At 43.7% G+C, this 144,179-nt stretch overlaps 2 protein-coding genes and 2 long non-coding RNA genes across 6 annotated transcripts; 2 read left to right on the forward strand and 2 right to left on the reverse strand.

Annotated features, from left to right (window-relative positions):
• Window positions 1-35,205: 35,205 nt before the first annotated feature.
• RPL37A (ribosomal protein L37a) lies at window positions 35,206-37,953 on the reverse strand. Its single transcript, XM_012446063.3, has 4 exons — window positions 37,923-37,953; window positions 37,420-37,548; window positions 36,788-36,870; window positions 35,206-35,354 (listed from the first exon to the last, which is right to left on the reverse strand). Exons 1-4 carry the CDS (start codon window positions 37,923-37,925, stop codon window positions 35,291-35,293), a joined length of 279 nt encoding a protein of 92 aa, XP_012301486.1. The 5' UTR covers window positions 37,926-37,953; the 3' UTR covers window positions 35,206-35,290.
• A 77-nt stretch (window positions 37,954-38,030) lies between these two features.
• LOC105712808 (uncharacterized) lies at window positions 38,031-39,662 on the forward strand. The gene is made up of 2 exons (XR_001106414.3): window positions 38,031-38,183; window positions 39,270-39,662. It is a non-coding gene; the product is annotated as an uncharacterized LOC105712808 (long non-coding RNA).
• Window positions 39,663-51,806: 12,144 nt separating this feature from the next.
• SMARCAL1 (SWI/SNF related, matrix associated, actin dependent regulator of chromatin, subfamily a like 1) lies at window positions 51,807-118,945 on the reverse strand. Of its 3 annotated transcripts, none has more exons than XM_012446060.2 (18): window positions 118,781-118,945; window positions 117,540-117,576; window positions 115,977-116,857; window positions 114,872-114,922; window positions 110,358-110,591; window positions 107,029-107,079; window positions 101,607-101,793; window positions 97,212-97,362; window positions 94,578-94,736; window positions 91,686-91,751; window positions 82,226-82,366; window positions 78,233-78,448; window positions 70,892-70,962; window positions 67,436-67,538; window positions 59,731-59,913; window positions 57,581-57,681; window positions 56,490-56,586; window positions 51,807-52,142 (listed from the first exon to the last, which is right to left on the reverse strand). In XM_012446060.2, the coding sequence occupies exons 3-18, from the start codon at window positions 116,797-116,799 to the stop codon at window positions 51,903-51,905; spliced, it is 2,874 nt and encodes a 957-aa protein (XP_012301483.2). In that variant the 5' UTR covers window positions 116,800-116,857; window positions 117,540-117,576; window positions 118,781-118,945; the 3' UTR covers window positions 51,807-51,902. The 3 variants fall into 3 exon arrangements, with proteins under 3 accessions (XP_012301483.2, XP_064229078.1, XP_064229079.1); XM_064373008.1 differs by having other exon boundaries at window positions 97,176-97,362; window positions 118,781-118,912; XM_064373009.1 differs by lacking the exon at window positions 118,781-118,945 and adding an exon at window positions 118,695-118,774 and having other exon boundaries at window positions 97,176-97,362.
• On the forward strand, window positions 53,249-59,825 carry LOC135273644 (uncharacterized). Its single transcript, XR_010341414.1, has 2 exons — window positions 53,249-53,957; window positions 59,688-59,825. It is a non-coding gene; the product is annotated as an uncharacterized LOC135273644 (long non-coding RNA).
• Window positions 118,946-144,179: the final 25,234 nt, after the last annotated feature.

A 144,179-nucleotide genomic window follows, 5' to 3' on the forward strand; every position in this document is an offset into this window, starting at 1 on the left:
TCAAAATTCGAATCCCAGCCTTCATCAAGTCCAGGAACTGCAGTTGTTTAATGTTGCTACAAAGTGGTATCACCCACTCTAAGCTAGAGGGGAAGGCTGCTTCCCTGACTGAGACAGGCTTAGCAGGCCATGATTAGGAAGGTTATAACTGGAAAGCACTCAGATATCACCTAACTCCTAATTTTATGTTTGCAGGAACTGAGGCAAGAGAGGGTAAGTGACCAGCCTAGGGTCACACAGTGCCTGTTGGGACATGGGCCACTTCTATGCCCAGCACCGTTTTTATGACCTCACTTAGCATCTCCTTCATACTAGGAAAGCTGCTTCTGGAAGTTGGGGGAGGAGTTATGGACAGAAAAGCAGGCTTGAAGAGTTGAATACTCTGCCTGGCAAATTGTTTTAAAATGAGAAAGTCATACTTCATTGCAAGGAAGTTCCTGTGAGTCTGGTGAAGTCATCAGTCCTTGCCTCTCCCCCGCCCCTCCCTGAGGCATCCAGAGGTCCATGGAGGGACAGGACACTGGTACGGAATGCACCCTACACTCCCACGCTGCTTGCTGTTCCCCCAACACGCCTGGAGCATTCCACATTCCCACCACAGGATATTTGCTCACATTGTTTTGGGACTGAATCCTCCCATCCCGACTCTCATCCATGCCTGGAGTAACCCTCCCCAGGCTTCAGGGACAGCTTGAAAGCTGCCTCCTCTGTGAAGCTTTCCCAGCTGTCAGAGCCAGGATGGACTTCCTGAGCTCCAGGGGCACTTGAAGTCAGTGGGGAAAGCTCTGGCTCCTGCATCAGCCCAGTCTGGATCTCTGTTCTCTGCTCACTTTAGTGTGACTTTTGGCAAGGACCTTCATGATCTCCCTCTCTCTATTCTCCCACTTATCAAAGGGGAATAATAACAGTCCCCTCCTCATGGGGTTATATAATAAGATCAACATATATAAAGAAAGCATTTAGTACAGGGCCTGTTGCTCTGTAAATGGGAGACATGATTGCCTCTCTTAGAGGTCTTATTCCACATGCTTTTCTGATTTATGGTTGTTTGACTTTGCATCTTATCTCCCCTTCTAGAGAGATACCTATCTGTTGGCAGGAACTGTGTCAAGTTTAACTTTCCAATCCTGCTGCACTCTGAGCCTTGTGCAAAGTTGTGCTTCATGAGCATGTGTTAAGTTGAAGTGAATTGGAACAAAAAAGGTGAGTTAACTGTGGCAAAAAGCAGGGCATTATAGTTTTTGTAAAAAGCCTATGATGACTGCCTTTAAAAATAGACTTCAGAGGTTCTGGGTAGATGTGCAGAGTTGAATACTGCTTTCAGCTCCACTACTAGTGTTCTTGAGGATGAGGTTGAGAGAAGCAATAATAACATCCTCCTATCAAGGACTTCAGATGGCCCATGTTAGGGTCTTTGTACTTTCATTTATTCCCTACCAGCCCTCTGTAAGGTAGACGTTATTATTCCTATATATGGATAGGAAATTATCCCTGCATATGGATAGATTTAGAGAGATTAAGTCACCCAACAAAGGTCAGAGAGCAAGTATAGAGCTGAGCCCAGGTTTGAATCCAAGCCTGTCTGACACGCAAGGCCATGCTGTACACCGAGCAGGTCTATAGACTGCCTTCTGCCATCTGACCTAGGGCTTGTTTTTGTATGGCTATCAAGCCAAGGTGGGTTTTTACACTTCTAAATAGTTCGGAAAAAAATCAAAACACTAATGTTTTGTGACACATGAAAGTTATACGGAATTTAAATTTTAGTGCACATAAATGAAGTTCTACTGGAACACAGCCACATCTGTTCATCTACACATTATACAAGGTATAGTCCTGCCTCTATACATTGGCTGCTGTAACAGAAGAGTTGGAGCATTTGAAGGAGACACCGCATGCCCCTTAAAGCCTGTATTTCATATCTAGGTTTTTATAGAAGAAAGTTTGCTAGCCCCTGCTCTACGTCATACTGACTCTTACAGACAAACATCATGCAAAGAAAACTGCCCTTTCCATAAAAGTCACGCTACGAAAAGGGCACCCATCTCTGCGACAATAAATCTTGGTCTCCAGATTCTGGCTTTCCTTTATGCGTGCTGAGCCGCCTTGTTCTTGCTTTCATCCGGCTCGCAATGGGATTTGAAAGGCAAAGCTTAGAGCAGCCACCAGACTCTGCCGGGCAGAGACAACAGGCCAGAGCAAGCCTGGAAGCAAAAAGAAAGGAATTTAGAGCTAGAAGTCAGCTCAGCTTCATTAATGCCTTCACCCCCTTGATTCATGGTTTCCTGCCACATCTTGTTGAGCTGTGAACGTGCCCAGGCCCCAAGAAGGCGCAGGAGGCTGGAAATAATGAAAGCACAGGGGCTTCATGTTCCCTGATTCTTTATCTGGCCTCCACCCTGACCACTGGGCAGAGGCCTGACTCAGCAGATCTCCCCTGGGAAGCCTCAGGCAATCCCTCTCCCTGCAGAGTACTCGCTCTGAATGTCAGATGAGCGCTTGGCCTAGCTGTACCTTTGTCCATCTGCCTCACTCACCTGTTTTCCTTCTCCTTCACACTGCATAAACACCTTTTGCCCCTCCATTGTCTTCCTACGGGGTGAGCTCTTTGTGGCATTCCTTCATCCAGCAAGGGCTTTTGAACATCTGTTGTGCATCCAGCTTTGTAGAGATACAAAGGAAGTAAAAGTAACCCAGGAGGTTTCTATTTGTAGAAATAGAAACCAGGATACCAGGTATACACATGGGAAGCTACAGAGTAATCCCAGCAAATTCAGATTCTTTGAAGAAATGCTGAGAAACAGTTATGTGCTTGTATGTTCCAGGTGCCTTCATAACCACACTTTTACTTAAGCCATAAAACATGCCTGTGGCCTAGGCATCCTCATGCTCATTTTACGGATAAGAAAACGGAGAATCTGAGAGATTGCCTGGAGATCAAATGGCTGTTGAGGCATGAAGCTAGGATTTCAATTCAGGTCTCACTGGTTCCAAAATCCATACATCTTTGAATGGATGCATCCATTCATGTATCTTTGAAAAACTGGGCTGCTCCCTCTACCAGGATGTCATTGGGTGCCTCAGGGGTACAGGATAAGGATTTTAGGACAAATTTCTTAGGGAAAAAATTCTTAAGTCCTGACACAGCAGCAGAAAGCACACTGGAACAGCAATAAAAAATTCTAGATACAACCTGGCAGATCCTATAGTTAAAAAAAAAAATTATTCTAGACCCAACTCTTCCTTTAGTGAGTCATATGTCTCTGGGTGAGATTTCTTCTCTTCTCTGCATTTCAGTTGCCACATCTGTAAAACTGAAGTAGATAGGCTGGGCAAAGTGATGTCAAAGCATCGCCCACCTCCACTGCTTCTCTCTGTTCCTGCTTCACAAATGTCATGTGTGGGCACAGGATTCAAAGTTCAGTTCTGGTCCTGAGTCACAAAACACAATCCAGGTGCCTCCATCTGAACCTTGAAAAGACCAAAAAAAAAGCCCTAATAAAACTCAGTCTGGCTATCTGGGTTCAAACCACAAAATTAAAAAAAAAAAAGAAGACAAAAGATATTATATAGCCACTATATTCCTTTCTAAATTCCTTCCTGCTTGGTTTCGTGGAACTGTTTCCAAGAATAAATCAGGCTTCTGTTGCATTTTCATTGCTGGAGCCTCCTGAAGCAGGAAATAAGAGGCAGCAATGTCAAAAAGGAAGCTAGGGTGGTAGGGTGGGAGGTGGTGGCAGAAGGAGGCCTGAGGCTTGAAGGACAGGAAGGATTTAAACAAAGTAGGGACAAAGATTAAAAAAACAAAACAAAAACAAAAAAAGAGTAAACTCCCAAGGCCTTTTGGGGAAACGGTGAGGTGACCAGTTCATTTTAATAGGAATTATCAGGGAGTTGAGAAGAGACTAGAAAGATAGGCAATCTTAAATCCTTTTAGCAAATTAAAAATGTGACTTAACATCCTAGCAGCTATAAGTACACTTAGCATCCAGCTCTTGGTTTCTATTAATACTGTCCAATATAAAAAGAACTAGTGTTCTTTGAAGAAATGTCTGATTCTAGTAGGACAGCAGCAAAAAATATACAAAATGAGTTTGGAATATTTTGAAATACCAGAAAATAAGGAAGTGATCAAAAATGAATTCTTTCAAAAGATTTAAAATACATCTGGGTACAGTGGTACATGCCTGTAATCCCAACACTTTGGGAGGCCAAGTTGGGAGGACCACTTGAGCCCAGGAGTTTGAGACCTACTGGGGCAACATAGCAAGACCACACTAAATTATGTGTATTTTATCCCCTGCAATTTTTTTTTTTTTTTTTTTTTTTTGAGACAGGGTCTCACTCTGTTACCCAAGCTGGAATGTGGTGGCGCAATCTTGCCTCACTGCAACATCTGCCTCCCAGGCTCAAGCGATCCTCCCACCTCAGCCTCCAGAGTAGCAGGTACTATAGGCATGTACCACCACGCCTGGCTAATTTTTTTTGTATTTTTGGTAGAGACAGGGTTTTGCCATGCTGCCCAGGCTAGTCTCAAATTCTTGGTCTCAAGCAATCCATCTGCTTTGGCCTCCCAAAGTTCTGGGATTACAGGCATAATCCACCATGCCCAGCTCCACATTTTTTTTTTTTTTTTTTTTTTGAGACAGAGTTTCGCTCTTGCTATCCAGGCTGGAGTGCAATGGTGCGATCTTGGCTCACCACAACCTCCGCCTCCTGGGTTCAGGCAATTCTCCTGCCTCAGCCTCCTGAGTAGCTGGGATTACAGGCACGCGCCACCATGCCCAGCTAATTTTTTGTATTTTTAGTAGAGACGGGGTTTCACCATGTTGACCAGGATGGTCTCGATCTCTTGACCTCGTGATCCACCCACCTCGGCCTCCCAAAGTACTGGGATTATAGTCGTAAGCCACCGCGCCCGGCCTCAGCCCCCACATTTTAAAAAAATTAGCCAGGTTCAGTCGTACGTGCCTATAGTCCCAGCTACTCAGGAGGCTGGGGCAGGAGGCTTCACTTAAGCACAGGAGTTTGAGGTTGCAGTGAGCTATGATTGTGCCACTGCATTCCAGCCTGGGCAACAAATGTAGACTCTGTCTCTTAAAAAATAAAACAAAACAAAATCCCTACCATAATGGGGATATGTCAAAGGGATGCAGAAGCCAACTGAAAGAGCTACTAATGGACAAAGCTGGAAAAATGCAAGCAATAAAATGAAGTAGTATTGATTTATACCCAAAATAATATAAAATAAATATTCATAAATCCATACTGATATAAGTAACTGAATAAATGGGAAGAGAAAATAAAATCTCCTATAGGAAAATCCCAAATAATTGATATAGATATTGTACTCTCCAGAAGAGGAAACATAACTCTCTATTTCTTAATTGTGGGCTGGGCAGACTGACTTCCTTCCAAAGAGTAGGAAAGAGGGGTAAGAGTACCTTAGCAGTGGAGAAACCAGATAAACACTACTGAACCAGGTAACAAGGTCAACAGTAACAGTGATAAATCATGTTCGTAGCATGTGCCTTTGATATGATGTGATAAAAATGGCACTTCACCTCTGTGGTCCTCTTCCCAAAAACCCATAACCCCAGGCTAATCATGAAACCAAGCATCAGACTAATTCCCATACAGTTGCTCCCTACAGAATACCTGGATAGTGCTACTCAAAACCGTCAAGATCATTAAAACAAGAAAAGGCTGAGAAACTGTCACGGCCAAGAGGAACTTGAGGAGTCATGCCAGGTAAATGTACTGTGGTACCCTGGATGAGATCCTCAAACAGAAATAGACATCAGGTAGAAACTATGGACTTTAGTACATAATAATGTATCAATATTGGTTCATTCATTATAACAAATAAGGCACATGAATGTAAAATGTTAATAATAGGGAACATTATGTATATATGGAGGGTACATGGGAAGTCTCTGTGATATCTGCTCAATTTTTCCTTAAATCTAAAACTATTTTAAAAAATAAAGTCTACTAATTTTTAAAAAGCCTAAAAAATGTGATTTAGGAAGCTACCTACCATTAGCAGGCACTTGGTCAGAAACTAGGGTAAAACTCCTGCTCCAGAACTTCCTCCCTGGGAAAGTTCAAGAGGCAGGCACCTTTCCCTTTACTAGGACAAGGCCAACACGTGGTGAGCCTCAGGGACTTGCTCACTTTTACCCAGTGAGCCTGTAAGCAGGATCAAGCCTTCCTTGTGTCCATCCAGACAGACATGTGCATTACCAAACCAACTGGGTCTGTTTGACTGAAGACAATGAAAAGCCAAACATGGCTGGGCATGGTAGCTCATGCCTGTAACCCCAGCACTTTGGAAGGCCAAAGCAGGAGAACTGCTTGAGGCCAGGATTTCAAGACCAGCCTGGGCAATATAGAGGCTCTGTCTCTCCAAAAAAAACTTTTTTAATTAGTCAGGCATAGTGGCATGCACCTGTGCAAGACTGGGGCAGGAGGACTGCTTGAGCCCCAGAGTTCAAGGCTACAGTGAGCTCTTCCTAAAAGGGCACTAGCCCTAATGGGTCAGGACCGCAGTATTATGACCTCATTTAATCTTTATTACCTCCTCACAGGCCCTATCTCCCTATAGAGTCATATTGAGAGTTAGGGCTTCAGCATATTTGATGGGGAACACAAACGTTCAGTCTGTAACACATGTATAAACAAAACAACATACGTTCAATCATATAGACTGAAAAATAAAACCATAAAAGAAAGCAGCAAGATTATTCACAGACATATATATATATGAATCATATTATATATTTTATATATAATATAATAGCACTATTTGTAATAACAAAGATGTGCAAGTTAAAGCCACTCCATCTTACATGCTAATCCACCATGTTGACTTCTGATTAATCCCAATTCCAGGAATACCTCTAAGATCTCTATTTTGTCTACTGTTCCTTGTGTAAGAGCATGTACTCACCATAAATCCTGTACTTAGATCAAAACCACCTTCACCATAAATCCTGCCCTTTGGCAGATTCACACAGCATTCTTGCCTTTCCCTGAGGGGCCAACTTCAATTGTCCTGCACATTCTTTCCCTAGGATACAGAAGCCCTGAGTCTGGGGGATAAGGGCCCAGGATCCACTATCTCCTGCTGAGATGACGGCTTCTGTTCATAAATCCCTATTAAATGTAAGACGCTGGAGTTTTCAGCCTCTTTGGTCTGTCAGCTTCCTCAGCCTTTAGGAATACATTTACATAAGATCTGCCCACCATGGAACAAAATAATGGGAACAAACCCAAATATTCGTTAATAGAATGTCTGGTTTAAATAAATTCTGGTAGATACACACAATGAAAATTCTGGCTGAGTGCAGTGGGTACGCCTGTAATATCAGGCTGAGGCAGATGCATTGGTTTGCTTGAACCCAGGAGTTCAAGACCAGCCTAGGCAATGTGGTAAAACCCTGTCTCTACAAAAAAAATACAAAAATTAGCCAGGCGTGGTGGCGCATATCTATCCTATAGTCCCAGCTCCTGGAGGGGTGTAGGGGGCCACTGAGGTGGGAAGACAGCTTGAGTGTAGGAGACAGAGGCTGCAGTGAGCTGTGATCACACCATAGCACTCTAACTTGGGTGACCAAGTGAGACTGAAAAAAGAAAAGGAAAGAAAAGAGAAAAGGGAAGGGAAGGGAGACAGAGAGAGGAAGGGAGGGAGGAAGGGAGGGAGAGAGGGAGAGGAGGAGGGAGGGAGGGAGGAGAAGAAAGAAAGAGAAAAGAAAGAAAGAAGGAAAAAGAAAAAGAGGGAAGGAAGGAAAGATGGGAGAAGGGTGGGAGTGGGGAGGGAGTGAGGGAAGGACAAAACAGAAAGAAAAGGAAAAAAAATTCTATGCAGCTAATAAAAAACAAGAATGAAGATGCTCTCTATGGAATACTATGGAAATATCTCCAAGATATATGCTTAAGTAAAACAAGTAGTCCATATCTATTTAACCTGCACAACTTTTGTATGAGAAAAGATGGGGCCAGGAGTAGTGGCCCTTTGGGAGGCCAAGGCAGAAGGATTGCATGAGTCTAGGAGTCCAAGACCAGCATGGTAACATAGTGAGACCACTTCTCTACAGAAAAATTTAAAAAGTAGCCAGGTATGGTGGTGCACGCCTGTAGTCCCAGCTACTCTGGAGGCTGAGGCAGAAGGATCACTTGAGCCAGGGAACTGTAAGCTGTTGCCAACAGGACCTTTGTTTTCAATGAAACAGCACAGCAGCTTTCCTGCAGCCTCATTTTCGTTTTCATTTAAGATTAAAGTGGGGGAGGGGGAGCACACTGGAGGAGGGGTTTGGTGTTGAGAATATACATACAGATGAATGTGAGTCAGGGCTGGAAGTGGCCAGATGGCCATTATGAAAAGCTTTACAGTCAGAGTCACTCCTCTTTCCCTCGAGGGACCCAAGAGAGAACTGTGAGGCAAAACAGAGTCTAATTCTGTCTGTTTTACAGGACGTGGCAGCATATGGACTCCTGTGCGACCGGCCCTATCCCTGCACCTCAGAGAGCACACAGGAAGCAGAACAATCCAATCAGACGTACATTTCCTGTCCATGGCATGTACAAGTGTCAATGCATTATTCATTGATTGCATCTGTTTATCCACTTAATTAATTCTTTCACTTGCCCAGTAACTAGCCTGTGTCTTTCAGGCCCCTCCAGCACAGGCCCTCCGAGCACCCAGAAAGCACTGACCTCAGCTTAGTCCATGCAGTCAAATATAATAATAATAACAGCGGCTAACACTCATGGACCAAGTATTTTATATTTAACACTTTTTGTACTTAACACTCATGCACCAAAATACTTGTGCCAAGTATTTTGCTAAGCACTCCACTCCTATTTAATTTTCAAAGAAATTTATTGAGATAGATGTTATTATCTCAATTTTACAAATAGGGAAACTGAGGTTTGGAGATGTTAAATGTCTTCCCAGAGTCACACAGCTAGGGAGAGTCAGAGTCAAGAAAACCCAGGTATTCTGGCTCGAGCCCACCCTCTGAACCAGTCCTCTCTACTGCCTTACTAGCTTCTGATGGCTCTGACAGCTTAGCTGGTGACCCGTGCTCATGCTCATGGTGGGATGAGATTGGACTCAGAGCTGTTACTCATAAAGACCTGTCCTCAGGGACTGCGCACCTCCATTCTGACTCTGCACAACTCCCCCAGGAAATGTCCATGCTGTGCAGCTGGCACTAATTCAGCTCTGCACATCTCCTTTCAGTGTCATAGCCACCCTCGGAGGTGGGCAGGGCAGGCCTCTGTATATCCACTCAACAAATGGGGGAACTGGGCCTATCGGGGTAAAGAGACTTGTCAAGGTCATTGCAAGTGTTTGGTGGCACTGGGATGCTAGCCCAGTTTTCTAAAGCCAAAGCCATCTTCTATCACTGGTACCACAATGAAGAACTAACATAGAAAGTACATAACAAAGAAAAGGAAGGAGAGTTTCTAGGGTCTTTGGTCCTATGGCTTTCCCTCCTTTCACTGGAGGTCTGAAAACAGTTCTCTGAAACTCTCCCTGCTATGGTCTGTGGCCCTGCAAAATTCCCATGTTGAAATCCTAAACCCCAAGGTGATGGCATTTGGAGGTGGGGACTTTGGGAGGGGAATTAGGTCATGAGAATGCAGCCGTCATGAATGGAGTTAGTGCCCTTATAAGAGGCACTAGAGAGCTAGCTGACCCTTTCCATCATGTGAGAACACAGCTAGAAGGCACCATCTATGAGCTGGAAAGCAGACCCTCACTAGGCATCAAATCTGCCTTGCTCTTGAACTTCCCAGCCTCCAGAGCTGTGAGAAATACATTTCTGTTATTTATGAGCACCTAGTTTATGGTATTTTGTTATGGCAGCCTGAACAGACTAAGATACTCCCTAATGACAGACAACAGAGAGATTCCTTCCCAGCCAAGACTCTTCCTCCTAATCATCTGTTCCTTAGGGTTATACAGCTCCCAAAATTGGCCTTGTGTTCAAAGCAAAAAGATGCCCCTGAGTAACACACAAGCTCCCTAATTTTTTTTACTTTGAGAGAGTTCACAGTCCCGCTGGGGCAGAAAGGAGAACACCAAGCTAGAAGTTAGGCAAGGGGCCAGAGGTGAAGGAGACAGTCAAGGGGAGATGAAGGGGACTGCAAACCACATAAAACTTCTTTACGGCTTTCCCAAAGTTCATCCCGTAGGCTACAGACAGCCTTCTGGGTTAAGGGAGTGGGAGGAGGCCTCCATCTTCTGACCCTTCGTTTGGTCTTTTCTGCCATCTCTCTCTCACAGTCATGTGGACCACCACAGTGTTAAGGGATGCCAGAATCCAAGGTGGGATCAAGTGATAGGTATGGGATTCATGGAGCTTTCTTGTAGGAGTGAATTCTCTGCCAGAGGCAGTCTGGTTATAAATGAGGTCAGCTGCTCACTCAGAGTTACTAGAGATGATGGAATAGTCCCAAAGACAGTTCTCAACAAAGCCCATCATTCCTCAGCGTGGCTAGCTTATCAGTCACCTCACATGACCTTGGACAGGTTGCCTATCCTCTCCAAACCCAGTTTCCTCAACTGAAAAATGAAGCTAATAAGAACACCTATCCCCACAGTATTGGTGAATCAAATGAGACAGGCTGGATGCTGAGGCTCACAATTTTAGTCCTAGCACTTTGGGAGACCAAGGCAGGAGGATTGCTTGAGGCTAAGAGTTCAAGGCCAGCCTGGGCAACATAGCAAGATCCCATCTCTACAAAAAATTAAAACACTCTCCAGGCATGGTGGTATTCACCTGTAGTCCTAGCTACTCAGAAGGCTGAGGCAAAAGGATTGCTTGAGCTCAAGAGTTTGGGGCTGCAGTGAGCTATGATTATGCCACTGCACTCCAGCCTGAGCAACAGAGGGAGTCCCTGTTTCTAAAAAATTTTCAAAAAGATAAAGAGAGACCAATCTAAGTTCTCTGTAAACTGTAAAACAACAGAGAGATGTCATTAGTCCTTATTCATTCATCACCTTTACCTCTAATTGGCTTTCGTACACTAAGTGAATACCAGATTCTGCCATAAAATTGTTTTATTGGAAGAGATAAAAGGCAACACAACTTAAAAAAAAAGAAAAAGAAAAAGAAACATGTTTGTACAAGAAAGCAGTTTTGAAGAGATGGTCTTGAACTGAAGTCAACAGCAGCCTTAAAAAAGAAATGACAAGTTATCTAACCTTTACACCACGCTTCAAAGGGCACTGGCCTCTGACTAACAGGTAACACAAATATTTTTTACTCCAATATATTTACTTGTTCAGTATGCTCACCCCATTTTTCCCTGGGCCCTCTCTACATGCATCACTATTATGGCTATCTTTTGAGCAGTAACCTTCAAACTTCCCGTGTGATCAAAATATCATAGGCACTTGTTTGAAATGTCAATTTCTGAGTCCCACATCCAGAAACTCTGGAGTAGACCCCACAAGTCTGCATTATGAACAAGCTCCCTGGGAGATTCACCTTTTCTTTAAGACTCATTCTGGTCTTCAAGAAAGGCCTATTCTTTGAGAACCTCTGCTTAGTTAAGTCCTAGAACGCATGGACTGTGTCATTTAATCGCCTAGCACACTGCCAACACCCAACACTCAGAAAAGATGCTCGCTAATAAATAAAAAGTACTAGGAAGCTTGAATACTTCCTTCTAAAAAGATGTAAATGTTTTTTTCCCAACATCATCATGATGACAACGAGTTGCATAATTCTCGCCCCTTCTTAAGAATGAAATTACAGAAACCTCAGCTTTCCCATGCCAAACTTTTCTGACATTCCCAGGCTAGATTAAGTGGCTCTCCTTTGTGGTTCCACAGCCTTCAGCCCTACTAGCACTCACAATATATTCTACGTATTGACTTTACAATTCGTCTTCCCCTACTGGAGGGAAGTTTTCCTCCTTCCTTAAGAATAAATTCTGTGCCCCCTTCTCTTGTGTTTCTACCATCTAGACCAGTGATTAGCACCAAATCAGCAGACCTTAATGGAATGAACTGCAAAAGGGAACGCAATAGGATGGGTTAGGTTGGAAGCACTTTGGGAGGGGAGAGGAAAGGTGAGCCCCCTGTGATGTTCTGGTACAAGGACATCCCAGGGGAGCTACATGACTGTGTGGTTACTATTCAGTAAGTGGGAAATTTTATTTTGTCCAGGGTTTGGGGATTTTGAGAAATTTTTTCAAGGAGTAGGCCTCAATAGATGTTCCTTTTAATGCTGCAGAGGGTCTTCTAGTTTTGCATACCAATTTTGACATCTTGGGGCAGGTGTTTCAATTGGTTAGTGCCAGAAGGTAGCTCACACTAAGATCATCTTTGCTTAGGTAGCAGATGGTCATAAATTATATTGTTCTTCACCAATATCTGGCTCCCTCCCTGTAAGAAGATCATGCTTACCCATACTGTTGAACTCCCATATGCCATGTGGCTTGCTTTATTCATAAAATGTGGGCAGAAGTGATCTGAGTCACTTCATCTGCCTGGGTCCTAAAACAAGGACAGTAAGAGGACCTAGTAGAGCCTACAGCTGACCCACAGTGGACATGGAGCATAGGCAGGAAGTAGCCATTTGGGAGTTACTACTTCAATATAATCTGGCCTTTCCTGGCTTATGTCCCCTTATTTTCAATCAATGGGAATGTTCATATACAATTAGCTTGCCTTTGTGATTTTAAGAAACATTACCTCTTTGGGCCTTAGTTTCAATGTCTATGAAGCGAAGAGAATAACACAATGATAAAAATACCAAACATAGGCTGGGCACAGTGGGTCACACCTGTAATCCCAGCACTTTGGGAGGCCAAGGTGGGTGGATCATGAGGTCAGGAGTTCGAGACCAGCCTAGCCAGCACAGTGAAATCCCATCTCTACTAAAAATACAAAAATTAGTTGGGCATGGTGGTGCATGCCTGTAGTCCCAGCTACTTGGAAGACTAGGGCAGGAGAATTGCTTGAACCTGGCAGGCGGAGGTTGCAGTGAGCCGAGATCGTACCACTGCACTCAAGCTGGGATGACAGAGAAAGACTCCTTATCAAAAAAAAAAACCCCATAAATTGAATGTTTATCGTGTGTCTGGGTAAACATTTTAGAAAAATTATCCCATTTTATCCTTATAACAACCTATGAGGTTGGTATTATTATTATTAGCCTCATTTTATAGACCAGGAAACACAGGCCTCTAGAGGTTAAGTAACCTACCTAGTGGGTATTAAGAATACTTAGACACTAAGAATAATCTAAGATACTAAGACAATTACTGATGGAATGCAAATGGTCTGACACCAGAGCACAGCCTCTCACTCTCCATGTTCCACCAGGCCATCTCTGAGACCTCATCTGTCTGGGATACACCAAGACTCTGTGATGTCACCATGTGGTAACGATTGCCCTAGTCTTCAATTTTGAAACCAAGCCCTGTTTTCACCACTGCCCTACTCTTCAGGGGAGAAGACAGACATTTGTTCTATGCTCTGAACTCCTCGGAGGAAAGCTCGGGAGCAATGGAGTGAATGCCCCAGTCGACAGGCCATGATTCCCCGCAAAGGCAGAGGTCCACGCTAGCTACGTTCCTCCCCAAAGCTGCTATCTTGCTGTGTGAAAGATGTGCCACCAAAGCAGACGGCCTTCTTGCTCTCTAGGAAATTATTACACGTGGATGAAAATCACTTATTCAAGAAGTGGTGGGGGTTGGGCTCATGATGTGGCTCTATACTCAGATTTGCAGGCCATGGTCCCAGGGACTTTTGTTCATTTTATCCTACTAATCCTCACCACAGGTGCCCCTCAGCCCCCTAAGACAGGCGCAAAGAACAATAATGGTCCCAAGAATGGAAGTCCCACACCTTTTATAGAACAGCATTGGTAGAACACACCCAGACTTGCCATATCCTGTGCTCAGGTAGCCCATGCAGCAAGGACCACGCCACAAACAGACCCTCCTGTGTCCTTCAATATTATCTCCCTTCTTTTGGTAGACAGAAGCCCAAAATATTTTCAAGTGGACATTCTCATTCTCCATGGCCCTCTCTCTTGATGATCTATCTCTTGGGAATAAAAGAAGCTGAAGAGTCCAACCTAGCTGGGCAGTAGCTCATACCTGTAGTCCCAGCTAGTTAAGAGGCTAAGGCAGGAGGATCACCTGAGCCCAGGAATTTGAGACCAGTCTGGGCAATATAATGAGACCCCATCTCTAAAAATGTATTAAAAATTAGCCAGGCATGGTGATACACTCACTCCTATAGTCCCAGCTACTCACAAGGCTAAAGTGGGAGGACTGCTTCAGCTCAGGAATTTGAGGCAGGAGTGAACTATGTTCATGCCACTCCACTCTAGCCTGGGTACTGAAAAGAGACTGGTTGTTTCAGAGGAACAGAAACGTCAAACCAAGGGCCCCAAAGTCTCTCAGCCCCTGGGAAGCAATGACTCCCTCATGCCCAGACCTCTTCCCAGGGTCTGCTGCAAAGTTGGTCCCTGGTTCTGCTCATGGGAGGATTCCTGGATCAGAGCTCTGTCATCATTTAGTTGTATGACCATGGGCAGGTCACTTTGCTTCTCTGGACCTGCATCTCCTTTTCTAAGATAATGGAGTTGGCTGAGTCAACCTATAAGTATACCACCAGCAATATGATTCCAAGTACACCATCAGCAATGTGGTTCTGGAGACAACATTGGTGTAACTGTCTTGCCTGACTATTAGCAAGAATATCATCATTGGTCTACCTCTTCCCTTCCACTTTCCCTTCCCCAGTGTTATTGGAAAGATTTCTCTTAACTTCATCACTCTAGCTATCTTCCAGCAATATCCAACTCTCTTCCTGCCCACACTACCGGCATGTACAACCTGTGGGTGGGCAAGTTCAGGTGGGCAGCCGATGTCATCAGCCACTGAGGATGAAAACTCAGCAGCTACAGCAAAAGGACATGGTTGAACTGCTGTTGGTGTGTATCTGAGGATTTCACTTATCTTCCTTTTCCATTAGCAGAGTTCTTGGAGGGTTCCATTTTGGCATCTCTAGAAGAGTAGAGTTGAAGCACAAGACAGACAAGACTGGGATTTTTTTTTTAGAGCCCTAAGCAATGACTTGAGTAACCTCTTGTGTTTCACTACAGGGAAGTGCTCCATGAACAGCCAGTGGTCAACGACATCAGCAGGTCAGAGAGGGTCCTCCTCTGACTGCCTCCCCTAGTGCCATCCCTTCACATGCTTCTGGCTATACCTTCCTTTAGAGCTGCTAAATTATTACTCCACCCCCACAATTTCCTGGAGTACTCCCCACTATTTCCTGGAGTACTCCCCACTCCTCCCAGATGATTTTGGCCCTGACTCATTGGTGCTGACTCAACAAAGAAAAGCAGACCCCTCAGGCAGCCAGACAGAGGATCAGGGCCAGAGCCTGCAGGAGGGGGCGAGAGCACAGGCAAGGCGGGAATCCATCAATCAGCTTGTCACCAAGTCTTTGTTGATCCCCCCGAAGACTTGGTCCCACGCTACACAATGCCGAGCTACACAGTGGGGGGTCCCAGAAAAAGAAGGAGAGAAGAAAGGAGCCTTTATTTTGTGTCAACTATGGATGTGCAACTGGAGCTCCTTTGTTTTGAGGGTCTCCAAGCACACACAGCCTGGCCCAACCCACCACCACTCACCGGAGGGAGGCTGAGTGCTGCCCGGAAAAGCCAGCCACAGTGGAGCTTAGGGAAGGTCAAGAGGTGGTAGCCAGGAAGGGTTTTGAAGCTGTATTTGCAAAGCTTTTGACATAAGATTCAAATAATGTCAGTTTTTTTATAAAAGATCAGGTAGGGGTGGTGGTAAATGGAAATTATGGGGGGATTTTAAAGCTCCCATAGCCACATCCTGGATACCGCCATGGCCACCAGCCTCCACGTTTCTTTTTCCACAAGCCTGCTGGGTCCCCTAATTTTATCTCTTTGTCTCATGCCTTGTTGGCCTTCCCTCCTTTGAGTCAAAGCATTGTGTTTCTGAAACGTCCCTGCTAAAATGAACCTACTATGTTACTATGAGAGTGTCTTTCTAACCCCCTTTGCATTTGCAGAGGTGGGAAAAGGACCACAAATGTGGGGGGCACAGAACAGTGACTTTGGCATGAGGATTCCCTTGGAATCCCAGAGCCCTAAGTATTGGAATCCTGACTCAATTACGTAGCAGTTGTGTAACTCAACTTGGGGCAGTTCTCTGAGCCTTTCTTTCTTCATCTTGTAAAGAGGAAGGAATAAAGCAGCAAGCTCACAGGGCATTGTGAGGACATGCACAATTCATAGCACATCATGGCCACTTCCGTTAGGAAATAATATGCCACTGTTATTGTAAAGGAGTAAAGGCAGAAATAAGCTCATGGTCTGAGAGCACCAGGGAAAGTGTCACTGTTTCCATCTTCCTATCTTGATGGGCAAAACTCATCAAGGGCCCCCTCTGCTGTCCATCTCTGCATTCATTTTCCTATATAGAATGTGACACACCCATATTCCTTAGTTTTTCCTATATACAATGTGACACACCCATATTCCTTAGTTTGGGGCACAGAATGTGTATATGCCCTAATTTAATCACTAGACTCCTGTTTGTTCTTTATTAACATTATCTTTCAAAAACATTCTTTCTAGGCTGGGCAAGGTGGCTCACGCCTGTAATCCCATCACTTTCGGGGGCCAAGGTAGGAGGATCACCTGAGTTCAGGAATTCAAGACCAGTCTGGGAAAACTGGTAAGATCTTGTCTCTACTAAAAAATAAAAAATTATAAAACAGTCAAGTGTGGTGGTACATGCCTGTAGTCTCAGCTACTCAGGAGGCCGAGGCAGGAGGATCACTTGAGCCCAGGAGGTTGAGGCTGCAGTGAGCCATGATCACGCCACTGCACTCCAGCCTGGGAAACAGAGCAAGGCTCTGTCTCAAAAAAAAAAAAAAAAAAGTAAAAGAAGAAAAACATTCATTCCTTTTCATTCTGTTGTTCTTCCCCGAATTTTATCCCTTTGTCTCATGCCTGGGTTGGCCTTCCCAATCACCAAAATCTGTTGCAATATGCCACTCTGTATCTGTTTCTTATACTCTGTGAGGTTTAAGCTGGTAAATGGCAGAGCTGGAGTTGGATAACATAACTTCTAGATCCAAAGCTCATCCTTTTCCCACATTATTATCCCTCTCTGAAGTGTATAATCTAGACATGACATTTAACTTACCCAAGCTTCTTTTCCTCATCTGTAAAATGGGGGAAATGATCATATTAATCCATGAGTTTGATGTAAAGAGAAGGGGAGACAGTGCAGGGTGAAAGAGACTTGGCAACAGAAAGAGCACAATAAATACTAGCGGCAGTATTCAGGCATGGTGTGTTCAAGTCACTAAAAGAAGTTCAGTACTGCTGGTGCTTAGAGTAGAAACAGGATGTGACAATAGCTGAAGCTGGCAAGGCAAACAGGGGTCAAGTCACTAAGATCTTTGTAAAATATGGTCCCACAGTTACCCAGTGCAGAGCTATCATGAGGATTAAATGAGCTTATATAGTTCAAGTCCTTGGAATGCAGCCTGGCTCACAGCAAGGTGCTTGTGTTAGGTATTCCTTATAAAACCCTCCCAATGCTAATCATGACTTAGAGACTAAAGAAAAGTATACAAACAGGACAGCCTTGAGTTGAAAGAATAGTTGTTTCAGGGAGAGTGGTGCACAAGACTTTCAGAAGAACATCAGGAAAGAGAAGAGCCACATCGCCCCTGTAATACTGGTCTTCAACCTTAACAGATAACATCATTTCATGTGCGAAGGTGTGAAGATGAGGCATCCACCTTAGAGTGCCCACCTGACAGAAAGAAACGTTCTCCTCCTGGCTCCCCACTAAGTTATGCTTACACTGAGCATCGCACTGGCTTTGCCCAGTGGCAGTGCCATCAGGGTGTCTCCCTGCATCCATGTAACGTTTTGACCCACTTGCCAGGGGCTGAGCTCTCACTTAGCTACCCTCATCAGTTCACGTCTTCACTGCTCTAGTCACTCAATTACAAAGTCCAGTGTTTATGATGGTATATTTAATACTGTCCTCCTATATTGGTTTTCCTTTTTAAAGGAAAAAAAATTCTTGAAGACCCTGAAAATGTGGCCAGAGACCTAAACACTATAATTTGAGAAACACCTGATAAAGTCTTAGTCAATAAATTTTAATGATACATTTTTATTGAAGTTTTGTCCTTATGTCTAATAATTTTTAATTTAATCAACAAAATAAAAACACAATTCAACTTTTCTAACGAGCAGATCATAGAAAATACACCCAAGTTTATCTTCATTATGTACTAGTGGGTGGTTTGTCCCGGAAGACATATTAACTCCTTTCGGTCTTTTTTAAAAAGCTTGGTCACATTATGTTAATTTAAAAAGAACTTGGTGTTTACTAAACTGTAATGTTACACAGGCTTGTATCCATTTTATGTATGTTCTCAAGATGGATCTTCCAAACCTTACATTTAATTTTTGTCGGGCTATCTTCCTTCATCTAGCTATGTTCTATCACCCCCTAGTGTTATATATGATGCTTACAGCCAATACGTGTTGACAAATTTCTCTGCTTTGTTGAAGGAATGAGTGTCTGCAGCTAAGTACTTTCTTGGTTTACAGGTTACGTTCCCCAAAAATGTATGAAAATGCATTTAGTTCCAAGGCTAAAGTGCACTATGTAAATCTTCAAAAACTAGAGGACCTACTGACTATGCTATGACACCTAGGTCAGTACACAAAACAAATAGTGACTATGCTGATGTACGTGCAACAGTAACTATTGTTTTTCCCACTGATATTTTTATGAATAGCCGAGCGTGGTGGCTCATGCTTGCAATTCCAGCACTTTGGAAGACTGAGGCAGGAGGATCACTTGAGACCAGCTTGGGAAATATAGTGAGACTTCTTCTCTACTAAAAATAAAAAATTAGCCAGGCATGGTGGTACATGCCTGTAGTCCCAGTTACACAGAAAGCTAAGGCAGGAAGATCACTTGAGACCAGGAGTTTCAGGCTGCAGTGAGCCATGACAGTACCACTGCACTCCAGCCTGGGTAACAGAGCAAAACCCTGTCTCAAAAATGAAAGAGATATTTTTAGGAATACATCAATGTTTAATTCCACTTCAGGAAACAAAACGGGACAGGCAGGCTTCAGGAACAGAAAACAAACCACAGACAAAGGTGTTGCTTCTTGTACAGTGTGAAACGTTAATTTTTTAAAAAATGGACCAGGCACGGTGGCTTACGCCTGTAATCCCAGCACTTTGGGAGGCCAAGTCAGGCAGATCACTTGAGATCAGGAGTTCGAGACCAGCCTAGCCAATATGTTGAAACCCCATCTCTACTAAAAACAAAAATTAGCCTGGCATGGTGGCAGGTGCCTGTAATCCCAGCTACTTGGGAGGCTGAGGCAGGAGAATCACTTGAACCCAAGAGGCGGAGGTTGCAGTGAGCCGGATTGCACCACTACACTCCAGCCTGGGTGACAGAGTGAGACTCTGTCTCGAAAACAAGAAAAGAAAAACAATGATTAGCATCAGTTGGGTGTAGCAGTTCATGCCTGTAATCCCAGCACTTTGGGACACCGAGGCAGGTGGATAACTTGAGGTCAGGAGTCCTAGACCAGCCTGACCAACACGGTGAAACCCCATCGCTACTAAAAATACAAAAAAAAAAAAAAAAAAAAAAAAAAAAATTAGCCGGGCATGGTGGTACATGCCTGTACATCCCAGCTAATTGAGAGGCTGAGAAAGGACAGCCTTTGAACTCAGGAGGTAGAGATTACAGTGAGCCAAGATAGTGCCATTGCACTCCAGCTTGGGCGACAGAGCAAGACTCCATCTCAAAAAAAAAAAAGAAAAGAAAATAACTGATTAGCATATATTACTGCTACCTCTTGAGTGCTGAAACATTTCTTAACATTTTAAGTTTTGCTTCATAGAGATTTCTATTATTTAGAAGTTAACAAATTCACATTTTCTAGCTCATGGTGATTCCAATTTGCTGGGTCATTTTGTTCATTGTCATTGGCATTGTCCTTGATTTCCTTCCTTCCTTCCTTCCTTCCTCCCTCCCTCCTTTGTTCCTTCCTTTTCTTTCTTCCTTCCTTTCCTTTTTTTTTCTTTTTTTTCTTTCTGTCTTTCATCTTGCTCATTGCCATTGACATTTTTCTTTCTCTCTCTCTTTTTCTTTTTCTGAGATAGGATCTGGCTCTGTCGCCCAGGTTGGAGTGCAGTGGTGCAATCTTAGCTCAGCTCATTGCAACCTTTGCCTCCTGGGCTTAAGCCATCCTCCCACCTCAGCCTCCCAAGTAGCTGGGACCACAGGCGCATGCCACCACACCTGGCTAATTTTTCTATTTTTTGTAGAGATAGGGTTTCGCCATGTTGCCCAAGCTGGTTTTGAACTCCCGGGCTCAAGCAATCTGCCCACCTCGGCCTCCCAAAGTGCTGGGATTACAGGTGTGAGCCACCATACCCGGCCTCTTGATTTTCTCTAGTCATTGTTTATCTAAGTTCTTCAATTAATTGTTCAATTTGCTCCTCAAGAATATTTTCAGAGCCATTGCCACCTACTTATCTAGTGTTTCATCTTTATTTATGAAATAAATGAAATGTCCTTCTTTGTCTCTAATAATGCTTTTTTGCCTTTAAGTCCACTTTGTCAGATATTAATATAGCTTTCATTTCACGGATCATTATTCCTTAAATGCCTGTTACATCTTTTTCCATCCTTTTACTTTCAATCTTTCAGTATCTTTATAACTTTGGTGATTCTGTATCCTTATGTTTTATTATTTATATCTGATTGCTTATGCTTTAGGTTTGTATTTCTTTAATCCTTATACTTTGGGTATGTAATCCAATTTGACTATATATTTTAGTTGACACACTTAGTCTATTTGTATGTAATGTTATTACTGGCACATTTATATGTATTATATATATGTGTGTATATATGTGTGTACACAGGTATGTTAGATATGTAATACTGTAATATATATGTAATATGTAATTAATATGTAGTATGTGTATACATACATATTACAAATGTATATTATAAATGTATTTACATATAAATGTATATATAAATGTGCCGACAATATATATATTATATAAAGGTGTGTGTGTATATATATACATGTGTACACAGGTATGTTTAAGTTCATCTTACCAGGTACTACTTGTCTTACAAGTTCTTTTTTTTTTTTTTTTTTTTTTTACAAGAAAGTTTATAGCAGATTTATTTATAATCTCCAAAACTGTAAATCTCCAAATTTCTTTTTTTTTTTTTTTTTTTTTTTTTAGGTTTTTTTGAATTTATTTTATTTATTATTTTTTTTTTATTGCATTTTAGGTTTTGGGGTACATGTGAAGAACATGCAAGGTTGTTGCACAGGTGTACACCTGGCAGTATGATTTGCTGCCTCCCTCCCCTTCACCTATATCTGGCATTTCTCCCCATGCTATCCCTCCCCAACTCCCCACCCCCTCACTATCCCCCCTCCCCCCAACAGACCCCCGTGTATAGTGCTCCCCTCCCTGTGTCCATGTGTTCTCCTTGTTCAACACCCGCCTATGAGTGAGAACATGTGGTGTTTGATTTTGTGTTCTTGTGTCAGTTTGCTGAGAATGATGTTTTCCAGGTTCATCCATGTCCCTACGAAGGATGTGAACTCCTCCTTTTTAATGGCTGCATAATATTCCATGGTGTATATGTGCCACATTTTTCCTGTCCAGTCTATCATCGATGGGCATTTGGGCTGGTTCCAGGTCTTTGCTATTGTAAACTGTGCTGCAATGAACATTCGTGTGCATGTGGTCTTACAAGTTCTTTTCCTCTCTCTCCTGAGTGTTTTTCAATTCTATTTCCATTGTATTAATTTGTTAGTTATACATTACTTTCTATTCTTTTAATGATTATCAGAATTACAACTTTGTAGTTTGACTTCTTCCAGAACAATGCAAGAACCTTAGAATATTTTAACACTATTTACCCTTTCCCAATTTATATGCTGCTATAAAGCATTTTCCTATCACTCCCCAAAGTTATTGTTACTACTATTCACGTGGTCTAAATTCACTTGAATTTACTGACACATTTCCCGTTTTTGACTGCCACTCCTTCCTGCATCTTCAATTCTACTCCATGGATTATTTACCTTCTGTGTGATGTGTGGGTGTGCTAGTGATAAATTCTGTCAGTATTTTATTAGTGGTGGTGGAGGAAACTGTCTTTGTTTCACCTTCATATTCTAACGATAGAATTGCTGAGTACAGAACTTGAAGCACTTTCAAGGTATAACTCTATTGTCTTCTAGAGTCTATGGTTGTTCAGAAGTTAACTGTTACTGTTACACCTTTTTTGCTACTAGCTGCTTTTATGATGCTTTTTTTGTTTTTGGTATTCAGTAATACTATGACATTCTTAGGTATAATTTTTAAATTTTTATTTTGTGTAAGTTTACAGGGATTCTTTAATCTGTGGCTTGGTATCTTTCATTGGTTTTGGAAAATTATTAGCCATTATCATCTCTCCTTCCTCCAGTGGGATTCCAATTATATATTATAACCGAGGTCAGACACCATGGCTCACACCTGTAATCCTAGCACTTTGGGAGGCTGAAGGAGGACCAATTTAGGCCAGGAATTTGAAAGCAGCCTGAGCAACACAGCAAGACCAATCTCTACCAAAATAATAATAATAATAAAATTAGCCAGGCATGGTAACACACGCCTGTTGGTTTAGGTACTCAGGGGGATGAGGCCAGAAGATCACTTGAGCCCAGGAGTCCCAGGCTACAGTGAGCTATGATTGTGCCACTGCACTCTTGTCTGGGCAATAGAGGAGACTGTCTCTAAAAAGAAAAGAAAAAAAAAATTCTTAACTAGCTCCTATGTCTTATACACATATTTGTTGTTTTCCTTTTTTGGTGCTTCTTTCTGGATATTTTCTTTTGATAGGGCAGGATATCTGAAGCACAGAGCTGAAGTTGGATGGTAAAGGTGATGTGAGTATCTGGAGAGACCGCCTTTTCTGCCTGCTGGTTCAGTGGTAGAATGAGCCCAAAGTGATCAGAGGACTGTCTCAAGATTTCAATTTAAATAGAACCAAGGTTGAATTCCTTGGGAGAAACATTACCTCCTTAGGAACTAGGACCTCCAAAGTCACCAAACTCAAAAGCAGGTCAAAAGTAGAGGAAATAAAAATGCTTTCAGTGGCTTAACTGGCAGAATTTTCAATGTAGTAAGTCCCACCTCTATCACTTGATTTCTGGACCTATATTCTGGCTATGGGAGAGATAGCACTATATACTGATAGATTTAAGAAATAAAGTGCATCTTGTAGGACGGTACCTTAACCTCTATATGGTATAGGATATCACAGTGATGGATAAGGCATTCTGTAAGCCCATGAATGGTAATGCTGGCAGATATACTAGATATACTGTAGGCAAGAAAGACAACTCCATACCCATAATACATGCCTATCTCTAGGATGACAAACTGCTGCCCTTTGCTAATTATGGGAGACATCTAATGTAATCACCTGGCCAGGTAGTACCCTTAGGGAACGGTGTCATGTTAGCTGCTCAGCATAGGCCTCTTTTGTACAGTTCTATCCACGTATTTATGCTTGAAACACTCTTATCTTCCAACCTCGAAGAAGTATCCAGTCTTCCATTCTTGTTTCTTCCAAATCTCTGACCAGCTGGTGCCAACCCATTGGCCATTCCAAAGTGATTTGAATATCTGGAGATACCAACTTTTCAGCCTGCTCATCAATCAATATTAGTCTCTACTTTAGACTATCTCTTCTTGCATGCAAAGAGGATGCTATCTTAAGTGCTGCCCACTGGGAGGGCTTCCCTTGACCACTGTCTTTCCTCCACCTCTGCCCACTTTCAGCTGATGCCAGCATAGTATGTAGTTCCATCCATAATGCACTTTTCCCTCTTCCATTAGCTGACGTAAGGAACTCCCCAAGAAGACAAGTGATTACAGGAGAAACAGTGAGGGAGTAAGAGAAAACACCTAAATATATTCCATGGGAATCTAAGCTTCATGCTCAAACGGTTTACTTGTATTTTCCGGATATTCTCTGGCCCAATTTTGTATAAACCACTTCCGTTTTAGAATGGAATGCTGTTGCACAAATCTAATTTTATAATTTTATAGATCAGATAACATCAAGTTTATAATGAGCCGATTCAGTTGCAAAGAAACTTGATGTTCCATGCTCAGGTCTTCTATCAGGGCCTAGTAGCAAACCAGACCTAATTTTTAAATAGATAACAGATGTCAGAAGAGGTAATTAATTTCAAATCCCTAGTGGACTATGATTTTTCTTTTGTAGCATCATGGAGCATCTCGGTCTGCCACACCTCAAATCTATTTGGATTTGCTAGGTCATACAGACCAAGTACCAGAACAACTTGGGACTCCAACTTGGATCTGCTGCCAAGTCTGTTCTTTCTTCAGGTTCTACTGAAAACTCTGACAGACTCAAATCTTACAGGTTACTCAGTAAACAGGACAGAGAAGCACATTCAAATGTGATTTATTTTGCAACCACCCCCCTCAATCTAAATGGACCCAATAAAGATTATGTCTCTTAATGGGAAGTAGTCTGAAGTCCGGCGACTTATCTATCACTTTAGGTAGGAAATCCCCAAAATACCCTAAACACCATATTCGTATCATACTAGGCATCATTCTCAACACTTGCTGATCTCTTCAGGTCCACTTGTTATGTCATCAGTATAATGAATCAGTATCTTCCCTGAGACACCAAAATTATCAAGATCTTTCTGGATTATAAGAGTATATGAGGCCAGGTGCAGCGGCTCATGCCTGTAATCCCAGCACTTTGAGAGGCCAAGGCAGGTAGATCACCTGAGGTCAGGAGTTTGAGACCAGCTTGGTCCACATGGTGAAACCTATGAAAAATACAAAAAATTAGCTGGGCATGGTAGTGCATGTCTGTAATCCCAGCTACTCAGGAGGCTGAGGCAGAATTGCTTGAACCCAGGAGGCAGAGGTTGCAGTGAGCAGAGACTGCACCACTGCACTCCAGCCTGGGCAACAGAGTGAAACTCTCTCTCTCTCTCAAAAAAAAAGGGAATATTGGAAATTTAAAAAAATATTAATTCATTTAAAGATAACAATAACCCCATTACATGTTAACATCAATAACATATATATGAGTTGTACATGAGTATATGACTTGATAGCCCTGAAGTAAACAGTGAAAGTATACTGCTGTCCCTGCAATATGAAGATAAACTAGTTTTGACTACTTTGCAGATAAGGATGAAAGGAAAAATACATTTGTTAGGTTAATAGCAGTATGCCGTGGCCAAGAGATATGTTGATTTCCTCCAATATAGAATTATACCCAGAATCACAGCTAAAGTTAGTTATGATCACAAGATCATTATTCATGAAATTTTCAGATGTTTGGATAAGCCATTCATCTGTGATTCACCCAGGGATGCCTTTTGTTTTACTGTGTGTGTGTAGGAGAGGCAACCCTAGGGGTTTGCACTTGATTTTCCAACCCTAATAGCCCTCCCTCCATGGGCCATGGGTCAAATAAAGGAATTTTGCCATTCTGAAAATTGGGTAAAAACCAAAGGATGGAGGCACCATTCCACATTACCCACTATAAGATATTCAATCCAAGACATCGTCTACCATCTGACCTCCATAAGCTCCTATTGTGACCACAGTCAGTGGTCTCAGGTTCTCGGTCTCAGGTTCTCGTGGGGAAGAACTGGGGGGTCACTTTGCATGTATACTTGTGGCTCTGTTGTAGTGTTCTTCCATGAGTTGAGGGACAAAACGCAGGGGCATTACCTTCTAATTAGATGGTTTATAAAAGAGTAAGTGGTACAAATACAACTTAAATGGCAATTCAAGCTTGATGTGAAGAACATTTGCCCTCCTAAAATTATGGCCAATCTCTGATTTCCTATTAAAGATTTATTTCTCCTCTGTCATGTGTAGTGTTGGTGGGACTGCCAACTAAGGCACCAAGGGATGGAAGTATGACCCTAACTAGGCCACTGGACTCTTCTGTTCAGGCTTTTGACTCTTCAATAGTGTCAAGACATAAAACAGACCAGAAGTTCAGCTCCCTACTGGGGATTCTTTACGGGGATTGTCTTTCACTCCTCCCTCTGATATCTGTGAGAACACCCTGTTTTCTTCCCCTTATAAACCTGATCCTTTAGGTTTTTTCAGTCCTGTGAAGCACTCTATTACCCTGCGATAAATACTTTCCTCTGCTTTAGTTACATATGGTCAGTATTTATTGCACACAACCAAAAAACTCTGGTTGGAATCGATAGGAATTGGGGAAGTGCTGTGATCCCGGCTGGAGGAGTCCATGAACTTTTCCCAGAGCTTAGTGCTCTGCCTCACTTTAACTCAGCTCCTGTGTTATCTGATCCAAATTCTCTAAAGAGAATTGATTGGTTCCATTTACTCAATCAGCTGTCCATCCCTGGTCCAATCAACTGAGCATATTGAGGGTGTTCAGTTATGAGAAACAGAGTACCAAAGGCTGTAGATGACAGTAGTTATCTTTTTTTTCAAAGATGTAGTCTTGCTCTGTTGCCCAGGCTGGAGTGCAGAGGAGCGCTCTCAGCTCACTGCAACCTCCACCTCTCTTGTTCAAGTGATTATCCTGCCTCAGCCTTCTGAATAGCTGGGATTACAGGCACGTGCCACCATGCCCAGCTAAATTTTGTATTTTTTTTAGTAGAGACAGGTTTTCACCATGTTATCCAGTCTGGTCACCAACTCCTGACCTCAAGTGATCTGCCCGCCTCAGCCTCCCAAAGTGCTGGGATTACAGGTGTGAGCCACTGCGACTTGACATGATTATGACGGAATCTCTAATGCATTCTACATGCCCCTCTTTCCTTACATGCAATTCCAAATATGCCCCAAAGTATCACAGGTGGAACCAAAAAAGCATTCATCCCTTCACTAACCAACCCAAATTCCCAATTAGCTACCATACCAAGATGTGATACTTCTGTAAACTGCTTCTCAATCAGACTGGTGATAACGATCCTCACAATTCTGCAAAATATGGATAGTTGATTGGCCCAAAGATAGGCAAAACTTCATGTATCAAAGGGAGTAGGTAGTCTGATCATCAGAAAAGTAACAATACTAGCCAAAAGAAATAGAAAGCATGATGTTAGTGAAGAAAGAACATGAACAAGTCACTAAACACTTCCCAGGTAACAGGCAAAATGAAGAGAGACAGAATATTTACATTCTTGTGACCATAAAATTGAAATGAGCCAAGACAAAAGTTGGAATATGACACAGATAGCTCAACACACCCTCTTTCAGAAGTACCAGCAATTATGCTTCCTCTGAATGTCTAAGACATTATAATAGAACATAGTTTTACAAACACATGACTGTGATCCCAGCATTATAGAAGGCCAAGGTGGGCATATCACTTGAGCCCAAGAGTTCGAGACCAGCCTAGGCAATCTGGCAAAACCCCGTCTCTACCAAAAAAAAAAAAAACAATAGCTGGGCTAGTGGTGCCTGCCTGTAGACCCAGTTACTCAGGAAGCTGAGATGGGAGGATCGCCTGAGCCTGGGAGGCAGACGTTGCTGTGAGCCTAGATTGCACCACTGCACGCCAACCTGGGTGACAGAGTGAGACCCCATCTAAATTAACCACCAAAAAAGTAAATTGTAATAGGAGATGGGGACCACAAAATGGTCAGATCTTTCAGGACATTTAAAATCTCCTCTCTAGTACCATTTATTTATTAAATCATAAAATAACACAGGACCCAATTTATCCCAGATCCTATTATGGGGAATAGTAGATTGCAAAAATGGTCATAATTCTACACGACTACCTGTATCTACACCCTTTTTGTAATGTGACTGTGTAGCTTGTTGCATCAATAAAGAGAGTATATTTTCTTACTCTTTAAATCTGGATTCGCCTTGGACGGACATCTTTGCACTAGAATGCAGAACAAGTAAGGATGTGTGAGCCCCAATTACCCTGCCACCGCCCTGTGAGCCAACCCAGGCTAGCTGCTGAAGGACAGACACATGACCCTGTCATGCTTACTGCTCCAACTGCCAGCCAGCCATCAGCCAGAAACATGAGTGAGGCCATGCTAGACCAATCAGTTCCCCACTGACCTAACAGCTGACCACAGACGTAAAAGCAAGCCAAGCCCAGAAAGACCCAGATTATCAGAATGACTTGTAATACGCTTATTGTTTTCAGTTCTTGAATTGTGAGGTGGCTTGGATTTAGCAATAGCTAAAACAAGAGGACATAAAGATGAACTAAACCTAGTCCCTACGCACAAGGACTACACAATGACAACCAATTAATCGATCAACATCTGATCTTAATACAGAGCCCTAACAGATAGTATGCTTGACACTTTTCACACGCCTCTCTAGTGCCTCTCTCCTTACCTCTCTATCTTGATCTCTGCTCCAGGAGGCTGACCTCTAGGTACTATGTGAATGGTTCTTTTGCCTAGTGGTTGGGCTTGGTCACTGGAGAACAATAGCAGGTAAGAAGAGAGAAGGAGGCTGAGATATTCATCCCTTGGGTCACTCTCTGCATGGCCTTATTTCATTGATTGAATCACTCTAAGGTCACCCTTTCCACAGGGCTCTCCTTAACAATTTCCAGCAACTACTCACTCTCCTCTCTTTCAGGCCACTCTATTATCTCCTCTGGTTTTTCCAACATCCTGCACACACTTTTGTAAATCATGTCTTTATAAAAACCTTGTATTTTCGTAATTTGAATGTATTATCTATTCCCTGCTAGGACACTGACCAACACATTACCCAACCAGGGAAATAGTTGGGGAGCAGTCTGGGAGGAGTTCATGTATGCCATAATGTCGTAAGAAGAAACTTTAGTTGTTGATATGGTTTGGATCTGTGTCCCCACTCAAATCTCATGTTCAACTGAAATCTTCAATGTTGGAGGTGAGGCCTGGTGGGAGGTAAATGGATCATGGGGACAGTTTCTCATGGTTGAGCACCACCTCCCGAGTGCTGTTCTTGTGAGAGTTCTCACAAAATCTGGTTGCTTTTAGTGTGTAGCATCCCCTCCTACCCACCTTTTCCTCCTGCTCTAGGCTCCAGCCATGTGAAGATTCCTGCTCTGGCTTTGCCTTCCACCATGAGTAAAAGCTCCCTGAGGCCTCCCCAATCATGCTTCCTGTGTAGTCTGTGGAACCACAAGCCAATTAAACCTCTTTTCTTTATAAATTATCCAGTCTCAGGTATTTATAGTAACACAAGAATGGACTAATACAGTTGTGTACAAGTGTTGGCTGGGCGCAGTGGCTCACGTCTGTAATTTCAGCACCCTGCGAGATCAAGGAGGGCAGATCACTTGAGGTCAGGAGTTTGAGATCAGTCTGGCCAACATGGTAAAACCCCGTCTCTACTAAAAATACAAAAATTAGCTGGATGTGGTGGCACATGCTTGTAATCCCAGCTACTCAGGAGGCTGAGGAGGATCATTTGAATGCAAGAGGCAGAGGTTATAATGAGCTGAGATCACACCACTGCACTCCAGCCTCGGTAAGAGCAAGACTCCATCTCAAAAAAAAAAAGTGTTACCTTTTGCTTGCATGCCCAAAACTCCGGCTTAGTCTTGATCTAATGGGTGTAGACAGTAAGTTATGTTAGATCCATGTGGTCTCTCCTACTTTTTTCACTGATTATTGCCTGGAAGGAACCATGGGGCACACAAGTAGAAACTCACTCTTCTAAGGCTCTTGTGAATGGGCCTAAATAGATGGAAGTGTGTTGGCAGCTTGCTGCTCATATCATTTTCCCAGTAACTGCAGGTCCCAACCTTCACTACATCTGGAAAGACTGGGTGTAGCCAACTCAATGGGAGAGCAGAACAGAGGATCTACAGGAACCAGCGCTCAGCCACCAGGAATTAAATTTGTCCTCAGTTCCTCTGGTTTCCATTTTTTCAGAATGGCTTTTTGTATCTCCAGTTAGTGCCCTCTAACTAAGCAAATGGCACCATCCTTTTCCCATAGTGCTTGGAACAATCCTTTTATGGTTCCTGTGCAAATGAAGCCAATACATCTCATTTTCTCTGCAGCCTGAAGTAAGCTAGAGACTAAGTAATCTAAAATTACACTAAAATACTCAAGTGAAGCACCTGGGAAAAAAGGGTATTACTTGATCCTTAGCACAAATGTGCTAGAATTTAACCCATGACAAACAGGTCCACTCAACAACTTCCCATAGACAATAAAAACAGCATACACAGATCCAATGGAAAAGAGGAAAATAAGCCTTCCTCTTACAAGGAATATCCTAAGATTCCAAAGAGATTTGAACTTCAAAAAAGTATTTCATATTCTGGGCACGGTGGCTCATGCCAGTAGTCACAGTATTTTGGGAGGCTGAGACAGGTATATGCTTGAGTTCATGAGTTTGAGACCTGCATAGGCAACACAGTAAAACCCTGTCTCTATGAAAAATAGAAAATACAAAAGTTAGCCAGGCGTGGTGGCATAAACCTGTAGTCCCAGCTACTGGGAAGGCTGAAGTGGGAGGATGGCTCGAGTCTGCAAGGTGGAGGTTGCAGTAAGCTAAGACCACATCACTGCACTCCAGCCTGGGCAACAAAGCCAGACTCTATCTCAAAAAAAATAAAAAACAAAAATTAAACACATCAGATGTGTATGCATGTACACATATATACACACACACTGCCTTAAAAGTATTATTAAAGATCTTTTTGAAGCTCCTAGGGCCAAAAACAGAATGCCTTCCTTGGCCTGAACCCTGTCTCTCCCTTTCCCTGACATCGTAACTCATGCTTTCACCATAGGCAGTTTCCCTCCTGATTCCTTCTCCTTCAGCCTGATGGCACCCTCTAACACCCTCCCACCACCCCATCTTTGAAGAACAGCATTATATCCAAGGTGTTATTCCTCTTTCCAAGATCTACAGTCCCTGAAACTCACTATGAGTGTTCTAGATCCTTATCTAATTTGTTTTGTTCTAGAGAAAAACTATTACATCCATCTTACAGATGAAAAGATTAGGCCGGGCATGGTGGCTCACACCTGTAATTCCAACACTTTGGGACGCCGAGGCAAGTGGCTCGCCTGAGGTCAGGAGTTCGAGACCAGCCTGGCCAACATGGTGAAACCCCGTCTCTACTAAAATTAGCCAGGTGTGATGGTGTACGCTTGTAATCCCAGCTACTTGGGAGGCAAAGGCCTTGAACTCAGGAGGCAGAGGTTGCAGTGAGCCGAGACCACGGCACTGCACTGCATTCCAGCCTGGGTGACAAAGCAAAACTCTGACTTGGTAAAAAAATAAATAAATAAACTTCAGGAGAGGATTAAATAATTCCTCCAAGGTCACACAGCTAGTTTAGCAGAACCACCTAAAAATTCCTGCTTTTGACTCTAGAATCCACTTTTTTTTTTTTTTGAGGCAGAGTCTTGCTCTGTTGTCAGGCGCCAGGCTGGAGTGCAGTGGCGCGATCTCGGCTCACTGCAAACTCCACCTCCCAGGTTCAAGCAATTCTCCTGCCTCAGCCTCCCGAGTAGCTGGGACTACAGGCACGCGCCACCACACCCAACAAATTTTTTGTATTTTTAGTAGAGATGGGGTTTCATCATGTTGGCCAGGATGGTCTTATCTCTTAACCTCATGATCCGCCCGCCTCGGCCTCCCAAAGTGCTGGGATTACAGGTGTGAGCCACCGTGCAAGGCCTAGAATCCACATTCTCAACCATTATGCTGGAGACAGTTCTTGTCCTTTCCAGATGTTAAGTTCCCAAATAAATTTTAGAAATACTTTGCACAGCTCTGGGGTTAAAAAGAAAAATTAGCACTCTGATTGGAATTGCCATGTATAGGTAATTACTTTAGGAGGAAATAACACTTTCACCAGTTTTCTAACTCACGAGTTTATAATTAAGCTTAATGAAGCATACTGTTTCCCCTGCTAAATAGGTGAATTTGAGAGTGATCATGTCCTGTCCATACTGCAGAAAGTAGTCAACGCAGGCTGGTTTAATAAATAGTCTCTACCCTACCTAAGCCCCTGCTTTGCTAAGTGAACCCATAAACACCTGTGGGTCTTTGGCATCAGCCATACCACCCACTCTACCGACACTACTCTATTCTGAAGGCCCCTGACATAACAGGGTTGACTGTGGCATGACATTAACTTGACACTCAACTTATCTTGATGTACCCCTAAGCATTTTATCAGTTTCCATTCCCTGCTGACTTATTCTGAAGTATTCTGACCTGAAGTGCTCTCAAAAGTTTCCCAGAGGAAGAGAGCCAACAGTAAAAAAGTTGTACACGTTGCTTTGTTGCGGTTACTGCATTCCACAGGTGATGTATTGTTTCCAGTCTTAACAGGTCCTCCCCAAATCCCTTCAGTCACAGCTCTCCACACCTCGCCTGTTGCTGACAAAACAAATCTCAAGTTTCCCCAGATCTCAACTTCATACCCAAAAGACAGCTTGGAATTAGATGTGCTTCTGTCTTTGCTCTCTATCTGCACATTTATCACAGCCACCGACATAGTTAGGATACAATGAAATGGCCTGGTGAAAAACACAAGCCTAACTCACTTTTTACATCCTGACGCAATGTTCAATTAAATGATTTATAGTCAAAGGCTCAGAAAACCACTGTGAAGACAAGCCAGGGGATGAAGTTACTTAACAAAACGAAGGTGGGCATCTTTAGCATGGGAAGAGGCAGACAAGGAATACTCTTAAGTCCATAAAATAGAAGGCAGACTAGTACAGCAGCATATCATGGAATAGGAGTCAGAAACCTAATTTTCAGCCCTACCTACATCACCTGCCTCCCTATGATCTTGGAAAAATCACTGTTTCCTTAGGTATGAAAATATTTATCTCAACACTTCCACTGATCTGTAAGCCACCCCCCGCCCATTCCTCTTAACCGTCATAAAAAAGCAATACTTGGCCAGGTGAGGTGGCTTACAGAATCCCAGTACTTTGGGAGGCCAAGGCTCGTTTATCACTTGATACTGGGAGTTCGAGACCAGCTTGGCCAACATGGCAAAAGCCTGTCTCTACTAAAAATACAAAAATTAGCTGGGCTCAGTGGCACAGCCCTATAATCCAGCTACTTCGGAGCCTAAGGAACGAGAACTGCTTGAACCCGGGAGGCAGAAGCTGCAGTGAGCTGAGATCATGCCACTGTACTTCAGCCTGGATGACAAGAGTGAGACTGTCTCAGAAAACAAAAAGCAGTACTTCACTGATTACAAAAACTGAAGTTTTCCATGCCTAATCATGTTCAAATTCTTAAGCAAGGTGACATAGCAGCTTATACCATCATATACTCTATTCTACCAGGAATTATACAGGAAACTGAAGCAGAGTTTGTCACTTAACCCATGTCACCCAACTACTTAGGCAGTTTGGCTAAGCTGGTGTTCTTAACCACAGCACTAGACCACCTATTCAATTCCCTATGCTTACGTGAAATACTGGTTATTCACCTGGAGGCTCCTATGAGAACAGTGTCATTCCTATGAAGCCTGAAAATCCTGACTTGTCACTCCTGGTCCTACCCCTACTAACCCACAGTACTCGCTTCACAGTACAAAATCAGTAGGGGTACCCTTCTGTGACACAAATGAGATCCACAGATAACTAGTTTCTGCTATGGGTCTAGTAACTGCTTGACTCCATTAAGTATTCTCTTGAGGTAGTGATGTTTCTGCCAGAGGCAATGCAGGAGTACAGGTGAAGGGACACGTGTGCAAAGCACAGTAATGGGCAAAAAAAAGGGATAGAAGGTCAGCCCAAATGAAACAAAGGTTTTTACTCTGTCCTAAAGATCAAGTAAAGTCACATTCTTATCAGATTAGATTTGCATCCGTAAAGGATTACTGACTCTGGAACAGACAAAAGACACGCCAATTAGGGAGGCCTGAGGAGTCCATACCACAGATGGTTGAGAAGTTAGACAAAATTGGCAGTGAATTAAGTGCATAAAAGTGTCAAAGAAAGGCTTAAAATAACTCTTGAATTCTCCAAGGTACTTTTTTTTTTTTTTTTTTTTACTACAACCATCTGTCAATCTGAAATCAATCCTACAAATCCTTATATGCAAACTAAAAAATGGAAGAATGGTGGACATTTGCAACATTTAACATGAAATTACTTTCATTCTGTTTCCTGAAGATGCTAATACAGTGTGGGTTAAATTAAACACCGAAAGTTAATAGCAAAGGCAGTGTATATATATCCTTTAGTCATATTTTACCTTCAGAAACTTTTTTTTGGAGACAAGAGTGTGGCCCAGGCAAGTGCAGTGGCACGTTTCTGGCTCACTGCGACCTCCGTCTCCTGGATTCAAGCTGTTCTTGTGCCTGAGCCTCCCAAGTAGCTGGGATTACAGGCAACCACCACCACACCTGGTTATTTTTTGTATTTTTCGTAGATAGGTTTTCGCTATGTTGGCCACACTGGTCTCAACTTCTTGGCCTTAAGTAATCCACCTGCCTCAGTCACCCTAAGTGTTGGGATTTCAGGAGTGAGTCGCCACACCCAGCCTAGAAAACATTTTTTAAAAATATTTAACTCTAAGACTGGGCCTGATGGCTTACACCTGTAATCCCAGGACTTTGGGAGGCCAAGGCAGGAAGATCACTTGAGGTCAGGAATTCAAGACCAGTCTGGTCAACATGGTGAAACCCTAACTCTACTAAAAATGCAAAAATTATCTGGGTGTGGTGGTGCGTGCCTGTAATCCCAGCTACTTGGGAGGCTGAGGCAGGAGAATCGCTTGAATCTAAAAGATGGAGGTTGCAGTGAGCCAAGATCAGGACACTGCACTCCAATCTGGGTGACAGAAAGACTCTGTCTCAAAATCAAAAAATATTAACTGTAATTTAAAAACCAAAGTTTATATAGTTCGCTCCAATGTATCTCAAAGTCTAACTAGCAGGAGCAGACTTATAAAAAGCTAATACACATATCTAACTTGGAAGGCTTATGTTCTTATGTGCATTTTTTCGACTACTTAGACTAAATTACAACAATCCATCTCAGCATGCTTTTCCAATACAACAGTATTAACACAATGCAAACATCAGAATGTCTAATAAAATTAACAAGCCAAGACGATTTTATTACATAAATTAACCCATTTATTATAGGCCAGTGATGTCTCAAAGAGTAGAGGAGCGTCTATTGGTCTTTCAATTCCTTCAGTCTTCTGATGGCGGACTTTACCGTGACAGCAGAAGTGGTACTGGAAAGAAAGATTCAGTTTCCAACATAATTAAGCATGTTAACATAGAAAATAGCAAATAAGTACATCTGTCTCATTTTTATGTTAATGTCTCTTCCCAAATTTTCCTGGAAATAATTATACTGAGATAAGACTGCTCTACCAATACTTTGCTGCAGTCAATCCGAAGATCCAACCAACATTAGATTACTCCCTGGAAATTAGTAGCTTCTAAACTACATGATGGCATCCTTTAAAGCCATGCCTTCTGGGTCTTGCAGAATTAGACATGCACATTTGATATCTCAACCGGAGTTTTTTTTTGTTTGTTTTTTAAAGTAACTCAGTTGTGGACAAGCAAGCTTTAATTCCCTGTCCCTTCCACCCACAAAAAAGAAATGTTAAGAGGCTGACCTAAACTTGTTAAAAGAGAACGGACAGATTACCAGAAGAAATGAATAAATTACAAGATGGTACAGTGAGAACAATGATTAAGGCAATACAGCAGACACTAAAGTGCCTCTGGGAAAGACAGGCATTGAAATGACTATGAAAGTTTTACCACAAAATTCAGGAACTTTACCTGAAACTCACCATCCTCTAGGGTGAGTATATAAATGCTAATTCACTTTCCTACCAGAACCAAGAAAGCACTCTAGTTCCCATTTTCCATTCTGTCCTAATAAAACCCCCTACAAGGTGATTTAACACATATTTCAACATTTTCCACTGCTTCAGTTTAAGTTTAAATTGACTAAAATTTTAAAATCCCACTCTTTAATTACACTAGCCATGTATGTGCTTAGTGCTTTGGACAACACAGGTCTAGACACTACAGGACAAATACTTCACACTTCAGGTCAGCAATGAATTCCCAGACTAGAGATCTTTAAGGGCGGCTTTAATTTCCAGAAATGGATAAAACTTAGGAGTCAAAGCAAGCAGTAACCAGCATCGATAATTTTATTTCAGCAATATCACCTGGCCCTGTCAGGCGATAACTGAGTTGCAGATTCACAAACCTGTAGAAGTCTAATACTGTTTAGAAGACGAAACTGTGGTGGTCCTGATGGCCTGAAGTTTCCAAATACGGTTTCGAACTAACTGACCTCTTCATCTATTTTCATCAAAACTTGCAGTGTAAATCAACGTTCAGTACAGATTCAGCCCCACTAACAGACGTGCGCACTATCATGACCATGTTCACAACGATGCGCCCAGTAACCAACAAATTCTTAAATAATATGTGAATCAGATTTCCGACTTCTATTTCAGTTTTGTGTTTAGCCTTTCAATAATTGAAAATAAACCACCACGGAAGAATCCTGAAAATACAAAGGCATCCTTATTCTCTCAGTCCTGAGAAAAGTGTTAAAACCAGCCCATCCAGTGACAACCTGGAATTCGGGCCTATGTGGTCCACAAACTTCCAGATACAAGGAAATAAGACTCACTTGTACGTCCAGGCACCGCCAGCCACTGTCTTCATGCAGGAACCACAGTGCCAGATCCCCACAGCTCGTCTCTTCATCTTGGTCTATAAAAGAGAACCAATTTTCACCATGAAGCAAGTACTGTATCTTACAAGCATCCAGAAGTCTAAATCTGGATTCACCTTATTGTCAGGGATGTTAAAGCCTCACTTCCTCCCTCAAAAACACAGACTGCTGTAATGCCGTGTTGTGCACACAGTAAACGTTCAAACCTTTATCAAACAAAAACCCCTCGCAGAACAAGTAGAATGGTATTAGATGCACAGACTGGACATCTTGGGGGTTGGTACAGAAACATCAGTAGACGAAACCGATGGAATCATTTCCCACAAGCCAGGTTTGGCTTAGGCTGGGGGGAGGAGGGGAGTCTCTGTCAAATTATTATTTTATCCATTAACTTTTAAGTGGTTTTCTTTCAATGAAAAACGTTTCAAAAAATCTTAAGTTACCATAAATATTTTTATCTTAAAACTCATAAAAGAATGAGTAAGTCTAACTGCTCACCAGCACACGGTTTATAAACCACCCTTAAGTCAGGCCTCACTTGGGAAAGAAACCTACCCTCCCTCTCCCCACCCCAGAGACCACCTTACTTTGCCACAGAAAGAGCAAGTGTACTTGGCATGCTGGCTGATTTCAATTTTCTTCACCATTTTCCGGAGGGAGGCCCCATAGCGGGTCCCATATTTACCGACGATCCCAACCTTCTTGGTACGTTTGGCCTGTTTAGAGTAAAGGGAGAAACCAGTGATATTTAGACCTGGAACCCAGGCAGGCCTCGGCGCCTCCACCCACTGTTCCTCCACTTCACCGATAAGTGACGTAGTTTTCCCCAAATTCAACCCAACAAAACCAGTGCCCAGGGCAGGGCGCGCGCTCCCAAGGCCCAGCGTTAACCCTTCCGGGTTGCGCCAGGCCCCGCCAAAGCGCCCCCGCCCCTCCGCTTTGGGCAGCGTCCGAGAGTGTTGTCTCCTGCGAGGGCATGGAGACAGGAGAGAACAAAGGGCAAGGCAAGAGAGAAGACGGGTGCGGACAAAAAAATCAAGGACAGATGCAGGCGGATAGGGAGCTAGGCCGCGGAGCGACCCGCACTCACCATGTTGCCGGTCCGAGCCGAAAAAGGAAGAGAACCGGTGCGCAGGCGCGGTATTAGGCGGATGGGCGGAAGTGGCTGGTGGAGGCCTAGCTAGGAACTGAGCTCTATGGTTCGGTCGTTTTCCGGCGGCCTCCTGAGAAATGTTTGCAGGTGGAAGGCGTCTCTCAACCAGGTTTACCCAGATTCGCAAACTATGGCTACGAACAACCGTAACAGAAGCTCGTCCAAATTATTTCACGTATATCACAAAATCCTGCAAAGGTACGAGTTCCTCCATTCGATGCACAGCACTTGGCTTAGAGAAATGCTTAAATCTTAATGTTTGTGGGGCCTGGCGCGGTGGCTCACGGCTTCACGATTCTAACACTTTGGAAGGCAGGGCTGGCGGATCACTGGAAGTCAAGAGTTCGAGACCAGCCTGGCCAGCATGGTGAAACCCCCGTCTTTACTCCAAATCTCATTTATTTCCCCTCTGCATTATACTCTCTAAAAGTGGCAGACCCTGTACAGGATGTTAGCGACAATGGTGACTAAAATCCAAGGTTCCACTCCCACAACAAGTTGCAGGCCAGCAGGAAACAATCGTATAGCCAGCCACTTTAAGAAGTTAGACAAAGCTGGGTGCGGTGGCTCACACCTGTAATCCACCACTTTGGCAGGCCCAGGTGAGGTTGGAAGTTCAAGACCAGTTTGGTCAACATGGTGAAACCCCGTCTCTACTAAAAATACAAAAAATTAGCGGGGCATAGTGGCACATGCCTGTAGTCCCAGCTACTCAGGAGGCTGAGGCAGGAGAATTGCTTGAATCCGGGAGGCGGAGGTTGCAGTGAGCCTAGATAGCACCACTGCACTCCAGCCTGGGTAACAGAGCGAGACTCCTCTCCAAAAAAAAAGAAGAAGTCAAACAATTTCAAACTGATCAGAGCTCTGAAGAAAAAGAGGATGGTTCTGCCGGCTGCTGATTGGGAAGAGCCTGGCCTTCTATGAGGCAAGTCAGGAGATTGGAAGGCTGGGGGAAAGTTTTCTGTTCCAGCTGCTCCAGCTGCTCCAGCTGCTCCATCTCAGTGCTGATGGCCTGCCTTCCACTTCATTTCAGAACCCACTCCTATGGCCCCACTCTAGGCTGTTAGGCAGCTTCCTGGTCCGGGTCTGAACCCTTAAATTCCAACATCTTACCCTCTACCCACCATCAATTCTCTGTTGGTCCAGGTTTCTCAAAGGGGTCAGCAGGGAAGAATTAGATTTCTGGCTGAGGCCCGGGGTGGGGATGGTGTGTTCTGGGACTTGACACATGATCTTTCTTCACATAGAACACACACACTAGGAAGTTTTGCTGCCTTTTTTCAGGGGATGGCTAATCCAGAGGATAAGAAGCTCAGAGAACTACTGGAATAAGAGTGTAAGAGAGAATCTATGATTTGAAGATCAAGAAAGACCATGAGAGCTGAAAGGCATTGTGGCCCTGATTCCAGTCAGAACTCTGGTAACAAGTAACTTCCGTTCCCAAAGCTTAATATTAACGTCTCAAATAATTTTGCACCTGTTCACTTTTCCTCACAATTACATTAAAAGCAACTTGCATACCTGGGCTGAGGTGGGAAGATCACTTGAGCCTGGGAGGTTGAGGCTGCAGGAAGCTGTCATGACGCCACTGCAGTCTAGCCTGGGCAACAGATAGACCCTGTCTCAAAAAAATATATAAATCAAATCAAATAAAAGCAACTTGCAGACAGCTATGCACTTCATATGGTTACAATTGTTGGAAGGTAACACATAGTAGGCACTGTCTGAGTATTTTATATGGATGTTCTCATCTACTTTTCATTATCCTTTATGATAGGAATGATTATTATCTTCATTACTAAGAAAAAGAGGCTGGGCATGGTGGTTCGTGCCTATAATCTCAGCACTTTGGGAGGCTGAGGTGGGCAGATCACGAGGTCAAGAGATTGAGACCATCCTGGTGTGGCCAACATGGTGAAGCCCTATCTCTACTAAAAATACAAAAATTACCTGGGCGTGGTGGCGCGGCTTATAGTCCCAGCTACTTAGGAGGCTGAGGCAGGAGAATCGCTTGAACCCAGGAGGTGGAGGTTGCAGTGAACTGAGGTCATGCCACTGCACTCCAGCCTGGTGACAGAGGATGCGGTGGCTCATGCCTGTAATCCCGGCACTTTGGGAGGCCGAGGCGGGCAGATCACGAGGTCAGGGGTTTGAGACCAGCCTGACCAACATGGTGAAACTCCATCTCTACTTAAAAATACAAAAATGAGCCAGGCATGGTGGCACACACCAGTAATCCCAGCTACTCAGGAGGCTGAGGTAGGAGAATCCCTTGAACCTGGGAGGCAGAGCTTGTGGCAATATAAGAGCACGCCATTGCACTCCAGCCTGGGCAACAGAGTGAGACTCCATCTCAAAAAAAGGAAAAAAGAAAAAGAGAGGAAGTCTCATGTAATGATTGATTAGGAACTTAGAGGCTCTGGAATCAGTCTGGGTTCAAAACAGAATTCTGCTCTTTACCAGGGGCGGGACCTCTGACAACTTGTACTTTTCCTTCCTTTTCTCCCTCCCTCCCTCCCTCTCTCTCTCTTTCTTTCTTTCTTGACAGAGTCTCACTTGCAAAGGATTCTTTGAGCCCAGGAGTTCTAGGCAGCCTGGACAATATAGCAAGACCCCATCTCTACAAAAATAAAAATAATAGGGAGGCCGAGGCGGGTGGATCACAAGGTCAAGAGATCGAGACCATCCTGGTCAACATGGTGAAACCCCGTCTCTACTAAAAATACAAAAAATTAGCTGGGCATGGTGGCACGTGCCTGTAATCCCAGCTACTCAGGAGGCTGAGGCAGGAGAATTGCCTGAACCCAGGAGGCGGAGGTTGCGATGAGCCGAGATCGCGCCATTGCACTCCAGCCTGGGCAACAAGAGCGAAACTCTGTCTCAAAAAAATAAAAATAAAAAAAATAATAAGGCTGGTATGGTGGCACACACCTGTGGTCCTAGCTGCTCAGAAGGCTGAAACACAAGGATTGCTTGAGCGCAGGAGTTCAGAGATTACAGTGAGCTATGATCGTACCATTGCACTCCAACCTGGGCAACAAATTGAGATCCTGTCTCAAAAAAAAAAAAAAAAGGAAAAGGAAAAATAAACTCAATCTCAGGGAGGTTAAGAACCTTGCTCAGGCCGGGCGCAGTGGCTCACGTCTGTAATCCCAGCACTTTAGGAGGCCGAGGCGGGGGATCATGAGGTCAAGAGATAAAGACCATCCTGGCCAACATGGTGAAACCCTGTCTTTACTAAAAATACAAAAATTAGCCAGGTGCGGTGGTGGGTACCTGTAATCCCAGCTACTTGGGAGGCTGAGGCAGGAGAATCGCTTGAACCAGGAGGCAGAGATTGTTGTAGTGAGCCGAGATTGCACCACTGCGCACTCTAGCCTGGGCAACAGAGTGAGAGTCCCTCTCAAAAAAAAAGGAAAAGATTAAAAAAATAATGTATTAATCTTGCTTTATTAATTGTAACAATAGAGAAAATTGGGTAAGTGCATACAAAAACTACCCTCTCCTGAATTTCTTATGTAACTCTAAAACTGTTCCAAAAAATAGTCTATTTTAAAACAACCACCACCACCCAAGGTCACCACAAGTCAATTCCATGAAGACAGGGCTTATGTTGTTCACCTCTGCATCCCAGGACCTATGCAAGAGCCTGGCATGTCAGTGGGAATATCTGTTGAGTGGGGGATTGCTAGTTTGCATGGTATAAAGTGTTTTATGTGTTTGGGTTTCTCTGCTTTATAAGGTCAGTCCAGTTATGTCAGAACAGAAAAAGGCATTAGTGATAATGTAGCCCAAACTCGAAACTGAGGCCCAGGGAGGTCAAATGACTTGCCCAAGGTCACATAGCCATTAAGTGACATCTAGATGTGTGTTCTCTCTACTGCATCACAAGATTCAAGTCTCTAGGTCTCTTTCCTCAGCTGCAAAATGAGTATACTATACACCTTTTAAGGGTCTCAGGAGGATAAAATAACTTTCATGAAGTGTCTAGTGGACATTTTTAAATAGTGGCCAGTGTTATTGCTGAGATGCTGCTGCTGCTGCTACCTGATTTCAACGTCTGTTTCTGCCTTTTCAATCCTCTCTCCTCTTCTGCCATACTTAAGGAACTACAAAAGATCTGCCCTTTCCTTTCCCTTAAAAATATGCCCGTCTCTTTTTTCCTTAATTTCTTTAGCTTGGGCTGAGTGTGGTGGCTTATGCTTGTAATCCCAGCACTTTGGAGACCAAGGCAGGTAGATCATAAGGTCAGGAGTTCAAGATTAGCCTGGCCAAGATGGTGAAACCCCGTCTCTATGAAAAATATTAAAAAAAAAAAATTAGCCAGGCATGGTGGCGTGCACCTGTAATCCCAGCTGCTCTGGAGGCTGAGGCAGATAATTGCTTGAACCTGGGAGGCGGAGGTTGCAGTGAGCCAAGATCATGCCAATGCACTCCAGCCTGGGTGACAGAGCAAAACTCTGTCTCAAAAAAAAAAAATTTATTTAGCTTGGGTACAATGACACCACTACAGCCATGGTAGCTGTGGCTTGAGGCCCAACAAGGGAGTGAGATATACTCAAGATATTTCGCTTCCACCACAGGCTTCATGCACTCTCTGCCCCCATAGGTTAGGGTGGAAGAATGACAAGGGGCCAAGGGGACAAGTCCCTTTTCCCCTACAAGGGAAATGCACTGCATTTTGGGGATGTGGTCTGGAAAGCTCTCCACCCAAACAATGGCTGCCTCCAGAAAACTATACATTAAAACAAAAACATGGTCAGGTGCTGTGGCTCACACCTGTAATCCCAGCATTTTGGGAGGCCAAGGTGGGTGGATCACGAGGTCAGGGGTTCGAGACCAGCCTGGCCAATGAGGTGAAACCCTATCTCTACTGAAAATACAACAATGAGCTGGGTGTGGTGGCGCGCGCCTGTAGTCCCAGCTGCTGGGGAGCTGAGGCAGGAGAATCACTTGAACCCAGGAGGCTGAGGTTGCAGTGAGCTGAGATCACACCACAACACTCTAGCCTGGGCAACATAGCAAGACTCTGTCTCAAAAACAACAACAACAAAACAAAAACATAACCATATTGGTATAAACAAAGGAGTCTAGTGGAAGGAGTCTTAAGCAAACACTCACCCCTGAAAAGGGTCCTCCCTTTTCAGACTGCCTCTCAGTCAAGCAGGATGGTACTCAACTGACCTGGGGAGTGGGTGAGTCAGTCATGCTGGGGCAGTCCAGGCAGAACTGAGGTGAGCCATCCTGGGCTAGTGCTACAGCCTAATTTGGATCATCATTTAGCAAATGCGCTGCCTCCCCCACACCCTCTGCTGCAGAGCCTCCTCCATCTCTGGCCTTCAGGGGGTCTGAGACAGAGAGCAAGAGAAGAGGGAATGCATGAGTAGGAATGCAATAAGCAGCTGAAGATGAGACACTCCACAATAGGAGGAAATTGTTCATGTTCAGAGCAATTTTGTCAAAACTGAACAATTCTCTTTAAATAGCAAGCTTGAGGATGTACAAATAGCACTCATGAAATCAGCTCTGAGTGACTTCAGAGACTCGGCCCTCTCCTAAAGTCTCAATTTGTCTTCTGTGAGCTCATAAATTTCCATCCCTATTAGAGGATCATCCAGTGTGGAGAATGTTAACTGTAACGTGTCCCCATAAAAGACTCGGGAAAAATCACTGCTGACTCACCCCTGCTCTTCAGGAGCCCTCAACATTCACTCTTTGCCTTGAGAAAAATAAAGAAGTTAAAAGTCGCCTCCAGAGAGGAGTTCCTGTAGCTGTTAACCAGTTCTCTTGGGGCATATGGAACATTTTATTCTTGAAAGAAATCTGAGGTGCAAGCATCATTCCAAATTCATCTTGTGCTGGAGACAGAAAGGGTTTATCAGGGCGTTGTTCCTTTGCTTTGTGCCTCAAGAGAGCCTGCTCTCCAAGAAGCCCCTGATGGTCACAGATGAGAGTGGGGCCCGAACAGCATTGTTGAGAGCCCTGTGAGCCCAGGGCCACAGGCAAGAGCTGACCCAGCAGGAGTGGTCCTGGATGCCCCGAAAGAGTAAGAGTGTGGGAAATTGAGTCAGGCAACCCTTCTTTCCTTTCCTCCTTCTCCCCTTAAATTCCATTTAAATCATTCTAGTTATTTATTTATTTAGAGACAAGTCTTGCTCTGTTGCCTGGGCTAGAGTGCAGTGGCGCGATCTCAGCTCACTACAACCTCTGCCTCCTGGGTTCAAGCAATTCTTCTGCCTTAGCTTCCTGAGTAGCTGGGATTACAGGTGCCTGCCACCACGCCTGGCTGATTTTTGTATTTTTAGTAGAGACAGTGTTTCACCATGGACAGCCTGGTCTCGAACTCCTGACCTCATAATCCACCCGCCTTGGTCTCCCAAAGTGCTGGGATTACAGGTGTGAGCCACTGCGCCTGGCTTGTTCTAGTTATTAATGGACCTATCACAGAGCATTTACACAGGAAGTACACGCATAAAGACTGGAGTAGTTACTTGACGACTCTTAAGAGGGATAAGGTATGTTAAAAGCAAAACTTTCAACAAATTAAATTTAACAGAGTTTAATTAAGCAAAGAATGATTTGTAGATTGGACGGCCCCCACAACCAGAAGAGCTTCAGAGCAGCTCCAGGGTTGCCACATGGTTGGATCACATTTACGGACAGAATAAAGAAAGTAACATACAGAAAAGGAAAGTGAGGACAGAAACAGCCAGATTTGTTGCAGCTCCACATTTGCCTTATTTGAACACGGTGTGAGTGATTGACCACGTGTGATTGGCTGAAATGTGGCTGCAGTAACTGCCTCAGACTTGGCTACTTGTTACAAAGTGGGTTCCAGTCTGTTGACCGATCCAGTTAGGTTACAATTCACTCTGCACAGAGAAACTTTTAGGCTGACTTTAAAATATGTAAGGAAGCAGCATTGGGCTAAACTTAATTTAACGTGTAGCAGGGGGCAGAGGTTGCAGTGAGCCAAGATCGCACCATTGCACTCCAGTTTGGGTAACAGAGAGAGATTTTCTCTCTTTAAAAAAAAAAAGAATTTAATGGTAAATCAATATGAAACAATGGCCAAATACATCATGTGAAGTGAGCCATTTTCAGTAGGAAGAATTTGATACATTTTTGTAAAAACATATTTGATGTGTATTTACATATATTTGTATGCATAGAGGATAAATTACAAATGGCTTCCTATTACTTCTAGGAGGTAATAGCCCTACCTCCTATTACTTCTAGGAGGTAGGGCTAAGGGTGGGAGGGAGGAGAATGCAGGACTCTTATTTTTGAACTTACATATTTCTGAATTTTTTTTTTTTTTTTTTTTTTTTGAGATGGAGTCTCGCTCTGTTGCCCAGGCTGGAGTGCAATGGCATGATCTCGGCTCACTACAACCTCCCCCTCCCAGATTCAAGTGATTCTCCTGCCTTAGCCTCCTAAGTAGCTGGGACTACCAGTGCCTGCCACCATGCCCAGCTAATTTTTTTGCCTTTTTATTTACTCTTGCATTTACTCTTCATTTTTAGTAGAGATGGGGTTTCACCATGTTGGCCAGGCTAGTCTCGAATTTCTGACCTCAGGTGATCTACCTCCCTCAGCCTCCCAAAGAGTTGGGATTACAGGCGTGAGCCACCACGCCCCGCCTTAGATGTAGTTTTACAACAAGTTTATAATGTTGGAAAGAAGGCACTGCAGAGCAGTAGGTGGAAGGACCATCTTTTCCATAAGTGGTGCTGAGCTAATTTCATATCCGTATGGAAAAAAATCAACCTTGGCCTTACCTTGCCCCATATACAAAAATAAACTGCAGGTGGATTGTGTAAGGTTTAAATGAGAGGCAACAGAGGTCAGTTATTGGAATGAAGAAATTTAATCGGCTCCTGGGCAAGGTTCTGCAGTCCGACAGGAGGGGCCAAAGAAGTCGCCTGACTCCTCTCAGACGTGGGGTTTTATAGGGAGTGGAGGCGTTTGATTGGTTGTGGGAGAGCAGGACGTGGACGTAGCAAGCTGCTATTGGCAGGTAGGTGGGATTTCCGGTGACCGGGCACCCAGGGGGAGTGGGGCCTGGATGGGACAAAATGCTATTGGGCAGGTTCTGGCGGGGCTTCTTTTGAATTTTGGCCGGGTTCTCCAACGGCTGGCTAGGTGCTGAGTGCAAAGCCTAGTGCCGAGTGCAAAAGTGGGCATGGGGTGATGACGCAGTTTCTAGGCTTGGAGAGGGCTGGGCGTGGCCGAGCTCCCGGAGGGAGGGGGAGGCGTGGCTGAGCTCCTGGCGAAGCAACCAGCCTTACAGATTGTAGATCTATACATGAAAGGCAAAACATTGGCTGGGCGCGGTGGCTCATGCCTGTAATCCCAGCACTTTGGGAGGCCGAGGCGGGTGGATCACGAGGTCAAGAGATTGAGCCCATGCTGGTCAACATGGTGAAACCCCGTCTCTACTAGAAATGCAAAAAATTAGCTGGGCATGGTGGTGCGTGCCTGTAATCCCAGCTACTCAGGAGGCTGAGGCAGGAGAATTCCCTGAACCCAGGAGGCGGAGGTTGCGGTGAGCCGAGATCGCGCCATTGCACTCCAGCCTGGGTAACAAGAGCGAAACTCTGTCTCAAAAAAAAAAAAAAAAAAAGGCAAAACATTAAAGCTTCTACAACATACTATTTTCATAACCTTGGGGTCATGGTTACATAGGTGTTTATTTTCAAATATTTTGCTAAGCTTTAAATTGTTTTACGAACTTTTCTGTATATTATATTTTGCCCCCAAAAAGAGGGCTTAAAAAAAGAAAAAGAGCCTCAAAATCTGTTGAATAGCAGGTGGGAGAGAAATGTGTGCGGAGGATCTTGCAAACTCAAATAACTGTTGACTGACATAATACCTAAAAGACAGTGACTCACAGGCTTCTTAATGCTTTCTGCTACGGCCAGGAATTCATTTCCTTCACCGAGACCCCACAGGAAACCACAAAACAAAAACAAAACACAAGGATAAGAGACTCCTCTGATTAACCCTCTTTAAACTTCCAAGCCACTTTTTATGTTGGTAATTCTGCTTGGTGAGAAGTGGGAGGATGGAGTAAATATAAGGTTGGACTTTTTTCTCTCCCCTTTGCAAAAAAGAGGATAGAACGTCACAAAGCTTTGAGTTTCTAATAGACAAGAATGAACAGACAAGACAACACCTCAAAGCCAGTGGTGTGGGGATGACACCTCCTGCTGAATTTCTCAGCTCTTCCACTGATCTAGAAAAAGGCTCCTCTGAAGCCAAGAAGGAAAAAGACATGATTAATTCAAGCACAAGTGGATCAAGACTAACGGGATCCTTTGCTACCTCTTACAGCCTTCCTTAATGCCAGCCCTAGAGGCAGAAATCAGCCAGGATCAGTCAGGAAACAAGATACCACTTAATGACTCTGGTGAGGGAAGGCAGAGACTAGCTCCTTGGGCCAGAGAGAACTTCTAGTAAAATCCTGAAAGAGTGCAATTGATGGCAGGGACAGGAGTGGGAGGAGATGGGCCAATTTTCTTCATTTCAGTTGATGCTTCCAGAAAACACAGTTCTGGGGGTCTGGACTGTGCTGTGCGGTGAAATGAAGGAGGAAAAGGAGTTAGTGTGGAAATATGAATACCTGTTTAAACCCAGTGGTATTCACTCTATATAAATAAGTCCAAGTGTCTTTTGCTGAATTATACAGAACTGGCTAGGTGGCTCTTAACGAATTTCAGAGGTACATATGGGATGGTCTGACTTAAAATAGTCTACATGGTACACATAAAATTTGCTTTGGAGGACCTCTGGGACATCTCAAAGAGAGAGTTCGTTTTTCTACAGAACGGCTAAAACTGAAGTTCAACTAGAGTCCTCAGATGGAGGCTCGACAGGCCATATTTACTAAGACTACAGATGAATAGTGGTTTTAACTATGAGCACCAGGCAGGGCGTGGTGGCCTGAGCCACCTGTAGTGCCTGTAATCCCAGCACTTTGGGAGGCCGAGGTGGGTGGATCACAAGGTCAGGAGTTTGAGACCAGCCTGACCAACATGATGAAACCCTGTCTCTACTAAAAATACAAAAATTAGCCAGGCATGGTGGTGGTAATCCCAGCTACTCAGGAGGCTGACACAGGAGAATTGCTTGAACCCGGGAGGCAGAGGTTGCAGTGAGCCAAGATCATGCCACTGCACTGAAGCCAAGAGGAAAAAGACATGATTAATTCAAGCACAAGTGGATCAAGACTAACAGGATCCTTTGCTGCCTCTTACAGGCTTCCTTAATGCCAGCCCTAGAGGCAGAAATCAGCCAGGATTAGTCAGGAAACAAGATACCACTTGGGCTGGGCAACAGAGCAAACAAACAAACAGAAAAGAAAGTAGTGCATTCCAGTGTCTTCCTGTTCTCTGTTGCAGAGAGCCAGCTGGTAGACTGCAGAGACTGACAGCCAGGGCCAAGCCCTCCAGGAAGGGAGCCATGTACCAAACTCAGCTAACAGACCAGCAAGGCACCACTGGGCCTCCTGCTGGGGAACAGCACACCTATGGGTGGTCTCTAGGGGTGGGGTGGCCTGGCTGCAGGTTCTACTCTGCCACATTTTAGCTGGACTCGAGCAATTTGTAACATTTCTTGGCTCAGTTTCTCCATCTGCACAATCAAAATATCACTACCTTCCTCCAAGATTGCATTAAGTGTGACAATCTATGTGAAGTGCTTAGTCCAGTGCCTAGCACCTAGTAAGTACTGAATAGTGAAAACGGTTTAAGTCTAACAAATCCACACACCAGGACACCACGCCAATTAGGCATCTTTCATTGCTGCTGTGAAAATTGGGGTAACTCTAAACTCTAATGTACATCTGGCCCTCTGTCTGTATGGCCAGTTAGAGCAGCAACTCCTTCCTTGTTGAAATACTTTTTAAAACTCTCATTTCTGGCTGGGCATAGGGGGCTAATTCTTGTAATCCCAGTACTTTGGGAGGCCAAGGCGGGTGGATCACTTGAGGTCGGGAGTTCGAGACCAGCCTGGCCAGCACAGTGAAACCCCATCTCTACTAAAAATACAAAATTAGCTGGGTGTGGTGGCAGGCGCCTGTAATCCCAACTACTCGGGGAGGCTAAGGCAGAAGAATTGCCTGGAGGCGGAGGTTGCAGTGCACCGAGATCGTGCCACTGTACTCCAGCCTGGGCAGCAGAGCAAGACTGTCTCAAAAAAAAAACCCAAAAAACAAAAACCAAAACCTCCCATTCCTGGACACACATTCTGGTTTTCTTCCTCATTTACTTCCCTGCTCAGTCATCTTCTCTATGTTGCAGTTTGTGGGGGTCAGTCGGACCACTCTTACCCCCTCAGTGACCTCATTCAGCCCATGCTAGGGCAGAATCCACAGCTCTTGCTCTGACCTTTCCACAGTCTGAAGACTTCACATCCAACTGCCTGCTGAACAGCTCCATGTGGATCTTGCCAGATTGTGGGGTTTTTCCAGAAATAGACACCGAGACAGAGTTTGGGGCATAAGATATCTATTAGGGATCAACACCTGTGAAAGGAAGGGGATGGAGACCTGTTTGGCAGGGTGAGAGGTGAACTGGGATATAGGCCTGCGGGAACCTTAGACAATCCAGCAGGGAGCAGCAGGAAGGGAGCAGGAGCTCTGCAGCGAATACCGCCCATCAGAGGTGCCCCGCATCAGGCCAAAGCCACCCAGCCTTTGCGCCCTGCCTTGCTCAGTCATGGATGCAAGCTGCCTTAAGAAGGGTGTGACCTCAGACAAAGTGGCTTTCTGTAGACCAAGACCAGCCCTGCAGTTGTGGCCAGGTGGAAACCATCTGCCAACCTCACTCCCCGCAGCTGGGCAAGTCCCTCCTTGAAGGGGAGCTGGGTGGGGTGTCTCCAAGTTTGTTAGATTATCTCCCAGCCATCTCAAATTCAACAAGTCCATAACCAAACCCTTGATTTTGCCCAGCTCCCCAACCTCCCCTTCCCACTCTTTCTTCTCTTACCACTTTGCTCAGGCAAACACCAAAGTCCCAGCCTCTCTTCCAAAAAATGCTCCATGGTCAATCTGTCTACACACATCCTTCCATCGCTCCCTTTCAGATACATCCAGAACCCAACTACTTCTCATCTCCTCGGTGGTGCGACCCACACTCAGCCACACCTTAGCACCAACCCCACGGATAGCTGCAGCAGCTCCATAGCTTTCTACCTAAGCCTTCTCTCTGCCCACCTTTCCTGCTGTATCTTCTGAACATGCATTAGCGTGAAATAGTTCTAATCTTTTTATTAATTAAAGAGACAGGGTCTCACTATATTGGGCTTGATTATATTTTTTAAAAATGAAAAGGGGCCGGGTGCAGTGGCTCACTCTTGTAGTCCCAGCACTTTGGGAGGCTCAGGCAATAAGATCACCTGAGGCCAGGAATTTGAGACCAGTCTGGGCAACACAGTGAGATGCTGTGTCTCTATTTAAAAAGACATTATGAAGCAATCTGATTTATATTTAATAAGATTGCCTCGTATGTCTGCTCAAAGCCATTTGGTGGCTTCCATTCATACTCAGAATTAACCCACAGACTCCTTACTGTGGCCTGTGAGCTCTGCATCATTCTGTCCCTCTTCTCAACATTATCAACTATTGCTCGTCCCCACAAGGCATTCTACTCCCTCATCACTCTCTAAACCGAAGCTGCTCAACACAGGAGCCACCAGCCTCCTATGGCTACTGAGCATGTGAAACCTGTGGCTAGTCCAAACTGAGATGCTGCCTGTGTCAAATATGTTGTTTCAGACTTAGTCTAGAAAAGAGAATGTAAAATTTTTTTTTTTTTTTTTGAGACAGAGTCTTGCTTTGTTGCCTAGGCTGGAGTGCAGTGGCATGATCTTGGCTCACTGCAATGTAACCTCTGCCTCCCAGGTTCAAGCGATTCTTGTGCCTCAGCCTCCTGAGTAGCTGGTTACAGATGCATGCCACCATGCCTGGCTAATTTTTGTATTTTTAGTAGACATGGGGGTTTCTCCACGTTGGCCAGGCTAGTCTCGAACTCCTGACCTCAAATGATCTGCTCACCTTGGCCTCCCAAAGTGTTGGGATTACAGGTATGAGCCACTGCACCCAGCCCAAGAATGTGAAATTTCTCAAAATTTTAAAATATTATTTATAAGTTGAAATATATGGAATATATTGGGTTAAATATATTACTAATCTTTAGTCTAACTGTTCTATTAGAAAAGTTACAATTGCATATGCAGCTTGCATTACATTGCTATTGAACCATGCTGCTCTAAACCAGGGGTTGGCAAACTATGGGCAGTGGGCAACTTCCAACCCGTTGTCTGTTTCTGTACAGCTGGTGAACAAGGACTGGTTTCACCACTTTTTTTATGGCAGAAAAGAAATCAAAAGAATAATTTGTGATATATTAAAATTAATAAAATTCAAATTTTAGTGTCCATAGTTTGATTGGAAAAGAGAACTTACAACCATCGCCTCTCCCACTGTGTAAATTCCGCAAAGCTTCGTGCTTTGTCTCTTGTTGGATGAATGACTGCCAGCACCTAGGACGGTGCCTGCACAAATTAGATGCCCTATAAATATTTGTTGAGTCACTAAATTGTAAAATTCTAAATTTTGGGGACTGTGTAGGAAGGACCTCATTATTTAGAGAACATGAATTACCCACTACTATAACTCACTGTCTCCATCCCTAAGCCAGAAGATCAGAGGTTGAGACCCCGAGCAAGCCCACACATAATGACACGGGAATGGAAAGCTGATACTTGGCCTGGTCACCTGCTGAGCCTGGACACAGGCACAAGCACTGCTCTAATGGCAAGAGAAGTGCAAAAAGTTTAAAAACAAAATACGTGATTTTATTTTAATTCCATTATTTTTAAATGCTTTTTATTTTTTTTTTCTTTTTGCCCCTTTTACAGGGGAGAGGTAAAGCTGTCCCAGTTATCAAAAAATTCAAATCTCCTTTTCTTCCGTGTACAGCGTGTCAATGAGCTTTCATCCAGGGTGTCTCCCATGTCCTGGGAACTACTTCCAGATGTTCCTGAAGCACTTCCTGGGTCAAAGGACTCTGCTGCTTCCAGGAGCTCCATATCATTTCCTTCTTCCTCAAAGGACTTCTGGAATAGGTCATAGATCTTCTGCTGTTTTGGGTCCTATATGAGAGAAAGAAAAGAAGAGATAAAAGGAAGAACCCAGGCTCCAACACTGACTCTCCTCCACTGTGGCTAAGGGGAGAATATAAAGATGAGAGACCACACATTTTATGGCATCAGGGAGCTACACGATGGTGAACGTACGTCATCTCAGCAAACCGTCACTAAAGCAGCTTCATTATTTAGTTTATGACATCTTACTGTCTCTGCACTTATAGGGTTAGGAGAAAGAAACGGATGTGAGTGCAACAAAGAAGCTGCTCTTGCACTATAATTTACATTGGAAATGTTTTATCCTTTCAAACTTTCCAAATCACTGTTTCAATACTGAAATAGCACCCAGGATATCACTTCCTCAAAAGCCTTTCTCTACTGAAGGGTCAGTTAAGGTATAATTCAACTTATAAATCTCTATTTTTAAATTTATTTTTATTAAAAAATTTTTTTAAGAGATGGGATCTCACTATATTGCCCAGGCTGGTCCCGAACTCCTGAGCTCAAACAATCTGCCCACCTCAACTTCCCAAAATGCTGGGATTACAGGTGTGATCCACCATGTGCTCAGCCCCCTAGATTTCCAAATCTCTGTGTTCAGCCATGGCTTATACCTAATTTTCAAAGTGGTTGAAAAAATACACACATTTAACATATTCATAAGTAGACATGTGTACCTATTCTGATTACCTTAAATTACAAATGATCAAAATACCCACCAACTGCATCTGTCCACTGATGACAATGGTATAGTGTTAAAACCATGCCCAGCGGATACAACTGCAACACAAGATCACTATTACCCCTCTCCTGCTCTTTCCTACACCTAAATTTCCAGCCCTGACCATTTTTTTAATCCAGAGGCACATTTTCCATATCTCCACTGACATCCCAGTTTCATAAAACTAAACTTGTTCAAAATCAAATGATCTCTTGGCTGGGCACAGTGGATCACGCCTGTAATCCCAGCACTGCAGAAGGCCGAGGCGGGTAGATCACCTGAGGTCAAGAGTTTGAGACCAGCCTGGCCAACATGGTGAAACCCCATCCCTACTAAAAATACAAAAAATGAGCCAGACATGGTGGTGTGCACCTGTAGTCCCAGCTACTTGGGAGGCTGAGGCACAAGAATTACTTGAACCCACAAGGCAGAGGTTGCAGTGAGTTATGATCACACCACTGCATTCCAGCCTGGGCAAGAGTGAGACTCTGTCTCAAAAATAAATAAATAAATAAAAAGAAGGCTAGGCACAGAGGCTCACGCCTGTAATCCCAGCACTTTGGGAGGCTGAGGCAGGTGGATCATCTAAGCTCAGGAATTCAAGAGCAGCCTGGCAAACATGGCAAAACCCCATCTCTACCAAAAATACAAAAAATTAGCTGGGTATGGTGGTACGTGCTGGGTATGGTAGTCCCAGCAACTTGGGAGGCTGAGATGGGGGGATCACTTGAGCCTGGGAGGCGGAGATTGCAGTGAGCCAGAATAGTGCCACTGCATTCCAGCCTGGGTGACAGAGTGAGACCCTGTCTCAAAATAAAATAAAATAAATTAAATGGTCTCTCATTTCACTCCTATACTCCCAAATCAGCTTCTTTTCCCATAAGCCTGTTTTGATAGTCTACCTGCATTCTCATCGTCTCCCATGTGGAAATCATCCAGGCATACTGAGTCCTCGGCTCATGCAGTTCTCTCCTCTCTCTTTCCAGGCACCATCCTGACCTGGGCCACAGCACTAGGTACTGCATGGATTTGCAACAGCTCAACTGCACTTCCTGACTCAGGCTGCTTCCCATTTCAAACAGCCCACAGATCTTTGCCAGGTGATTTTCCCCCCAGGCTCTCCTTTAAAGATTCTTTTTTTCTGTCATGTCTTTGGGCTCCCCTGTGCCTATATCATCAATTCTAAAGTTGCTTTCCTGGCTTTTCAGGCCTTTATATAATTAGGTCTCAACCCACCTGGCCACTGTCCCTCACTATTCCTTAACTGAATCCCTCCACATAGGTGGAGTTCGTTGGGAATTGATCATGACAACCTGTCACGTAAGAACTCCAGATTATTCAATTAACCTACACCCAAAATCTCCTAGCCTTTCAGGATCCCAGTCCTTGCAGAGAGGGAAATGATATTAAAGATCATCAAGGCTGACCCCCAAATAACCCACATGTCCTCCTGCAGGATGCCCTCATCGGCCTCTTTCTGAATGACTACAATGTCAAGGAAATGCTGCCTGGTAAGGCAGCCTATTCCAAGTAGAAAAAGCTGCTTATGTGCATTTGATTATGATGATGGCAACACTGTATGCTAACTTGGGGCATGCATAATTAATTGGAAGTGAGTTCCAAGATCGGATTAATATTTCATTTCCCCTCTCAGATGGAAGGCTATCTCAGTGAGATATAATCTCTTCTGCTTTTTTCTCCTATATTGGAAGCAACATTTTCTTTTTCTAGTAGTTGATAGAATTTTCAGCCCCATCTTAATTAAAAAATAAACTGATAGCTATTAATCAAAATAAATATTGATAAAACTCATTTATATTACTTTGTATGTATATTTTAGGTAGAAATTCATAACTAGAGTTAGAAAAAGGCAAGGAGGAATAAATGAGTTCAAGTGAGAATTCTTTAAAAACAGCCTCTTGCTTTTCTTTTTTGAGACAAGGTCTAGCTCTGTTGCCTGGGCTGAAATGCAGTGGCGTGATCTTGGGTCACTGAAACCTCTGCCTCCTGGGTTCAGGCAATCCTCCTGCCTCAGCTCCTGAGTAACTAAGAATACAGGCATGTGCCACCATGCCAGCTAAGTTTTGTATTTTTTGTAGAGATGGGGGTTTCACCATGTTGCCCAGGCTGGTCTCAAACTCCTGGGCTCAAGCCATTTGCCTGCCTCGGCCTGGGATTAGAGGCTTGAGCCACCATGCCTGGTCAGGCTCTTTCTTTTCAAAAGGCATATAGTAACCTAGGCTCTGTTACTGTATTTACCATTCCACTGAACTGGAGAGTTCTTTAAAAACCTTAAAAATAAGGTTGTTTTAAAATTGTCTTATTAACTATTTATGTCTGAAAGGATAATTTACAGTCTGCATTTAAAAATATGATCTGAGTCTTATTTATCCCAATATTTAGCAAATAAATGTGAGTGAGTGAGCAGATCTACGGAGTCATAAGTCTTGGTGTCAATGATAGGATTTAACTCAACTTCTTATTTATTATTATTATTATTATTATTTTCAAGAGACAGGGTCTCACTCTGTTGCCCAGTCTGGAGTACAGTGACCAACATGGCTGACAACAGCCTCAAGCTCCTAGGCTTAAGTGATCCTCACCTTGGCCTCCCGAGTAGCTGGGACTACAGGTTTGCACCACCAAACTTGGCCTAACTCAACTTCTGATGGTGATTTTACAGGAAGGATAAGCTACCATAAGGCTACCTTTCTGCATGAGGCTCAGACCTGGTTCAAATTCCCCTGGCAGAAACAATTCAACCATGAGCTGTGCTCCAGGAGGCCATACTCCTAGTTTGCACTTCTGGCCAGCAATCCAAGCTAGTGAAGGAAAACAAGCCTTTGGAAGGCTCTGGGTTTCTTGCTCCCTCCATTGTGTTTCACTGAAATGGGGGAGGAAGAGGCCATGGCAGCCACTGGGCTGGAGCACTGGGGCCAGGCAGGTATGGTGGGCCCAGGGCTGTCCTGTTCAGAGGCAACAGCTTTCCCCTCAGCACCTTTGTCAAGGCCTTCCTGGTCACAGAGGGATGTTCAGCATCCTCTTATACTCCTCTACAACAAGGGGCTGGGGTCACAGGAGGAATGCTGGGCCGAGTCAGGAAGCCTTCTCCCTTGGGCTGGCTTCACATGCCCTGTGACTTTGTGCAAGCCTACTGCACGGCCATGTCTCAGTTTACCCCTCTAGAAAGTGGAGAGACACTGAGAATAAAATAAAATGACAGATGGGAATATATGTTATATGAAGCCAATACCCTATTTGAAACACTCCCCATTCTGTGCTGAGGACGCATTCCTGTGGCAGCCCTCTGTGTAGTGTTGCTATGTACTTTTTGAAACAATTCAACATTTGCCATGGGGAGTTTTGTCAGTTTCTAATGGCCTGATGGAAGAGGCAGCATTCGGAACCTGTGCAGCGATGTCAGAAGCTGTAGGAGCTAATGCCATCACTTCCCCATAAAGGGATGCATGCATGGGTTGAACTGAGAATGACTGCAGGCCATTGTTTCCGCTCCGGGGCTGTGGGAGGTCCCTAGGAGTGATTCACATCCTCCTACTCAAGACCCAAAGACTTGGCAGACAGCTTAATGCCTTCCTCTGCTCCAGGGGCAAAGAGCCATGTGCTGGCATTACCTTGTAGAGGTAATCAGTGGCTTCTGTCATTTCTGAAAAATTGGTCTCAGAAAGCCCGGCTTCCCCAAGAACTTTAATCTTCTCTTGAATCAGGGGCCTGTTGGGGAGAAATGAGCTGCAGTGAATACAACCTTTACAGAACCACCAGACCGATGAAAATGAGGCCACCCTCCTTGTTCCTATGGGACCACGGCTTGTTTACAGTTTCACATCTTTGCCTCTCTCAAGGCACAAACACCCATCTTAAAATATTTGCCCTCTCTCATTTGTAAAACCTCCAGTTTAGGGCTAAGACTATCATCGGGTCCAATATTTTTTCTAATGGAAGATGTGTAGGAAATAAATGCTGCCTCATTACAACACCATTTTGAATCTGGTAGTGTTATGAGCTGCCCAATTAACAAATCCACTAAACAGAGGGAAGCAGGAGTGACCCACACACGTTGCAAAGGGAAGCCTCCTTAGTCTTAAGGCTGGAAACAGACAGGCAGTGGAAACTAATGAGATAATCAAGACATTTAATATCAGGAAGGGGAGATGAGGGGAAGAAGCTTTTTGAGAGTTTTCGCTTAGGTAATAGACAGAAACCCCCAGGGTTGAAAATCTTACTCCAGTTCTGTTAACGAAGTACACTACGTGGTCTAGGGTAAGCCACTTTCTCCCTGTGGTCTGCCAGCAGCAATATAAGATATGCCCACCAGATAAACGCACATCATAAAACGTAAAAGACGACTGTCACCCTGTCCTAACAAATGTCTTCACGGCTGGGAACAGAGTGTTTTACAAACTAAATTCCATCTACATTTTGTCACAATTGGTACCTCTCCCTGCCTCAGAGCAGTAGAAAAGGAGGCACAACCTCTTATTCCTAGAAGATTCCTCAGGCACCCTGTGTAAGCCGCCAGTGAATGCTAGTGAGGGAGGTCAAATATGGTCATGATGAAAGCAGGAGGGCATTGCAAGTCCATTTTCTACAGATCCTTTAAGATCTTACTTAGCAAAAGCAGAAGCACTTTGGGAGCAAAGTAAACATATCATCAGTTTCCGCCCTCGCTCAACTCCAACTGCCAGGCCACCCAGCCAAGCCATACCAAAGGTAGTCATCAGCTGTGCCCTTCGCCACGAGGTAGTGAATGCCCACAGAGCTGGTCTGTCCAATGCGGTGCACGCGGTCCTCAGCCTGGATCAGCACCTGTGTGTCCAGGAATCGAAACAGCCAGGTGAAGGCCTGAAGCAGTCCCACCCATCATAGCAGGTACCCTCTCTACCCCATTTTCAGCCCTACACCACCCTCCCTGCTCAAAGCACTTCACTGCCTCAGACCTAGAAATAACCTGCACTTCACTATCTCAGACCTACCAACGACCACCATTTTAACAAAAGAGAGAACCCAAAACAGCCCTGGTTGGGGAACTGGCCGTTCAGTGCTGGGCACTGAGCTAGGCACTGCAAATGAAGGGGCACAGGCTCTGCAACCAGGCTGCATGGGACGGGATGGGGATGGAGGCCTGCACACTTCCATTGCTTCTTTGTGTGAAATAAAAAGTTATTGGGCCAAGCTCAGTGGCTCATGCCTGTAATCCCAGCACTTTGGGAGACCTATTTGGGCAGATCATGAGGTCAGGAGTTCGAGACCAGCCTGGCCAATATGGTGAAACCCCATCTCAACTAAAAATTAAAAAATTAGCTGGGTGTGGTGGCGCATGCCTGTAGTCCCAGCCACTCGGAAGGCTGAGGTAGAAGAATCACTTGAACCCAGGAGGTGGAGGTTGCAGTGAGCCAAGATTGCGCCACTGCACTCCAGCCAGGGTGACAGAATGAAACTAAATCTCAAACAAGAAGAAAAGAAAAAAGAAAAAAAGTTATCTTCTAAATAAATAAAAACATTACACACAAGGGAAAGGCTACCCATGATTTGGGCATAGGGTGGTGGTTTAATATAGTGGTAAGCCGTATAATAAATAAAGGCTGGGTGCGTAGGCTCATGCCTGTAATCCCAGCATTTTGCGAGGCTGAGGCAGGCAGATTGCTTGAGCCTAGGAGTTCTAGACCAGCTTGGGCAACATGACGAAAACCCATCTCTACAAAAAATACAAAAAAATTAGTCAGGCATTGAGGTGTGCACCTGTAGTCCCCTGCTACTCAGAAGGCTGAGGTGGGAGGATCACCTGAGCTCAGGAAATCAAGGCTGCAGTGAGCCCATTAAAGTCCCTGCAGTCCAGTCTGGGTGACAGAGCAAGACCCTGTCTCAAAAAAAGAAAAGAAAGGAAAAAAGCTACCTAACACCAAGAGCATTATTTCTATTATAAAATGGCATCACCCTTGAGGTGTACCCATTATTAATGGAGTCTCTCATGTGTAGCCAACAAAAGCCATAATATATCAAAAGGGATATAACTTCTTTCTGGATATTACCAGAAAAATTTATCAGTTCAAACAGATGTCTTATCTCTGCCCTCAGTTGGTCAGGTGAAGCCAATGGTGGTGTCCAAGGAACCCTCACCACTGTCACTCTGTGTGAGGCCCCACTGCTAAAGCAGCTCACAGTGATGGCTACTAAAGGGGGCACAGGCTGGAACGCCATAGGCCTGGGCTGCAACCTGGTGCCACCACGTGCCCCGCTTCAGTTATGGAGGTGCGGTGGTCCTGGCTCCCCCTTGAGCTCTTGGTGTCCCAACTTCCTCCTATGAGACATGAGGTCTAAGATTTCTTTTAGCCCTGGAAGACCTTAACCTTCCCGTTGATAAAATGGAGTCGATAATCCTACAGGTTGCTGTGAAAATCTAGAAACTAGCCAATCACCTGGCCTTTAATCCTAGCACTTTGGGAGGCCGAGGCAGGCGGATCACTTGAGGTCAGGAGTTTGAGACTAGCCTGGTCAATGGTGAAACCCCATCTCTATTAAAAATACAAAAGTTAGCCAGGCGTGGTGGCACATGCCTGTAATCCCAACTACTCAAGAGGTTGAGGCAGGAGAATCACTTGAACCCAGGAGGCAGAGGTTGCAGTGAGCTGAGATCATGCTAGTGCACTCCAAGCCTGGGTTACAAGAGATTCTGTCTCAAAAAAAAGAAGAAACTAGCCAATCAACATAGAAGTGCTTAAAAAAAGTGAAAACTGACTTGCGGGAAGTGTAATGAATGGGTAAAAAGGAAACCACACTTTCCACAACCGACACTCACTGCTTCCTGCCCACAGCCATGAGCATGCCTGGGAGATCCAAGTCTTCTGCGTCTCTTACCCCTGGGTTCCAAAACAGCTCAGCGAACACCACCAGGTCAGCAGAGGAGAAGGTGAGGCCCATATTGGCAGCAGTGATGGACAGCACGGCCACGGCATGCCTCTGCGACAGTTGGAACTGCTGGCACAGGTCCTCGCGCTCAGCTGAGGAGGTGGAGCCATCGATGCGGATGTAGATAACGTCCTGCAGGAACAAGGGACAGAAGTGAGGTGAGCAACAGCCTCGGGGGCTTCTGAGCAAACCACCCCCAGCCACAGCTCAAGCATGGAACCAGCTGCCAGTTCAGCAGAGACCTCTGCCTTCAGAGCTTTTCTTATCCTTTCTTTTCAAATTGAAATTTGTATTGAGATGATTGTTTATACTCACGTGCCACTGTAAGAAATGTATAATACAGAGATCCCTCTCAGGCCTTTGCCCAGTTTCCCGCAATGGTGACATTCTATAAAAAATACAGTATAATACCACAGCCAGGATGCTGACTTCTATACAATCCACTGAGCTTCAGATTTCCTGTTTTACTTGTATGCTTGTGTTCTACACAATTTTATCACCTGTGTAGGTTTTCATATATTCACCTCCAATGTCAAGACACTGAACAATTACAACATTGCAAGGATCCTTTTATCTCCCTCCCCTTTCCACAGTCCTTAGCTCCTGATAGCCACTAATTTGTCCTGCATTTCTAAAAAAATTTTTTTATTTTTCCTTTTTAAAATGAAGTTTCACTCCTGTTGCCCAGGCTGCAATGCAGTGGCGTGATCTTGGCTCACTGCAACCTCTGCCCCCGACTCCGCCTCAGTTCAAGCGATTCTCCTGCCTTACCCTCCCAGCTAGCTGGGATTACAGGCGCACACCACCACGCCTGCTAATTTTTGTTTTGTCAGTAGAGATGGGGTTCTGCCATGTTGGCCAGGCTGGTCTCGAACTCCTGATTTCAGGTGATCTGCCTGACTCAGCCTCCCAAAGTGCTGGGATTACAGGCATGAGCCACCACATCCAGCAATTTTTTTTCCAAGAATGCTGTATAGGCCGGACATGGTGGCTCATGCCTATAACCTCAGTACTTTGGGAGGCCAAGGTGGGTGAATCACCTGAGGTAAGGAGTTTAAGACCAGACCATCCTGGCCAACATGGTGAAACCCTGTCTCTAATAAAAATACAAAAATTAGCTGGGCATGGTGGCAGACGCCTGTAATCCCAGCTACTCGGGATGCTGAGGCAGGAGAATCACTTGAACCCGGGAGGCAGAAGTTGCTGTGAGCCAAGATCCCACCACTGCACTCCAGCTTGTTTGACAAACCGAGATTCCATCTCAAAAAAATAAATAAAATGAAATGCAATATAAACGTTATATAAATTGCACAGAATATAACCTTTTGGGATGGGCTTTTGCATTCAGCACTCTCTGGAGATTCATCCAAGTTGTTACCTGTATCAATCAGTTTCTCCTTTTTATTGCTAAGAAGTAGCCCATGGTGTGAATGTACCATAGTTTCACCATCTATCTGTTGAAGGACATCTGAGTTGATACCAATTTGTGGCTACTACAAATAAAGCTGCTATGAACATCTGTGAACAAGTTTTTCTGTTAACCTAAGTCTTCATTTCCCAGAGGAAAATGCTCACAAGTCAACTGTTGTGTTGTATAGTAGCTGCATGTTTAGTTTAGCTATCTTCTTTTAAATGGAGTTTATTTATTCTTACTAATAATAAACATGCTAAGGAAAATAAAAACATTTAGTAATCTAACCAATCTACTTTTTCCTGTCTTTTTTATTTTTTTTGTTTTTTATTATTTTTTATTTTTTTAATTTTTTTTTGTAAGATAGGGTTTCACCATGTTGGTCAGGCTGGTCTTGAACTCCCGACCTCAGGTGATCCGCCTGCCTTGGCCTCCAAAGTGCTTGGATTATAGGCGTGAGCCACCATGTCCGGCCTTTCCTGTCTTTTTTTTTTGATGTGTATGGTATATCTTTTAAATAAAAAGTTTTATATCCTGTTTTCCCCTACTAATTAAGCATTCTAAAATATCATTTTTAATGGCTCTATAGTATGTCATTATGCAGGAACAGCATAATTTAACCATTCTATTTCTGCAGATTTAGGGGTCTCTCATTTTTTTTTTTTTTTTTTTTTTTGAGACAGAGTCTCGCTCTGTTGCCAGGCACCAGGGTGGAGTGCAATGGCGTGATCTCGGCTCACTGCAACCTCCACCTCCCAGGTTTAAGCAATTCTCCTGCCTCAGTCTCCCAAGTAGCTGGGACTACAGGCACACGCTACCACACCCAGCTAATTTTTGTATTTTTTAGTAAAGACGGGGTTTCACCATGTTGGCCAGGATGGTCTCGAGCTCCTGACCTTGTGATCCGCCCGCCTCAGCCTCCCAAAGTGCTGGGATTACAGGCGTGAGCCACCAGGCCCGGCCAGGGATCTCTCATTTTTCCTAAAAAGACGTGTTGGTAAATGTCCATCAACAGTGAACGGACGATATACAATGGGATGTTACTTAGCACTAAAAGGGAGTGAACACCTGCAGGTCTAGATAACCAAAAAAGAAAACCAAGGAGCAAACACTAAAAGAAGTGAGACACACCACAGCATGGATACATCTCAAAAAGAAAAGGTATATCCTGAATGTCCTTTTCTCTACATTTATATTCCGTGTTTACATAAAATTCTAAAAAACTGCATACCAATCCACAGTGACAGACAGTAGACCAGTGGTTGCTTGGGGAAGGAGTGTGAGGGAAGAAGCAGGGAGGAGAAATTACAAAGGGACACGAGAAAACTCGGCGGGTAGCAGGGAGCGGATGGCAGATATGTTTCCTATCTTGATTCTTATAAGACTGTACATATTATATGCAGTTTGCTGCATGTCAATCATACCTCAATAATGCTATTAAAATGGAACGTTTTTAAGAGGATGCTAATATTTGGTGATTTTCTTAGATTGGACTACAAATCAAAGTACCATAGCAAAAAGAAAAAACTTAATTTAAGGCTCCTGATATTACTGCCAAATTGCTGTCCAACAACTAATGTATCGGCATGTCCATCTTGGTGCACTTTCATCAACAGTGAGCACTGCACATTTTTAAAACCTCTGCTGACCTGATGGGGTTAAAAAAAAAAAAATCTGTATATTTCACTTACTTGATTACTAGTGAAATTGAGTGTTTTTGTATCTTTTAATTGGCTATTGGTGTCATTTCTCTGATGAACTATCTATTCATACAGGTTGCCCTTTTTTTTTTCTCCTACTAGAAGTTAGGAACCACTTTTACCTGTAAAAGCTACTATTTTTATGTCACGGAGGTGGCTAATAGTTTCCCTAGCTTATTTCCTTCTATTAATTTTCTGTTGTTTTCTAAATGCTCCTTTATTTTAAAAAATATATTTTATTTTATTTTATTTTGAAACGGGAGTCTTGCTCTGTAGCCCAGGCTGGAGTGCAGTGGCACAATCTCGGCTCACTGCAATTTCTGCCTCCAGGTTCAAGAGATTCTCTTGCCTCAACCTCCTGAGTAGCCAGGATTACAGGTGCATGCCACCATGCCCAGCTAATTTTTGTATTTTTAGTTGAAACAGGGTTTTACCATGTTGGTCAGGCTGATCTCGAACTCCTGACATCAAGATCCGCCTATCTTGGCCTCCCAAAATGCTGGGATTACAGGTGTGAGCCACTACACCTGGCCGGCAAAAACATCTTTTAATTTTTCTGATTATAAAAATAATACACACTCATTGCAAAAATATAAAAAAACTAAAAAAGATGACAACTACTTAGAGATAATCATCACTAACGTACTGGTATGTAGTAGTCAGGCTTTTTTCCATACATGACAACTTTTATCTTTATTTTATTTTTGAGACAGAGTCTTGTCTGTCACCCAGGCTGGAGTGCAGTGGCAGGATCTTGGCTCACGACAGCCTCTGCCTCCTGGTTTCAACCAATTCTTGTGCCTCCGCCTCCCAACTAGCTGGGATTATAGGCATGCATAACCACGCCTGACTAATTTTTATATTTTTAGTGGAGATGAGGTTTCGCCATGTTGTCCAGACTGGTCTAGAATTCCTAACCTCATGTGATTTGCCTGCCTCGGCCTCCCAAGGTGTTGGAATTATAGGTGTGAGCCACTGTACCTAGCCAACATGACAATTTTTAAAAACTATTATACATAACTTTTTGTCCATAGTATGGTCATCTTCCCATACCAATATATACTAACCAGAATCCAAGACCTTCAATTTTGGAGCTTCCTCAGGTTCTTACAGTGTTCAATGATCTCCAAAGTTAGGAACCACTGATCAACATTATATTTTATGGCTGAATGGACTATAATTTATTTAAGAGTATATTTGTTGATAAACACTTAGATTTCTAATTATTGAATATTATAAACATCATGCCTAATAATCTGATTTATAAATCTGACTAGTCTGATGATTTCCTTAGGATAAATTCCTAGAAGTGAGATTTGAAAACATGAGTGTACACCTTAAATTACTGCCAAACTGCCCTCCAAAAATGTAACAAATGTACAAGAGAATCATAACTTAACCACTGTGGGCCAGGTGCAGTGGCTCATGCCGGTAATCTTAGCACTTTGGGAGGCCGAGGTGGGTGGATCACTTGAGGTCAAGAGTTTGAGACCAGCCTGGCCAACACAGTTAAACTTTGTCTCTACTAAAAATAAAAAGATTAGCCGGGTGTGGTAGCAGGCACTTGTAACCTCAGCTACTCTGGAGGCTGAGGTGGGAGAATTGCTTGAAGCTAGGAGGTGAAGGTTGCAGTGAGCTGAGATCTCACCATTGCACTCCAGCCTGGGTAACAGTGCAAAAACTTCATCTCAAAAAAAAAAAAAAAATTAACCACTGTGTATATGTGTCACAGAATAAATCCATGTGTTTAAGTAATTTGAATCGACTTTTCCTTTGTAATTTCTTTGTTTTTATGCTTAGAAAGTCATTCTCCACCCAGTGATCAGTTATTGTTCATTGATATTTTCTTCTAATACTTTATGGTTTCAAGGATCTTTGATTCACCTGGAATTTAATACAGTAAACAGTGAGGTAAAGTTTCATCTACTCTCCCCAATCCCCAATCATTTAGGCAATTACCCAAACTTTGTAGAAGAAATTAAAAATGGATTTGTGACGATTCCTTGATCACGTATTTGCTTTCCGTTTATGGTAAGGGGCTATCTATTCTATTCCACCCAATGGGTATCTCTCGGGGCCAGCATGGCTAAATTTTAATTACTGTTTTTTTTTTAGATGGAGTCTCACTCTGTCGCCAGGCTGGCGTGCAGTGGCACGATCTCAGCTCACTGCAACCTCCACCTCCTGGGTTCAAGTGATTCTTCAGTGTTCATGCCACTGAACTCCAGTATGGGAGATAGAGTGAGGCTCTGTCTCAACAACAACAACAACAAAACAAAAAAAAAGATCTAGTTGGAGTTTTTATTAGTTTTATTATTGTTTATTATTTATGAATTGTATTATTGAATTAAACCAGTTAGGCCTGGTGGCTCATGCTTGTAATCCCAGCATTTTGGGAAGCCAAAGCGGGTAGATCACTTGAGGCCCGGAGTTCGAGACCAGACTGGCCAACGTGGTGAAACCCCATCTCTACTAAACAAATGCAAAGAAAATTACCTGAGCGTGGTGGTGCGCACCAGTAATCCCAGCTATTTGGGAGGCCGAGGCATGAGAATCTCTAGAACCCGGGAGGCAGAGGTTGCAGTGAGCTAAGATGAAGCCACTGCACTCCAGCCTGGGCAACAGAGCAAGACCTCCTCCCCCACAAAAGAAATCAAAAAATGAAAAGATAACTGATAAAACATTAATATCCAGAATTTATAAAGAATTTTCCTAAATAAGTAGGAAAAAAACAATCCAACAGAAAAACAGGCAAAGGATACAAACAGAATATTCATAGGAGACAGCTAAAATGGCCAATAATAAATAATAGAATGATACACATTTTACTGGTAGTCAGGGAAATGCAAATTAGAGCAAGAATGAGATGATATTTCATTTTTCTGGATTGGTAAAACTAAAAAGTCTGATGATACCAGTGTTAACGGGTACACAGAACAGCAGGAACCCTTATAGGTTGTTAGTGAGATTATAAATGTGAATGACCACCTTGGAGAGCAATTTGACAACACTGAGTATAAAGATGAGCCTATTTAATAACCATGCAAGACCATGCTTGAATATACCTCCCCCACACAAGGCACATATACAAGGCATAAAGAAATGCATAGATACAAACATACATATACTATAATATTCCCACAATAGCAACACTGTAAATGCAATTCTATGTCTGTCAGCATGAGAATGGATAAACTGTGGTATAGCTATCCAATGAGGTACAATCCCACAGTTACGGTGAATGAACTAAACGTGTAATGTAGCATGAAGAACTCTCAAAAACAATGCTAAGCACAAAAGTAAGTTGCAGGATAATTACACCATGCTGTCACTTATTTTAAATTTTAAAAGATATGCAAAAAGGAGACTATAAATTGCTTAAGGATACATACTCCTAGAATAAAGTATGACAACATGGAGGGCTAGAATACCCATTGCCTTAAGAATAGTGATGTTATCGCTGATGAGGATGGAAGGGGAATAGAGTTAGAATATTGAGGGGACTTAAGTATTTTATTATTAAAGAAATAAACCTTCAGACTGAATGTGGTGGCTCACATCTGTAATCCCAGCACTTTGGGAGGCTGAGGCGGGTGGATCACTTGAGGCCAGGAGTTAAAGACCAGCCTGGGCAACACGATGAAACCCCTTCTCTACTAAAAATACAAAAATTAGCCGGGCGAGATGGTGTGCACCTGTTGTCCTAGCTACTTGGGAGGCTGAGGCAGGAGAATCACTTGAACCTGAGAAGCGAAGGCTGCAGTGAGCCGAGACCCTGCCACTGCACTCCAGCATGGGCAACGCAGCCAGACTCTGCCTCAAAATTAAAACAAAACAACAACAACAACAAAACCCCAAAAAAACCACTTTAAAATAAATACAGCAAAACTTTTCATTTATTAAATCTGGGTGGGAGATACACGAGTGTTTGTTGTATATTTCTCTGTACCCTTAATATACATTCAAATATTACATAAATACAAACGATGACGGACCATACAAAGCAATTTCCAGTCTTAAATTTAACCAAAAATGAAAAGGAGAGGAAGTGTGTTCAGTTTTCATAAACATCCTTGGAAACCCTTCTAGATCCCTTTTATTCAATTTCAGGAGAGCCATAAAACTCTACACTAATGTCTGCACACTGAATCACGTGCAATTAATAAAGGTGCTTTCACTGTGCTGAGGAGGAATGAAAGGAAGGAAAAGAGGAAAACATTCACGTAAATACTTGTCTCTATACAAAAGGACAATTTTGCTATCCCCTCTCTGTAATTATGCAGAAAAATGGAACAGCCACTGGGAGATGTTCCTAAAGCAAGACTCCTGGCCTATTTGGAGCACAGAGGAAGTTAAAATGACATGGCTGGAGAAACATCTTGACCCCACTGTGGTTCTACAAGCAAAAATAACTTCTTCAGAAAGCCTTCAGCAGTGCTTCCGAACCCATGGGTCTCACTTTGCTTGGATCTGACCTGAGCCTGCTCAGAACAACTTGGGACATGGCAAAAGCAACCCATAATGAATTTCAAAGGAAGCTCACCTTTCTCTCAAGCGCTTTTGTAACTGCATCCAGAACCACCTTATGGTGTGCAAACACTAGAAACTTCTCTTTTCCACTTTCCAGTAGGTCCATGATATATTCACTGCATTTGACAATGACAACGAAACAGATTAAACATATATTCCTTATGTTTGTTTGTTTTTTATTTTCACAAATCCCCTGCAGGCTACACTCCTTATGTTTTATGGGTGTCTGGTATGTTACAGAAACATTCTTATTATCTGGGATCATAGAAGATAATCAACAGTTTTCACTTTAGCTCTGACTATCATTATAATGTGTTTTAAATACAAATTAGAGTGTCCTCTGTAGATCTGAAAACACTTAGGGAGGGGACTAAGGAATTCTTGACAGTACACAAATTTCTAAAAGTTGAATATTGACACATACGTAATACTGAAGAAATATTCCAGGAAGGATCTCCAGCTCCTCCTACTTTAGACCTCAAATGACAGGGCCAGTAATTAAGTCAATAGTAAACGAATTCTCTTCCGAGGCAAAGGACTATGGATAGAAGGATCTCATTTGTTTGGCCTCCCTTTAATTTACTTCTCTCTTCCATCCACCGTGTTTTTTCTTAGCTTCCCATCCTTTTTTTTTTTTTTTTTTTTTTGAGACATAGTCTTGTTGCTCAGACTGGCTGGAGTGCAGACATACTCTGTTGCCCAGACTGGCTGGAGTGCAGTCGTGAAATCTCGGGTCACTACAACCTCCACCTCCCGGGTTCAAGCAATTCTCCTGCCTCAGCCTCCTGAGTAGCTGGGATTACAGCTGTGTGTACCACCACGCCCAGCTACTTTTTGTATTTTTAGTAGAGATGGGATTTCACCATGTTGGCCAGGCTGGTCTCAAACGCCTGACCTCAAGTAATCTGCCTGCGTTGGTCTCCCAAAGTGCTGGGATTACAGGCGTGAGCCACCGCACCCAGCAAACTCCCCACCTATCTTTAGCTTGGCCTTAAGAGAAGATGGCTACCCTCAGGGAGCATGGGGTGGGAAGTCACCGGGTTAACAGACGCTGGCTAGGTCCCCCTTTCCCCTGGTAGCTCTCTGAAGAGGGATCACAATCCCAAAGAAGAGGTTAGCCCAGTAGAGGCAAGTGAGCTCCTTTGCTGAGGCCATTCCCAGCCATGGGTGCGTCTGGGCAGGGAAAAGACTCTGCCTTCCTTGAAGGACATGTCTCAGGTGGGGGAAAGGTACGTGGACTGCCCTCTAAACATCCAAGAATCATTTCAAACAACACGACTGACCAGGGCACCAAATTTGAGCTTAATTTGTGAACTGTTAATACTAATAGAATCTACTTTAATTATTTTGAGAGACATAAAATTTGTCACACCATAAGCAAAAAAGTTTATGGCTACAGCATCAAAAAGTCACAAGGTCACAAAATCTACTTGGTGAGCTCATAAAAACCACAGTCCCCAATTTTCCTAATGCCTCTTTCCCCTCTATATCTCATACACAGCTTTGTTGTTCTACAACCTTCTACAACAAAGGCTGGAAATCTCTGCCTACCCTGATAACCTTGGCTTTTATATTAAAAGATGCCCATTAAAATGAAAAAACAAACGACAGCAAAAAAGAAAAGAAAAACAACTAGCTGAGGAAATTGGGCTTTTTAAGACATACAATCTAATTTCCACTTACTAGCTGTGTGACTCTGAGGTCCAGAGAGTCACAGATTTACTCAGTGTCTGCATTTTTAAAATGGAGCAGTGTGACTTACATGATCTCACAAAGATGCTGTCAATGGGAAATGAGTTCACAGGTATAAAAAATGTTTGGAAACTACAAAGTACTACAGAATTTATTGTATAATAGAATTTTGAGAAAGTATGTATAAGGTATGATCAAAGTTTATTTATGAGGTGGTAGAAAAGACTTAAAACTTCCAAGGGAAATGGGTGGCTCCAGGCGCGGCATCTGGAGAGGCACCCAGTGGACTCTAAAATTTGTAGGTCCTGAGCTGAGGGAGCAAGGGAGAAACGCACAGCCTTGCCATCTGTTACTCTGCAGCACATGAGAAATGGGTTGGCAGAGGCAACTCAGTTGTGTTTCTGGGAGAAAAGTTTCCAGGCCATAAAAACCACATCTGGAGTACATTAGCTCCATAACAGGGTCATAAATGAAAAGGGCAGTGCCCAGGAGGTGAAGGGGAGAAGTCAGCATTGGGCAGTCTTTTAAGGGGGCATTGCAGATCGAGTGGTGCAGGGAACTCTCTTGCCACTGCAGAGGGTGTGGAGAGGCAGGTGGGCCAAGTGCGAGGGTAGGGTAGGTACGTTGCTTAATCTATCCCCAGACCTCAGTCCCCACAGCCAGTCTGGCACCACTCAGCCCTACGGAATCAATCTCATTGTAATTTTATCAACTGGACCATTATCCTGCCAGAGCTTCACATGAATGTTAAACAATAAAAAATTAGGCAAACTGCACGTCATTAGAATTGCCAGGTTTCTACCCCAGTGATATTTAAATAGGAGTGGGGTTTTCTTTAAGAAAGGCATACAATTGAGATTTTTGTCATGAATAATTCGAAGAATAGAAATTATTACTTTAGCTTTAGTTTATAAGGTGGAAATACAACTAAGCATGACAATGACCACATGCCCGTATCTTTTGAACAAACTTCGACATTTGTCTTTTTATTTAGGTCAATAATGGATAAGACTTCCTGACTTTGAGGAAGACCCAAGTATCCCCATAAGGCAGCTTTTCCTACTAATTTTTTTTCCCCTAAAGACAAATGACCACAGCTCTCCTAGAAAAACTCTTTCTTTTAGGGTTGAGGACAACCCCACCCTCCTTTTAAGGAGCAGCAGCTCCAGCCTACTTGGCTCAAGACAGGCTATCTTCGGGACCCAAGAGCATGCTAGGAGTAGCTCCAGTTACTGGCCAACTTATGCCTTGTGGGTAATTAAGGGCATGGTGCCCTAAACTTTTACTTTTTTCATTTTTTCCTTGAGACAGGGTTTCACTTTCTTGCTAGGTTGGAGTGCAGTGGCACCATATTAGCTCACTGCAGCCTCAACCACCCAGGCAATTCTCCCTCCTCAGCCTCCCAAGTAGCTGGGACCACAGGTGCATGCCACCATGGCCAGCTAATTTTATTCATTTTTTTAAGAGATGGGGTCTCACTATGTTGTCCAGGCTGGCCTCAAATTCCTGGACTCAAGCAATTTTCCCACCTTCACCTCCCAAAGTGCTGGGATTACAGGCATGAGCCTGGCCCCGCTAAACTTTATTTTCAGGGCAGCTGTAATTCGACTCTCCGATCATCTCTTTTATTTTTTCCTTCCCCAACAAAAGTCATATTTAATAATCTCTAGTCATTTTCTTAGAGTGCAGTAAAATCATTCAGGCAGACTAAAGTAATAAGTTTTTTTTTTTAAAGATGAGAGAGAGAGAGAGAGGTCAACGCTTAGTGACCACTTACATGACAGATGGGATTTTAGCTTCAGCTGTTCTGTTGAAGAAGAGAATGAGGGCTTCTTTCTGCTGCTGTTTCTGTTGAAAGAGAAGTTAAGGATGTTAAGTGCCCCAGTCTGAGAACTCTGGGATGAGAGGATCTAATTATTGCTCCCATGCGCTTTACAAATCTTAACCACCCGTCACCAGAGTCAAGAGACCCTGGTGCTGACAATGACTTCCCCTTTCACTGTGGCCAAGTCAGAGGAACTGCCTGGGTCTGGTTTTGTCCTCAGAGATGGCATTATAGCTACTTTGCCATTGTCCAAGAACTGCTGCAAGAATCTAAGAGGCAAGGAACACAAAAGCTCTTTGGAAAAGCATTTCAGGTAGGGCTTTACCGTACACACCAAACCCATGTGACCCTCTGAAATGTGGCCTTGGGTAAGTATACCCATTTACTACAGCCTGGTGACAACTTACATGTGACATTTCCCCAACTTGCTTTTTGCTTCCCTCTCTTCTTTTGCCATGCTGTGACTATACCTGACCTACAGAGCTTATCTCTGTCCAAGACTTACCGAATCAATTCCAATGGACTCTGACTAGTCTATTTTACTACAATTTTATTTTATCGTATTTTCAATTTTTTTTAGATGGAGTCTCACTCTGTCTCACCCAGGCTGGAGGGCAGTGGCACTATCTTGGCTCACTGCAGCCTCTGCCTCTTGGGTTCAAGTGATTCTCCTGTCTCAGTCTCCTGAGTAGCTGGAATTACAGGCGTGTGCCACCACGCCCAGCTAATTTTGTATTTTTTGTAGAGACAGGGTTTCACCATATTGGCCAGGCTGGTCTTGAACTCCTGACCTCAGATGATCCACCTGCCTCGGCCTCCCAAAGTGCTGGGATTACAGGCGTGAGCCACTGTGCCTGGCCTATTTTATTATCATTTTAAAACCATTACTCAGGTGTTCTTGGTCTACCTCCCACATAAGGCAATTAACTTCCAAGAAGAGGAAACTGTGTTTTCTTTACGGTTTACATTTAAGTGACTCCTAATAAAGAATGCTAACACAGGAGATGCTCAAATTGTTTCATAATAATGTGAGGCAACATTTACTATCTCTCTGGCCTCCCAGAGGTCACACTCTTGCCATTATTGGTAAGAGTGTCCCCCCAAAATTCGTAATCTGAAACTTAATTTCCAGTGCAGTGGTGTTGGGAAGTGGGGCATCTGGGAGATGTTTAGGTTTTGAGGACAGAGAGCCTGTTTGTTCCTTCCGCCATCTTTGAAACAGAGACTGGGCCCTCACTAGACACTGAATCTGCTGGCCACTTGATCTTGAACTTCCCAGCCCCCAGAACTGTGAGCAATATATTTGTGTTTACAGATTACTCAGTCTAAAGTATTTTGTTACAGCACAAATGGACCAAGACAGGCGGCCATTTCCTTCCACTAGCAAGCACGGTTTTATAGGTGCACCCCCACCCGCTTCTTGTGTTTAAGCTCTGTGAGATCTGTGTCTGACAGAACAGTTTCCCCGGGGAACAAAGACATGATTCAACAGCAGTAGTATCTATGGTCCGGAACTTGTCATTCTTGGTTCTCAGTAACTCAGGAAAGCAACCACAGCCAGAATGTACCTAAAATGAATGACCGTAGATGGAGGAAAAGGCTGTCTGGTTAAAACAGCTTCTTGGCTTTGGGGTAGTTTTTATTATTTTTGAGACAGGGTCTTGCTCTGTCACCCAGACTGGACTTGATCATGGCTCACTGCAGCCTCAGCCTCTTGGGCTCAAGCGTTCCCCTCCTCCTCAGCCTCCCAGGTAACTGGGACTACAGATACGCACCACCACACCCAGCTATTTTTTTTTTTAATTTTTTTGTAGAGACAGGATCTATATTGTCCACGTTGGTCTCAAACTCTTGGGATCAAGTAATCCTGCCACCTCGGCCTCCTACAGTGCTGGGATTATAGGGAAGAGCCACCATACCTGGCCAGCTTCTTAGCTTCGAATGGTGTCTTTCCACCATTTTCCTTTCTAGGACTTTACTGCTGAGGAACCAGGGGAAGCTATGGGGTCACTGATTAGACTGTAGATCCCGTTTATATCCTGCATGTGTCTTGGCAGTGGCAGCCACCTACCCTCCTATTTTGTAGCAGGCTCTGGACACATACACAACTATTCCCCTGTGGCTAGTGAGCTGAGACTTCATGAAATCCATTCATGGACCTCTAAGGGTTCCCAGCAGCAGACTAGGCCCTCTAACCCAACGCAGTTTCTAGTAGCCAAAGGGGCAGAGCAGGCTTACACATGGTGACCTCACTCACAGTGTGTGCGCCTCCATCAGACGGCTCCCCAGTCAGCCCCTGTCTACCGTTTTACTCCTGTGTCCTTCAGAGATAGCCTACTCCTCCCACCTGTACTCACTCATGCCACACTCCCTAATAAGAAAGAAAGAGGGCAAAACAAACAGATGGAAAAATGCTGAGATGCACTTTCAGGAAGCTTGCCCCAAGATTTAGCACCTAGAGTTGATGAGAGTGTGAAGAAACAAACACTTTTATTACACATGACTTGTGGGATGGTACGTTGGGCTAGACCTTTTAGGGATGATGTAGCAAAGCATACCAACCCCCTTTAAGATATGCCAAAACTCTGTCATCCAGAAACTTCCTCCTTAAAACTGATTCTCATTTTAAAATCAGATGTACACAAATTCCTATGTAAGCTAATTTTCCTGTACAGTATTACTCAAAATAGTGAGCAACTGAAAATAACTTAAAGGCCCAACAAAAATTAGCAAAATTATAGCCATGTGAGAAAACACTACATAGACTTTTTAAAAAAAAATCTTACTTAGACACAGAATAATAAAGCAATATGCCATCTTTAAATATTATATTTTTTGGTTTTTTTGCTTGTTTGTTTTTTGGTGGTTTTTTTTTTTTTTTTTGAGACAAGTTCTCTCTCTGTCAGGCTGGAATGCAGTGGCACAATCACAGCTCACCTCAGCCCCAAACTCCCAGGCTCAGGTGATCCTCACACCTCAGCCTCCCACCAGAGTAGCTGGGACTACAGGTACACATCACCATGTCCAGCTAATTTTTTTGTATTATTTGTAGAGACAGGGTTTTGCCATGTTGCCCAGGCTGGTCTTGATCTCCTGGGCACAAGTGATCCTCCCACCTTGGCCTCCCAAAATGCTGGGATTACAGGCATGAGCTAGCACACCTGGCTAAATATTATGTTTTAAGAGAATACTTAACAACATGCAAAAGTCTTCATAAGTAACCTGTTTTCCTTCCCACTTGATGTGTTTGTATGATCCCAGTTCCACTTTTAAAATATATGTATTGCTTATTGGATATATATTTTATATATATTATATGCAGATATATAAAATATATCTTAAAGCGACATATACATACATAATTGTAGAAAAATACTCAAATTATATATGCCAAAATTATGGATGAATAAAAGATAATTCTTCTTTATGGTATAGTAATAAAAATAACAACTCTCATATACCACTTATTATCAGCCAAGCAGTGTTCTAAGAACTATATATGCATTAACTCATTTAATAATCAACATGGCCATAAGGAAGGCACTATTATCACCATTGTACAGATTGGGAAACTGAGGCAAAAAAGTCAAGTGAGTATACTTGTCACACTGCTACTAAATGGTAGAACCAGAATTTGTAGCACTTGTAAGCGCAGGCTCTGAGGCTCAAATATCTGGGTTGATGGCGAGAATTAAATGACCCAATACACATAAAGCACCATGCCCGGCACATAGCAAGTATCCAATAAATGTTACTTACTGTAAATACTTTTCTTTATTTTTCATATTTTATACAATACACAGCTATTGTATTAATACTTTTAATGTGAGAGAGATCAATAGTTTTAGCTTTAAAAAAACTCCCCCAAACTGTGTAGACATAATACCCTCTACTAGTGATCTTACTTCTTTTGCCAGCTACTGGCCAGGAAATTTTAAATAACCTGCGTTCTTTGTTCCTGACTAGACCTTAATTAAATTAGATTCAATGGAGTTTTTAAATTTTTCTACATTGGAAATTTGAGTGGATTGTCAAATGGCAAGGATGAACTGATATCGTCACCAGGAAATCTGTATGGACTTGTTCCATTTCTCCGTTCTTGGTCTTGAGGATGAAAAAATGGTTTTAGACAAAAGATGATTACAGTCAGCTTTCCTTAGCCTGTGAAGCAATAGCCATTATTTCAGCTGAAAAAGTGAGAAAAGGCTTTCATTATATATTATATTCTATAAATTGGCTCCTTCACCTTGGCTCCTGTGATATAAAGCTTTTTAAGACATGTCTTCTTCCAGATGGAAAGGTGTGAAGGAACAAAGAAAGAATCAATTCTTGACAGGCAGGTCAGCAATGCTTGGCTGGAGTCACCATGATTTGCGAAATTGCAAGGAAACTTAGGACTAAAAAGTAACTTAAAAAACTGGGGGCAGTGGAGAGAGGGGACTTTCTGTAGATCCACAGGGCCTCCCTATTCGACTAAAACCATAAAAAAACATAATTCCCCATTTTAACCCTTCCAACTCAGGATGTCAGAGATGGCAAGGGTTTGGAAGACATGCCTCTGGTCATTTAGTCCAGCCTCCAGCTGATGCTGACTCGCTTCCTGAATTAAGTTACAGCAATGCTCCTGATCAGATCCATGCTTTAGAAATGCACCAAATCAATGGCTTTAGAAAGCCAAAGGTTCTGATGGCTGAAAGCACAAAACATACACATCTGTTTTCTACTTAGATTTTCCATTATAAAAATGAATTAACATTAAGACACAAAAAGGCATCAAGTTCTTAAGGAATTATTATCTGAAAGAACTTAGTGTCTGGCTTCAGCCATTACACACTAGGTAATCTGTACCAACTCAATTTCTATCTTTCAAGGATAAACATTTAATTTTCCTAAGACTCCAAAGAAGCAGACAGCAACTCTCAAGTGCTGAACTGAGAAGAGCTCTGGGCTCTTTCTCAGCTGGATTCTTGAAGAATTACACTGCAATTTAGGCTTCATTTTCATAATCTGCAAAATGGAATTAAGACTCTGTGGTGTTTACAAAGCAAAGAGGATAATCACCCAATAGGCAGGGTTTTGGGCAACTGGCTCTATCCTTACGTACTTTTCCACAGCCAAAAGGAAGTTGTGGCACCATTTCTAAGCAAGAAAATATTAAAATATTTCCAACAACACATTTTTGGAAATATTTTATGGATTTTCATAGCTACCTAAAGCTATAAAACACCCAATATTCCTAAGTTCCATGGCACATTCTAGTTAATTTCTTAGCATCACCAACAAACTCCGAAATCAAACTTTCCAGTGGCATCTGAAATCGTCTTTGAAAAGAGCCACTCCCCTTACTTGAACTATACAAGTTGGCAGAATTTACAACATGCTTTCAGATCCTGTTGCATTAAGTACAAAATTCCTACTGCTTTTCTTTTTTTTTTTCTTTCTTTTTGGTCATACTACACAATTCACCACTGTCTTTTAATGAGTTGATGTGCTTTTCCTCCTTAATTCAAATACCAACTAATTGCTTTTTCAGGTGTCTACCTGGCTGTTCTGAAACTGGTTCTGGAGGTAACTGGTGAGAGTGTTCTCTGGGGAATCTCACGAAACACTGATAGACCTACTTCCATCTCACACATACAAGGAACAAGTTTGCTGGTAAAATATATATATATATATATATACACATATATGTATATATAATATCTTATAAATATTCAGATTTTTACATCTAAAACATTGCATGCCTGAATTTTTCCATTAATATTATATTTGCTATGCCAGTTCATTGGTTTTCTTGTCTGGTGGAGTTCACTAGTAGACAAAAGTTAGCAGACATTAAAGGTTTAGGAAAATGTTATAAGAAAAAAACTTCAAATTGAAAAAAAATGTCCTACTCATTGAATTTTTGTCAGTGAGAGAAATAAACGAAAGACCACCAAGATTGATTTTAGTGACAAAGCTTCCTGGTTTTGCTCATGGTTCCACTGAAATATAATCTGAGAACACTGGTCTGTATGTCCACATCAGTGTTGTTTAACTTTGTTTGAAAACTCCACAGTAAAGGGATGATGCCTCCTCACTTACTCCAGACCATCCAGATTATTCTATGTAATGCAGCATAAATTCAATACAGCTTGACGATTTGTCAGTGTATTCTCTACCCTGCCATTTCTTATTAGTGAATCTTGCTCATCACATGGTAAAGTAACATGAAAAACATGCATTCTGTCTCTTGTCATTCTTATTTATTCTGTAACCTCCCAGAAGGCTGAGATCCCATCTATATCTAAATATCTCTATACAGGGTAATATAAACCCCAGATAACGCTTCATGATGTTGAAAAATATCAATGACTGTTATTTTCTTGGCAATGGAAATTACAAGGTTTTATCTAAGAGGACAGAAACAAATCTGATGTAGATTACTTTATAGCACTTAGCACAGTATGATACTAAAGACAGAAATAAAATAAAAGTGTTTTAAAAAGACAAAAGCACTATAGTGAAAAGAGTCCTATAATATAGGGAGAAGAAGTTTGGTTCTAGCCTCAGCTTTGCAGTGGAGCAGCTGAGAGACCCTGGGCAAACTGCCATCTCCGTGAGCCTCAGTTTCCCTCTCTGTGAAAGGGGGATGCCAACTTCCTGCCAACCATAAATGCCTGTAATAGGGATTTCAAAGGTTAGGAGGGTTTGAAAACTCTATTTTGTTATAGGAATGTTTACTTTCGCCGGGCACGGTGGCTCACACCTGTAATCCTAGCACTGGGAGGCTGAGGTGGGTGGATCACCTGAGGTCAGGAGTTCAAGACCAGCCTAGCCATCATGGTGAAACCCTATCTTAAAAAAAAAAAAAGGAATATTGACTTGCTATTTTGATGAACACAAATGACACGGTATGGCTGAAGGATTAACATAGGTATCAAATATGTTAGGACTAATTTTCTAACAACAGTTACTAGACTGAGGCATTCTCAAAATATAGTAGACATAATTTCCACATTCTTTGAGGGTTTCGGAATATTGACCACCACCCTGCTGTTGCCTGTGCTTATCTTTACGGCCATCCATCAACAGCGATCTATACAAGCATAAAACCACACGTTAACAAGAGATTTTTCAAAACCAACTAGGTAGGCTAAGGAATGAAATGGACTTGCTATTCTTGCCTAGGGAACAGGGGAAAGGCTACAGAAAGGTAAGCTGAGAGAACGTTGGGTCATTTTTAAGGGCCCCGCATGGAAAGGAGCACCTAGACACATCTGCTTCCAAATCCACCTCCAGCCCTAGACTCACAGTTTTGTCCTTGGTCATTTCCTTGGCTGCAGCATCCAGGGCAGCTCTGGCCGTGGCACTGATCCGTCCTGGGGCAACCACCACTATCTTGCGCTGCTTGGCAGGCAGTTGGGAAAGGACGTCGGACTTGAGACGCCGCAGCATGACGGCTTCCTCCAGCAGGAGCTTCAGCTCTCCCAGGTTGGAGGAACCTGAGTAGTCCCACCCCCAAGGCATCTGCAGAGAAAACAGCGGCAGCGCCATGAGGCTCCTTCTAGACCTGGCCCAACAGGGCCGTGGGCTCCTGGGAGGTCCCTCTTCTCACAACCACCCCTGACTTAGTTCAGAGAACTTCAAGTGACTTACAGGGACAAATAAACCCCCAATAAAACAAATGAGAAATGGAAAGGAAAAGAGAGAGAAAAGTCAGGAACGAGGTAAACAAAAAACACCCATCACGGCATTCTACAATTTGGCACTGAGCTTTCTTTTCCAGCAGCAAATGCCAGAAGTCAAGCAATTGGGTGTCCATTTTATTAAAAAACAAACAAAAAGCTCGGGTTGTCAGACTATTCCTGTACACTAAGTACTGAATCTTCCCTATGGCTTATCCTACAGAGTCTGTTGCACAATGTAATGAAATAATGTCAGTAATATCTTTATTTGATGAGACTTACAGAGATTTAAAAAACTGTGGTTCCTCAGTATGAATTACACCAGCACAAACAAGTACAATATAATAAAAGTAACTGCAGTGTTGTTGATGGCAGCTGGGGTTGGCAAGAGAAGCCCACCACATAGGGTTCTGGCAGTCTGGCTGAGTGCCTAGGCAGTCCTTCATAAACACGGCTCCCTCATTGAGTAGCCCATGGGAGGCAGTGAGCTCAAATGTCCATTTCCCGTCACACAGCTAGAGAAGATGGTACTGGCCGGGCGCGGTGGTTCACGCCTGTAATCCCAGCACCTTGGGAGGCTGAGGCAGGCCGATCACTTGAGGTCAGGAAGTCCGAGCCAACATGGTGAAACCCAGCCTCTACTAAAAATACAAAAGTTAGCCAGGCATGGTTGTGCATGCCTGTAATCCCAGCTACTCAGGAGGCTGAGGCAGGAGAATCACTTGAACCTGGGAGGTGGAGGTTGCAGTGAGCTGAGATCACGCCACTGCATTTCAGCCTGGGCAAGAGAGCATGACTCCGTCTCAAACAACAAAAAAAGACGTTACCATTAAAAAAACCCTATCCTTCACCAACAATCTTACTGGAAATAGGACTGATTTCTACAATCTTGTAGAAAATCAGGAAGCCAATGTGCCTGCTACTTTGTATTTTAAGGTAGCCTTCCCCTCCTGGCTGATGAGCTAGCTACCTGGAGGGTAGGGGCTAGGCTTATCCATTATAGAGGGCTAGAGAGCCTAGCATAATAGTGGAGACAGAATAGGTGTCTCACAAACCTTTGCTAAATTGAGAGAAGGAAGAGATGGTCAAAGGTGGAGAAATAAAATGATGTAAAGCTATTTATTCTTTTTAAAAAATACTCTGAAATCAACTGGAAGTTCTCAGCAAATGCCTTCAGATAGTTATGGGTTTGCAAATGAGCTCAGCATGAGGTGTTCTCTTCAATGGTTTCTTAATGCAAGAAGCTGGAAAAAAAAAAAAAGGCAGGCCTGGCTGGCAGGCCTGGCTTACAGGCTTACGGGTTGCATTAAATAAAAACCATGCTGAGAACAAGTGGATATCACAATCTGGATATTGCTATGGCCTAAATGTGTCCCCCAAATTTCACATGTTAGAAAAGTAATCCCCAGATTCATATGTTGATTCAAGGTGGGGCCTTTGGGAGGTAATTAGGATTAGATAAGGTCATCATGGTGGGGTCCCCATGTTGGGACTGGTAGCTTTATAAGAAAAGGACAAGAGACTTGAGCTGACATACATGCTCGTGCCCTCTCTCCGTATGATGCCTTCTGCCATGCTATGAAGTAGCAAGAAGGCCCTCACTGGATGCCAATGCCATGCTCTTAGACTTCCCAGTCTCCAAAACCATGAGCTAAATAAACCTCTATTCTTTATAAGTTACTTAGTCTGTGGTATTTAGTTAAACAGCAACAGAAAACAGACTAAGACAGATACCATGCTCCTAAGTTCTAATACTGTTAGCTCTTAATCTTGTAGGTTAAAACTTAGTAATATCAAATAATTTATTACTTTTTCTTTTTTGAGACAGAGTCTTGCTCTGTCACCCAGGCTGGAGTGCAGTGGCATGATCTTGGCTCACTGCAACCTCCATCTCCTGGGTTCAAGCAATTCTCATGCCTCAAGCCCCCAAGCAGCTGGGACTACAGGCACGTACCGTTGCATGCAGCAAAGATTTTAAATTGGACTTTGGGATAATCACAGTTCAACAAGCTTTTATTGAAAACTTACCAGATACCAGGCTCTGGGCTAGGTGGAAAAAAGGACGTGAAGATGAGGAAGGTATTCTTTTTTTACAGGGGAGGTGTATCGAGAAGGCAGAAAAAGAATTCAAAAATAATGCCTCAGTTTCTGGCAGGAGAAACTACTGGGGAGGTGCTGGCCTAAGACTGGAAACATAGGAAGGGACAGTGTGGGGAGGAAAGGCAATGAATTTTATCTGCAGCCCCTTTCATCACTAGCTGAACATTATTATGCCATAGGCCCAGATAGTCAAGAAAGAGAAGATCATTTTTAGAAAGTGGACTGTTTGGAAACAGGACAGAAATCTAAATCATACATGAAGAGTTTTGAGGGACCATGAAAACTATATAGCACCAATCTAATCTGGATTGATCCACAGGAAAAATTAATTAAATACATGTTTAAAGAAGTGTATGGCTTTTAAATACATTTAACAATTGGGAAATTTCCTGCCTCAATAACCACCTAAAAATGCTTTGCAATTAACTATGCTAAGCACTACAATTTACATTATAAGTACTTTGTTTGAATGTAAGTGGATATTTTTAAAGTACTTGAAAACTTTTTTTTTCTTCTTTTAAACATTTAAAAAAGAAGGCAGACAATACTATTTATATCATGCACTTGCACAGCAAGGCTCTTCCCGAATAGAAGGCTTGGAGGGGAAGTTGCAGCCATTTCTCCAAAGTGTCAGTACATTTGTGACTTGATCACAATACAGGACTCCCTGAGGCCTGAATTAATGTGGTTTTGGAAACAAGGGTTACACGGCAATGCATTTGCGTTTACAGGGCTTTCCTGCCATTTTGGGAAAGCATTTTTGGAGGACCAACTGTAGGTCCTTGGTGCCTGCTCCATTGGCACTGCACTCACAGAGCCCACCTAAGGCAGTTTGGGATCATGCTCCCCAATCTACCTTTGTCTTTTTTTTTTTTTGCACAGGGAGGAATTTCCACCTTTACTTCATATTATCCCCATGCCAGGAGGAAGCCCTTACCCTCTCACTTACTTTCTTCTCTCTGTCTGGGCCCTCAGCCTCACCCCTAGCTCACCTCAAGGCCAGCATCTTCTCTAGGGCCAGCACTTGACATGGACTTTTCTTTTTTTTTATTATTTTTATTTTTTTATTTTTTATTTTATTTTATTTTAAGACAGGGTTTCACCATGTTGGTCAGGCTGGTCTTGAACTCCCGACCTCAGGTGATCCGCCTGTCTTGGCCTCCAAAGTGCTTGGATTACAGGCGTGGCACTGTGCCCCGTGCAGAGCTGTGACCCCGGGCAAGGGAGCAGCTGGCCCTTAGAGCTCCACACACCTACACATTGGCTACTGGTCCCTTTACTGGAAAACGATGACTTGGAATCATCACAACCATTAACACTGGATTTAAAGGGTAAGATGACCATTTTCATTTTACCCTTGAGGACATTCCAAGGCCATGGTAAGAAACAGAAGGACCAAAATCCATTCCCCTGGCCAGTGCTCTTCTGACCGTATCATGGCCAGAGAGAAGAAGAGAAAGATAAGCGTCAAAATCAGGGTGAGATATGGTGGACTAGAGAGGGAAGAGATAATAAATACCCGCTTGGCATCACAGTAGCGAAGTCCAAAGGCATGAAACCGGGGGAAGAAAGTTGGCTTGACTGCAATGATCTGCGTGTAGAGCTCTGCGGGCCGGGACGTGGCTGGTGTGCCCGACAACAGGATCACCCTCTTGGCAACCTGAAAGGCAAACAGCCAAAGGCGCTCTGAACACAGGGAGGAGCACACGGGGAATGTGCAAAATGCCCCAATGAGGGAGGAGCTGGATGTTCCCAGAAAAAAAAGACCGCGCGTGTTCTAAGAACCTAATGGCGTTGCCAATGCAAGCAGTTAGATGGCATCTCCTTTTCTTTAAATCCTTCCTGCCTGCCCTCTGCTGAGCTCTATTCTAGTACTTAATGTATTACATTGAATTATAACTTTTCTGTCTCCCTTGTTAGACTGCAAGCTTCTTGAGATCAAGGACTGGGTTGTAGTCACCTTTGTTTTCTGTAGCACATGCCTGGCACCAAGTAATCAATAAATGTTCACTGTATGCTGCAAGAAATTCAGAAGGAAGCTAGTTAGTATCCTAAGGAACACAGAGTAAACTCAAAGAATCCTGCATTGGACAGGAAATGGGAGAAGAGAGCGGCAGGTCTGACCTTCCTCCGGAGTGGATCTGTGACTTGCAAGTTGAACTCAGGTAATGACAATTACGATCAGCCCGCTCCCATTTCCAGGAGGAAGTGTCAGTGGCTGCCAATGTTTAACGTCTCCATGTGACTTTCTTTAAAGGAAAATAAGACCTTTACTCACTCAGCTTCACAATGCTTCAAGCCTACAGATCCTGACTCGCGCCCATTTTGCAGTTATTAATAATAAGAAATTTAAAAGGTGATACCTGGTTCTATTTTCCCTAGACTTCAGCCCAGGTCTGCAGCAGCCTGCTTAGCATGGGCAAGATGGGGAAAAAAAAAATAGTTGGTCAATTCCAGTGACAGATTCCAAGTTCCTCACTACCCAGACACCAACCTGACTCATGGGGATCAGACCCAAAGATCCTACCTCATATTATTAAGATGGGAAAGGGGATGAGGAAAAAAAAGGAAATAACTTCCTGCTGTATTAGAACACAGAATCACTACAAATCACTAGAGGTAAAATTCACTTCAGCTCTGGGAAGGGACCCTATCATGGAGCTCAGTAGTCTAGAAACAGCTTGTTAACCACTGTAACCTTGAGTTAATGACAGTAATACAAGGCAATTGCATGTAATTAATCACCTAGGAGACTAAATTAGGTTTACAGATGGATATACTGCCTCATAAAAATAAATAAAGGTGCAACAGTGAAAAGAAAAATCATTCTTTATAAATATACAATATATACAATTATCAAAACACGCTTGTGCCCTCACAGCAATAGCCAATATCTAATTCCATTCTGACGGGAGAGCTATGAATTTCTCCAGCTATAATTTTCCACAGTTCAATTACCTAGGCCTTCTAATTTCCTGCACGGTTTAATGCAGACTCATTAAAATAACAATGAGCTTCTTGAATGACGTTGCTAGCATCTCTTGCCTTGGCTTTGCAGTAATTTCAATGAAAAAGGGAAAATGAAAAATTTTATCAATAAGAGAAAATCTCCCCATCACCCCAAACCTATTCTTCATGTCTCTGTGCTGGCCTGGGGATGGAGCCAGGGCAAAAACAGTTCATGGATCAGATGATGGAAATTAACTCCAGGGTCTTCTGTCAGATATTTATAGGATGTAGTTAGCATTGAATCGCTTCTCCCATACACTCCCCAGACTAGAGAGTGATGAGAGTGTTGCAAATGGACATTTGTGGCCATCAAAAAGGCAGAGGCAGCATTACAAAAAAAGAAAAAGACCAGCTTTGAACAGAACCCAGAAAGGCATCTCATCTGTAATGGGGCGATCTGGCCTGCTCGCTTCTCAGCCCCTACATGTATGTATGCCATCACTATCACCCATGAGGGCTTTAACCCACAGCCGGCTGCAAAGGTGTCATATTTCATCCTCCACTTCTGAAAACTCCCAAATCTAGGAAAACATAAATCTATAAAACTAAATAAATCAACACTAAATTGAACAGTTTACAGTGAACTTCCCTGGCTAAGGGAGAAAAGCAACACCTAAGAAATCTACAATAGAACAATGTAAAAAAATACTTTCTATGCACTGTTAGAAAGAGAATGTGATTCAACGTGCAGACACTGTTGGGGTCAGATGACCCTCAAAGACAGGCTTGTTTCTTCATGGTTTGGGGGTGGGAAAGCCCTGCAGAATAGATTGGGTTCGTGTATATGTTATTTGCCACAGAGAATTCAAAGTAGTAATTCAAAGTAGACAACCTATACATAGTTTTAAAATTAACAGCTGGCTAGGCATGGTAGCTCACGCCTGTAATCCCAGCAGTTCGGGAGGCCAAAGCACAGGGAAATCACCTGAGGTCAGGAGTTCGAGACCAGCCTGGCCAACATGGTGAAACCCTGCCTCCACTAAAAAATACAAAATTAGTCAGGCGTAGTGGTGCACACCTGTAGTCCCACTACTTGGGAGGCTGAGGCAAAAGAATTGCTTGAATTGGGGAGGCAGAGGTTGCAGTGAGCCGAGATTGTGCCACTGCACTCCAGTCTGGGTGACAAGAGTGAAACCCATCAATAAATAATTAAATAATAGAAAAAAATACAGCTGGGCATGGTGGTACATGCCTGTAATCCCAGCTACTCAGGAGGCTGAGGCAGGAGAATCACTAGAACCCAGGAGGCGGAGGTTGCAGTGAACCAAGATCACGCTATTGCACTCCAGCCTGGGCAACAAGAGTGAAACTTCATCTCAAAAAAATAAAAATAAAAATAAGGAGCCAAAAGAATGTTCTACTGTAGAGAAAAGAGCTGAAGTTATCTTAAGTTTATATAAGCAGTCCAGAAATTCTTCACTTTATGTTATCTCTCTTTTTTTTTTCCAACTGAGCCAGTAACTTGCTTTACTGAATCATTTTGATCGGCTGTAATATATGTCACCAAAACTCCAGACTAGGGAAAAAATCATACTCCCCAAAGCTCAGTCCAGTTTTATACCTAGAATTATTCCTAATGGTACTCTAAGTAAATTTACATAATATCATCCATATATTCAACTTAGAAATAGGACATGGAGAAGGCAGGTAACATCAAAGAGAAGGTCAAGTCCACACCACTGAAAAGTCTCCATACTCAGTAACCCTGTTGTGGCTGGGACATTGAAGCTTTGTTTTAATTAGTTCAGAAGTCATTATACAATCTTCAAAATAAGGATAGTGGCAAGCATAGCTTGGGAACAAGTGACCAAAAGTACACAGATCAAGAATAAATGTGGGATCACAGTCAACTATCCAAGGAGCAATAAGACACCAGTAGTTAAATCGAAAGCCTAAGAGCGAAAGGAAAAGCTCAACATTCAGGAGAAACCCAGTACTTGGAATCGGCGAGGGAAACTGGAGTGTATTCTTTACTCCATTCCTGAGTGGTGCTCCCTAAGACAAACCAGGCCAAACCAAGAAAACAGTGTAATTATGGCCACTGCTGACCAGAGGCTGCCCTAAGTATTGGCAGAAGGCTACCTAGCACTCAGTGATACTTTATACATGGCCTCTGAATCTCTGGTTAGGTCAGCTTATTTCACATAAATGGTTCCTTCTAGGTTCTAGCCTGTGTTCCAAAAGAGACAAAGTTCCAGTCACAAACCTGAATAGTACTAACCTTAACTAAACTGATTTGCTATGATAACCATAATGCTTTCAAGCTAAGTGAGTACTGCTGCTCTAACATAAATGGAATTCTGATGTCACACGTAAGGCAGTTCTTGGGTAAGAGCAGACAGAATGAAGACAGTGACTGCATGCATATTGGTTCAAAAACACCAAAATATCATAACAGGAATACATCAAATAGTATAATTATAGTTGATTAAAGTTATGCTATTCCAAGCTTTTTTTTTTGAGACAGAGTGTTACTCTGTCACCCAGGCTGGAGTACAGTGATATGATCTCGGCTCACTGCAACCTCTACCTCCCAGGTTCAATCGATCCTCCTGCCTCAGTCTCCCAAATAGCTGGGATTGGAGGCACACGCCACAGTCCCCAGCTAATTTTGTAGAGATGGGTTTCACCATGTTGGGCAGGCTGGTCTCAAACTCCTGACCTCAAGTGATCCACCTGCCTCAGCTTCCCAAAGTGCTGGGATTATAGACATGAGCCACTGCGCCTGGCCTAAGGTAGATTTTTTTACTCTGGAAAAGATAGTCTATTTTACCACAAGTTTTAAGTCTGATTATATAGTGCAATTGAGGAAATAAATGAGAATGGCTGGACCACAGGGGACTTCTATAACCTCATCACACTAGGGGAGAAAACAGAATCTGCCAGCTAATACCACTCTCCCCTCTGGCCTGATAGGCAAAAAGCCATCTCAGACACAGAGAAACTGCATTTTCCACTCTCCACTTCTCTATCATTTGAAAAAATAGGTCATTGCAGTGTTGCATGTAATAGCTGCAATTTGGTTACAAATCCATCAAAAGAGAACAGATGATACATATTATGATAAATTTATCCAATAGAATCCTATTTGCAAGAATGTGGTAGAGTCATTTGGAACAATATGGAATGATTTTCAAGATACATTACTAAGGGGATAAAGGCAAGTGTAAAACAATGGTTGTAGAACACTCTAAGGAAGCAGAAAGGAAACACACACATTCGTACTTACATAGGTGCAGTCTGTTTTATAGAAGTAAACCTGAAAATTGATAACTATAGCTGCCTTTGGGGAAAGAGGCTGGGGACTGGGGATCCAGAGGTGGTAGAAAGACTTATTTTTCACTGTCCATCCTTTTGTATCATTTGAATTTTTTTTTTTTTTTTTTTGAGACAAAGTCTAGCTCTGTCGCCATTGTGGCTTAGGGCAACCTCTGTCTCCCAGGTTCAAGCAATTCTCCTGCCTCGGCCTCCCAAGTAGCTGGGATTACAAGTGTGTGCCACCTCGGCCAGTTAATTTTTGTATTTTTAGTAGAGGTGGGATTTTGCCATTTTGGCCAGGCTGGTCTCGAACTCCTGACCTCAGGCTTTCTGCCTCGGCCTCCCAAAGTGTTAGGATTACAGGTGTGAGCTACTGCACCTGGCTCCATTTGAATTTATCATCTATTTAAACTACTTTAATAACAAAGGAAAAAGAAAAAACCTTATACATTTTAGTCACTATCTCATCCAGCCAATCAACAGAGATATAAAAAGTACTCTCTACTCAAAGAAAAAGAGAAACAGCTGCTTATTAGGAAAGAATGGTAGAATTCTGGGGGCCTTTTCCTTTTAAAAAAATTTAATTTTGTTATTACACTAGTTTAACAATAAAAGCCAGTGTAAACAAAAGACATCTAAACTAAACCAAAAAATCCCAAACATACACCTCACTGTTCAAAAGAGTGCTGATAATCCTGAGGATTGGTGTCATATGGGGAAAAGAGTCTCTAATTGCAGACTGAAGGGGAGTGAAGACTGTTGTTAGCCTGGCCAGGCTGGACTTCAGAGGCCTCTCCCAAAGAGGTCAAATGAAAATTGACCTGGCAATTCTGATTGCAGGAATCTGTCCTAATAGGATAAGCATGCAAGGTACCTACATATGATGTTCACTTGCAGAATTATTTATAACAGCAAAAGTGGGAAACAACCACGTCTGATACTGAGGATTAAATTATGGGATGTGTCTCTACTATGTAAATACTCCATAGTTATTGAAAAATTATGATCTTGCCCAATAACTGACACGCTGCAAAAATAAGCTGTTAACAGTGGCTTTTTCTGTTGGAGTGATTAAAGGTAATTTTAACTTGTTGTTTATAGCTTTCTATCTTGTCTACTGTCATATATTTATATATAAAAATAGGCCGGGTGCGGTGGCTCACGCCTGTAATCCCAGCACTTTGGGAGGCTGTGGCGGGTGGATCATAGGTCAGGAGTTCAAAACCAGCCTGGCCAAGATAGTGAAACTCTGTCTCTATTAAAAACACACACACACACACAAAAAAAAATAGCTGGGCTTGGTGGCGGACACTTGTAATCCCAGCTACTCGGGATGCTGAGGCAGAGAATTGCTTGAACCCAGGAGGCGGAGGTTGCAGTGAGCTGAGATTGCACCACTGCACTGCAGCCTGGGCAACAGAACAAGACTCTGTCTCCAATAATAATTTAATTAATTAATTAATTAAAAAAATAGATCTACCTCATTTAGGATTAGAAGCCCCAGCAAATAGTGCCACGAGGGAAGAAAAATGTCACATTTCCCAGGGGATAGTGACAACAGTTTCTTACAATCTAACATGTCCTCTCTCTGCTGACTGCTGTTGCCATTTACAAAAGCCACATTTTCTCAACACAATCTGGCTCTGCTATCCAACCGTGTGATTTAATCTAAATACCTCATTATGCCTATTTGCTAAAAATATGCTTGTAATATTAATTATCAGAATATAGTTCTAAGAGATGTTCACTTTAGAGGAACAATCAAGTGATATTAAATTAAGTCCTTAGGTGGCTTTTCAAAGACATACTTTACTTTCTCCCAACTATCTTATTATTCCAAAAACAGTTAGATTCATTTCCTTACTTAGATCAGTGGTTCTCAATGGGGTTGGGGAAGTGCAAGGTGGGTGGAGAGTGATTTGTTTTCCCCTAGAGGACGTTCGGTAGCATCTGGAGACAATTTCGGTTGTCATGACTGGGGAGGAACTGCTGGCACCTAGTGGGTAAAGCCCACGGATGCTGCTAAACATCCTAAAATACACAGGACAGCCCCCAACAACAAAGAGTCATCCAGCCCAAAATGTCAACAGTGCCAAGGCTGAGAGACTCCAATCTAGATGAACATACAATAGAGAGAGATGAAAGGTACAGTCAACAGAACAGCACAGAATGCTCCATCACACCCCTCACCCCAATCCCGCCGCAGTCCAGCATTACATGAAGTCAATGTTGCAGAAGAGCATGGCCTCAAGACACCTTCATAAACACAGGCCATGTTCATGGGTCTTATTTAATTTATTTATTGTTTTGAGATGGAGTTTCTTTCGCAAATATGCATTGATTGGGAGAAAAAAAGAAAAAGAAATGGAGTCTCACTCTCTCACCCAGGCTGCAGTGCAGTGGCACAATCTCGGCTCACTGAAACCTCCGTCTCCTGGGTTCAAGTGATTCTCCTGCCTCAGCCTCCCAAGTAGCTGAGACTACAGGCATGAGCCACCACACCCAGCTAATTTTTTATTTTTAGTAGAGACAGGGTTTCACCATGTTGGCCAGGCTGGTCTCGAACTCCTGACCTCAGGTGATCCACCTGCCTCGGCCTCCCAAAGTGCTGGGATTACAGGCGTGAGCCACTGCGTCTGGCCATGGGTCTTATTTTGAAATATTAATTCATCCGAGTTCTAAAGCAAATGGACAATAGTACATATTAGCAGTTTAAAGAATTATTTTAAATATGTCACTTTGAAACATACTCAAGATATTAAAAAGGTATATGCTGCTTCCAAAGGTCTGGCTTAGAAGCACACATTTCAGAAACCACTATCTGGCTCAGCTTGGCCAACCAGGCAATGACTACATTAACAAGGTGGTTGCTAAGAAGCTTTCCCATTATATCTTTAATGATAGAATCTACCTATTGTGCAATTTCTTCTGTCTAAACAATCAGGGGTACAGATTTAATTTAGTTATGGCTGTAATACTCAAACTACCAAAGCCTACTTTTTTTCCCCTATGGAAAGCATATTAAAGCCTTCCAAAAGAAGGGTCACTAACCTAGGAAAAACATTTTATTTAAGTGTGTCCATCAATGGCTATCGACATATAAATATTTATAGGTAATGCTGGAAGAGAATCAAGCTTTTTTTAAATTTTAAGACAGAGTCTCGCTCTGTAGCCCAGGCTGGAATGCAGTGGTGCAATCTCGGCTTGCTGCAACCTCCACCTCCCAGGTTCAAATGATTCTCCTGCCTTAGCATCCCGAGTAGCTGGGTTTGTAGGCATGCACCACCACATCCGGCACATTTTTGTATTTTTAGTAGAGACAGGATATCATCAAGTTGCTCAGGCTGGGTCTCAAGCTCCTGGCCTCAAATGACCCTCCTGCCTCAGCCTCCCAAAGTGCTTGGATTATAGGTGTGAGCCACAACATCCAGCAAAACCAAGCTTTTTCAGTAAAACACTTTTATTCTTAGGTTTGGACCACATGACATAACACTGCCTTGGAAGATGTATCATGTTTATCTTGAAATGAGTAGACACTTATGTGTGTTTTGTGAGGAACTGGTGAGATTAATGTTCAAATACTAAGGTTCATCAATATTTAGCATATTTGTTTTCCCTAGTTTAGGTTAAAGTTGAAGCTTCTTTTAATCAATAAAAGCAATAGTTTTAAAATGCTACTGCAACACAAAGCCTGCTTTGAGCATAAGAAAAACACATCCTTTGGTTTGCTCAGTCTACACAAACCAAAGTGGATACCTCCAAAGTCATCTGTGAGAAATTTCTAACTTGTTATGAGAGAAAAAGCTACTTTTCTAATTGTACTTCCCCCTGCCCTCCTCCAATAATAGGAGAAATCTGAACACCCTCCAAAACTGAAGGCAATCTGGAGGCCTACCCTCTGTTGGGATGGGGGACCAACAAACCAAACACAGGCAGAAGAGAGAGCCACATGAAGCATGGAGCCTATATTGCACATCAGAACATCTTCAGATAAAGACTAGAACCTGCATCACGCACCCATGCCTGCCTGCTGTGAAGCCAGAACTCACACCCACCAAAGCACTCAGAGATGAGTTTAGGTCACTGCAGGGAGGAATGTGGATGGCTGCCCCTTCTATCAACCAAAGAGGCTCAGGGCAGTCACAGAAAACAGTATCAGCTTTTAAAGCCCATCTTGGCTTTGCCAGCATATCTCGCTGACCCCACCAGCCCTTGCTCAGTTCTGCCTGTATTAGGCTGATGCAAAAGTAACTGTGGCTTTTGCCATTACTTTCATTAATACAGCTCATCTTCCCTGATTTCCAGCATCTTGACAGCTTTGCCACAAGTGACTTAGAAGACAGGCAGTTTTTTCTAGACTATTTAGTGGACAAGCTGCTGGAGGATCTCCCTTGTCTAAGAAGGAAGCCAGAGGAGAATTCTGGAGTCCAATCTCCACCCAGCCTCAACAGGTCTTCACCTTTGAGAGACAAAGGCAGCACTACTGACTTCTAGTACTAACTACCAGTTCCTTAGCAGGATGTTAGGAAGAAAGATGAAATCGGCACCACAGCCCTAAGGAGAGAGAGAGAGGCCCTAAGTCAATGCCAAGTCATGATCATGGCCCACAGGTCTGTACCTGCAACCCCTGCTGGACTAGGATCACTTTCAAGCCTGTACAAAATATTATGGGATGTCAATGCTCAGTGGGCTCAGTTCTCAGAAGTACTCACCTTCAGGACCGGCATAGCTGCTCGACAGCGGGCAGTCCTACTGTTTTTGAGGAAGTGAGATTCATCCTGAAAAAAAGCAGCCACATAAGTGAACAAGGTCCAATCCTGAGTGAACAGAAATAGGGACCATTTTAGGCTTGACCCTGGTGTGGCAAGTACAAGGTGGATACTCCCTTAGCACTTTCTCATTCAAGGAGACGGCTCAGTGGACCTAAGTCAGGACCCAGGGTTCTGGTGGCAGCTTCTCTACTGCGTTCTGAGCAAGTTGCTTTATCTCTCTGAGGACAATTTTCCATCTATAAGGTGGGATTCATGAATCCCTGCCCCGCCCATCTCAGAGGCTGCTCAAAAAAACCATGAGAAGGTGGTTTGCTGCTTTGTAATAGTGGCCCCTGCTTTGATGCAACACTCTAAGGTGTCCAGTCACTTCCCTCAGGGACTCAGGGTGCAGAAAGGATGCCAGACTCACTGACAGCCGATCAGGCTATGTTATCGGCACCGTCACTGAGGTGGGTATAGACAAAGCCCTGGGGAAACTGAGAAATGGAAGAAGATGTGATTCCCATCCTCAAGGGGCTGTTATGTTTAGAACATGAAGTCTGATTAACCACTCTGCATCTGTGCATAAGCAAATATATAGTTTTTCTTTATTCTTTTTTCTTTTTGTTACATAAGCAAATATAGAGTTTATCATATTTTCTAAAGCCAAATGTTTAACTAATACAGGAGTATTTGAGTGGAAATTTTCTAGTTTGGTACAGAGTCAAATTCCTTGCTGTGTGGCTCCGAGGAACTACCTCTCTGTAATGCCAGTTTTGCTATTCGTAAAATGGGTATCATAGTTCCTTATCTATTAGGTTGCTATGAGTCTTAAATGAGCCAACACAGGTAAAGTCCTTAGAACAGCCCTGCCACGCAGTAAGCACTCAATGGTATCAGCCCTCCTATAGCTGGGATACCAGTGAGACCCCAATTCTGTCCCTAAAGATGATCTATAAGAAATCCTCTATTCCAGCTCAGCTACCATGAGCAAAAAGGGCCTCAAAAGCACAACAGAGGGGAGTGTGACATAACCCCGAAATGTCAAGACAGTATCTTATCCAGAAAGCTGTAGTGTTACAGTCATATGCCTTTCTGATAATGAGCTCTCACGCAGTCAAGAAAAAGGTATATTTATGGAGAAAAAAACGCAGAAAGTGCGGAGGATATGGAAGAGAATGAGCCCTTTCAACCAATGGGTAAAAATGTGCCAATACTGGAACAAATGACAAAGAATGGCTTGAAACTGAAGCCTCTTCTGAGAAGTGTGACACTTCAGAGCCATCACTCTATTCTTTCCTACACTTCTCTGAAAGCAAGAGGACAGAGCTGTTACTTAACTGAAGAACAAACCAAGAATGGTGCTAAGTGGCTTGCCAAAAATCATACGGCAGGTTAAGTGACGGCCCGAGAGGAGAATATGAATTCTGAAGGCAGAGGCAACCCAGCTTTAATCAATAACCTCCAGCTTGCTAGCTTCGTGCCTATGGGCAAATTGCGCACGCACTCTCGTTGCCAGTTTCATCAGCTGTGAAATGGATAATTCACAAGGATAAAAGATAAAGCCTACTTGGGGGCCACTGGGAAAATCGATGATCATATGTCAGTACCTCACACAAGGCAACACTCAAGAAATGAAAGCATTATTCTTCCCACACACTCTAGAGCCATCACATCATCCTGGGAAACTTCTTGCAGTGTTTTCATTTCACATGTATGCTGACATCTCTTCAAAGCCACACTTGAATTTGTGCCAAACCAGAAATGACTCCCGCTAAGACTCATCACCTATATCACTTTGCAAAACTATCAACACTCAAGCGTGCTTATGCTAAGAACACAGTGTGCTTCTCATGTCCAAAATGTAATAACAGATCCTCTGAGGTCAGTAATGGTATCTTCTCCTTACCTTCTCTAAGCTCCCCCAGTATTTGTGTGAGCTATGTAAATATACTGAGTACTGACAGAGATGGCTGGGTACCAGGTCTGTTTAGACTTTCCTTAGGAAGTATGTGAGGAGTTAAAAGTAGGAAAGCCTGCAATTGAAAGACGTGTTGTTAAATCTGGAAGCAGGTCCAGTAAGACCTTCTTTAAAAAACAATTAGAGGCTGGGTGAGGTGGCTCATGCCTGTAATTCCAGTACTTTGGGAGGCCGAGGTGGGTAGATCACCTGAGATCAGGAGTTCAAGACCAGCTTGGCCAACATGATGAAATCCCGTCTCTACTAAACCTACCAAAATTAGCCGGGTGTGGTGGTGGGCGTGTATAATCCCAGCTACTCGGGAGGCTTAGGCAGAACTACTTGAACCCAGGAGGCAGAGGTTGCAGTGAGCCGAGATAGCGTCACTGTACTCCAGCCTGGGTGATAAGAGTGAAACTCTATCTCAAAGAAGAAGAAACAATTAGAGTAAAAAGCACTTTTGTGGGAGTGGGGTGTTATCTTCACATTGGCTGGAAGAAAACTCAATTGTTTCAATAAGATGGCATCAGATGCAGGCACACCCCCTTGCCATCCAGGTTGTAGTCCCCAGAACACCTGGTGGCCTGGGGTCCACATGATGGCCTCCATGACTCATGGTGGGAAAGGGATGGGCTAGAAACCCCCAGCAAAGACTGATTAAATCACAATGTCAAAAAAAGCTCCCTAGAAGATTCTAGTATGTAGCCAGAGTTGAAAATGTCTATTTGAGGGGAATGAATTGGCAGTTCCCCACAAAAATAAAGACAGTGATTTCTATTCTTCTAGAAACCAAATGGGGCTCAAGGAGATTACAGACATGAAAGTTCTCAGAGCTTTTGCAAAGAAAGTTTTCAGAGAGATAAAGTACTTAAAGACTAGGTCAAGTCTCTTACAATGATGACAACTTTAAAAGGGGTTTTTAGCTGTTTCTCCAACTTGCTAAGAAGGTCAAAGCTGACAATGTTGACCAGGCCAGCTGTCAGGCGGTCCTTCCCAGTCACCACGACGTTGATGCACTCTGGGCTCAGAGACGGCAGCCACCGAAGGAAGGCCTGCAGATGACAGGAGGGAACAAAGCTGCAATGACCACCTAGCACAGCAGCTGTTGGTTGTGACAGCAGCAGTCTCACACCCACGAACAGCCATCGCCTCTACCTTCCTCACCCACCTGCGCCCCTTCACTCGCCACTGACAGGACACTCCCCTGTTTTTTTTTTAAGAGTTAGGGGGCTGAGAACAGTGGCATACCCCTGTAATCCCGGCACTTTGGGAAGCTGAGGTGGGCAGATCACCTGAGGTTGCCCGTTCAAGACCAGTCTGACCAACATGGTGAAACCCCATCTCTACGAAAAATACAAAATTAGCTGGGCATGGAGGCGCATGCCTGTAATCCCAGCTACTCGGGAGGTTGAGGCAGGAGAATCACTTAAACTCGGAAGGTGGAGGTTGTGGTGAGCCAAGATGGCGCCACTGCACTCCAGCCTGGACAACAAGAGCGAAAGCTCGGACCTCAAAAACAAAAAAAAAAAGAGTTTGGGTTGGCCTCACTTTGTCGCCCAGGCTGGAGTACAGTGGCACCATCACAGCTTACTGCAGCCTCAAACCTAGGCTCAAGTGATCCTCCCGCCTTAGCCTCCCAAGTTGCTGGGACTACAGGTGCACACCACCATGCCCTGCTGATTTCTTTCTTCCTGTTTTTTTTTAGAAGAGATGGGTTTCAGTATGTTGCTTAGACTGGTCTTGCTCTACTGGCCTCAAGCGATCCTCCAGCCTCAGCTTCCCAAGTTGTTGAGACTACAGGCGTGAACCACCGTGCCTGGCTATCTCCCTGCCTTTGTTGGCAGTCACATCATGGTATCTGGGTTTCATCTCTGTGATTCTAACTAGATGGCAAGTTTCTGCAGGGAAAGAATGCGACTCTTTTTAAGAGGAATTTTATAAAGGACTTAGCAGAGCCTGGTACACTGAAGGCAAATCATAAATGTTTATTGATGATGATGAGACTATTTATGTCAATAATTCTACAAATCCACCTTCTCTCTCTGGCAATCTGAGCATCTCAGACGCACCCAAGCATCTGGGTGCTTATGTTCTCCACCTGGGCTGACACTGCTCAATACGGGGAGTGCTGGCCTTTTCTCTAACCTCAGACCTGCTGGGCACCATCTGGCTGACTCTTCCTAGAATTTCTGAGGGCACTGTGGGAACCTAACACACACAAAATATGTACTGAAGATTACTTTCCACAGGCACCAGCAGAATTTAGGTCACAAGACTTGGGAGGTCAAGCCGGGAGAATCACTTTTGCTCAGGAGTTCAAGACCGGCCTGGGCAACATAATGCGACCCTGTCTCATTAAAAAGAAAAAAAATTAAAATTAAAAAAAAAGATTTCAGATCACCAGGACAGAAAAAGAACGAGGTATTGTTTTGGTGTGCATGTTTTGGTGTGTTTTTTTTTGCCATGTCTTCAGTCGGAACAGCATGTCTGGGCCTCGGCCTGACTGGCAGCAGGAGGAGCTGCCTCTTATGCACGAGTGGCTCATGGAGGCCTCAGGAAGAAGCTCCAGGCTGACATCGGTAGCATAAAGCTAGAAAAAGCTATGGACGATGGACTAGGTCTTCCTTCTTCACTGAGTTTGTTCACGAGGCTTATTATTCATTTCACAAAACCACTCTGATGCCTGAATTTACAGTAGAAAAAGCCCAAGGGTAAGTGATATAGGGCTCTTGTCAGGCTCTGCATCTGTAGTTACCTGGCAGATGGTGAACATCCTACCCACTCCCCCCTCTAGAGAGTGTAAAATCCCTGAGTCAGGAAGTCAGGAGATGCCACATCAAGATCCTGCAGAACTCCTCGTTAACAGTAAAACAGTAAGTATGCCGCTTAACCTCTGAGATTCCGTTTTCTTATCTATAAAAGGGGTTACTATCTCTTGTACCTACCGCATAGGACTGTCATGGGATTGACGAAAACATAGGAGGTGAAAATATTTTGAAACTTAAGTGTGGGCCAAGCACAGTGGCTCATGCCTGTAATCCCAGCACTTTGGGAGGCCAAGACAGACGGATCACTTGAACCCAGGAGTTCGAGACCAGCCTGGGCCACATGGTAAAACCTCATCTCTACAAAAAGTATAAAAATTAGCCAGTCTCATAACCCAGTTTCAAAATAAATAGATAAAAATTTTATATAACATTAAAAAATAAAAAAAAGAAAACTAAGTGTGGTACAGATGAAAAGTATTTTTAGCAGGGCACAGAGGTCCCGGAAGCGCCTGCTGACAGATGAACACAAGTCCCTAAGCTGGTTTCTCCTTGGCTTTCTTCCCTCAAGGTGTAACCTGATTCGAATCCAGAAAACCCCCACCTGCCCTCAGGTGGCATCTCATCTCTCTTCCTGGCCTTTGCCTTAACTTGAGACATGATCCTTAAAGATCCCTAGGTCCTGTCTGCAAACCATTATTTTATGACTCTAACACTGAAGAAAACCTTTTCTGTGAAGATTGCAATTCGAAGACCATTAACCTGCTCCCAGGTGAAGCGCACGGAGGACGGCACCACCACCAGGAGTGGCCACTCCTTCCGATAAAAGGCTGCGATGCAGATGGCTTGGATGGTCTTCCCCAGGCCCATGTCGTCAGCAAGCAGCAGGCGGCCTCCTTTGGCTATGGCGAAACTGAAGGCAGACAAGGTGAGAACGGCAGCACGGCACGTTTCCCAGGGCGTGAGTTAATCTGCCCTCACATCCGGTTGGGTCAGCACTGCTGGGTGGAGGCTGCCACACTGGCCAGCCCGGGCCCAGGCCACACCAGACTTGCTCCCCCGAAGGGAAGGACATCAGCCAAATAGGGAGCAGAATAAAAAAGAGAGAGTGAGAAAGCCCAAAAAGGAAAAATGTGGAATGTGGTCGAAAGGTTGGGAGAAGATCTGGAAGATGATTAGGTCACGGAGGCCAAGGAAGGAAGTTTCCAGTGAGAGGAGTCGCCTTGGCCCACTGCAGGCAGGGCCCAGGGGACGTGTATAGAGGAGAGTAGGTGGAAGTCCATGACTGGCGCTCAGGAGGGCATGCTTACTCCAGAGTCTCCTTTGAAAGGAAGTAAAGGGCCGGGCACAGTGGCTCACGCCTGTAATCCCAGCACTTTGGGAGGCCAAGGTGGGTGTATCACTTGAGGTCAGGAGTTTGACACCAGCCTGACCAACAAGGTGAAACCCTGCCTCTACGAAAAGTACAGAATTAGCTGGGCATGGTGGTTTATGCCTGTAATCCCAGCTACTTGGGAGGCTGAGGCAGAATCGCTTGAACCAAGGAGACAGGTTGCAGTGAGCCGAGATCACACCCCTGGCACTCCAGTCTGGGCAACAAAAGGGAAACTCCATCTCAAAAAAAAAAAAAAGAAAAAAGAAAGAAAGGAAAGAAGGAAAGAAGAAAGAGCTGATGGGATGAAAAGAAGGCTTTCTGAAGATCAGAGAGCACTCAGTATGCACAAAGGCAGAGAAAGGGGCTGGCAAAGATGCTGGAGGCGAGGAGAGAGGCAGAGAGGATGGGAGGAAGGGTGTTTGTCCAACAGGGAACACCAACCTCAGCATCAAGTTTTTCTTTTTCCTTTTTTTTGAGACAGAGTTTCGCTCTTGTTGCCCAGGCTGGAGTGCAACGGTGCAGCCTTGGCCCACTGCAACCTCAGCCTCCTGGGTTCAAGCAAGTCTTCTGCCTCAGTCTCCTGAGTAGCTGGGATTACAGGCATGCGTTACCACACCCAACTACTTTTGTATTTTTAGTAGAAATGGAGTTTCTCCATGTTGGTCAGGCTGGTCTTGAAGTCGCAACCTCAGGTGATCTGCCCACCTCGGTTTCCCAAAGTGTCGGGATTACAGGCGTGAGCCACTGCGGCTGATTATATGGCAGCCTCCAGGACCCTAAAGCCCTTAAGTACAGCATCTCTTGCTAATAGTTCATGAATAAGAGTGTATTCCACTATTTCAGAGCCAGACTGGTTGGGGTTGGAGTCCCAATTCCATCACTCAGCAGCTGTACACCTTCATGCACATGATTTAACCTCCCTATGCCTCAGCCCCCTCAGCAGTAAGAAGGGAGTAATAACAGTACCTATCTCATGGAGCTGTGGGAGGGTTAATAAAGCTAATACTGAAAACAATGCTTGGCAACATCATAAGCACTAAGGAAGTGCTTCTATCATAACTACTATTCCACAAAAAGAAAAAGAATCAAAACATAAACAGTCAAAATGACTTGCTCGTGTCTCATGATGAAACAGTGAAAAGCTAAAAGGATCCCAAGTGCCAGATGTCTGGTCCTTTGTGCCAAATACTAGTTTTCTTTCAGCTAATCCCTGAAAAATAGATCATTTGCTCAGAATCCTGATAATAAGCTGCTGGAATAGCTCTTTCTCTTTCCTTCTCACCCAGTGAAAACAGAGAATGTCACCTCTTCTAATCAGCAGCTAGCAGGGCTGACAAGAAGTCCAGGCTGCACTTGGCCTTTTGGAATTGCCTGGAAACACAGTTTCCAAAGATGGAAAACCGGGCAGCAAATCCCCAGGCAGCCCTAGGCCAGCAGCGTGTGGTGACAACAGGCATCCTGGCAGGGCACTCTTCTGTTCTCCCTGCAGCCTGGGAGAGGAGGCAGCCTTTCCCGAAGTCCTGCTTTGGCGGCCTCACCCTCTGCTGGGGAGGAACGGAGCCGAGCGGTGGGCTGCCTCACCTCTCCAGAACAGGCGCAGCCTCCTCCCTGCACACCCACCTCTATGAAATCTTCTGGACCATTTCTGGGATCAACCCACAACACAGACAGATGGGGGGAGGGCAGGTGTGAAAAGATGTATTTTTTACCTCACTTTCTGATTTACAAAATTGGTGGCCAGGGAGGACAGGCAGTACCTAAGCAACGGAATCCATGGAGAGCCTCACGCCCTTTGAGCATCTTTTGTTTCAGCCTCCTCAGCTTTACCATCTATAATTTCCAGAAGTTTGGTCTATCCGCATCCTTAGAGCAGAATGGAACCCCTAAATTTCACATTCTGTCCTTTTTCCCCTGCCTAGAGGGAGCCCAAGTAAGGAACAAAGTGGCCAAAAAATGACAACAAAGACAGAAAAAGCCTGGATAACAGAGGAACAATAACAAAATTAAATGTCATCCTCCACAGGGTACTTGAATATAACAGGAAAAAAAATGCCATACTCAGAAAGTGATCAATCAGAAATCACAGATTTAAGTTCCAATTCCACTTTTGGCAGCTGAATAACTTTAGGCAACTGTCTTTCTGAGTCTTGACTCATTCCCCTGCTAAAGAGGGCTGCTTGGATATTAGAAGACGCTAATATTTCTAAGAGATTTTGCTCTATAAATTAAAGGGTGTGTTCAATTGCAGTTCTTACATTAACAAAAACAAAACAAAACATGGAATTGACAGCCCTCCTCCCCCAGTGCCAAGCCCCCACCTCTTTAGAGTATGAAAGTTAAAATCTGGGTTTAATTAGAAAATTCCAAAGAAAGATTACAAGTACTGTTAGCAGCTTCAGGGCCACAGAGGGAGAAACAGATGTGCCCCGGGTCACCTCATACACAGAGTCTCTCTCAGGGGTAGTGGGGTAACTGGTAACACCAGTACCCACCATGTGGGCCTAGGGATGGCTAACAGAGCCTCAAAGAACTTGGATGCCAAAGGCAGGGGCTACCCAGTGGGTGGAGGTGGGCGACCTCTACTGCAGCTTTAATGAAGAGGCCCAGAGAAAGAAAGATGAAAGGAAAAAAACTGCCCTGAGCCTGGTTAAAACAAGGCCCAAAGGACATCTCACCAGATGGAGTAATGAAATGGCAAAGCCAGAGGAGTTTTGCCGAGTGTGCTATTTAAGAGAGATGGAAGGAAATGAAGAAAAGAATAGGGGGAAGGGCTGGGGCCAGGGGAATGTAATCAAGTACGTTGTGCCCAAATGGCACTCCAAGACCCAAATCCTGCCAGAGACGGTAGCCAAGCTTTCACCAAAATACCACAATCAGGCTTCAAGCAGGCAGGCTGGCGCAGTTTGTCAGTGCCATTGATAATTTAGGTTCCTTCCCTTGCACAGGGCTCTATGTCCAACTACACTGTCTAATAACAGCTTCTTATTTCTAGACAGACTATCAAGACTTGCTCTTTCTTCTTTAACTACTGTATTTTTAAGAGAAGTCTAGTTCAAACCTGGCATTTTGCTTCTCCCAAGAAACTCTGGGAAAAAAGAAAAGATCAGGATGTAGGTTTATCTTTTTTCTTCCTCTAGTAACAGCACCTTGACTTTCTTTTGGAGAACTGCCACCTCCCATTTTCAATCCAACTAACTTAGGTGGGCAGGCCTCACCCTCTGGTTCTAGGGATGGGCCTGTCACCAAGTCTGATCAACAAGACCTCAAGTCTCTAAGGTCAGTGACTGGCTCCAACATTGGGACCAGACTTAAGCCATTGCAGTGTTAGCCCCACTAGGGAAGAGCTGCTTCTGTGCGTTGCTAAGCTGAGGATGCAAGCTGGAAGCCCCTGGCAGCCTGAGCTGCCACACTTGAGGAACACCTGGTTAGGAACAAAGCAAACTAAATAGAAAGCAGATTGAGAGAAGTACAGCACCCTGATGAGATCTTTAGAGATGCTGGATTTTCTCTTACAGGCACTGAGAAATCTCTTTCCTTAAGCTAGTTTGAACGGGGTTTCTGCAGATCTGCAATTCAGGGTCCTGATTAACCCATGGAATTTGAAATCAATGGTTACAATAAGGCTTTGGTAACAGCACACCTGGCTGTTTAATGCCTAGACTCTTCTAAATTTTCATGTATCCATTGAAAATAAAAGTTCATAAAAGAGGAAGCATCTGAACGAGGTCTGTGGTGAACAATGAAATTCGAGCAAGAGAGGGAGAGGAAGATCAAGAACCTACTTGACTCCAGCTCTCTGAAAGGGCATCAGATTAGACACGAGCTTGGGGTCCACTTCAGAAAGGTCTGCCTCTGGGACATCTGGCGTGAGATTGAGAGATGTCTTCTTGAGCTGAGAAGCAAACGCCAGGGTGAGAGTCGTGGGCAGAGGATCCAGCTGAACCTGTGGGAGGCAGCGTGCCTTTGTAACTGGAAAGAAGAACAGAAGCATATGAGCTGGAGTGTTCATGCTCAAAAGATTTGGAGAAAGAGAAGCTTTGGGATATACATGTATTTCCTTCTAATGATGCTAGTCCTAGGTCCCTATATAATGCATGGAGAAATCTCTTCTAGTCAGGACCATTAACCCAAGTGTGAAAAATAAATTACTTGGGATCTACACAGAAATGAAAGCAAATTAATTGCACCGACCTTGCTTTTTGAACAATGTAATCTCACCTGATTTTAAACTTTAAAAAAGAAGGGGAAAAAAACCCTTTATTCAATAGAGAAACAGAAAAAGAAAAACCAGAGAGAAAAATAAAACAATAATTCTAGGGAGAAGGAAGCTGAACTACAAATTTAAAATGTAGAGAAAAAATGACAGACCTAGAGACCCCTGGCAGTGGAATTATCGTTAAACCACTAACCACAGACTGCTGTCCTGCGGGCTGTCACTTTCAGGATGTTCTTCCCTTTTATCATTTTCCTTTGAAAAATCTAATGAGAAAAGTAGCCATTATTTACAGATCGTCAATTGTACTTTATCCTTTACCTTTTCAAGGGCACCCAGGGAGTCAGAGTAACCCATCAAGAGGCTAATTGTCCTCAGGTATCCAGTAAAGGAAACTACAAAGAGAAACTGGGAATTATTTTACTTCTATCCAACATTATTTGAAATTCTGAGGTTGCCTATTGCATATGGTCATGTGTGATCATATGTTTTCTTAATACCCTCATGAGTGATTCCAAAAGTCTTTTGCCACAACCATCAATTGGTTACCACTGTAAATACTGATGTGGACATGCAGGGCTTAGCCATCTACTGCTACCTCCAACTGCTTTGTATTTTCAATATATTTAAGTCCATTTCTCTCCTCCACTAAATATAAGTACCAGTTATTTCCGGAAACAGTTTCCATGAAAAGAATCACCATGAGAGGAAATTAGGTAAGGTTGATGGCTTTAATACAAAATAGACTGTCCATGTTGATGCAGAAATACATTTTATACCTCCAAATTAAATCTAAGCATGCTGATTTCTGCACACTTCAGGAGGCGCTTTCAGAAATCATTTTCATTTTAATTCTAGTGATCTTCAGAAGTCAAACACCTGATGAAAGCTAAGAAAGGGCTGATGAACTGGGTGGTAGAAAATGCAGTGCTTTGCAAGCAGTATGTTCCTTCAGCCATTTAAGAGGAATAAAACTAACATCTACCATGTCTCCTACCAACTACCATCTCTAAAATCCTATGCTGCTAGTTCAACCATCTCAGGGTTTCTGAGAAGGCCACCATTCCCTGTCAATGACTGCCTCTACTGTCCTTTCCCTGGTACTAGGAGATGAGAGACGTGCCGTCTGGCTTCGTGAGTCATCTAGAAGTCATTTCTGTAAAATAGCTCTTTGGCAGAATGCTACTAGCCACATAGCAGAGATGCTAATGTTTTCAAATAGCAGCTGACAAGACAAGATTGTTGAGAACCCTTCTGGACTGACAGCAAGGGGAAAACAAAAGGCCTTATGCCAATTTCACTGGGGGCAAAAGGCCTGAGTCACTTAGAAAAGAGAGAGAAGGAAAGCTTAGATTCTCCTTACTAGAGAAAATAGCTCCCACTGCTTCATCAGTGAGCATTCACATACTCAGGTTTTATTGTCCTTTCTTCATTAGTTTCCTGTGCACATGTTCACTAGCTCAGGGTCAAGGATCTAATTTCACTCATAAAAAAGGAGAGCACGGGGTGAGGGGAGAGGTGCGCATTCCCCAGGTTCACAGTACTGGCGGTGAAATCAGAACTCAATTGGAAGCAGGCTATATTCTCACGGCTTTCCCTCCCCAGCTTCTTAGTTTATCTGGCTTCTAAATTTTGTAATGGATCAGGTTACAAAGGTAGATGGCAATTTTAGTCTTATTTCTGTCAATGACTGTCACTAGCTTTACTGTGACCCTGCAATGCTCCCAGTAAGGAAAGCCACTGTTTCCTTTCTCTGCACCCAACCTTTTCCCAGTCTATGAAATAGGAAGATCAGTCTTATCTTTCATGAGACACTGTCATGATGGGATAACATGTAAAAACTAAATCTAGAATCTTCACTCAGGATCCAAGGAATCATTTTTATCAAGTGCAAAACCTTATTTGGGGCCATGATGTACATTTTTTTCCTGGGTGAAAAATCCATGATTTCCATCAGATATTTCAAGGAGTCTATTGTCTGCAAAAGATCAGGAACCACTATATAATGCCATGTGAGTCACAAGTCATGGTTTTTCAACACTACATTTATCTACTAATGCTGTAAGTGTCCCGCTTTTTGTTGTTCTGTAAAAGTCATAGACTTTATAACTAACATATTTGTGTTTCTTGTTTGAAAGACAAAGGGGAGAAGGAAAGAACTCACGTCTACTTCTCATAAAAAATTCAGCTTTTGCAGTTGGGAGTGGTGGCTCATGCCTGTAATCCCAGTACTTTGGGATGCCAAGGTGGGAGGATCACTTGAGGCCAGGAGTTCCAGAGCAGCCTGGCCAACATGGCAAAACCCCATCTCTACTAAAAATCGAAAAATTAGCTGGGCATGGTGATGTGTACGTATAATTCCAGCTGATAACAGCAGGAGGCAGACAACTTCCTAGGCAGACGAGGGTGGGACCCCAGTGAAACCCAACCTTCAAGCTGAAGACAGACCGAAACCTGAAAACTGGACTGCCAGTTAGTTCCAGGTGGAGTCCACAATCCAGCGTGAGAACTTCCTCGATGACTTTCAGCCAATCGAATGGTGCTTTTTCCAGGCCCACCCATGGACCAACCAGTACACATGCCCCCATTCTAAGCCCATAAAAACCCGGACTCAGCCACATGTTGGAACTACCCACTTCAGGTCCCCTCTTTATTGAGAGCTGTTCTGTTGCTCAATAAAATCCTTCTTTGCCTTGCTCACTCTCCAGTTGTCCATGTAACCTCATCCTTCTTGGATGCGGGACAAGAATCTGGGACCTGCTAAATGGTGGGTGAGAAAAGGGCTGTAACACATTCCTGGTCTGCTTGCCAAGCTGTGGGCAGTGACATGCTCCTGACCATCGGATCATAGGAGTGAAGAACAGCAACCTTTCTGGGGGCCCAGATCTCAGGACTCCCTAAGCCAGAGCTGTGACTTGCTGTAACACCCCCTCGGGGCTTCAGAGTTGCTGGTATTTTCAAGTTTTCGGGCGCCAGCACATTCCCATCATCCAGATGCTGGTACCCAAGGCAGAAGCTGCTTGTGGTATGCCCAGTCTAGCTGCAGCCTCACATGGAGCTGGTGCCTATGCCAGAGTCTGGAGCTGCCTGCTCCACTGCAGCAGCTGGCACACGTGGCTGTGTGCTGTGGCCAGATCCTACACTCTCTCACTCACATACCCTCCACTGCTCCATGCCTAGCTCCCCCTTGGTGGGTGTGGGATCAGGACTGGTAGCATGAGCCAAACGCAGCCTGCCAGGCTGAGTGGGCACAACAAGCCCAGCAGCAAGCCCAGCTGGCAAAGCAGCACCAAAAGGATCCTGTGTAACAGCTACTTTGGAGGCTGAGGCACAACAATCACTTGAGCCTGGGAGGCAGAGGTTGTAGTGAGCCAAGATCCCACCACTGCACTCCAGCCTGGCTGACAGTGAGACCCTGTCTCAAAAAGAAAAAACACATTCAGCTTTTGCCAAATACTTCCCTCTATTTTATTTTATTTTTTTTGAGTTGGAGTCTTGCTCTGTTGCCCAGGCTGGAGTGCAGTGGCATAATTTCGGCTCACTACAACCTCTGCCTCCCAGGTTCAAATGATTCTCCTGCCTCGGCCTCTGAAGTAGCTGGGACTACAGGTGTATGCCACCATGCCCAGCTAATTTTTTGTATTTTTAGTAAAGACAGGGTTTCACCATGTTAGCCAGGATGGTCTCAATCTCCTGACCTTGTGATCTGGCTGCCTTGGCCTCCAAAAGTGCTGGGATTACAGGTGTGAGCCGCCACCACACCCAGCCTTAAATAATTCCCTCTAAATCACAAGTTCCAAGTAGCAGCAGCCAAAGAGTCTAAAGATCAATGTGAGCCATCCTTTCTACTTCAGCCAGCATTTACTAAGTTATCATCTCATATTCAAACCTAATCTTGTAGTTCACAGCAAGTTTTGCTCAAGGAACCAAAGGCTCTTCCTTTATATTTAATTCCTATGTCAGTAGAGCAGATAGAGATTAAAGACCATCCCTTTTCTTTAACTAAAGGGACAATAGGACCCAGAATGTTGAATTATTTACCTAATGTCACACAGTAAGTCAGGTAAGGAGACAAAAGGAAGGAACCCAGCTTTTCCCTCTTCACTGAAGCCCTAGCCTGCCAGGCAAGATGGCCAATGACTCACAGCTCCCAGGGTTGGCTTATGTCTGTCTTGGCCTGACTGGTTCCCATAAATGACTCCTTCCTCAGTCTGGGAAGCCCAATAGGCCCTCAGGATTGGGAAAAAAGCAGAGGAACATAAGCCATGCCAGCTGCAAACCCAATGCAGAATTGCTACAGCCAGATAGATAACGGATTGGTATTCTGGTACAGTCTGAGATATGACCATATTTCCTGGTCCCAGGCATATTAGAATTTATTGCCCCATCTAAGGAAAGCACAGAGAAGAAAAATGATAAACCCAAATTGGCTTCTTCTTCTCGTACTTATGCTATCTGTACACATATCCCCTTTCCTCGGTCAGTCTCTAAAGTGCTTGTTAAAATGCCTAAGTCCCTGGCCTTGAGTTCTGCCTTGGACAGAACTCTATTATGAAGTCCATTCCCAGCGAGACTTTCCTACCTTTCTTGAGCATCCAGTTCTAGAAATACACCGGGAGCCTACTCTTAGGAGTAATCTACGGTCACTTCCACCTAAGCTAAGCAATCCCAGCTCGCTCCTGATTCCTAAGGTCTATTACCCATGCTTCTAATACTTCTATGACAGCAGGAAGGTTTCACAGGCCTGGGGAATTTCACTACCACCACCTCACCCTTACAGCAGAGGAGGCCCGGCATTTGTTTGGGCTGTCATAAAGCCACCATCTCAGTGGATGCAGACAAGGCTGCATCCTTACCTTTACTTACCCTGTACTCAAGCATCCCACCACAGCAGATAGAGGAGAAGATTCTTCAAAGATACATCAAATTTAAGGTGAATGATTAAAGTTTAACAATAGCATGATATAAAACAAGTAAGGAAGGCTTCTCACTTAGTTTATTGTGCTCTTCCAAGAGAAAACGCCACTTCCTGGTCTTGACATCTGCAATGATAAGAAATAAATAAGCAAATAGGACATCCTGCTCTCCTGCTACGTGATCACACTTACTCATTTATTCCTTGGCTTCATAAACTTCCATTAAGCTTGCACAATGTGGCATCTGGTCCTGTACTTAGCACTGGGGATATAGAAATTAGGAGAGTCCTTTCCCTGGAGGCTTCCCCAGTCTACTGAGAGGAGAGATAAGCAGAGACGCTGACAACACTAGTTGTAAGGGTTGTGATAAAAGGTGCCTGTACAGGATACATGGCTGGGGAGGGGCTAGCAGGTCAGAAACACTCTGAATGACAAGGGTGCTAATTGTAGCTCACACCTCAGCAGCATTCATGTTCAGCCCAGCACTATGCCAAGACTCAGTGGCACCACCTCATCTGCCCCTCCCAAGTTTGTAAGTCTCTATTTAAATAATGAGCCACCATTGGGTAGAAAGATGCTGACCTTTTTTAGTTAATATTGTGTGTAATTTATACTACACTATGCTAATTAGCAGATGATGTAATAATCACACAATAATTCATAATAACTGGCTTTCTGGGGTGCTCATTGGAGGTGTTAACTCCATTTTATACATGTGAAACAAGCTGCATATGGTCAGAGTGGTCAAACTGCCAAAGTTCAAATTCTGGCTCTGCCTCTTGGCTAGCTATGTCACCTTGGGCAAGTCATTGTAACATCTCTCCCTCAGTTTCCACATCTGAAAAATAAAGATACTACAGCCCCTATGTCACAGGTTACTGTGAGGATTACATGAAATTCAAAGAAATTGCTTATAAAAGTATGACTGGAAAACAATGAGCACCCCAAAAAGCTAGTTATTATGAATTGTTGTTAGTGTGATTATTACATCATCTGCTAATTAGCATAGTGTAGTATAAATTACACACAATATTAACTAAAAGGTGAGCATCTTACTACCCAATGGTGGCTCATTATTTAAACAGAGGAATTTCTCTACTAATTTATCTTTTGAAAAAAATCAAGAAAGCTTGGTCTCGGTAAAAGCTATCTGGGCAGCAAAAGCGCATTCCTCACTGTACAGTTACCTCAAAAGCAAGGTGGCTGGAAAGAGGCATTGTGGACATAGCAAGTCAGTTTCAGGAAAAAGCGAGGTCGCCCAGGTGCAACCTGATGAAAGGAACAAAGCAAACAGACTAATCTCGAATGTGAACTAGTACAAGAAGGTCCTTCCTGACAACTTGATTCTCACAGTGGCACAGCAGCAAACAGGAAAAGTGGTGAACAGCAGCTAAGGCAAAGAAACCAATCATGGTTTTTGGACACCTGGGTGTGAGCAGGATCAATATCAATATTTTCATGGTACCCACTCCCAAAATGGCAGACCATGTCAGGAGTGTGATCTCACAGGCCAGTGATAGACACACATCACTGTATTTGACTTTTTTTTTTTTTTTTTTTTGAGATGGCGTCTCGCTCTGTCATCCAGGTTGGAGTGCAGTGGTGTGATCTTGGCTCACTGCAACCTCTGCCTCCTGGGCTCAAGCGATTCTCCTGCCTCAGGCTTCTGAGTAGTTGGGGTTACAGGCTGGCACCACCACGCCCAGCTAGTTTTTGTATTTTTAGTAGATGGGGTTTCACTATGTTGGCCAGGCTGATCTCAAACTCCTGTGACCTCAGGTGATCTACCCACCTGGGCCTCCCAAAGTGGTGGGATTACAGGCCACTGCACCTGGCCTGTATTTGCCTTTTAAGGGCCACCCCAAGCTGAAGCCAACCAGCTGAGGGGGCAAGCAAGGCAAAGGATCTAGGCTGTTGTGTAAGTAGCTCATCTCACGACCTGCCTGGGCCTCGCACAGCTCCGCTACGCCCTGCTCACCGGCCTGCCCTCATTAGTCCAAACTCCATCCATCCAAGGATGATCACATAGCAACCAGCATCACCCTCCTTCAGAAGGAACCCAAACCCTGATGAAAGCTCTTGTTGGGCAAGCAATTCTAGAGGCTTCTTCCAGGACGATGCTTCAGTGTGAGGTCTCAAAGGCACGAGGTTTTAAGGATTTGAGTTCTACTTGCCTATGGACAAGATCAAACCAATTCAAGAATGGGGAAATACTGATCCATAATAGATACACAGTTTTTAAAAAACAATGTGGCCCAAGCTAAGAATGACACCCAGGAGTCCAGAATCTATAGCTTCTTCTCCCCTATTCTGACAGGGGAGCTTTAGAAGAATCTCACAAAAAAATAAAGCAAAATGGCCATGTGCAATGTCTCACGCCTATAATTCCAACACTTTGGGAGGCTGAGGTGGGCAGAGGAGTTCAAGACCACCCTGGCCAACATGGTGAAACCCTGCCTCTACTAAAAATAGAAAAAATTAGCCTAGTGTGGTGGCATGCGCCTGTAGTCCCTGCTACTCGGGAGGCTGAGGCAGGAGAACCACTTGAACCTGGGAGGCAGAGGTTGCAGTGAGCCGAGATTGTGCCACTGCACTCCCAGCCTAGCTGACAGAACAAAAAAACCCCATCTCAAAAATAAATAAATAAAATAAAATAAAGCAAAAATATCCTACTTTGGCCAGTAGATTTTAAGACTGGCTTATAATTAGGCTCAACTGAAGATTTAAAAAAAAAAAAAACAATGTCTAGGCCTCACCTCCAACAAAATAAATCAACATCTTTGGGTAAGAACCGGGCATCAGTGTTTTTGAAGTGGCCCAGAGATGCTGATGGGCAGCCCGAGAGGAGAACTACCAGCATTTTCAAACCATGGCACCATCACCAGCAGCAGCACCAGCTCAGGGAACTTGTGAGAAATGCAAATTTTTGGCTCCACGCTTGAGTTCCAGAATCAGAAACTCCGGTAGTGGAGCCCAGCAATCTGCATTTTAACAACCCATGCAAGCGGTTCCCTGCATGTTCAAGTTTGAAAACCACTAAGATGACATAAGACAAGGCATTTATTTGTATGGCAACCACCTGTGTTTCTGCTCTGCAAAGGCCAAAATAAACACAGATGAGTTTTAAAAATGCCAAAGCAGGATTTACCTGCTTCCACCAAGAAGACGTTGACCGGGGGAAATTATGAGGTCTTCTCTTTGGGAGGCCTTAATGACAAAGCAGTCCCCACTATATGTTTACTATCCAGAATAATTAACATGTCATCTTTCTACAAGGAGAAAAGCAGAACAGGAAGACGTTCCCAAGAAAGTAATTTTTGAACATTCAAGGTAGAAAAAAACACCCTATGTTGAGATCACAGACCCCTACATATTATTGGATCAGACAAAGACCGATTACTTGCCATATCTTCTGGAATCCATCTGTTTAAAAAGTGCAATCAGGTCCTGTGAATAACTGATGTCTGCCTCGAAGTAGGCCCGGGAGATGAGTATGCATCGCCCTCTGACAAAGGCAAGGGACGGAGCTGACGGAAGGCTGGCCTGTCCTGCGCTGCTGGTGGAGGGTGACTCGCTGCTGCCATCGGCCCCTTCCAGAGGCTGTAGGTTGACTGTGGGGAGGCTCTGGGCTGCTTCCACTGCCAAAGAAGAGGAATCGAACAGAAGTGACAAAGCAGAGGACTATGATGTGGCTTTGGGATACAGGCAAGGGAAGAGGGAGAAAGTGGGGAAGGGACATGGTCAAGAGGCACCAGGTCTGGCAGGAAGGCAAGAAAAGGCACTGTTAGATTAGGAGGCTGGCAAGTGATTTTTAGTTGGGGCTTTGGGAATTTCAATTTTTGTTGAATGTAACTCTCCATCTCCTTAAGTTTTTCTCTTTTTTGAGACAAGGTCTTGCTCTGTCACCGAGGCTGGAGTGTAGTGCCATGATCATGGCTTACCACAGCCTCAACCTCCCAGGCTCAAGTCATCCTCCACCTCAGCCTCCCCAGTAGCTAGGACTACCGGCCGCGCACCACCACATGGAGTTAACTTTCATATTTTTTGTAGAGACCGGGTTTCGCTACGTGGCCCAGGCTGGCATCAAACCCCTAAGCTCAAGCCATCCACATACCTTAGCCTCCGGAAGTGCTAGTATTACAGGCATGAGGCACCACATTCAGCCTCCTTAGGTTTTTCAAATCAAAAAATTTAAAATTTGACTGGGCGTGGTGGCTCATGCCTGTAATCCCAGCACTTTGGGAGGCCGAGGCGGGTGGAACACGAGGTTAGGACATCAAGACCATGCTGGCCAACATGGTGAAACCCCATCTCCACTAAAAATATAAAAATTAGCCATGCATGGTGATGTGTGCCTGTAATCTCAGCTACTCAGGAGGCTGAGGCAGGAGAATTGCTTGAACCGGGGAGGCGGAGGTTGTCCAGCCTGGGAGACAGAGCTAGACTCCGCCTCAAAAAAAAAATTTTTAATTTAGAAATTAACAGGGGGAAGAGGCAGTTCGCCAGGATGAAGAAACTTATTAGATAACTTCTGGCACTGTGTTGCACAAACCACTGAAATCAGCACACCACAAATCACCCAGTTAACCCTACTCCTAGGTCACTACTCTGTCTACTGCACAGAGAACAAAGGAGTGAGGACCAGGATCACCAGGTCACAAACACAGTTCTGAACATTATTTCATCTATTACAGATGAATTTTATAGACAAACGGATTCAACTATATAAAACTAAGCTGTCGATAGACACACACTGAAGTGAAAGGCAAAAACTCTGAGTAAAGAAAGACAAAAAGAGCTCACGCTTTTAAAAAGTACTGAGATCACAAAATAAGAGGATAGAGGTGGAGCGAATTCAAAACAGGAGGAAAAAGACTAACAAACGTTTGGAGAAATGTTCAACTTCATAAATCATCAGACAAATAAGAGACTTTTCTACTTATCCAACTTGCAGGATAAGAAACAATTAGACATCCATATTGCTAGTTGGGAATAAAACCTTCTGGAAAACAATTTGGCAATTACAGCTAGAGCTCTAAGAATAATGATTCAACTTCTGGGAATCTATCCCAACTACCAACTGAAAATACAGAGAAAACTTATGTACAAAGGTATTCCTCTACAGCTTTAAAACTGGAAAAACTGGCAGCAAATTAAAATCAAGCAGAAAAAAAAAAAACAATTGAAGCAATGCATGATACATCCATAAAACCGAATGTTATACAGCAATTAAAATTTATTTTGTACTGAAAATTTTGGAAAAGGCAAAAGTAGTTCAACAACACAAAATCATTTTTTGAAGGTCAAAATGGCCCATTATGATCATGGACACCCACAATGTCATCATTTCGAATTAACAGTTAACATTCAGTAAAACAAATATGCTTTATGCTGGAGCATTAAATTAAAAAGGCAAAATAAAAATTATATGCATGCATACAACTTTATATTTTAATGCATAGAAAAAAGGCTGGAAGGAATGAAACCAAAATGTTAATAATGGTTAGTTGAGTGGGGAGATTACGGGGGATAGTTTTTCTTCTTCACGCCTCAAAATATGTTCTACAGTGAGCGTGTGGTAGGGTTAACAAAGCAAAATCCAGAGATATACCTAAAGCAAAATGACAGAAAGACTGATACAGAGACAATTGTATATGCTATACTGATAAAAAGCCAATCATGACACAACAATCATGAACCTATCTGAAACTTACAAATACAAGGAGAAATTCACAAATCCATAATTATGGTAAGGAATTTCAAAGTTTATCTCAGCAGGCAAAAGATAAGTGTGTTACACATTGGTAAGGATATAGAGGAGCCAAACAATCAGAAAAATTCATCTAAAAGCTCTATGGAGAATTTATGTTTCTCTTCTGTGAGCTTCATTGAGAAGTATATATGGAGAATTTTGTACCCAATAAACATGGTTTTTAAAACATGTGGAGCATTACATAAAGCAATGATAGGCGAGCATGGTGGCTCACACCTGCAATCCCAGCACTTTTGGAGGCTGAGGCAGGTGGACCGCCTAAGGTCAGGAGTTCAAGACCAGCCTGGCCAACATCTCTACTAAAAATACGAAAATTAGCCAGGCGTGGTTGTACAAGACTGAAGTCCCAGCCACTCAGGAGGCTGAGGCAGGAGAATCACTGGAACCTAGGAGGCAGAGATTGCAATGAGCCAAGATTGTGCCACTGCACTCAAGCCTGTGTGACAGCACGAGACTCTGTCTCAAAAAAAAAAAAAAGGCAACAATATCACACAAAAAACCTAAATGCATCTGCAAAAGCAGGAGTCATCTAAGTCGCCATGCACTGTGGTCAGAACAAGAGTAAAAAGACAAAACAAACAACCGCAACGGTGGAAACCACTGGTTTAAATTCACCAGCAGTGAGAATACCACGTGTCAAAATCTGTCATCTTTACCCAGACCCTTGGGTCTCCCCCTTCCAACACCAAACAAATGGATTAAAAAATGAGCCCTCCCTAGACAGTGCTAACATCATTAGTGTTAAAGGGTGAATTGTGTCCCTCCAAAATTCATGTTAAACAAGCAGCATAGGACCTCAGAATGTGACTGTATATGGAGGTAGGGCTTTAAAGAGGTTAATAAGTTAAATCAGGTCACCGGGGTGGGTGATGTTCTTCTAAGGGTAGGTATTCTTATAAGAACACCACTATGACTGATGTTCTTATAAAAGGGAGAGACACTAGGGATCAGCACACACAAAGGAAAGTCCACACAAGGACACAGAGAGAAAGCAGCCGCCTGCAGGTCATGGAGAGAGGCCTCTGAAGAAACCAACCCTGCCAATACCTTCATTTCAGGCTTCCAGCCTCCAAGTCTGTGAAAAAATAAATTTCTATTGTTTAAGCCACCTAGTCAGTGGTACTCTGTCACAGCAGCCCTCACAAACTAACACATGAGCAGCTACCAAAGAAAGAGATATTGCCTAATGTACACATTTCAGGAATTGGAGGCTAAGGAGAAAACCAGGAAATTCTACAGGGAGCTGTCCCATCACCGGCGCACACCACCCTGCCCAGAAACTGTACTGGTGACTCCAGATAATCCTACCTCATACCCTAAATCTGCAAAGTGACCTAAGCATACATCCTTATCTTTTCCCTTCTTAAGCTGGATGGAAGAGAGGGTATAGGAATGGCAGCTGGGGGAGAAGAGGAAAATAAATGGGAGATGAAAACACCCCCGGGGCTGATGCTTTGACACAGGTGTGTAGGCTCCATGTGACAGGATCAAGTGACAAAAACTTTAGTGTATGACAGTTTTCTCAGAAGACAGAGGGACGTACCCAGCTGCTGACTACAACCAGACACGACGTTAGCTGGAACCTGCCTGAGTACTGCCCTCTTCTTGCACTTTTGAGTAGTTAGCTACATAGACAGTGCTCTGAGGATCTGTGCTGTTTGCTGAACTGTTACCTTCCTGGGAGGAGGGGCTGGCAGAGCTGCCTGAGCTGCCTGTCACTGCTGGGGCCAGCATAGTCTGGTGGGAACATGTAATCTGAAGTCAGACTGTTTGGGTTTGAATCCCAGCAGAATAACTTATTGGCTAAGTGACCCTGTGTTACTGACTCAGCCCCGCTGGGCCTCAGTTTCCCCAGCTGTGAAATAGTTATTACAAGGAATAAAAGTTAGAATAAGGAGCTTAGAATAGCCTAATGCATAAGAAGCACTATTAAGTGCTAGCTTTCGTTAATATTACCAATGGCTTTCACCCACAGAGCTGCCTCATTAGGCTAGACACAGTAGGAAGGAGTGTGGGGTGGTGCCCTGCAAGCTTTCGACACCTGTAAAGGCATGCACACCATAAGCTAGACTACATGTGACACTCCAAAGGAAGTTTTCAGTGCCAGTGTCGCCCTCCATGAGGAACAACCACGTGCCTACTTACTCAGGGCACTATAGTCATTCATGCTGAAGTTCCAAGTCTTGGAGTCAGGATCTGAAACGAAACAGAGGGTTGATGACTGTCATTACAATTTGCACTTGGGCACTCAATACAGGCTTGTCTTCTAAATGAATGAATGAATGAATAGATACCAAGTTCAAAACAGCTGACTAGCAAGCCCCCACTGATCTATCAAATCTCTGTAGAGGACAAACAGTAAATATAGATAATTTCTTTTTTTTTTTTTCTTTTTTTTGAGACAGAGTCTCACTCTGTCACCCAGGCTGGAGTGCAGTGGCATGATCTCAGCTCACTGCAACCACCGCCTCCTAGGTTCAAGCGATTCCCCTGCCTCAGCCTCCCAAGTAGCTGGGACTACAAGCGTGCACCACCACACCCAGCTAATTTTTGTATTTTTTAGTAGAAATACGGTTTCGCCACATTAGACCGGCTGGTCTCGAACTCCTGACCTCGTGATCTGCCCACCTCGGCCCCCAAAGTGCTGGGATTACAAGCATGAGCCACCGCGCCAGGCCTAAATAATTCTTTTATTCCATGTAGTGGAATTCAACTCAGGCCCGGGGAAGTTATGAACCTCACCTAAGAGGACTGAGGGCAGAGTTAGGACTAGAATCCAAGTTCTCCAGGTCATAATGTAGTCAGGCAAAGCAGTATGAGGAGCAATGGCTCTGGGCTGTAGCTGAGCTGGTCACTTCCTGACCCTGTCTTTTCAGACCAATGAAACTGGGCCTGTCACTTAATCTTGCTGAGCCAGTTCCATAGCCTTAAAAACTGCAATAACATCTACTTATTTCAAAAAAACTGCTGCTCAGCTTAAGTGCTACAATGCATATAAAGCACCTGGCAGAGGAAGTGTCTTCTCAATAACATTCAACTGTTCTCCAGATGGCCATGTGGCAATCATCAAGTTTGGCAGTTGTTTGAGAGAATAATTACGATGAAAGGAAACACAAGCTCAAATTGAAAAAATTTAACAACTGGATGGACAGAATGTGCCAATGCACTCTCCTAATATTTATGAGAAACTATTAGATTAAAAGAGATTCTAAAAATAAGAAAAAAAACACCTGAAGAACAAAGACATTACCATAAATCTTGCTGGGCAGGCTCTTAAACACAGCAAGGAGTTCTGCACTGTACCCGATCAACACCTGGAAACGATCGCCATTCCTTACACACTTTCCCTTCTGAGTGACCGCTGCTTTTTGGAGTGAGGACCCCGATGTCTGCTGGAGTCTTCCTTCTGGCCTGGGTGTTATACTCCCTGAGCTAGAATGGATGTAAGAAGTGTTCTGCCGCGAGGTGGAGGCTTTTGCTGTCTTGGCCTCTAACTTAATATCCCTGGGAGGCTGTCCAGAAGAATGAGCTGGTGTCTCTTGTGAACTCTTTGCTTTGGCCAAAGGATCATGAGTTGGGTGAGCAAAGGGTATGGACCTGATCGAAGCCTGAGCATGACCTTGACCTAACTCATAACCCAAGAGCTGTTGTTTAGAGACCTCTGGAGGACTTTGTGCCAAAGGAGGGGAAATTCCAGTGAGAGCCACTTGACTTGGTGGGCTGTGGCCTGGGCAGGCTGTGGTCATTTCTTCTGGCTTTTTCCATATTCCCTTCGCCTGCTCTGGTGTGCTAAGATGAAAACTGTGGGAATTATGAGGTTTTTGGTCATAATTAGATGAGCTACTGGGATTCTGTTGCTTGAAAATGACACCATGGCTCACTGGCTTACAAGACTCCCTTGGGAAATTTTGGGATGGGCCTTGCTTGGCCTGGGATAGGTTGCCAGCAATGGAGGTGCCCGAGCTAGTCTTCTGATGCTGTTCTGCCAATAACTTCTCAGCTCTACGAACCAGAGCCTTTTGTCGATTCTCTTCAATCCTTTTCCTCTGCTCCTCTGTAAGAGGCAAGGACATTTTCACAGAGAAATACTTAAGCAGGAATGTCAACCTTTAACTGGAAAGTTGGCAAAAGCTGTGGAAGAAAATAAGAAAATTGAAATGAACATTACATTTATTAACTGCTGTGCTCCAACCATGATTTTAACAAGCTTTTGTCCCAGAAACTGCATAATGAGCACAACTAAAGGCTATATTAAAGTTTATTTTATAATTGCACACACACGGAGATAGTAGGCAGCATATGCTAAAATAAAGATCCTGATCAAAAAGCAGGCCAGGCGTGGTGGCTCATTCCTGTAATCCCAGCACTTTGGGAAGCCAGGGCAGGCAGATCACTTGAGGTCAGGAGTTTAAGACCAGCCTTGCCAACATGGTGAAACCCCATCTCTACTAAAAATACAAAATTAGCCAGGCGTGGTGGTGCACGCCTGTAATCCCAGCTACTTGAGAGGCTGAAGCAGGAAAATTGCTTGAACCTGGGAGGCAGAGGTTGCAGTAAGCCAAGATTGTGCCACGGCACTCCAGCCTGGGCAACAAGAGTGAAACTCCATCTCAAAAACAAACAAAAAAAGCAAAGCCAAAGCTAAAAAGGCACTTCAGCTGCAATATTTCTCTCCTTCCCATGCCCCAGACAAGGTGAGTTATCAGAACCCAAGAAAGTTATTTAGTGCACTTAAATCCATCAGATAATGAGAAGGGTGACATTTTTAACCAGAAAGCATAATAGATTAGACTGAAATAGACCAACCACTTACCATGGCGTGATACTTGCTAAAATAGCCTCTTTCCAACCTAGAAGAAGGAAAAAAGCATTAGCCTCCCATAGACTGCACACGAAATTCTCCCTTCACATTCACTCATTTTATCCTTCCTGGCAGTCAGCCTGCGGCTCAGTGCAAGCCAGAGCAGCTGGCCTTGATACATGATTTCCAAAACACAACACACGGAACGACTGACTGACTCTCCTGGGAAAATAAGGGGTGGAAAAAAGAAATATGTGTTCACTGTACAAATTAAGATGCTATATAAAGATGTGAACAAGCAAACAAAAAAGAATAAAATTAATCCATAATCTCACCAGCCATCAATAACCACCGTTGAAATTAATAATTTAGAGTATACAGTTCTGACTTTTTTTCTATCCATAACCACGTAATACATAGTGCATATTTAAGAGACATAAGAATTTATTATAAAATAGGATCATTGTAAACATTCCATTTTGCACCCTGATTTTTTTTTTCCATTAATTTACTGGGAACATTTATTTTCCTACGAACTGAGACATTTTTACAACATTTTGTAAGCAGGGGGCAGGACACCAATTTCTCTGGCTTGGTTCAGATTAAATAGCCTGCATCTACTGTAATGCTGTGTAATGCTTAGAATGATGATGTAGGGGTACTTCAGTAGCACTGCCTAGGCCTCTGGGCAACTATAGGGTTCAAGGGTTTCCTTCCCTGCTGGGGCTTCCTTTGGCAGAACCCAACCCCCCACCCCACTCCTCCTCCCTGACCAAGAAGCATCTATCCCCAGAGAACTTCCACCTTCTCCAAATATTAGCAGTTAGGAAGGGGTAGAGCGGTTAGGGAAAGGTTTTGCAGGAGAACAGCGGAAGCCCTCAGTCTCTCTGGGTAACGCACTCCTGCCTAAGATTCCAATCAGTTTCCTGCACCTCCAAACACTCCAGATCCCAGGCCTGGTGAGCTGTCTCCACTAACCAGGGAGATGCAGCCATAAGACCCACTGATCAGCCCCAAACCCTAAAGCCATCCCGCCACATGGTCGCCCCTCTTCCTCTCTAGGCAGGAACCTCTGCTCCCCAGAATTTCGGGGCGCGCTTCACCCAGCCTCAAGGTAAGCGGGCGCCACACCCGACTCCCACCCCTACGATATCTAGTTGGATTCACCCTTCCCGTTGGCCCACTTCCTCCTCCAGGCTGGCATTGGTCTCGTCCGCCTCCGCCGCCTTCCTGCCAGTCTACCACTTTCTCACCCAAGGAGGCCTAGAACGCGAGCCTCATTCGCCCCCGGCTCTGAGCCCAGGCGCGACTCCGGAGCCTTCCGAGCCGGACTAGTCTTCCTGGTGGACGGTTAGGCCACGGGTATTCAAGCGCTACGAGTTCGCCCGCCTTATTGTAGCGGCCAGGCCTGAAGGGCTCGGTCACCGGTGAACTACACTTCCCAGCAGGCAACGCGGCCACAGTTTCACCTCCAAAAGTGGGAGTGATGAGACTAGCACTCCAGCGGGGCTGCAGGGTCTTCTGGGATTTGTAGTTCGTGCCGGGAGCCTGGAGAGAAACGGGAGTTGCAACGTCATGGGTGGGGCGAAAGTGGTGCACCCTGGAAATTGTAGTTCTCCAGAGGTTTAGCCAAACGTCAGGTCCTGAAAGTCTGGGACATTGAGGTTTCCAGACCTGTGGTCTCCAGTCTCCAGAGGGCATCTTGGACAGCCAGACTAACTTGGCGGCCTTGATAAAAAGTATCCCCCCGGGGCATCCATTCCTGGTATTGCTATCCTTGCAATTTAAGCCTCAGTCGCTGCGCCCGTCTGCCATCGTCGTCATCATTGCAGTCATCAGTCACTGCGTTTAGCATAAATATGAGTTACCTCATTTAACCGCACTACAACCTATGGAACACATTCTTGTCCCCATTTTACAAAGGGGGAAACTGAGACAGCCATTTGATAATGTTTTTCAACGCTTTGTTAAGCTAGCTTGTGATTCTGATTCCATAGCCCCTCCTCTTGAGAGAAGATTAGTCAGGAGACTTTAAGAGTCACTTTAGAAAGGGCGTGGTGGCTCATGCCTGTAATCCCAGCACTTTGGGAGGCCGAGGTGGGCGGATCACGAAGTTGGGAGTTCGAGACTAGCCATGGCCAACATGGTGAAACCCCATCTACACTAAAAATACAAAAATTAGCCAGGTATGGTGGTGGGCACCTGTACTACCAGCTACTCGGGAGGCTGAGGCAGGAGAATCGTTTGAAACTGGAAGACGGAGGTTGTGGTGAGCCGAGATCGTACCACTGCACTCCAGCCTGGGCAACAAGAATGAAACTCCGTCTCAAAAAAAAAAAAAAAAAAAGTCACTTTACTCCATCCTGAGCACCAACAAACCAACATCCTTTTCTCTCCACAGTCAACTCCACTATTCTATATTAGTGATAAATATAATATTGCTCTATCATCAGTGTGCATATGAATGTTGCTATAATTCTATTTTCAAACATGGCTCATTTAAAAACAAACAGATGTCTACTAAAGGATTTGGAAAAATGGACAAGACATGCTAAGAAAAAGGAAGCACTGCAATGTGTGTAGTTTGATTCATTTTTTTAAAAAAGAAATCCTTACCTATAAATATATGTAAACTCATAAAGATCTGGGAAGGAAACTTGAAAACTCACCAAACTGTTAAGGAGCAGAGTAGCATGGAATACACTTTTCAACTTTTTAATCTCTAGTTTTCAGAATGTTTTGAATTTTCTAAAATAATAATATAGAACTTGTGTGACTTTTGAAGCAATAATTTTCCTTTCTTCCATTCTTTCCTTCTTTCTTTCCTTCCTTCCCTGCCCTTCCTTCCTTCCTTTTGTTCCTTCTTTCTTTTCTTTTCTTTTTTTTTGAAGACAGTCTCACTCTGTTGGCCAATCTGGAGTGTAGTGGTTCCATCTCGGCTCATTGCAACCTCCGCCTCCTGGGTTCAAGTGATTCTCCTGCCTCAGCCTCCAAAGTAGCTGGGATTACAGGTGTGCACTGCCATGCCCAGCTAATTTTTGTATTTTTAGTAGAGACAGGGTTTCACCATGTTGGTCAGGCTGGGCTCGAACTCCTGACCTCAAGTGATCCACCTGCCTTGGTTTCCCAAAGTGCTGGGATTAGAGGGGTGAGTCACCATGCCCAGCCCATTTTTCTTAAATGACAAAGACATTGCCTGTCTTAAGGAATTGGAGTGAGGTTTAGTAGTAGCAAGTAGCATGGAATACACTTGGAATAAAGTAAGTGTAGAAAACAATACTGCCTTGATAAATCTTCTTGTTATTAGGATCAAAGCAAGGTACCATGAAGGGAGGTGCTTAGTAACTGTGAAATGCCAGAACAGGTAAGAGAGGGATGTTGTTATTATTTGAGGTAAACCTCTTCTGCCTTTCATTTCTCTATACCTAGCACTCATTTCCTACTACATAGTGTGAACATAAACTAGTTAATGAACACCTGTCCCTGCCCTTCCTGTCTCTCAACAGAGTCAATTTGCTAAGAAAGCCGGGTGCTGTGCACTGGACTCAAGTCTGCACGGATTCACCTGATCATCACTTCACTTTCCTGGGTCTCAGTCGTCTCCCCTGTAAAATGATATCCTGCTTTGATATGTGCTAAGAGGGCCTGTGGACCAGTGGATCCTAATCTTAAATCTTAGAATTCTTATAGATTCACAGATCTTACTGCAGAAATTCCAATTCGCTAAGTCTGGAATTGAGTTAGAAGATGTGATTACCTTTCTAGCTCTAACATTCTAAAATTCTAAGAATAGGAAATTGAAACAGGCATTTGAGGTTGAGTGTGGTGCCTCACGCCTATAATCTCAGCATTGGAGAGGCCGAGGTGGGAGGATCACCGGAGGTCAGGAGTTTGAGACTAGCCTAGCCAACATAGTGAAACCCAGTCTCTACTAAAAATATAAAAATGAGCCAGGCATGGTGGTGCATGCCTGTAATTCCAGCTACTCAGGAGGCTGAGGCAGGAGAATCACGAACCCGGAGGCAGAGGTTACAGTGAGCTGAGATGGTGCCATTGCACTACAGCCTGGGCAACAAGAGTGAAACTCCATCTCAAAAATCAAAAAAAAAAAAAAAAAAAAAAAGCATTTGGGGGGAATAATCATCTTCAGAAAGTAAACTAATTAGATCCCACTCAATAGTTACATATTTTCCTTTGTCAATAGCATCGTTTATTGAGGTCTTACTGTATGCAATCTTTTTTAAAAAAACTATATTTCACCAATTCTTAAGGTAGATTATAATGAAAATTCATTTGGTAAAAAAGTGTAGAGGCCTGGAAGAAAACACAGGAAACAAGGAGTGAAAGAAGAGAAGATAGCTGTAGCAGTCAAGCTCCAATATGACTTTGAGCTTCCCAGCACATAAGCCAAAATGTCCAGAAGTCATGTAAGACCTTCAGTCAAACACAGCACAGCTGAAGCTCCCAAACACTGGTCACCTGAGCAGTGCCCGGAATGGTTTGAAGCTTCATCTGATTGCCTTAGAAACCAGCAAACGAAAGGACAATGTAATGAATGTTTTGTAAAACTAAATTTTTACGATTAATTGTAAAATCCTGAGAGTCTATGTAACAGGATTCAAAGTTTAACTGGTTTTTCTTTAGTAAAGTGATGATTATTATAAACACCTTTATTGGGCAAAATAGAAAGTTGTTTTTCTTCCAAAAGTAATCCAATAATATTTAGTCTATGAAATCCAAAGAGCTGGCAGACACCACTGTAAGGGAATCCAGAGATGAGTAATGTCCAGTTTTTCTCCCTCCAAAAGTAGCAGTATTTGGAGAATAGAAGGCAAATAACTAGAACAGCCAGATTTAACAAATGTCTCAATATTTGTCCCAAATATTGTGTGGGACATACTTATACTAAAAATGGATTTAAACATATCTGAAATTCAAATGTAACTGGGTGTACTGTATCATACTTGACAGCCTCCTGTTATCAGTAACTCAGGACTTAGTTGAGCAGCAAGCAAATATGCATTGATAGATGATTCACAGATATATTGGCACATCGAATTTTAAAGCTAGAAGGAGCTTTAGAGACCATCTGGTTTCATAGGTGAGGGAATAGAGGCCAGATCAGCTGCCAGTCCATATGGCACCTGTGTTAGTTTTCTCAGGCTTAAAAAAAATCACCATAGACCAGGTGGCTTCAACAACAGAAATTTATCTTCTCACAATTCTGGAGGCTCCAAAGTCCAAGATGGCGGCGCTGGCCGATTTGGTTTCTGGTGTGGACTCTCTTCCTCTCTGTGTCCTCAGGCGGTGGAGAGGGAGAGAGCACGGCCCCCCTCTGCTGTCCCTTCTTAGGACGCTGATCCTGTCATATCAGAGCCTCGCCCTTAGGACCTCACTGAACCTTCATTCTCTCCTTGTAGGTCTTGTCTCCAAATACGATCACAGTGGGGGTGAGGGCTTCAACATATGAATCTCAAGGGGGTTACAGTTCAGTCCATAGCAGCACCTTTGTGGGTTCTGAAAACACACCCTTTTCTCCCAGGGAAACAGCCTGGCTCCAGGACCCACTGCAAGCAGAGTGTTGCCAGCCCCCAGCAGGGTGCCCCCGCTGAATGGCAGTCTTGCTGCCACCCCAGAAAAATGCCTTGATTTCGCCAAAGCTACTTCCCAGGTGGAAGAACATCGATTTCCCTTCTCTTTGTAGTAACCATCCCTCCCCCACTTCATGCAGACTTGGCAGAGTGTTAATCAGGGGGCATCACCCTCAGGGAAGGCAGTGGGTGCAAGATATGAGGGAAAACACCAGACCACCTCCTTCTGGGAACTTAATCTATGAGGATATGATACAATGAGAAAAAGACAACAGAACTGATATGGCCCGGCAGTGACTTTGAATGGAGCCCATTCCTTAGTTCCTGCCACCCAGCTTCCAGAGTCACCCTGACCCTGTTATTCCTGAGCCTTGATTTTGCCATTCTGTGAACTGCCCTTAGCCTTCCAGTGAATTCCTTATTTTTATTTTCGGAGTGGGGAGACTCTAATTAACCAGAGTCAGTCTCGTTGCTTGCATCCAAAGAATGCTGACATTTTTTTTGAGACGGAGTCTCGCTGAGTCACCCAGGCTGGAGGGCAGTGTCACGATCTCAGCTCACTGCAACCTCCACCTCCTGGATTCAAGCGATTCTCCTGCCTCAGCCTCCCGAGTAGCTGGGATTACAGATGTGAACCACCATGCCTGGATAAATTTTGTATTTTCAGTAGAGACAGGGTGTCATCATTTTGTCCAGGCTGGTTTTGAACCCCTGGGCTCAAGTGATCCACCGACTTCAGCTTCCCAAATTGCTAGGATTACAGGCGTGAGCTACCACACCCGGCCAAGAACCCTGACTTCTAACTCTCAAGTCAAAGGAGTTTTATCCTCCCTCCTCTCTTTCTTCCTTCCTTCTTCCCATCCTTCCCTGAAATATGCTGAATTCTCAATAAGCTGAAACTTGAGTGTAAAATACAGATGCAAAAGGCAGTGTTTACACAAGGATCCAAATAATGTGAATTTGTCATCCTCAGGTTCAACCCAAGTCCCTTAGGATTCCACAACATCATCTCTAGGTTCTCGTGGATTCTGGGTCCCTTGAGGACAAAGGCTGCATCTAAGACATATTCTTTCCAGTCTCTAACTCTTAATTATCCACCTCGTGCACTCTGGGGCTCTCAAAGTGTAATAACAGCACTGTGAACACATTTTCAGAGAATCTGTCTCATTTTCTTTTCTTAACCCATAATGTGAGATTTAGAAGGGACCTTAGAGAGCATTAATTTCTCTTTAGAGCTAAAGAAATGGAAGCCCAGAGAAGTTAGCTATGCCTGATGTCATCGACCAGGCAGAGGCCAGGCTGGAACTGGGCACCTCAGTCCCCGAGTAGGGCTCTTTCTAGAACTAATTAAATGTACAAACAGTGATTGCATGCTCCCCCTTGCCTGACAGCGTATGTCTGGGCACCTGAAGCAGTTGAAGTCCCTGTCTCTGGAGCTTGTCTGCTAGTGATGTAAGTGCTGGGCTTCCCTCTTCCCTCAGCAAGGATTCCCTAGAGAGGGCTTGACAGCCCTTTGGGGAGAGCTTTTTTTGACAGCCACCCCTAGGGCATGTCATCGCTCAGGTTAATTACACCTAGAGTGCTGTGATGAGATTCAGGAGCAGATGCAAGACTTTGGGTGGAAAAGGAGGCTGTTCCCCTCTCAGATGTTGTCAGTAGGCAAAGACATTTGCATATCCAAAGCACAGAGGAGTAATGTGAAGGTTTATAAGCCAAGAAATCACCTTCCTTAGCGGTTGTTCCGTTCTGATGGACTTAATTGCTTGGAGTCTGACAGTTCCGTTTTTCTTCCTCCTCTTGTCTGCCTGCCTCTAGCCCTCCTTCTCCCTCAACTCCAAATGTCTTATGAAGACAGAACCTCTGTGTAATTTCTTTACACCACGCATTCCATGGCTTGGTATGAGGGTTTTCCTAGTGTCTTAGTTTCTCTAACCGGTCTTGGTGGCTGTGATTACTTCACAAGCCTCTGTCTGAAACCCAGTGCATTTTCCGCTGGGATGGCTTTGTCTGTCCTTTGCTAAAAGCATCCACCTAGACACCCTGCTCCAGTGTTTTTTGACTTAGGAAATTTTACTTTTTCTGTTCCTTTAATATTACAACTTCCACTTTATTCATATTCATCCATTCATTCTTTTTTTTTTTTTTTTAGGCAGGGTTTGAGTCTGTCACTTAGATACTCAGGTTGGAGTGCAGTGGTATAACCTTGGCTCACTGCAAATTCTGCCTTCTAGGCTCAGGTGATCTTCCCACCTCAGCCTCCCAAGTAGCTGGGACTACAGTTGTGCACCAGCACGCCCGGCTACTTTTTGTATTTTTAGTTGAGACAAGGTTTCGCCATATTGCCCAGACTGGTCTCGAACTCCTGGCCTCAAGTGATCCGCCCGCCTCAGCCTCCCAAAGTGCTGGAATTACCTATGTGAGCCACCGCGCCCAGCCCTCATCCATTCATTCTTACATTCACTTAACAAAAATTCAAGGACCTACTATGGGCCGCACAGTGAGCAGAGGCACCAGGCCTGCAATACTGATGTCACCCTTTTTAAATAAAGCTTATGGTTTAGTTAGGGAGGCAGACCCTGCCCCGACACACAAAAGAAACAAAAAGAAACAAATCAGCTAAATGATAAGTGCTGTGAAGGACCTAAACAGAGGGCCCCAGTAGACACTGAAGAGGAAACTATTTCAAAGTGGTCAGGAAAGGTTTTCCCAGGGGAGACCTGAAGGAGAGAGGAGCCAGCCATGCAGAGCTCAGAAGGAAGAGGGTTCTGAATGAGCAGCAAGGGCAAGCCACATCGAGCTCAGGCAAGGAAGAGCCGAGCTGGGCATGTCTGCGAAGTGGAAGGGAGGCAGACTTGGTGGAGGAGGTGTCAGAGGATGAAAAGGCACAAGATGGGGCTGGGGAGAGAAATAGGACAGAGAATTTCCAGGTTCTGCCGTACCAGGCAAAATGACATTGAGAATTTGTTCTGAGCACAGGAGGAGGCTCTTGAAAAGATGCACCCCAGGATGGAGTGACTTGTGTGTCTCAGGGAGCTTGCTCTTGTTGTCATGTACAGAAAGCCCTGGAGGAGGGCAGAGTGCAGACAGGAGGACCTCTTAGGAAGCCATCACAGGAGTCTGGGGAAGAGATGAAGGTTGGAAAGCTGTTTGGAGGTGGCTCCAGCACCATCTCTCCACCTCAGGGAGCCTGAATGTCTGAGTCCAGCACATGCATGTGCAGAGCTCCCCTGCTCATCTCCCGTTGGCCACAATGGACATGAAGTTGGCTTTAGAAATTCAAGGTCGGCCAGGCATAGTGGCTCATGACTGTAATCCCAGCACTTTGGGAGGCCGAGGTGGGCAGATCACTTGAGGTCAGGAGTTTGAGACCAGCCTGGCCAACATGGTGAAATCCCGTCTCTACTAAAAAATACAAAAAAATTAACTGGGCATGGTGGCGCGTATCCTGTAATCCCAGCTACTCAGGAGGCTGAGGCAGGAGAATTGCTTGAACCTGGGAAGTGGAGGTTGCAGTGAGCCAAGATCGTGCCACTGCACTCCAGCCTGGGTGATAGAGCAAGACTCCCTCTCAAAAAAGAAAAAAAGAAAAGAAAAAGAAATTTGAGATCAAACAGTAAACTTTCTTTTTCTTTTTTTGAGACGTGGTCTTGCTCTATCACTCCAAGCTGGAATGCAGTGACATGATGATAGCTCACTGCAACTTCGAACTTCTCAGCTCAAGGGATCATCTCACCTCAGCCTCTTGAGTATCTGAAATTACAGGCACATGCCACCAAGCCCTGGTAATTTCTTAAATTATTTTTTGTAGAGATGGGGGTCTTGCTATGTTGCCGAGGCTGGTCTTGAACTCCTGAGCTCAAGTGATCATCCTGTCTTGGCCTCTCAAATTGCTGGGATTTCAAGTATGAGCCATCACATTTTGCTGAACTTTCTTGCAGACCATTTCTTGTGGACTTCCTTCATATGAAGCAGCTTCTTTACAGAGATATGGATCAGAAAATTTATGGTTTTTTTGTGATTATTAAAGGAGAATGAAGGCAAAGGGAAGCCAAGTAGCTTGTGCAAGGATGTAGAGAACATTGGAGTCCAAACTTGATCTCAGGCATCCTAGCTTCTTCTACTCATCCAGCAGGCCTCCCTGTAGCTCCAGCAAGGGGAGCACAATCAGCCTTTGATCGATAGTCTACTCTTAATATAATTGTACCCACCCCACTGGAAATTGCCCAAGTGTTCACAGCGCATTTTTGTCTGCAGATGTGAAATGTTAAGGCTGGATTGTCAGTGGCTGACTGCAATGTCCCTGAGGACCACAAGGGGGCGAATAGAGAGGCTGCCTGTATCCCTCTGTCCCTCTGTCTCACCTGCCCCCACTGTGTACTCCTTCTTTTTTTTTTTTTTTTTTTGAGAGGGAGTCTTGCTCTGTTGCCCAGGCTGGAGTGCAGTGGTACGTCACTGCAACCTCCGCCTCCCGGGTTCAAACGATTCTCAGCCTACCGAGTAGCTGGGATCACAGGCACTTGCCACCACGTCTGGCTAATTTTTTTATTTTTAGTAGAGATAGGGTTTCACCACGTTGGCCAGGTTGCTCTAGAACTGCTGGCCTCAAGTGATCCACCTGCCTTGGCCTCTCAAAGTGCAAGGATTATAGGCGTGAGTCAGCACACCCACCCTACTCCTTAATTCTACGTGTGTATGCTTTGTGTCATTCTTTTTCATTTTATTATAATAAGTTACATCTATTTACTTTTTATCTTTCTCTCTCTTTTTTTTTTTCTGTGCTCCTCTAACCCCACATCCAGCTGCCCATACCATGGAGCTAAAGGTTATTTAGCCCAGTTTGCCATTTGTGTTAAATTGCTCCTGGTTTTTAGTTTTCAAAGGGTACAAGTGAAACATTCATATTTCCCTCCTCTAGTTTTTCTTCACACTGATTTAATGTTTTCTTATATGGCCACCAATTACCTTCCTCTGTTATAGCTGAGCTGTCTTTCAATAGAAAAAGAAAGAGGAATCTACCTCTGACTGAAATAAAATAACACACACAAACAGAAGGCCAATCAGTTCTTGAGGAATTTCCTGAGTAGGAGAAAAGTAGGCTTTGAGGCCTGCATCCTGCCTCTATACTAACTAAGATGGTATCAAAATAACCACCCCAAGTGTGGGATTCCTATGGATCTGGGCAAAGGGCGATTCCTTCCTTACCCATTCTCCAGCATTTCACATTTCTTATTGTCAGATTATTCTTTTTAGTGTTCACTCAGAATCCTCTGTAAGTTCAAATTTGTTCTGTCCATGGGGGAAAGGTTAAATGGAAGGGCTGCTAGCTATTTTGTGTTCCTGTTGACTTGGAGGACTTGCCATCAGTCCCTTGCATAGAGCCAGGCTACAAGCTGCAGCTTCAGACCACAGAGTGGTGAGGATACAAGGCTGGCTTTCTGCCCCAAACAGAACTATATACATCTGCATTCGATGGAGGCACAGCCCAGACTAAATCAGGGAGAAGGAACGGTCTCATTCATTGCAAGGATAAATTACCCTAATTGAGTGGTTAAGAGCCTGAATGCTTTCTAAATACTTTACAGTAAGGGACCTGCTACTCCTAGATGCAGTAATAGAAAACCACGGGCCATCAGAGCCATTTGGGAAAGAGCATTAGCATCCCGTCTGCTCACATCCTTGGTCCTCAGCACTGGTTTCCAGGAAATCAGCTCCCTTTTAACAATCAATGCAATATTATTTGAGTTTTTACTTTAATTTTCTCTTGTACATTTCTGAAAAAGCAGAGTCTCTTTTTCTCATCCCTACGTGTATATATGTGCAGTACATGCCTTTTGTTTTTAATTTTTTTTATTTTTCCACGATCCAACAGTATATGTCTTTTAGACTTCTGGCACAAATCTCTACTCTGAATTATGAAGGTCAATCCCCACGTCCCTCTACCCCACCTGCATAAAACAGGCAACTCTGGAATTCGTCCTCAGCACCTCCTCCAGCTGGCTATAGCCACAGACACCTCTGCTTCTGCAAAAATGAAAACTTAGTTATTTGATTTTTGAAAACTTTTAAAGTCCTGCTTTATGCAGTAAGTTAGAGAATTAAATTTTAAATTATTTGTAAATTATTATTTAATTTTTTAATTTAAAATATTTTAAATTATTTTTATTTTTAAAATTATTATTTTTAATAATAATTTTAAATTACTTTAAAATTATTTTTAATATTTTTTAAAATTATTATTTAAATTATTATTATTAAATAATAAAATTTTTACTTATATTATTAAATTTTTAAATTATTAAATTTTTAAATTATTATTTAAATTATTTTTAAATTATTATTATTATTTTTACTATTATTATTGAGATGGAGTCTCACTTTGTCACCCAGGCTGGAGTGCAATGGCATGATCTCTGCTCACTGAAATATCTGCTCCCTGGGTTCAAGCAATTCTCCTGCCTCAGCTTCCTGAATAGCTGGGCTAACAGGCACATACCACCACACCCAGCTAATTTTTGTGTTTTTAGTAGAGATGGGGTTTCACCATATTGGCCAGGCTGGTTTTGAACTGCTAACCTCAAGTAATCAGCCTGCCATAGCCTCCTAAAGTGCTGGGATTACAGGCGTGAGTCACTGTTCCCAACAAAACAAAAAACATTGATTTTTTAAAAACTATGTGTTTTTAATAGACAATACATTTATATGGTTAAAACTCCATATATTTAATACATACAAAAGTATATACCGTGGAATGTCTCTTTCCTGCTGAGGGCAGATTTAAAATGTAATGCTGTATAAGATATAGCATCAGAAACCCTCATTTGCATATATCCCTTCTAAGGCTCTGTATCTAATTTTGTATTTATAATTTTGTATTTTTTTTAAAGTGCTCCCTGCAAATTGTATGAGCTTCAGTGCATCCAAAACTTGATTCTGCTCTTCTTCCATCCTTAACTCCCACATCCCATTCCCTTCCCAGCAGGGAGCCAATGTCATCCATTTCCATTTCTTTTTTAAAAAATTGTTTATTTTTAACTGACTTATAATAATCACATATATAATTATTATATTTCAATTACATATTTAATTTCTTGCATATTTTTCTGTATATATTTTATATAAGTGAAAACATTTGTTTATCTTCCCTTCCCTTTTTACTTATATTTTACTTATTTGTAGGTTTTGTTTTACTTATATAAAATATAAGTAAAAACATTGGTTTATCTTCCTTTCCCTTGCCTTAATTTACTTCAGACAAATGCAAAAAAAAAGACAGTGCTATATACACTGTTCTGCACTTTTTGCATTTGTCTTGAAGTAAATTAATCTCTTTAAATTTAGTTTTTCACATCTATTATATGGAAATAATTGTACCTATCCCATAGACTTCCTGTTAGGACTACCTGAGATAACGTAAAGCACTTAGCTCATTGCCTGGAATACATTAAGTAATCAATAAATGTAAGTCATTAATCTATTGTTGATGTTTAAAATATACTACAAAGCTACAGTAATAAAACCATTGTGGTGTTGATAACATACTAGCAGACTGATGAAACAAAGTAAGAAGCCTCTGCAAAAAACCAAACAAAACAAAAAACAAGCCTGCACAGGCATATAAAGTGACAAAGAGACTGGAAAATGCAGAGACTCTTTTTCTGCCTGGACTTGGAAAAGACAGTTCAGCCCTTCCTGGAAGCAGGGTGAGGGTTCTAGGAGAATTTTTCCACACCCTTTTTATACTGTAGAAGCCACACACTAAAAAGATGAAATACAAACACTGAAAAGAAAGTTTGTCTCAAGGAATTTAGAGAGTAGGGGAAAAGAGAACATGTGTGGGTCAAAAATATAATACAAAAAGAATTGTGGACAAACTCGATGCAGAGATATGTGCCTGTAGCCCCAGCTGCTTAGGAGGCTGAGGCAAGAGGGTCTCTTGAGCCTAGGAGTTCAAGGCCTTAGTGTGCCATGATTATGCCTTTGAATAGATACTGTGCTCTAGCCTGGGAAACATAGTGAGACCCGTCTCTAAAAAGAAATCAATCAATCACAGATAAATTGCCTTGGGGGTTTAGTGAGGAGCTTGATGATGGGGACACAGGGAATACAGAATCAGGAAGATTACATGGATGAAGTGGTGTCTGCACTGGTCTTTCAAGGCTAAGTAGAAATATAACAATAATAGGTGGTTATCGCACAGATGATCCAATCTGAGGAAAGCACAAATGCTGAGAAAAATCTGGTTAATTAACCAAAATAATGCGTAAAAGAGTTTATTCTTTAACACAGAGTTATAGATTGGCAGGTTGTTTTCCTATATGACATGATCTCTGGCATCCTTTCTACAAGTCTGAACAAGTAAAAGAGAGCCAGAAGTCGCTCGGTGAGGGATAAGATGTGCACTTTGGTTGAATTTGGCATCTCTATCTAACTTCTAAGTGCATTAAAGGGGGAAAACAGTATCAATATTAACAAAACCGATCCCTCATGAACAGACTCAAAGTCTAAATCTTTAGCTAACATTTTATCAATAACATGTTCTAATTACATGTGAGGCTTTGAAAATATGCCTCTGTGTGGTAATTGCTGGAAAGCATATTGTAATCCCAGGAACTTACAAATTGCAGTTGTAGAGAAGAAATAGAGAGTGCATCCACTGACACTATTTAGTGTCATTTGATTGCAACTGCAGATATTGACAGGACGATGCTTGGAACAATGGGTTCCCCGACCCCTCTTTGACCAACCACCCCAGTAGATCAAGTGTATAAGTGACATTTCATATGCAAAATGGTCCAAAGGCCACCTGATCACCCCCCAAAGCCACATGGGGCTTTGAGGAAACTGAATGCAAAGCCATATGTTAGATAAAATAAAGTTATATCTGTCTTCATTCCAGAAATTTAAAAGCCCTCTGGCAAAGTCAGCTTCTGGACAAGCTGAGGCCCCCAAAGAAGACCCAGTCCCCCAGAGCACTTGCCATTGGATTGAATTGTTTCAGACCTGAGGAGGAGGGAGCTCCTGAAGCTGGGCCCACCCTGGCGCCTGGAGGGTGGGTTTCTCCTGCCATCTGCTGCCTCTTTATTCCAATGCCTTCTCCTCTCAGTCTAGATTTCCCTGGGCCCCCAGTCCTCGCCCAACCAGTGTGTGCTGTGTGTGATCAGCAAGTCATTTAGGGAAAAGCCTTTTAATTAAGAGGAGAGCAACAAATTATTAAATCAGAGTCATTTATTACCCTGCCATCTGGCCAGACTTCCTTCTGGCCCCTCCTCCTTCCTCAACCAAGCCGGCACAGGCATGTAAAGTAACAAAGAGAATGAAAAAAGAGGAGACTCTTTTCTGCCTGGACCTGGAAAGGACGGTTCAGCCCTTCCTGGAAGCAGGGTGAGGGTTCTAGGAGGACTTTTCCACACCCTTTCTATACTGTAGAAGCCAAGTCTTGGTTTTCCTCTCCTGTAAAATGGGGATGATGAGGTCTACCTCAAGGCTTCTGGATGCCTGGCACAATGGCTGCTATAGTGGAGGCATTTAGGAAACAGAAGCTGAATCTGAAGCCTACAAATTGGAAGCTTTGTTATAGGTGGTGGCGTCAGCAGTAGGAGAGGCAGTAATGGCTGGAGGGAGCCTACTAAACGTTTCCATCCTGTAAGCCCAGCTGGTTCTCCCTCTGTTGTGACCCACAGAGGTATTCCCTTGCTGCCTCCTGCAAATGTCAGGGGAGCTCAGGAAATTCATGCCCACCCCTTCCCCCAACCCCGAACCAAACCTGGATGCTGGGACATTATTCTAAGAGAAAGGCAGCTGGAGAACACAGTATCTGGTTTGGGCATGATGAGAAGGACTGAGCAACACTTGAGTAGGAAGAGGTTAAGGAATCACCCAGAGGGGTGTATTTCAATAGCCAACAGCTCATGGAGGACTACGCTGGGATACATAATAAGATAGTCAGACACTATTTCCTAAAAGCAAAATCACCACAGTTATGACAGCTATGAATGAAAACTAACACAGGCATATTGGAGACTCAATTACCATGGGCGGCGTGGCAGTCAATGATGTGATTTTCCAAAAGAGTGAGAACTCTGGTAAAGAAATTAACAACACAAACTGTCATATTCTCTTAATTTACAGAGTAATTTCGTTCTTAGTGTATACTTAGTGCATATTAAAAATCATTTTTAAAAGTCCTTCTGTTTATATATAAAACTAAGTTACTTTTTAAAGCTCAGATAGTTATAAACAAGTTTTTCAACTCTACAATATCTAGTAGGACATTTGAAAATTGTGTGGAGCACAGGGTAAGCATGTGCAAGATGGCAAGATTGTCTCACAGATGATAAAAGGTTAAGCTTCCTGGGGTTCCAGCCTCTACTTGCCAGGAGTGAGCCCCTTACCCATCACTGGGGCAACGAAAAAACACTCCATATTTTTTCAAAATGCTCCCTAGGGGGTGATCCTGTGCTAGACTAAAAATTAAATTAAACATTAAAAAAAAAAACCTTACTTGGACACAATCAAAAAATTTTGAATGTGAATGGATGCCTGATGGTGTGAAAGAACTTTTGTCTGTTAGATATGATAATTGATTGTCTTAGTCCATTTGTATTGCTGTAACAGACTACCACAGACTGGGTAATTTGTAAGCCATAGAAATTTATCTGGCTCAGGGATCTGGAGGCTTGGAAGTCCAAGATGGAGGAGATACATCTGGCAAGGGCCTTCTTGCTGTGTTGTAACCTGGCAGAGGGCATCACAAGAGAGCAAGAGGGGGCTAGGCTTGCTTTTATAACTGTCCCACTCTGAAGACCACTAACCACTCCTGCAATCATGATGTTTTTTTGAGATGGAGTTTTGTTCTTGTTGCCCAGGCTGGAGTACAATGGCACGATATCAGTGCACTGCAACCCCCACCTCCCAGATTCAAGTGATTCTCCTGCCTCAGCCTCCCAAGCAGCTGGAGTCACAGGCATGCGCCACCACACTCAGCTAATTTTGTATTTTTAGTAGAGATGAGGTTTCACCATGTTGGCCAGGCTGGTCTCAAACTCCTGACCTCAGGCAATCCACCCACCTTGGCCTCCCAAAGTGCTGGGATTACAGGTGTGAGCCACGGCACCGGTCGCAATAATGGTTTTAGTCCATTCTTGAGGGCAGAGCCTCACGACCTAATCATCTCTTATTAGGCTCTGCCTCCCAACAATTTTGACTTGGGAAGTAAGTTTCCAACACACCAACTTTGGAGGACACATTTAAACCATAGCAATGATGAAATGGTTTTACATAAAAACACATTCAAATATGCATATCCTCATACCAAAAAATCAGTCTCACCATAAAATTTCAATAGCGACCATCTGAGTACAATATATCTATGCATTTTATGGAAAGTATTTCTTGGGGTGGTTACTCAGCTCCCAAAGACTCACTCATCTCTGAGAACTCCTTAATACAATAATCAAGGGAAACTTCATAGTGGAGTTTGTATCACTTACTCTTCTGTCTGTAGGTGATGGGTCTATGTGAGGCTGGAGCATGCCTGACCCAACTGAAGCTCATTGGATGGTCTTGCGCAGGAATCTGGCCATTCTGAAAAGAGAGATGGGGGCCTGGGGCGTGGGAGCTGAGTCACCTTGGTGGCAACTCCTGGAGAAGAGCCTTGTCCTGCAGGAACTGAGGTCTCCAAAGCCACCATTTCCTGTCCTTGTTTTTTTGTTTTGTTTTGTTTTTGTTTTTGAGACAGAGTTTCACTCTTGTTGCCCAGGCTGGAGTGCAGTGGCGCCATCTCGGCTCACCGCAACATCTGCCTCCTGGGTTCAAGCGATTCTCCTGCCTCAGTCTCCTGAGTAGCTGGGACTACAGGTATGTGCCACCACGCCCAGCTAATTTTGTATTTTTAGTAGAGATGGGGTTTCACCATGTTGGTCAGGCTGGTCTTGAACTCCCGACCTCAGGTGATCCACCCGCCTTGGCCTCCCAAAGTGTGGGATTACAGGCATAAGCCACCGCGCCTGGCCTCTTGTTGACGTTTACAAATCCAGTACTTCCAAGGTTTCTATGAGACACCACAGAATCTTTCCCCCAAATTCCCTTTATTTGTGCCCAAGACAGCTAAAGTTGGTGCTTGTTGTTTACTAGAAAGAATTTTAGCAAGATTCTTTCATTCTGGAGGCAAATAATATTTCAGGAGATGATTTACAGATTAAAGGTGGATTATTTAAGACTAGGTCTTTGCAAGTAAAAATTGGAGAATTATTATGTTCCTGAATTTGTTTGTTTTTTAGATAAACACTACAAAGGAGGAGGCAGTTGAACTTGGCAAATCACGTGTCTTTGCAGATATTGGAAATTCTCATTTAAGTAGAATAGTGTGATTGCCAGTTTCCACAAGGGCCCCAGTGAGTTTGCTGCTTGGTATTCATGTTCTTGTTTAGTCCTCTCCAACACGGAATAAGGCGGACCTGTGTGAGCAATAAAATACTGTGAAATACTATGTGTGGGTCATAAAACATATGGAGGCTTCCACTTTGTCTCTTGCATCACTCACTAGGGAGGGAATCTATTCCCCATGTCATGAGGACCCCGTGGAGACAGCCACGTGGTGAAGAGCAGAGCCTCCTGCCAGCAGCCAGTACCACCCACTTGCCAGCCTTGTGATCATGTGAGTCACCTTCGAAGAGAGTCCTCCATCCCTGGTCAAGAGCCTGCAGATGAATGCAGCACGTGGCCACCATCTTAATTACAATCTCATAAGTGTCCCTGAGTCACTGAAACTGTGAGGTAATCAATGTTTGCTGTTGTTTTAAGCCACTGTGTTTTAAGATGTGTTATATTCCAACAGACACTTAGCCCAAAAATCCAATCAAACTCCTCACAAGACCCTAGGTGGCTTTCCCACTTTCTTTCCCCAGCTGCATTTTTTTTTTTTTTTAAGACTAAATCTCATTCGGTCGCCCAGGCTGGAGTGCAGTGACATGATCTCGGTTCACTGCAACCTCTGCCTCCTGGGTTCAAGTGATTCTCCTGCCTCAGCCACCTGAGTAGCTGGGACTACAGGTACATGCCACCATGCCTGGCTAATTTTTGTAGTAGAGATGGGGTTTTGCCATGTTGACTGGGCTGGTCTTGGAACTCCTGACCTCAGGTAATCCACCCACCTTGGCTTCCCAAAGTGCTGGGATTACAGGCATGAGCCACCACACCCAGCCTTTCCCAGCTACATCTTTATTTTTTTCTTTTCAATTTCTTTTGTCCACCCCCCTACCCCCCACACACACCAACTACATCTTTGACCCTATCGTCTGGTCCTCTTGATCCGTCTCATTCTGCTTCAGATGCCCTAGTCACCTGCTTTTCCTGGAACTTGCCTGGCACACATCTGCCTCAGACACTTTGTATCTGTGCACCTCTCTGCCCGAGCCACCCTTCTCCCAGATACGTAAGTGACTTGTTCCCCCTGCCTCCTTCAACACTTGATTTAAATCTCACCTTCTCATTAACGCCTTCCCCGGTCACCATATTTAAAATGGAAATCCTTCTTCCCTGGCAATTCCTCCCTCCTCTCCTGTTTTATTTTCTCCATTACTCTTATCGCCACTTCACATCCCATATATTTTCTTGTCCGTCTTCTTTATCATCAGCTCCAGGAGGGCAAGGATTTTTGTGCATTTTGTACATGGCGTCCTTAGGGTCCAAAATAATGCTTTGCATGCAGGAAGCTCCAACAATTATTTGCTAAATGAATGAATAAATGAATTAATCTAGCTAGCTTAAAATATTAAGCACATTATAGAGGATCCTTGTGGGAAAATTAGAAACTATGATAACCCTTAGGAACGAAATAAAAACCACCATCTGGAAATATCCAATACTAACCTTTTTCTAGATATTCTTCTTGACTGCTCCTATTCAGGCCCTTAGATTTGCAAGGAATGGAAATCCACTCTGGCTAATACAGACAAATAAAAGTCTGCAGAGGATTCTAGGGAAATGGACAAGACACAAGGCACCTCCGGGGGTTAAGGGAACCAAAACTCCAGCCAACATGCTGCTCTCTCTGGCTTGTGGGGCCTTAGGACCTCCCTCCCATGGCGTCTCTGCTTCCTCCCTTCACCTGCTCCAGTCTGCTCACTCATTAATTCACGTGTGGTTTTCATGGCTGTCCTGAGACTGCCATGCTTTTCAGTCTCCCTGGCTTAGTCTCTCCTTGTCCCAATTCCAAGTTCCGAGAAGACCCTGAGTATGCCAGCTTGGGCCAGGCATCCTCGTCAGGTGGACGAGGTCATAAATTTGTATTTGTTTGCCGGAGCTGTCATAATGAAGTACTACAAACCAGGCAGTTCAAGCAATGGAAATCTGCTGTCTCATGGTTCTGGAGCCCAGAAATCTGAGATTGAGGGGTTGGTGGGTTGGTTCCTTGTAGGGGCTGTGAGGGAGCATCTGCTCCAAGCCTCTTGTCAAACTTCTGGTGGTTTGCTGGAAATTGTTAGCATTCCTTGGCTCCCACTGCATCATGTGAGCTCTGCCTTCATCTTCACATGACATTCCCCAGTGTCTATCTCTTTGTTTTGAAATTTCCCCTTTTTATAAGGACACGAGTCATATTGGATTAGGATATACCCTAATGACTTCTCCTTAACTTAATCATCCACAAAGACCTTGTTTCCAAATGGAGTCACATTCGCTAGAATTGGGGTTAGGTCTTCAGCATAGAGCCTGTGATGAAACATAGACCCACACTGAAACACAAATGCTCCCTGACTTACGTTGGCTGCAGGACTCACCTCCTTTTCTCTGCCTCTGAGTGAGGGTGATACCAATTTGCAAAAAGGACAGGTCTGGATGCCCTTTTCCCCAACAGATCGTATTCTAGAAATGTCTCAACACTTGCCAAAATGGAGACTCGAGCCAGATACTCTCAAACCTCTCCTTGAGATCTTAAAAACCAGAGCCATTGGCCTGGCAATATGAACAATGCGTAGGAAAACGAGTGGTTCTATTGAGCCCGGACTCAGAGTGCCTTTTCCTATAGAGGGTCCTCTGGTTCCAGGCACCTGGAGGGACAGGGTAAAGTCACATAAGCAGGAAGGTCATGCTGAACTCATCCCTGTACCCCTAGAGCTCAACGCAATGCTGGGTCTTGCGGGACATGTTTGATGTCTAAGCTAACGTCCCTCAAATCACACTGACTGAGCTGAGGCCCCAGTCCTCTGAGACCCCCACACCATTTCTGAGAGTTTCCCAGAGTGCTGCTTTGCACACGTCCAGAAACAAATCCAGGAGGTGATTCCTGTTGTTTTATCTTTGAGGCTGTGCCTCCTTCCAATGAAGGCGGGATCTTCATCGTGTTTCGACTGGATATCACTGCCCTGCTACTACCACTCATTCTACTTCTCAGCTCTCAAGGGTGGGGAACTGCCCACTGCTCTGCTGTTTGGCCCCAAGTGGGTACCAGACTCTTCTCTCAGCTCCTACAGCATCACTGAGACCAGGCTGTAAATCTTAAAGAGATTTTTCTCTAAGTCTGAGATTAGTGGAAGGAAATACAAAAACTGAAAACTACCAAAACTCTTGCCTCATATCAGGTTCTTCCCAAGGATCTGCTTTGTTGCTTGGCTCCTAGCCTGCCTACATTTGGCAAAGGGCAACGTTGCCCCAAAATGTACTCACTGGGAATATCCCACTCCTCTCTTGGGACACCAGATAAAGAGATACTCTGCTCTGGGAAAATGAAAACTTTTCTTCTAAGTCTCTTCTCTTTATATCCTTATAGCCAGCATCAAATCAAATTCTTGCCAAGATGATGGACAATGAAAGTATCCATTAGCTTCAAGGGCAAGCCCTCCTCATTCCTCCACCAGGCTGTGTCTGGCCCAGATAAGACAACCACAGAATGGCCTGACATTAATCAATTTCTTCACTTGGCTAGTCTTATTCATATGCACCTTATTGATGCATGATATGACCTAAATCAAGGTACCCACCCTAATTCCAACCAATAAGGCCTACACCAAGCATCTTCTTAAATAGTCAGACAGCTTCCTCTCCACACCAGAGCTTATAAATTCACAGCACGACCCCCAGCACGGATCAACACTATCCCTCCCTCCTCTGGCCATCATCAGCTTCCCAAGCGCAAGATCATTAATCATTCTGCCCCCACTAGGCCCTTTCTGTCAGCCGTGGTCCCCTCTGACCTATCCTGTCAGTCCCTCTCCCTTGCCCCAGCCTGTGACAGCAGAGCTGAGGCTCATGCCTGTCAGAATGGAATGGGCAAAACTAATCAACAGGGCTGTGACTCTCCCCTGCTGCCTACCCTGCCTCCCACCCTTTCACCCCTCTACTTCTCAATAGTACACCATGATCTGACACACTTAGATTGTTTTTTTTTTATTTGAGAAGGGGTCTTACTGTTGCCCAGGCTGGAGTGCAGCAGTATGATCTCAGCTCACTGCAGCCTCCACCTCCTGGGCTCAAGACATCCTCCCACCTCAGCCTCCTGAGTAGCTGGGACTACAAGCATGCTCCACCATGCCCAGCTAATTTTTGTATTTTTTTGTAGAGACAGGGCTTCACCATGTTGTCCAGGCCTGTCTGGAGCTCCTGGGCTCAAGCAATCCACCCACCTGGCCTCCCAAAGTGCTGAGATTAAAGGAGTGAGCCACTGCACCCAGCCCACACTAGGATTTTTAATTTTTTTCCTGGGATTGGCCAGGCGGAAGTGGTGATGAGAAATGGGGAAGAACTTAGGGAGAACAACAATCACTGGGGGATCCTGCAGGGTTTGGGGTGCACCCTAATGCCTGGCTGCCCCAAGCACATAAAAAAGTTCTCCATCTTGAACCCAGATTCCCATGAGGAGAAATTGCAAAACTTAAATGGAACTGCAAAGGAGACACAGAATATGATGCTTTACTTGTGAGCCTATTGCCTTATTTTCTTTACAGCCTGCTGCCTAATTTCTTCAGGGCCCTGGTCATATGGGCATGAATGAATTAAGTGACTGGCATCTCAGTAGGAGGCAAAATTGTAAAGTAGGCCACTCCTGCCTTCTCTGAGCTTCTGGCCGTATTAGCTCTTTGTGCTAAAAGGAGCAGACCCAAGGGCCTCCCTTCCCCTCCCAGGAAGCCCGCTTTAAGGGTGACCTGCTGGGAAACATGCCCCGTTCTTTGTCATCTAAAACCTTAGCAACTCTAATGGCAGGAATTTCAGGCTTGATAAGAAGGGAGGGTGTCCCAGGCAGGTGGGTAGAGGAGATATTTTTAGACAGGCAGAGCCTCTGAGAACCATCAAATCACAGAGGCCCGCCTACTCCACCTGTGTTGTTAGCTTTAAATTTGGATGGAATTTTTGGTGGCACAAAAGAGTCTATGCCTCCTGACACTGGTAGGGCCCATTCTCCCACCCTGCCATCCCTGGATGTTCCATCCTTCTCCTCCCCACTGACCCCAGCATCCAGCTGGCTCCACCCAGCTTGAAAGACAGCAGACTGCCGGACCAACCTTGCTAGACTGGCCATCTGTCCCAGAGGAAGGTGGCAGTCCCACCCATCCCAGGGCCTCCCAGGGCTGCTGACACAGCTGCTCCAAGAAGAAGATTTTATTTTATTTTATTTTAATTAATTAATTTATTTTGAGTTAGAGTCTCGCTCTGTCGCCCAGGCTGGAGTGCAATGGCACAATCTCAGCTCCCGGCTCACTGCAGCCTTCACCTCCCAGGCTCAAGTGGTTCTCCTATCCCAGCCTCCTGTGTCGCTGGGACCACAATGGGACCCAATATCAGGGAGGAGGTGAGGGAAAATGGGCCGGGGTGGAATAGTGAGGCAATGTGGCTTCTGGTCCTGGCTCTGCCACTCAGTAACTGCATGACCTTGGTGATTACTTCCCTCTCTGGACCTCCATTTCCTCATCTGTAAAATGAGAAGGCTGGGTAGGATGTATCTGTTTCCTTTTAATTCTTCCTTTTTATGGATTTAATATGATTCTTATGACCAAGTATCTGTAGGAAGCATCCAGGCAATACTTCCAATGATTCAATGGCATTTGAAATTGTGACAAGTGTCCAAACTTGAGGCTCATACTTTCCTTAATTTTGTTAATATTTTAAGCAGAAGAATTTTGTTATATTTGGGAAAGGTACGGGGTGGGAGGAGACTTGGTAGTGCTTCATTCTACTTTATTTGCTGGTAGAGATTAGATTTATTTGCTGTGTTCAGATTAATTTGAAAATACTTAATATCTGTTGTCTGCACTGGGGTGACTTTCAGATACTGGGAACTCTATTCTTATTCCATCTGTATCAGTTAAATCACTTTGTTGCAAGCAACAGAAACCCCAACCTTAATGAACCAAAGCCAAGCAAAGAAAATGTTTAGTTTCATAAATCTAAACCATTTGTCATTAAGATTCACTTCTTCCCTCTCCTCTCCTCAACTCTGCATCCTAAGGTCTTAGATAGGGCCTTTCTTCGTGATTAGAAGAGAACTTCCAGTAACTTCCAGGGCCACACATGTCCTTATTGAAGTCTATGTTAGTTAGGATAATTTGAGCTGCGAACAACAGAAAATCTGACCCAAATTAGCTTAGATGGTGAAGAAATTTTTCTCTGCACACAAGAAATACAAAGATATGGTGAGATCCAGAATGGTTGATTAAGTGCCTTAACAATGTCGCTGAGATGCCAAGTTTTTCCCACCCCTTCATTTTCAGTGTCAATTCTTCTCTCAGGATGGCTTCCTTCGTGGTAACACAATGGCTGTTAAATTTTTAAGTGTCATATTCAGACACTTCAATGTGCAGAAAAAGAAGTGAAATTAACTATTCCTTCTGCTCTTTTGTCAGAAAAAGGAAATGTTTCCCAGAATCTCCTAGAAGGCTTCTTACATCTTATGGGACAGAATTGGATCCCACACCCATTCCTCACCCAGCCACTGATTAGTAGGATAAAATGTTCATGGTTAGCTTAGACTAGTGGTTCTCAATCAGGGGAGATGTTGCCCCATTGGGGCCATTTGACAAAATCTGGAGTCATTTTGGCTTGTCACTATGGGGGGTGGAGTGCTCCCGCAATCTAATGGGTAGATGACAGATATGCTGCTAAACATCCCAGATTTCACAAGACAACCCTTCTACAACAAAAAACTCCCTTGTCCAAAGTGTCAGTAGTGTGATGTTGAGAACCCTGGCTTAGACGACCACCTAGGGTGGAATGGCTGGTGGAAAGTCAACCTGCCATGATGTCTTCTGCAATGTCTGCTTGAGGAAAAGTCTTTGTTACAGCATTTCTAGCAAAATTTCACCACATTTTATTGGTTCTGACTGCATCACATATCTACCCCTGGAATAATTTCCATGTACCCAAAAATGGGATGCAATGATTGGATTAAGCCTAGGTCACATGTTCCACCTCTGAGCCAGACTCAAGTAAACTCCACCTGAAACACATGAGCTGAGACTTGGGAAGGAAAGTCTTCCCAGTGACACCCTAGAGAGAAGCAAGAATGTCATCAAGATAAGGCGAATATATGCTGAGCACCAAAAAACAAACAAACAAAACTCCAGATGTCCACTACCCAACTCCTCTTACTGAGAAACTGGGCAAGAATTGTGCATGCATTTGGAATTGGATAACAGCAGCAACAGCAGCAGCAGCTGGCTAATGGGACTGTCCAGGAAACTCTCTGGGCTGGCTCCATGAATTGCTCATTCCGCACGGTATATAGAAGTACTGACTTTAATTATCACCATCCAGGAAGCAGTTTTCACCTAAGGAGATGCTCAGTCAACCTACAAAGTGAAAGTGGGAGGAGCAGAGAAGGAAGAAGGAGAGGAGGAGGCAGTAGCTAAGAAGAGAGCAGAGAGAAGGGGAGCTGGAGCACAGGTATACTGTTTGTCCCCAACCCCAGATGACTCCTCTGGCCTGGAGGCCATCTCTATGGTCCAGAAACCCAGGCTTCCTTGTCCTGGGGCTTTCAGTTGGGTCTGGACAATGGGTGGCGTTATCAGGGAATGAAAGGGAGGAGGAACAAGAGATTGGGCTGTGTGTTCCTCCTGTTTCCTCCCCTACTTGTCACAGTTCTGGTAGTCACTACATCCCACTTTGACTAGCGCTTCTGTTGGGTGGTTCCCCATAACGGCACTTTCTCCCTTTGCTCCTTTAGGTCTAAATGTGACGTTACATTCCTGATGGAACCTTACTGGGTGAGTCAGTATTGGTTTTCTTCATTCTACCTATACATCTGTAAATAGTACCTTCATTAGAAAGTCTCCGAGTGTGTGGCCCGGCACGGTGGCTCACACCTGTAATCCCAGCACTTTGGGAGGCCGAGGAGAGCAGATCACTTGAGGTCAGGAGTTCATGACCAGCCTGGCCAACATGGTGAAACCCCATCTCTACTAAAAATACAAAAATTACCAGCAGGTGGTGGCTCGTGCCCATAATCCCACCTACTCGGTAGGCTGAGGCAGGGGAATCGCTTGAATCTGGGAAGCGGAGGTTGCAGTGAGCCAAGATCTCCACTGCACTCTAGTCTAGGCAACACAGTGAGACTCTGTTTAAAAAAAAAAAAAAGAAGAAAGCCTCTGAGTGTGTTCTTATAAGGATCCTGACCAGCAGGCAGGTGGGAGGCACAAGAACCTCTCATGCCAGACTGCTGTGCCCAGGTACCACGTGCTTTGATCACACCCAGTGCTCTGTGAGCCTAAAGAACATCTACTCATCTCTGTTTTTAGGACCCCACCTTCTCAGGAAGCCTAGTAGTTAAAATGATGGATTTGAGGGTTATTCTCTCTCTCTCTCTCTCTTTTCAATCTCTGCCAACCTCTTCTCCCCATTTTCTATGCAAGTGAGAAGTATGCTAACCATGCTTCATTTGAGGAAGGTGCCTCCCATTTCTTGAACACATTGTGTTCTAGACACTGGTAAGCACATAAGATACTTTACTTCATTTAATCTTCACAACAACTTATATGTTAGATACTCTTTTTATAGATCAGGGAACTGAGGCTCAGAGAAGTAACTTCCCCAGGATCAAACAGTTGGTAAGTGGCTATGGTAGCTAATACCGGTG

The sequence above is a fragment of the Aotus nancymaae genome, unplaced genomic scaffold (assembly GCF_030222135.1).
Source record: "Aotus nancymaae isolate 86718 unplaced genomic scaffold, 86718_ANA_hifiasm-v0.15.2.pri h1tg000008l, whole genome shotgun sequence".
NCBI classification, from domain to species: Eukaryota; Metazoa; Chordata; class Mammalia; order Primates; family Aotidae; genus Aotus; species Aotus nancymaae.

Bases quoted from the DNA above. Each gene is read 5' to 3' on its own strand.
- RPL37A (XM_012446063.3), bottom strand. The intron at 36,871-37,419 runs GTAAGGTGGTCT...TCTCTTTTATAG, and splicing joins CTTGCTCTTTCTGTGGCAAA to ACCAAGATGAAGAGACGAGC. The intron at 35,355-36,787 runs GTGAGTCTTATT...CTTTCTTTCCAG, and splicing joins GGCGGTGCCTGGACGTACAA to TACCACTTCTGCTGTCACGG.
- SMARCAL1 (XM_064373008.1), bottom strand. From the start codon at position 116,799: ATGTCCTTGCCTCTTACAGAGGAGCAGAGGAAAAGGATTGAAGAGAAT. The intron at 114,923-115,976 runs GTAATGTCTTTG...GTTTCGTTTCAG, and splicing joins CCTGCCCAGCAAGATTTATG to ATCCTGACTCCAAGACTTGG. The intron at 110,592-114,871 runs GTAAGTAGGCAC...CTTCTTTGGCAG, and splicing joins GAATGACTATAGTGCCCTGA to TGGAAGCAGCCCAGAGCCTC.